This window comes from Eleginops maclovinus, chromosome 16 (genome assembly GCF_036324505.1).
Source record: "Eleginops maclovinus isolate JMC-PN-2008 ecotype Puerto Natales chromosome 16, JC_Emac_rtc_rv5, whole genome shotgun sequence".
Classification (NCBI taxonomy): Eukaryota; Metazoa; Chordata; class Actinopteri; order Perciformes; family Eleginopidae; genus Eleginops; species Eleginops maclovinus.
This window is the reverse complement of record NC_086364.1, coordinates 8331264-8474507: the sequence shown is the minus strand read 5'-3', so window position 1 is coordinate 8474507 and position 143244 is coordinate 8331264. Positions and strand designations below refer to the sequence as shown.

General features: G+C 39.4%; 9 protein-coding genes, 1 long non-coding RNA gene and 5 other non-coding genes across 21 annotated transcripts in view; 10 read left to right on the top strand and 5 right to left on the bottom strand.

The window, feature by feature from the left end:
• gpatch8 (G patch domain containing 8) overlaps positions 1-3134 on the bottom strand; it is a 25649-nt gene extending 22515 nt beyond the window's left edge. For 3 of the 4 annotated variants that reach the window (XM_063904183.1, XM_063904185.1, XM_063904177.1), the window contains exon 1: positions 2997-3134. Coding sequence is in view for 1 of the 4 variants with exons in the window: in XM_063904175.1 (XP_063760245.1) it covers positions 2997-3041 (45 nt within the window). In the remaining 3 variants the exon portion in view is untranslated. The remainder of the gene's footprint in view (positions 1-2996) is intronic. The other variant, XM_063904175.1, reaches the window with a different exon arrangement.
• Positions 3135-4797: 1663 nt separating this feature from the next.
• Positions 4798-18568, top strand: map3k14a (mitogen-activated protein kinase kinase kinase 14a). Of its 4 annotated transcripts, none has more exons than XM_063904090.1 (16): positions 4798-5016; positions 11453-11719; positions 11797-11869; positions 11992-12217; positions 12783-13121; positions 13272-13406; positions 13581-13710; positions 14128-14256; positions 15764-15868; positions 15952-16112; positions 16206-16356; positions 16834-17127; positions 17210-17319; positions 17647-17785; positions 17877-17977; positions 18076-18568. In XM_063904090.1, the coding sequence occupies exons 2-16, from the start codon at positions 11467-11469 to the stop codon at positions 18235-18237; spliced, it is 2508 nt and encodes an 835-aa protein (XP_063760160.1). In that variant the 5' UTR covers positions 4798-5016; positions 11453-11466; the 3' UTR covers positions 18238-18568. The 4 variants fall into 4 exon arrangements, with proteins under 4 accessions (XP_063760160.1, XP_063760161.1, XP_063760158.1 ...); XM_063904091.1 differs by lacking the exon at positions 4798-5016 and adding an exon at positions 9223-9423; XM_063904088.1 differs by lacking the exon at positions 4798-5016 and adding an exon at positions 9506-9648.
• A 1024-nt stretch (positions 18569-19592) lies between these two features.
• LOC134877792 (apoptosis regulator BAX-like) lies at positions 19593-23198 on the bottom strand. The gene is made up of 6 exons (XM_063903431.1): positions 23107-23198; positions 22329-22377; positions 22077-22235; positions 21301-21436; positions 21081-21185; positions 19593-20933 (listed from the first exon to the last, which is right to left on the bottom strand). The coding sequence occupies exons 1-6, from the start codon at positions 23135-23137 to the stop codon at positions 20835-20837; spliced, it is 579 nt and encodes a 192-aa protein (XP_063759501.1). The 5' UTR covers positions 23138-23198; the 3' UTR covers positions 19593-20834.
• A 647-nt stretch (positions 23199-23845) lies between these two features.
• On the top strand, positions 23846-26198 carry rps11 (ribosomal protein S11). Its single transcript, XM_063903432.1, has 5 exons — positions 23846-23950; positions 24426-24566; positions 24802-24877; positions 25475-25604; positions 26000-26198. Exons 1-5 carry the CDS (start codon positions 23936-23938, stop codon positions 26121-26123), a joined length of 486 nt encoding a protein of 161 aa, XP_063759502.1. The 5' UTR covers positions 23846-23935; the 3' UTR covers positions 26124-26198.
• On the top strand, positions 24636-24719 carry LOC134878800 (small nucleolar RNA SNORD35). Its single transcript, XR_010167740.1, has one exon. It is a non-coding gene; the product is annotated as a small nucleolar RNA SNORD35 (small nucleolar RNA).
• On the top strand, positions 25308-25388 carry LOC134878802 (small nucleolar RNA SNORD35). Its single transcript, XR_010167742.1, has one exon. It is a non-coding gene; the product is annotated as a small nucleolar RNA SNORD35 (small nucleolar RNA).
• Positions 25812-25895, top strand: LOC134878783 (small nucleolar RNA SNORD35). Its single transcript, XR_010167724.1, has one exon. It is a non-coding gene; the product is annotated as a small nucleolar RNA SNORD35 (small nucleolar RNA).
• Positions 26199-26319: 121 nt separating the features above from the next.
• On the top strand, positions 26320-26403 carry LOC134878801 (small nucleolar RNA SNORD35). Its single transcript, XR_010167741.1, has one exon. It is a non-coding gene; the product is annotated as a small nucleolar RNA SNORD35 (small nucleolar RNA).
• A 23777-nt stretch (positions 26404-50180) lies between these two features.
• On the bottom strand, positions 50181-50252 carry trnac-gca (transfer RNA cysteine (anticodon GCA)). The gene has a single exon. It is a non-coding gene; the product is annotated as a tRNA-Cys (tRNA).
• A 4722-nt stretch (positions 50253-54974) lies between these two features.
• Positions 54975-62489, top strand: lfng (LFNG O-fucosylpeptide 3-beta-N-acetylglucosaminyltransferase). Its single transcript, XM_063904822.1, has 8 exons — positions 54975-55480; positions 59288-59336; positions 59549-59651; positions 59731-59884; positions 59991-60076; positions 60299-60464; positions 60569-60654; positions 60882-62489. The coding sequence occupies exons 1-8, from the start codon at positions 55079-55081 to the stop codon at positions 60946-60948; spliced, it is 1113 nt and encodes a 370-aa protein (XP_063760892.1). The 5' UTR covers positions 54975-55078; the 3' UTR covers positions 60949-62489.
• Positions 62490-71220: 8731 nt separating this feature from the next.
• Positions 71221-98874, bottom strand: ttyh3a (tweety family member 3a). Its single transcript, XM_063903352.1, has 15 exons — positions 98530-98874; positions 98005-98184; positions 94407-94576; positions 90827-90938; positions 90176-90396; positions 89202-89297; positions 87878-87950; positions 86511-86586; positions 82186-82241; positions 81284-81376; positions 79826-79918; positions 78967-79103; positions 76740-76913; positions 76304-76379; positions 71221-73462 (listed from the first exon to the last, which is right to left on the bottom strand). Exons 2-15 carry the CDS (start codon positions 98128-98130, stop codon positions 73217-73219), a joined length of 1749 nt encoding a protein of 582 aa, XP_063759422.1. The 5' UTR covers positions 98131-98184; positions 98530-98874; the 3' UTR covers positions 71221-73216.
• A 970-nt stretch (positions 98875-99844) lies between these two features.
• Positions 99845-109502, top strand: snx8a (sorting nexin 8a). Its single transcript, XM_063903354.1, has 13 exons — positions 99845-99881; positions 100724-100851; positions 101586-101715; positions 102530-102720; positions 103036-103156; positions 104187-104323; positions 104468-104548; positions 104637-104797; positions 104990-105119; positions 105215-105283; positions 105787-105936; positions 107490-107639; positions 108081-109502. Exons 1-13 carry the CDS (start codon positions 99860-99862, stop codon positions 108159-108161), a joined length of 1551 nt encoding a protein of 516 aa, XP_063759424.1. The 5' UTR covers positions 99845-99859; the 3' UTR covers positions 108162-109502.
• A 1-nt stretch (position 109503) lies between these two features.
• On the bottom strand, positions 109504-113202 carry nudt1 (nudix (nucleoside diphosphate linked moiety X)-type motif 1). Its single transcript, XM_063903353.1, has 4 exons — positions 112997-113202; positions 112742-112902; positions 110984-111129; positions 109504-109863 (listed from the first exon to the last, which is right to left on the bottom strand). Exons 2-4 carry the CDS (start codon positions 112891-112893, stop codon positions 109691-109693), a joined length of 471 nt encoding a protein of 156 aa, XP_063759423.1. The 5' UTR covers positions 112894-112902; positions 112997-113202; the 3' UTR covers positions 109504-109690.
• A 367-nt stretch (positions 113203-113569) lies between these two features.
• On the top strand, positions 113570-115914 carry mrm2 (mitochondrial rRNA methyltransferase 2). The gene is made up of 2 exons (XM_063903147.1): positions 113570-113907; positions 114489-115914. The coding sequence occupies exons 1-2, from the start codon at positions 113619-113621 to the stop codon at positions 114917-114919; spliced, it is 720 nt and encodes a 239-aa protein (XP_063759217.1). The 5' UTR covers positions 113570-113618; the 3' UTR covers positions 114920-115914.
• An 18974-nt stretch (positions 115915-134888) lies between these two features.
• On the top strand, positions 134889-137721 carry LOC134877698 (uncharacterized). The gene is made up of 3 exons (XR_010167611.1): positions 134889-135081; positions 135172-135219; positions 136309-137721. It is a non-coding gene; the product is annotated as an uncharacterized LOC134877698 (long non-coding RNA).
• The last annotated feature ends 5523 nt before the right edge of the window (positions 137722-143244 follow it).

Sequence of the window (143244 nt, the reverse complement as noted above, 5' to 3'; positions counted from 1 at the left end):
CCATTTGAGATATGGAACATGCACTGCAAAATATGAATTTGCCTTTGTATTATTGAGGAGTTCTTCCTTCACTGCTAAATATTCTATGGTTACAGCTGCAGAACTGTGCAGCAAAGACAATGCTAACATGTACCGGGCTATGCAAGCAGCTTTAACCCTTACATACTCTAGGGGAATCTGGGTTTTGCACAGATAAGCAACTACTCAAATCCGCCCACCATAATGAGGTGATTTGATGCCACACTGGCAGACATGAATTCAGATGAGACAGGACCCCTCATCAGCATGAGTGAAGCCCGGGATTATGAGAAGGAGATTCAGAGAATAGCAAACGATTTATTTATGAACAAATCAATGTATCCCTGGCTTCTCTCCCCCAGCCACCTCTCCTTCTCCTGACTTTCTGCTCAATGTGCTACGATGCACAACCTCGGCCCGCCACAATGACATCTTGTGTTCTGCTGCTTCTTTATCCCCTGACTCTGGTAAACAAACACCACAGCAATACTGCATAGAACTGATCTTCGCTCTGTCCTCTGATATTACAAAAGAACATTTCCCTTTGTTTTTCAATGCTGAAATGGGCGCGCCATGCATCCTAACATTAGCAAATGATAGAACTAATGCTGGCCAGCAGTGTAGTTGCTCATAAATAACCTGGTGTTTTCCTCAATTCAAGATAAGCTGCATTCTAAAGCTCCAACAATGATGAAACATAGCTCAATATTGCTAATGGACTGGTTTGGCTCTAGATAGTAGGTTGACCATCAGTGGGAGTTTCCTTCGCTGCGTTGCTTGGCAGCTTGCTTGGCAGCCTGCTTTAGTCCATGGAGTCAAGGAGAAACTTTCTGAATACTGAGCAAATGAATGCCTTCACAGCAGATCTCCCACACAGGGCTCCACTGTGCTGAGCTAAAGCTGCCTTCAACAGACTCATTCAGAACACACAGCATTTAGCTCTCACTAAAAAAACCTGAATACTGAGTTCCCACTCGACAGCATCACAGTGGCTTTAGAGGAAATGACACTGGCTAATTTCGCAAGCAATTATACATACTTAAACTTGTAATGGCCTGTCTACTAATTCACCCATTCGCCATATCACTGCTACAAAAATTACTTGACTGCTGTTGAAAAAAACAACTACAGCATTTTAAGCAAAGTTTATAACTGTCCAATAGCAAAAGAAACCCCCAAAAAGCCCTCAAAACCAAACTGAGCATCAATGGCTTCTTGCGACATGCTACATTTTTCAAAAGGGCCAAAAACATTGCACAACAGATGATGTCAGAAAAAGTTAGGTGTTGGAAATAAAATGGTGTCAATACCCTTTTAATGTCCCTGAACATTGCGGTTACCTCAACTCTCAACCTACTGAAAATGTTCTCAATATAAGCACACATTTTTGGTCAAAATATGTGTTTACCATGTTCTATTTATCTTAACATTCATTGTATCTACATACCAGGAAACAACAACTTTTCTAATTCGTACTATGTGAATAGACAGTTCCTGGAGGAAATGTTTTGAAACTGGTAGATGAATGACACCTGTGCCACATTTACAGCTTGGGGTAATCCCAAAACTCAAGTTTCAAGCTGTTTTTATTTGATAAAACCAAATTACTATTTATTTCAAAACACTGCGTTATTATATTCGGAAAGGAAAATATGTTGTCACATTACCTACATAATTAGTTACTTAGGATGTTTTACTTCTATTAACAGTGTTTAGACTAGTCAATAACAACTAAATAAAAAGCTGTTTGGTGGCTTAGAATATTTACTGCCAGAAAGTACAAATGCTGCTAAACTAAAGGAGGGGATTAGAAACGTCATGTAAAGAATACAATTTTAAAAAACTATGATGAATGAAACAATATTTATGGTGAAAAACACACATGTTAACTTTGTCATCTTGTTTTGTCTAATCTGTAATTTTGTGTTTGGCTTGTGTTTGGCTGGGTGCGGTCCTAGATCCCAGATAGACAAGTGAAAGACAAACAGCTCTTATGTGGGTGTAATTCAGCAACTCAACTGTGGCACTACTGTTGTCAATATGCAACCTAAAACAATGTCAATTCACAATGAGGCATTATAAAACTGTTCAGTAGGGACAGATTTTTTTTGTAAAATTGCTGACATTTTCACACAAACGAAGCAAAATAGAAACCCATTGTTACCAACTCCTTATGTGCAGCCTGCTTGGTTTCAATGTGAAGTGTACATAGAAGTCGTATTTTAGAAACAAACAAAATGAAGGCTGGATAAACCAGTCTGGCAACGGTACAAAAACAAAACCAGTGATGCAAATATATCACCTTTACGCAAGGAAAACACAGGGTTTTTTTTATATATAAATCTGCTTATTAGTGGAGAATGATAGGTTGTTGATCTAAATGCAATCGATAAACATGCCTCAGATATTTAATTAGCAAACTGTAAGATGTAATTTCATGTAATAGCATTTATAACTGAGCCTACACAGATCAGGTTAATACTAGGTCAATTTTAACGTGCTAAATAGCGGCTGTGGTTGTTGTCAAAATGATACAGCCATTTCTAGCTAGTACTACAACTGCTAATGAATGTGCGTACCAGTTAGCTACATGCTAGCTAGCAATCCATCGTTAGCATGTGTCGATAAACAACCACACTACCCAAGGTCACTAACAAGCTAGTTGGACTTCAATATATATGTTGCTGTTGCATGGTTAAGATAGTTTGCGTGGTAAGCATAATGTTAAGGCTAATAACCAATGACAGGAGCCAAATATAGCACGCAGCCAAACACTGAGACGTAAGGGAAGTAACATTCATAAGAACCGCAGTGCACTAGCGCTAGCTTAGCTAGCTTGCGGTGCTAGAAAGCGACATCTAGACCAGACGTTTGCAATTACATTTAGCCGCCTGCGACACTGTAATCCATATGTATGTGCTTTAACACACATACATGGTGGAATATATGCAAACCGTCAGTCGTTTAACATGCATTACCTGGAAATCACGCTCTTCGTTGAACCTAGAAAATCTGTCGGCCATTTTCTGAACCGAGCAGCAGCTTCTCTATCGCTCCGTCTGCCTGTGTCCAACAGAAGCGCTGTGTTGCTGCTGCTGCTGCTGCTGCCGCTGATGATGTGCTCTAAGCAAATGATCCTGCCTCTGTGAACTGACCTTTCCCTAACAATTTCCACCATGCACTTTAACAGTATAGTGCTATACTTGCCTACATTTTAAATTAAATTTCACTTGGAGTATTTCCATTTGTCATATACTTTATACTTCTAATTCTTCATTACACGTATTTTACTGCACTGTTTGCATATGTATTAAGGCTAATGTGATGACAAATTCATCTAAATAGCTAAAGTATTTTATGTATTTTGGAGTGGTGGATTGTTTTTGGAATGCACATTTTCTTGAATATAGTTTATGGCAAAACAAACTTGACAAAAAGCTAAATAATTATGCCACATTTTTAGCCAGTTAATATTCTGTTTGAATATGTTCTTTGCCCTTAATGTAAAAGAGCAGTAGGTGTTTCATTGGAACGTATATTGTCCACGCTACAGATGAAAGCACCTTTGTGTTAGTCCATTCAAATTACGGACAAGAATAATGTTGACATTTCCTGTCATATTTTCTTCTGCAATCAAAGGCTTACCTTGGACCAACGGCAGGTTGAAATCCACTCTTCTTCTTTTTCTGTTTAAACACAATACTTGCATGGTTTGTTTTGAGAATCCTTTGGATTTAGTTCACACAAGTATGATGACAGGAAGAAAGCCAAGGATTTCACTTGGTATTTAAAAGGGGAAATTAACGGATCATCAATAATTTATGTGACTTCTATTGTCACATGACACAGACTCAGAACTTCAACCACATTTCTGGATCCATATTGAAGTAAAAAAAAAACTGGCCCATTTTATTTTGTTTCACTGTCTAGTTATATGCTGATGGAATAATAAAGATAGTTTTATAACCATGCTTGTTGTGTGCATATAAGATAACTATTTAATGTAGTGTTATTATGAATATTCAAAGGATATGAACATCAGTGCTAAGCTCAACAATTGATTGCCATGTTGCTAAAAAATATAGAAAATTATAGTTTGCCTACTTAATTTAATCCTTTATCAGTATAAATATTAAAGCTAGCATATCAGGCAACCTAAAATGTTGCATAAATATGGATAACAAGATGCCTTTTTTCAGTAGTTTATGACTCCATCTTGAGGTAAATCTGTGTCAGTACAGTCTAGATGACAATAACAATACGAAAACGTATAGATAGTCCAGTTAAACTTTTAAAATGTTCTTCATATATGTATAGCAAGAAAAGAAACAGACAGCTATGTAGGCTTGAACAATTAAATAAAAAAAGGAGGACACCAGTAATTGTTTTTTAAAATGTTTTTTAATGATACATTTAGCACTGTTTTTCAAATCCCAAAGTGTATGAAAAAGAAATACACTTCTACTTGAATGTAAAAATAAACATCTTGATCAAAAATGTATGTTTATAGAAATCTTGAAGAGGCAGAGGAGGAAGTGCTTATGAGGTGTGAACAATAAAGGGACTTGATTAACACCATTTCTATATTAATTGCACAAATAACCCATTTAAAAGCCATGCAACATTTCTCACTTTCATTTTGTACTTTCAATTTGTTTATATTATTTTCATTTATAGTTTTATTGTGCCTCTTCAGGAAGTGATTTGCCTGTGTCAAATTGAAAACAGGCGCATACAGGAAGTACAGAAACTGCTGCTTTAAATTAAAAGCATAGTTGACACTTACCTAAAACATAAAACACGATTGCAAGTAGAACTTAAAGATTATAACACAAAAAACGATACAAATACCAATGATGACGCAGCCGTATCATGTAATTTGTAATGCTTTGATTGCATTATTAAGGCAACATGGTACTTACTTTGAAACCGGAAATCCTATTCTAGGTTAGCTATGATCTGATCACCATCGGCCGACGCCTACCAATTGGGAGCTCGGTAAGTGTAACATCTACTGTACATTTTTCGACAAATCAAGTAGTTTAAGCGATTGTATAACCTTAGCCTTATCTGTTGTTTATTAAATTCCTTATTTGAAAAGTTTCGACCAATAAGTGATGGCAAAAGCAGTCTTAAGTTTTACATGAAATGGCGGTCACTGTGGCAAGGAGGAAGTTATTATTTTAGTAAACTGAGGGATACGGTCGAAGAACAATCCGCCTCTATCGGTGGTAACATTATATGATTCTATTTAGTTTTTGACAATTGTTAAACACAACAAAGGTCGGTACAGTAAATAGCGAGCTGCTGTTACTGTGAGCTCGGCTGTAAATGTCACCAAACTTTTTCAAAACGCCTGGGGAAGCCATATGTCTGTGATTAAACCAACTCCAGCTTGTGTTTGTCACGGAAGTGTCATAACTTAGAACTTTAAGGATACATTATTACAGTGACAAATAGCATAAAGCATACCAGGGGTGATTAATAATACATTCATAGCCACAATACACATGTAATACATAGCAAAAGCATAATTTTTCCCCACACAAATGACTAGGTATCAACATAAGAGCTATTATGCTCATTTCATAATGTCAAATATTTATATATAAAATGAAATGATCAGCTCTTATCTGTCTGATTGATAACATTCAGCCATTATTAGCTCATATATTCCAGATTTAAATGCTTCAAAGTGGTCCCCCATGATGACAGGTATTGTATGTTGAGTCCAAGTCTTGCTGCTCTTCCACACTACAAAAACATGCTGTACCATTCTTAGCCCAGAATCAAACTCCCGGCCTGCATTTGATATGTAAGCTGCCCTGTCCTGGCCAGGGTCCAACCTTGAATGAAAAAACAATTGCTAGTTATGCCAGTCCTTTTTACCTTTCATTGCTAAATACAAATAAAGTGCATTAAAAACATTGATTAAAAACGAATTATCTAGAAATGGTGCCAATCTGCAAACGTTTATAACATGCTAGATTGACCACATAGATATTCAGGACTATAGCATGTAATATGTACATTTAAAAAATTGCCAGATATCGAATTTTTCTCATCCTAGACTGTTATTATCAAAGTGTTAATGCTTCATGAAACGTAATATTCTTTGAACTCAGTCGACTTATTCAGTCAATGTGTTTCTAATCTTTCCTCTTGTATAACAAAATGCCATTCTGCATAATATCTTGGCATTTACATAATTTCCCAAAGTTTAACATTTTCACATTTTTTGAGTTGGCTCATCACCAACAGGTTAAAACCAAAAGATGTTACCCTGAAACAAACAGAGAAATCATTAACAAAACTTTGCAGCCTACATCTATCTTATTATCTGTTCCAGGATTGTTGAAAGGAAACTTTCATTTTCAAATACATCCAATTAACATACAGACCATTATCAGTGGATTCAGAACAAGCAGCAAACGTTAGGAAAAGAAAACTTCCTGTATTGACAGTTGATAGAGGAGTAACAGGAAAGGACAGTTGTTAAAAGAGAAGTGTGACAGTCATGCTGTAGCTGGCAGATGTTTTTAAAAATGCTCTTGACATATGTAGGCTAGGACTGGGACCATGTCCTCAGAAGTAGCCTGCGTTTCCTTTAAGGAATGTTTGGCTGTGCTCTTTCTGTGGCCCACTTCAGGTTAAGTCTCTATTCCCTGTCCTTACTAAAGACTTTGGAATTTCATTAATCTGCGTGGGTGTACAGCAGAAGTCGACTCAATATAGCCACTGTATGTGGAGTTTAGCTCAGGAACTATCTGCAAAACTAGGTTACAATTAAGTATACCAAACCATATTTAAGATTTATGGTTATTGTGTACTTCTTGCACTTATTAGGTACATCACTTGCATGTTATCCAACACGACAGCTTATACCTCCAACTCTGTAGTATTCAGTTCCTGTTGATGCTTAAACAATAGGAAACTGTTCCAATTGTGAGGATTTGATACTTTTCTCTGTTTTAAATAACTTAGATTAAAAATGCTGAGTTTCCACTAAATAAACACAAAATGATTTAGTCTTGACCGAAGATGAAATAAGATCATGCCACCTGCTAATAAAAACAGCGGCAATTTTGGCAGTGGCAGGTCAACAAAAATAAATAAATGGCCATCTACTCTAATATATTCCGTCATGGTCGATGGTCATTCTATTGATGTATTCCATATTTTTACTGTCTGGTACCGGGGAGTCAGGGTTTCTAAAGCGCTCTACAAAGATCCAAAGTGGCAGACAATAGAATTGAGTGGCTGGTAGAAATGTTACATGCCATACTGCAGTAGTCTTGACTTTAGAATGCCAGTAAATATATTTTAAAAAACCAGACACTATCACAATTCCCAAAGCCAAAGGTGATGTCTTAAAAACATCTTGTTTTGTCAACCAACAGTGAGTGAGCTATCATAAAAACGTTTTTTGTTTTATTTGAAGCAGTGAATGATTGCTATGTTTTGCTTTGATTTGTATACACTGTATCTGTTGATGACGACCGTTAGGGCCATTCTTCCAGTGTTAAAGTGGAGAATATTCTATCAAGTTTTGATCAGATAATGGAATTGTCAAAACTGAGCCCTAACTGCTTAAACCTTATTTTATCAGTGTTTCTAAGATATTGTTGCCATACCATCAAACAGTTTCCTTTACACTTTTATTTGGCTTTGTGTTCTCGGTTCATGGCAGAGCCTGTCAAGTGGTATTCTGAATTTCCTGTGTTCTGTGGCAGTTTTGATATGAGTAAGTTGTTTTTGCCGGCGGAAAGAAAGTCAAGTGAAATGATTTCAGATAGAGAAGATGCTTCACATTTTAAGAGACAGCTCATATGCTTGCTTGAGATTCTCATAATATGAGATATCAGATGTCTGCCACCTGATGACATCTCAGATAGTGGCGAGTAATTGGTTGTGTGACAGGACATGTGGCAGATTTCATTAGCTGCAGGGCACATCGTCATTAGAAAATCAGATCATATGAAAAGTTCCAAAACATTTAACATTTTATTTAGTATTGTGGGTGTGTGCAATACTAAATGAAACTGTTTTATTTTTACATTTTAGTAGAGTAGAAGTACTAGAAGTAGAAGATAGATACATTATAGAATGATGGAAAACAACTACAAGAGACTAAACAATGGAAGGTAACTTATTATTACAAGAGTTATTATCAAGGAAATTTCTTCAGCATAAAGGAGACATCAGGCTGTCCATAGTTTCAGTAGGGTTCCCAAAAAAAGAATGTATTGAATGTAAAATATATGTAAGATATTCTAATGGCGCAAAAGCACTTTCACGGTTGGCATAAAATGTTCTTCTTCGCAGCAACGCAGTACAAACTGTTATTGTTCTTTGATGTTACATAACCGTACCAGAGGCAGAGAGTAAGATAAGATAAGATATACTTTATTAATCCCAAATTGTGAAATATTTTCATTATAGCAGCGTAAAGAAAACAAGGAATTATACATAATTTGAAGAAAAACAATTATGAAATATAAACATTTCAAAAATAGAAATAAAACAGAACTAAAAAGTAGAAAATGCACAATGGCGTGCAATGGGTCCCAATCATTTTGCCATTTTTAACTTTTCACACACCTTTACCCTTGCAGCGAACTACAATACATTGAGTTATAGCACTATTTTTACTGTCTTGCATTTAAGGCAAATGGGTGAAAGAGCTGGGCCTTAAAGATATCGATAGTGGGAGATACATTCTTCTGTATCTAATTTCAAAGTGTATTGGTATAGCAGAGTTTCATACTGAATTTGATATGGCATGTCTCGTGTATCTTCTTTACACCCTTCATTATCCATTATGGTTCCGGATGTGACCCAATAAAGATAGATAAGAGAGCAACAAATTACTTTGGTTGAATGACTTGACATTGGTCCATTAATTTCATTGCAAGTCATACTAACCTTAAATCTCTTCCCTCTCTTGAAATGTTTAAAATATTTTAAAATAAATATACTGCCGTAAATTAATAATATCCATTATTACTTATTCTTCCAGTATATTTTGACAGCAAGGCCACAAAGAGCTCTTTTGTTTTAACGATCCATAGTTAATCATCAAAAGCATAACCAAACACGTTATCCTTAAATCTTATCAGAGACGAGAAAGTAAGCTGGCCCTGTTGGCAGGAGCGGAGGGAGGGAGATAGGGAGGGAAGGAGGGGGGAATATGGGGAAGTGGAGATGCATTTCCTGTAAGTCAGCCAGCTGCCCCCCCTCCTCTCCTGTGTTAGGCGAGAGCCAGCATCAAGGAGAGCAAAGCGGTAGGGACTGAGGGAATCAGAACATGCAGGCAGACACAGCAGCACAGTTTGACTAAAGTAAATGAGGTTATACGGAGCAGACACACCGGAGAGAGATAGCCCTTCACCCTGGCATCTGTCGGTAGGCTACCTCTACATGGCTCCGCGCCTCACACACACACACACACACACACACACACACACACGCACACACACACACAGAGATGTTTTTGTGGTTGTGTTTTTCGCAGCAACTTTTCTCTACTTCCTTTCCACGTAAACTTATCGGGGTGTGTCTTAAGAAGGAAGTGACAGTTGAATCGCTTTGTTCTAGATTATCTTACAATGCATGAAGTCGGCACACAAGGTAATGACTCGTAATTTGACTACAGTTTGATGTCAGTCTGTCTTTACTATGACTTTTGGCAGTTATTCTTTTAGTGTTGTCGAGAGTATAATGAGCAAAAGGTGTGTAAGTGGGTGAATGTTTTGACAGCCATGCTATTGTTCGAGTCAAGATGTCAGGATTTAGCATGATAAGCCCTCTATGAAAAACATCTTTACATGCATGTATGTGCAGAAACAGACAAAAGCTAAGTGACTAAGAAGAGCTGCGGTTAAGGGGAAACGCTGATGCAACATGCTGCAACTGTAGTCCCTGTTAGTGCCCTTCATTTTGTTGCAAATAACTATTGCTGAGGTGTGTGTGTGTGTGTGTGTGTGTGTGTGTGTGTGTGTGTGTGTGTGTGTGTGTGTGTGTGTGTGTGTGTGTGTGTGTGTGTGTGTGTGTGTGAGTGTGAGAGAGAGAGAGAATTTGTTGATTTTACAATCATACATGTTTTGAAAATGGTCACGTCCAAGCCATCTGCTGTCAACCGTGCAAATCTGTATTGGAAGTCTTGGCGGCCTAATGTGCTTTAGTTTACTTCCTCTGAGTGAAACAGAGTGCTCACTTTTAACGACACTGTTGCAACTGTCAAAACAAGGCCCGGGTTTAGTTTCCTGTCTCTGCTGCCAACCGCAAACTTTCAAAAGTTTCGCTTTAAGTGAGCATCGTGACCCTGAATGCACTTGACACAGTCATACAGTATGTGTTAAACGAGCTCTAAAGAAGAAGGTTTATATATAGTCCAGTACAAAGCCTGCCACTGTTTGATTGGAGTGTGTGCATATTGAGTGAGTAAACATCTCATCTTCATTACAACTGGTGATCAGTCCAACAAAAAACATAACCTTTTAGCCCTTTAAAAGAAAACACAATTTTAACTTATTAGACATTTTAACTTGAAAAAAAAGACATTATTCAGTTTTACCTCTCTTTAGGCTCCATCACTCTGATATTATCAGATAGTAAAAAGTTATTTGCTACGGGAAAACAGTTTTAGGAAGCAGAAACTTCACAACATTTATAAAGGTCAGTCACTACCGAGGATAGGCAGGAACATTTTATTTACCACACTGGAAACATTGACATTGTGTTTGATTACTTATGTACAATGTCAACTAATGTAATGTAGGCTAATAATCAATTGAGAGTGCAGTTTTTAAAGGAGACACAGTTCCATGATTCAATAACTACTTCTGCAGAGATTAGGATATATAACTTGTGAACTATTCAAAAGTTTTGAAAAGCAAACAATACTAAACTTTAGCAGGTTCTAGTTAAGATGTAATGCTTTTCTTTAATATAAATAATTATAATCTCAATATCTGTGGGTCTGGGAAAACCATGACATTTAAAGACATCCACTAGGGCTGTAGATGTTTTTATTGAACAAACGTTCTGTAATTGAGAGAATAATTAGCAGATACACAACACTCTACAGTTTGTTGATCAGTTTTTCAATTTTCTATCAGAGACTTTTTCAGAAAAGAGCTGCTGAGAATTTCTAGGATATACAATATGATCAGTAATTATTATAAACATGGCTTATTAGACATTCATGTTGTTATTTGTACAATTGAATAAAAGCATGTATAATAATAATTTGAATTTGTATAGCGCCTTTGTAGGTACCCAAGGCCGCTTTCCATTTTGTGAGGTCAGAAAGAAAACAAATAAACAAACAAAAACTAGGGCAAATAAAAGAATAGAAGAATAAAGTAAATAAAATAGAAAACAAGTGGCAGTTGTGGTAGAAATCATCAGTTGTGTGTTATTTCTCTTTCAGATCCAGCAGATGAAATGGCGGTGAGGCAAAGGATTTTTAACTCGACTTCACCCTTCTCCGGGACGTCCCAGGTAGAGCTGAAGGGGTCATACCCGGCCTGCTCCGCTGCAGAGCAGGAAGCAGAGGAGGAAGAGGAGGGGAAGGACAGCAAAATGGGCTACACAGCCAGAATGAGCCCTTTGATAACTAAACTCCTGACACATGGAACTGCTGAGCAAGTGGGCAAAATGCCACTGAAGACCTCAACCTTCATTGCCCAAGCTGAATGTAATTATGTCTTTCTGATTTATTTAATAATAAACCTAATAACCGTGGACTTAGAGTTAACATTGTGCTCTCCTCAGGTGAAACCCAGGACTCCCAAGAGTTTAGTCCATCTGGCTTTGAACGCTATGTTCCGAACTGCTTCCAGATCAGGTATGACACTTACTTGTCTACATTGCCTCTGCATATGTCACCTTGTGTTTATTTACACAGTTTATACTGAATTATTTAACGCCATGTCTGGTATTAACATAGTTGCCATCGTTGTGCTTCAGTTGTACCTCAGAGCCCAACAATGTGGCGTACCCGACCACGGCCTCCTCCATCCAGGAGCCGAGCAGCTCGTCCGCTCAGCTTGCCCCAGGAAAGAGGGCCAGGAAGAGACAGAAGCGAAAGGGGAAGAAAAAACTGGAGAGGAAGAAAGAGAAGCAGAGACACAGACATCGAATGCCCTCTGGAGTCCCTGAGCAGGAGAGTGGAAGTTTTCTGGTCCGGATCCCGGTAAGAACTCTGGTTATCATCACATAGATTAGTCTTACGTGTGATAAAGAGATAGAAACTGACATTAAGAAGTAGGTTGGTGCATTTTTCTAGAAAGTTTTAATTTCTTTCATGTGAAACCAAATATCGATATCAAGCCCTGAAAAAGGCTAACAAAAACATAGATAGACCAAACAGATATTATTCCAGTAATGGCAGCGATTAGAACACAGCAACAGTTTACAACAGGTTCCATTGATAATATCATTTTAAGCCAGTTCTTTAAATTTGAAATACTAATTTACTCAACTGTGATACTAAAGTTTTGCCCGACAGAGACTTTGGTACATTGTATTCATGTTACCCTAAAAAAGCTGAAAGTGCTTGCAGTGTTTTCCTGGTAAATCTTTCCTGTCCATTCTTTGGCAGTCGGAGGCTCGATCTCCAGAAATTCCCATGAGCCTTCTTGTGTTGTGGAAGTGAATCACAGAAATCAGACAAAGCTGTCTCTCATAGACTTGAACGTTTAGCCCCTGAGCAACTCACCTGAGAATGTAAACATCTTTTTTTCCCTTGTGTCTTGAAGGAGAAGTCTTCCTGCTCTAGCAGTGTTGAAAGCTCAGAAGAGCGGGACAGAGGACCTCCTCTCTACGGCCGACAGATCTACAACACCGGCTCCAGCTGCTCTCCTCTGAACTGGTGGTCGGTGTGCACCGACCTCCCTAGTCGCCAATCCTTTAAACAGGACAGCGCCTCAGTCTCCCTCAGCAGTCTGGGACACATTCTCCTGGCTGTCCCTGCCCTGAGGGGCAGCGTCAGTCAGGGGGACCCGTGCTACGCAGGGGCCTTCTGCAAAGATGTGGAGAGGGACGTAAGAGAGGAGGAGGATAAGCTCAGCAATGAGGGATTAATCTTTTACAAAGAAGTACGTTCTGCTTTACAGCAGTCTATTCTGTATTATTTTTTTTTAATATTGTTAACATTCCAACAGAGGGTAAAGACTAAATTTAAGTTTGCCTTGTAGCGCATGAAAGTGATTCAACCAAACTAATTTGATGCTCTCTTATTCTGTAAGGAAATCCAGCCTGTGGACTCTGAATACAAGGAGAGTAAGGAGTATGTCCTCTTAGAGTTTATCAAGGAAGGCTCCTATGGTGAAGTACACAGTGCACAAGATGTCAACACAGGCTTCAAATTTGCTCTCAAAAAGGTAACCTAGTAGGGCTGCATCCAGCTATTATTTTTCAGATTTTGAGTAAAAAAATAGTAATAAATGCCCAAAGTGCCTTTAGATGTCTTGTTACAACATTTTTGCCTGATAAAGTAATTCACTTATTCACGCTATAGCTCATGTTTGCTCACTTGTTCCATCCTTTCCTCACAGATCGCCCTGAATAGGTTCAGCAGTGAGGAGGTGGGTGCGTGGAGTGCCCTCAGATCTCCTCGTGTGGTGGAACTCTTTGGAGTGGTCAGAGAGGGGCCGAACATCATGCTCTTCATGGACCTCAAGTCTGGTAAACAAAGCCTCACACCACGCTCTGCCAGTGCACACTGCTGATGTTGAGATTAAGCTGGAAATTGTCGGGTGAGATGTGATGATTTAAGTCATCACATCTAAGCGCAAACACATGAGAATAATGCAGATTACAGGAAAAAACAGATGTGATTAGTGTCGAGATGTGGAAGTGGGTGGTTGTGGACAGAAATGACTGTTGAACTTCCTTGAAGTGTTTTGGTCCAAATTACACTAAACATCTGTAAAGAAAGATTCCTGCTCGATAAACACAATTACATTAAATTACTCTTTTCATTTGTTATCAAATTCCAGGACATAATAAAAAGGAATTGCTGAATAAAACACTGGGTATCAGTTATTGTTACTAAGATATTTCTCAGTCTTTATCTCTGTCTGACCGTATTTGGTATTCCAGGCTCGCTGGGCCAGCTGATAGCGGAGCGTGGCAGGCTGCCAGAGGACCTGAGTCTCCACTACCACTCACAAATCCTAACAGCACTGGAGTACTTGTGGAAGAAAAAAGTAGCGCATCTAGATATGAAAGGTATGTTACACAAAAATATTTTTTTTTCTCTTTTTTAATTCTTTATTTGGAGATTTTGTTCAATTGACAAATCATTCTATTCAGTGATCCGAAGCGAAAGCAACAAAAAGATAAATATACCAAATATAATTCAAATAAATAATAATAATTTTCCTGAAGCCTCATAGGGGCCTCATAGGGGCCTCATAGGGGCCTCATAGGGTCCTCTTACGAGTGGTGGTGGCACAGTGGTTAGGGGCTTGGTCAGGGAACTGGAAGGTCACCAGTTCAAGTCCCCGAAAGACCAAGTGCTACCGAGGTGTCCCTGAGCAATGTTCCGTCAAGCTATGGATAGTTCGGTATGATCCTTGTTATTGCTTTTCTTGCAGCTACAGTAGGAATTCCAAATAGTTGTTTAGTTTTGGAGATGTGGGTATTGAATGTAAAAGCCCAAAAAAGAAATTTGTCCCAATCGTCCCTTCAAAAAATTCTATTGTTTTTTTATGTTTCAAAGTTAAAGATTAAACAGCAATAGTGGCATTTCTTAGTCATTAGTGAAATTACTTAACAATTTTCAGAAGATATAAAGAATTTGTCCTGAAGATTTTCCCTCAAATTAACAATCTTAAATATATAAGAAATTGTCGGTATTATTTGATACTTTTTTTCCTGAAATGCATCAAAACACTTTCCATATCAGTTTGAACAGCAGCAATTGAACATATCAAAGTAGCACAATTGTAATAAGAGTGATAATACATGTGTCAGCTTGACCTTTACTTGTTGTGGTACCTACTGGAAAACGAAACCATACAGAGAGAACAGATCTGTTTCAATAATCAGAGGAATTCTGTGTCTGTGTGTGCAGTTGTTAGCAAGGAACACAAGTGTCAAACACGTAGCTACAGTAGATCTGATCCTCAGCACCTGTGTTGTGGAGCCAGACCGCCGCAGAGAAGCCGCCGGGCTGGGAATTTCCAACAGTGTGACTCACCGCTGCTCTTTAGGGGCTGCGCATGTGCACAGAGTCAGGAGAGCAAGAAAGAAAGGGAGAACGAAACAGAAAGGGGGGGGATGGGACGAAAAGCAGGAAGAAGTCAGCGAGAGCAGAGAGAGAGAGAACTACATACAAAACCAGAAACAAAGGAAGAAGATGAACAATGTAAAGAGAAGTGTGAAATAGAAGGAATGAGAAAAACAAAAAGAGAAGTTAGAAGTTAAAGGAAGTGAAAAAGACATCTCAAACAGGGAGATGATTGTGCTGTTGCAGCTCAGGCGCCACCTGGTGACTGTCTCAAGAAAATGTCTAATACCTCTAATACCCGTTTGTTTCTTGACTCCTCGTTCCTTCCTAATTAAAGTGTTTTACAACACAGTCCCAAAATGACTTCATAGCTCCCTCTTATTTTTGCCTTTTAGACTGTTCTGTGACAGTGCAGCTGTCCTATTCCTCATTATGTCATCCACAAAGTAAACTGAAGAAGTAATGGAAATCAGGGCTAATGCAGTTGGTCATTGTTTTCCACAGCTGACAATGTGCTGCTGTCGGAGGATGGTAGAGACACCTTCCTGTGTGATTTTGGACACGCAGAGAGACTGGACAATCAGGGACAGAGCCTCAGTGGGTCCAAGGGTAAATACAATGTAACTTTAGCGATTCAATTCCAAAGAAAATGGGTATTTTCTCAATGTGTCTTAAATCTTCGCTTCCTTAAGCAGATCTGAAGGGCACAGAGACCCACATGGCCCCTGAGATCGTGAAAGGTGAACCCCGCGGAGCCAAAGCAGATGTGTGGAGCAGCTGCTGTATGTTACTGCACATGCTAAACGCGTGCCAGCCTTGGAGCAGATACTACACCTGTAGACTCTACCTGAAGGTATTCTTCACAGCAACACACAGACACGCTTTCACGCTCTTCACAGTTTCACATCAGAGTTTGACCCAAGTTGCCTTTCTGGGATGCTTACAGATTGCCAACGAGCCGCCGCCCGTGAGAGAGATTCCCCCCGACTGTAGCCCGCTCACAGCTGAAGTTATCAAGGCGGGGCTTCAGAAGGATCCAGCCAAGAGAGCATCAGCATCTGAGCTCAGAGAGAAAACTGTCATAGCTCTGACGGAAGGTAATCAAGCGATGCATCCACACACAACACATGTAGAGTAAATAACAGATAGCAATGGCAAACGAAAATTGGATATTGTGCATTCGCATAACGGTAGTATAACAAAGCATTTTTACATTATGAAGCCCCATTCTCCTTTTTACAGAACTGAAAAAGTTCCCAGATTTGCTGTTGAATTGCATCTGAAGTAAAAACATATCTATGCTTTACTGTCTCTCTAACAGGTTCTCAAATCCAGTATCTTTTTTTAAAATGTTGATAAATAAACACGAGAAGAAAAATTACTTCATGTATGATATTTCAATATGTTTGTACTTTTGTACTGGTTTGGAGACACCACTGGAAACTAATTCTACATATAGTATAAAAACTATTAATATTAGCAGGAGTTTTAAAAACATTTACGCCCTTGAACGCATCATCAACTGCAGTTTGTGATGTATTATGTTATGTAATATGTATTGTGTGTGATTGCAGTTGGAGGACTCACCAGCCCAGTGAGGGGCCCCTACACAGAGCCGCTTTGTGTCTCGGACAAACCTCCTGACTCCCTGCAGCTGGTCAACAACAGCGTAAACTGCGAGGATGAGGATCAAGAGTTTGTTGAGAAAGCGATCACAACTGGGAGGATGATGAAGGACCGGGATGATGACAATGAAGAGTCGAAGAACTCGATTTACTGTCCACAAACGCTGATCTCTGAGCCAAAATACAAGAGGGGCAACAAGATCACCACTGTGCCTGAACTTGAGCTCCGTAAACTGGAGCGAGGTGAGGTTTCTCTCAGTGTTCTGATTTATTCTCTTGTGTTAAATGTTTGAACTCCACTAATTGTGTTCCTGCCTGTTTGCAGATTTCTACCTGAGCAGTCTCTCCCAGCTCCACTCAGCTGAGATGCAGGAGCAGCTCTTGTCTTGTCTCAGCAGCGACCCGTACTCCACCTGGGAACCATGGGACAAAAAGGTAGCCAACTATCATACTATAGTCAATGCTCTTATTGACCAATAAAGGCATACATTGATCCAAAGCAGTGGAATATGTTAAGACAAACAATAAATCGCTGTAATTCATCCCGATTGTAATGGCATAATGAGTAGGATTGCTGCCAAAAAATGTAAAGACTCATACAAAAACAATTCCTCTTTTTCATCATTTATAACCCACGAGAAGTGTGTTGGTGCGTTTTCGGTGTCAAGCTCTATAATAAACTGAGGTCAATTTAAACAAAGGGATTCATCCATGGATGGTGTTCATCCATTTTGGCTATGATATGTTTACTCTTAATTCTAGGATTCTGGCCGCTGGTCTCTGAGCCCTGCAGACGACCTCAGCTCCGGCGTGTTCTCCTACAGCAGCCAGCCAGACGTGCAGGTTTCCAGTTTGGACTTGCTAGGTCACACACAGCTACCACCACCCTGCTGTTTTGAAGGTGAGAAAAAACAGTACAATCTCTCTTCTTTTATACTTTTTTAACTTTGTACCAAGCTGTAATACATATATCTGCTCTGTGATTGGCGCAGGGGTGGATGTCTGCATCAGAGAATTCACCGGGAGAAACATCCGCATCAGAGAGACGCGCTGTGTGAAGGTGGGACACATCGCCACGGGAATCAGCGATCAGGTGAGGGCCGGCCACCGACAACACTCGTATGTCAAGACAGCTTTTCATGTTTTAGAGTTTGGCTAGACGTTTAAATGCTTATGTGTGCTCATTTTTAGATCTCAGAGAGGGTTTTCACCCTGGAAACCCAGCAGGGCCAGCAGGTTGCTCACGATGAGGAGGTGCAGGAGTCCGGTCTGGAGCTCAGCTGTGTTCCTGCTCCCGACTTCAGCTCTGCCTGGAGGTGGAGGATCAGAGACGGAGTGCTGGAGACGAGATAAAGCCCACTGCTCTCTCCATCCGTTGACTTCAGTGTCATCTAAACTGTATTACACGTTCATGGCCTTCTGTTTAGTTTTTTAAATGTCTGACCAAATGCAACAATGTGTGGGAACATTGCTATCTAGGGGGTTAAGAGAAATCTTCCGGAACGTCCTCTTTAGCACATCTCGCCACAACTGCAAAATGGGGGGGGGGGCTGTGGCTCTTTTGAGCTTCAAAGTGCTTATTAAAAGCCTTGTGAGTCAGTACTGTGCTTTTTTAACCACTGTGATGTTTACACCCTTTGTTTGTGCTTGCTTACATGGAGTCATTAAAGGGCAAATGAAACTATGCAGAGTGTGATACATTATTGAACATATTTAGTCTGTAATGCAATTTTTACCACTAACTGGTGACCTTCCAGTTCCCTGACCAAGCCCCTAACCACTGTGCCACCACCACCTGTAAGAGGCCCCTATGAGGCTTCAGGAAAATTATTATTATTTATTTGGACTATTATTATTGGTATAACTACTGCACGATACCACACTGACTATTGCCATTTCTGCAGTACTTACTCAAAGTTAAATTTATTGTCAATCTCAGGGAGATCACAATGCTATCTAATGCTATTTAATTACACTATCTGGGATTAAGTTTGTCTACCAATATCCTTGAGTTACGTTAAATTGCATTTGCATTTCTATGTTATACTGTTTAACACCTATTGCAATTGCTGGACTTCAGAGTAAGACAACTTTTATTCAGATTAGATTTGACACAGGAAATCAGAGCCAAGAGAAGGACTTCGATTTTATCACCTTCTGACCTTTCCTCTAGGGACACAGATACAAAATAGTACTGCAATGCCTGGATTTCCATGACCTTTGCAGATGATATTTATGAGCGGTTGAGGTTGAAACTTTGTGTTTTTGGAGAGCCCCTGACCTTTCGTCTGGCGGGATCCTCAAGCCCAACGTTTGACGTTTGCGCACAACCAATATCAAAATCTTTAAGCAATAACATTTATGCTCAAAAAAGGATGGATGGTGTACACTTCAACCTGAAATATAAAATGTGCTTTCTGCCAGATTGCCATGTCATAGGGTTATCACAAAACTATGTATTACATGCTATCATGCCTTTCAATACCTCCCCTCAAAACACTCATTTTATTTATTGCTCCATTATTGTTTATGCAGTCAAAGAATAACTATCTAAAGTCATGCTAGCAGCTCTGAAGCTGCATTCAGGCACACCAGCGTTAGCTAAATGCTAACATGCTGATTTTCTCCCTCAAGGAGTAGCTTGTGTTTATTTTTCACATTTATAATCCTTAATCCTTCACCAATCATACATATCCATAGACACAGTAAAGAGTTAAAAGATTTATTTTCCATATTACAACAGACAAGCAAAAAGATTTTCAGGGAGGACTGGAAACTAATTTCAGCTTTACAAATGTAATAGAAAAACGTGAAAAATTGAGAATATCAAAGTGATTTCATAGTAAAAAGAAAAAGAAGCCAAACACCAAAGGCACTGACAAACAAGAAGTATGTATAAAAAATGTTTTGCTCTGTAGAGAAGATTGTGGTCTGAATATCTCAAGTAAACGTACAGTACTTTAGAATATGTGTGACATGAGGTAAGCATTTGTGAGCATCGAGCACTTTCTGTGTCTGCAGTACAACGTCTTTAATAGGCCTCAGTAAATGTTCATGAGAGGTGGCACTTTAGGTCACAATGCTGGTTGAAATGCCCAAATGGAGCATATCATATGATTGAATTTTACAGAACATAGGAGTTTTGCCGAGATCATGTGATGAGTCATGGTTAATGCAGACATGACTTTATACACGAGTCTCTAGCATGGCATTTTTGATATCCACTGAAATGATGAGATGTCCCTTAAAGGGAAAAATAATTTGGTTATTTTAACCCAAATATTATCAGATGTGTAATTTTTCTTTCTATTACCTTCATAGTAAATCTAATAATTGTTTGCAAAAATATCCTTTTCCCCAATGTGAATATAAAACACAAATATTGCCAGCAGATCAACGCAGATTAGCACCAGTTCACACTCACAAATACATATGAAGACTGATTCTCGAGCATACAGAGAACATAATCAGGTGGATGGTGTGTGGGAAAAAAATAATAATAAACAGAAAATCAAGAAAAATAAACGGAAATGAAATTTAGCAAAATGTTAAATAACTTCAATATTTTCAGTCCATATATCTTTAAGGGCAGAAAAAAAACCGAAAGCAGTGACATTTCTTGTCTGTACCGAATAAAAAATAAATTACATAAAATGCATTCCCTGTTTGAGTCCTGACAAACGTTTCACCTCCCCATTTTGTGCATCATACTCCGCTCACTTCCTCAATGGCATTAGGATTATGGGTGAGAAAGTGCTTAGTCTTACTCCCAATCCTTGGAAATGACAGGGGGCAGAAACAAAGAGATGCTCTTCTTGTCCAAACACAAGCTCGTCCTGTTTGACTTGTTCACTGCCATAACTTCTTCCTGAATGCTTTCAGACGCTCTTTCATGTCCCCGCCCCCATATCTCTCAGACGCTTCATTCCATCATTCTCTTCAAATATCCCTCACAACTTGCGAATCACTAGAACAGTGGTGAGAACGCCAGCCAGGAAAACTCCCACTGTCTGCCATGTGGGTGTGCCAAAGTGGGACCGAATGCCCTCCTAAAAATCATGCAAATTAGACAAAAATATTATCAAGTGTCATTCAAACAAATAGGAGTTCAATTACTAATTAATACCCAATTGAAAAAAAACAACAAAAAGATACATGCTTTTTGTTTTGGGTGGCATTGTTAGCTTGCTTCTTACCCAGCCACCTTGCTCCCTGATCCAGTTGATGACATTTTCCTGAAGGTAGTCCATAGTCCAGCTTATTATTGTTCTGATGATGTCAGGAAGTTTGGTTACCATAGCCTGAGAAAGGTGGGAATGTTAAATACTCAAGAATTACAGTTGTTTTTAATCCATAAAATAGATACGTCTAACTTTTGTTTTATGAAGTGAGATACAACAGAGCTGCTTAACTCACTTTGATGACGAGTCGACAGGCAAAGTAAAACAGTGCAACCACCCTGCCCCAGTTGAATTTTCCATCTGCAAAGATCTCAATGGCAACCTTCATAAATATATCTTTGGAGGGACTGAGCTGGGAGTCATCTATCATCCTGCGGAGAACAACATTTAGAAATTATAAACAGGCTAATTATATAATAATAACAACTGGTAAACAAGTAGTTTATATTTCTCAGATTCGCGAATACACTATAAGGTGTCAAGCCTGCATGGGCAATAATAAAATGAGTAAAAGAACAAATTTAATAGACTCTGTCAAAGTCAAAGCAAATACGAACAAAGTCCATCTCCTTAGACTTTACAGTTTTGTGTAAAAACATATCGTGCCTTTAACACATCAAAAATAAAGCATCCTGCTACGCTGTTTGTCGGCATTTAATACACACTGAGCAAACACGCGCCGAACTCAAGTGCATTCATTAGACACAAGAAAAAAATAAAATAAATCAGGAGATTTTGTAGAGAAAGCTAATATTGTGATTTAATGGAAAATATAGCCAAAAGTGTATTTTATTTTGGACCTCTGCCTGGCACACTTTATTTTCTCCTATGAAATTGAGTGGAAGCTAAAATCCAGATACCACATCTAAACTGGGCACAGAAAGACCTCTGTGCACTTGTCAGTGACAGAGTGTTATTGATGGTGTTTGCTCTATATCAGACTGAACATTATTCATTTTAGTTTACAAACGATATTTCGGATGATGACTTTAGCACAACAAGATAGCTCACCTTTGAAGCTCTACATTTCCATCCAGTTCATCTCCAATCTGCTGCAGGCACTGGGCAAGCTTCTTGTGTTTTGGGTTGATCAGCTCTCCTCCACCCAGCTGTGCCCTGGTTATTTCAGTGTTTCCATTTCCGTGCCGCTGAACCCGCTTGTAGATGAAACTAAACAGGGAGAAACAGAAGATAGATATAAAGTATAAATTATACTTTGCCTTGTTTAATCATGAGACGTCGTACTGTGAAGTATATACTTACTCTTGTAACAAAACAGTTCCTACTTCGACTATCTGGTCTGCACTGGTGCCTGAAAAGACAAAGGTCAAAGTTAAATTGTCCAAATGCTGATACGATTTTACAACCAGTTACCTCATACATTACAAGGAAATAACAATAATGTAAAAACATCTGCTAGTATAACAGTACTTTCGCCGTCACCTGAATCTGAAGCCACCCTTTACTGTGGGTTTATTGAGATAAAGGACACTTGAAAATATATTTTTTGTAAATCATTTGTTCGTAATGTATACACCTATGTCGTTTATTAAGCTTGTGAGTTCGGTATACAAAGCCGGCATGATGATCCACAGTTTCATAGTTGTTAGCTAAGTTAATTAGGCTAACGTTAAGTCAATAAGTTAGTCGATGTTGTGGCTAAATAATACTGGACGTCTACTAAGTCTACCAACCGAGGAAACCCATACACATTGAGTTTGTCGTTGCCTTCTGAAATCTATGTTTTGGTTTTGTTTAAACATATTCGCTAACTCACTCTAGAACAGCTATCAGATAACCAAGCTAACAGTATCTATAAAATGCATAGTAGGTGCTAGCATGAGCTAACGCACTGCTAACGTTTGGGTTAGCTGACTTGCTAACCTCAGTTCAGCTAATGTTTCTGATAACAAGCAAACAAGCTACAACCACAGAGTAATAGATAGTTGTTCAAAGGTGAGATTATCTTTCTTTACAACGATGTTGGCGACACTGTCAGAGTCAGTTTATATAAAAAAACATCGCTGTTTCCAGCTGCTACCTTGATCGCCTCCTCCCCGGTGCGATGCCATCTTGCTGTGTATTTACTTGAACCTCTGGCGCTTAGGTAGAATCATGTGACGCATTGTTATACTGTCAGGGAATTTTGGAGTGGAAAAGATAGAAAATAATAAAACAGATATTTAATATTCACTTCCTACCAAGGTTAAATGGATTACACTTTAAATGTTAAAGGAGACCTACCCAACTAAATGACATTAATATTAAATCTGATTGTGAATAGGTGCTTTTGTTAACATGTAGGGTACGATTGGTATAACTATTATTATTATTTGTTATTGGGAATCAGTGAGATCTTTATGGAGCAATATGCAGAGCTGGGGATCGTACCAGTCCAGGAAGATAAAGTTGTCGGATGTCACTTGTGTTTGTGTTCTTTAATAACTTAAATATCTCTTTGACTCGATTTCTTATATAGCAAAAAGCAGTACATGTCTAGGAAGAATTCTCAAATAAATGAAAAAGTACTGTGAAATAAAAAATGAATAACGTTTAAATGAAAAATGTATGTTTAAACGTAGCCTAAATCTCTCTCGTACAGTTTGATAATGTTTTTGTTTTTACACATGATATTATCATGTAATTGATATTTATAATGTGTTAAAATGAAGGTCTTCAATATGTTCATATGCAATATATAACTACCTCTGGATTGTAGTTTCATTTTTAAAGTAGGCTCAATAAGGAAAGAAAAACATGTCTCTTTTTTTTTTTTTTAGCCTCGCCTTTTGAAACGTCACTTCCTGTGTGTCGCGCACTTCAGTCCGTCGCGCGCATCTTTAGGCCTCTTTACGACTCGGCAGGCAAAGATGGCGGATGCACAAGTACGTTCAGGAAAACGGCGTGGTGACTTTAAAACGATATTTTTACGCTTTACTAAACACATGTAACGGTTAACATTAAGTATGTGCATTTTCTAGCTTGTTATACACGGCTCAAGCCATTTTAAACCACATTTAGACTTGAAGAAATGCCATTTGTTGTTGCCGTTCTACATACCCTCGTGCAACGTTGGTCTAGCTGCGGTGCTACTCGGTTAGCTTAGCTTGCTACAACGTAACTATCTTCATTAGCCATGAATAGCTATGTGTGCATAAAGTAATAAACGGCCCTATCAACACGTTTTTACTATTACGTTAATACTACTTATTTAGGGGGATTGTGTAATTATTTTTCTTCAGGAGGAAGTCAATCTTGAACTAATGTTGGCTAATTTAGCGAGGCCGGGTGGTGGCGTCTGAATATTTCCCGGTTCCTTTTGTATTACAGTTTTAACTTGTCGTTCTCCTTGTTTCACAGACCGAGAAGGCTTATCAGAAACAGCCCACCATCTTCCAGAACAAAAAGCGTGTTCTGGTCGCTGATGGTGGCAAGGAGGTCAAGGAGAAGCTACCCCGCTACCACAAAAGTGTCGGACTGGGCTTCAAAACCCCAAGAGAGGTAACTTGAATTGTACGCAAAATGATCAAAACCAGTGTTAATTTAAGCTTTCAACTTGTCTTTGTTAGCTGCAAATGATGTTTTCTCACGATGGTCTTCCTAGCCCTTTAGGGTTCTGACGATAATGCCTTATGGCAATGCTGATGCAGTCTCTCAAAAAAAAAAAGTGATTTAATTTAGCCAAGGAACATGTATAGTGATAAATGGTATTAACTCTTCCCCTTTCCCCCATCAGGCTATTGATGGCACTTACATTGACAAGAAATGCCCCTTCACTGGAAATGTGTCCATCCGCGGCCGTATCCTCTCAGGTACATTCACCGTTTTACACTTTACTCTTATTTTTACTTGCACAAGTCTATTGGCAAGGGATTTGGAGGCTGCAACAGATAACTTGGTGTCAATTAAACTTCACACCCCATTTAAAACTGAACATGTAGAGTCCTTCAAAATGTATTTTAAAGTTTCATTCATTTAATCTGCAAATGTAATGTATGACCACAAACACATTCCAGAATATATAGCTTTACTTTACCATTTATTATACAGTTGAGACTTGCAGGGATGTAGTTTAATTCCAGTGATATGCAGGTTACAATGTCCAGCATGGTACTGTGTGTATTACACTGACTACAAATCAACATACCCTTGTGCAGGAGATGCAACCCAAGCCAGAACCAGTCTTTACAGGGTAACTTGCCACAAACGTAATATTGACCTTCCCTTTACCTGTCACTATACTACAAATGATGTTTTTCTCACGATGGTCTTCCAAGCCTAGGCGCTGACGACAATGCCTTATGGCAACACTGATGTGGTGGAGTGACAATCCTATTAGTCTCGCGTTGATTGGTTCTTCGTTGCAATATACACAGACTCTAACTCTTACCTCTCTTGTGATTTTACAGGTGTGGTGACCAAAATGAAGATGCAGAGGACTATCGTTATCAGACGTGACTACCTGCATTACATCCGCAAGTACAACCGTTTTGAGAAGAGGCACAAGAACATCTCTGTCCATCTGTCACCTTGCTTCAGGTACCACACTGCCCACGTGCTTATAATTAAAGGGTTCTACAGCTGTTGAAAACATGGTGCACCCAGAAATTGACACTTATCTAAAGTATTATTATCAAATGTCTGGACAATAGTGCTGTAATTGTTTCCCTATTGGGCTCCATTTCTTAATGCTTATACCTGTTCATTGTCAGTCTGTGTAACAGCCAAACGTAGAACATAAATTGCTGCAAATGATGTTTTTCTCACGATGGTCTTCCTAGCTCAAAAAGCTGTGACGATAATGCCTTTGGCAAACACTGATGCAGTCTGACTTTAATGCGAACATCCTGTTTAAATGTTTAGCCTTTATTGACTTGGAAAGAAGTACCCCAACCACCTGTTAATCTATTTCTTCACTGTGGTGTTTTCTACAGAGACGTCTCAGTTGGAGACAATGTCACTGTCGGAGAGTGCCGACCACTCAGCAAGACCGTGAGGTTCAACGTCCTCAAAGTGACAAAGGCTGCTGGTGCCAAGAAGCAGTTCCAGAAGTTTTAGGTGTGACTGTGAGCAGGAAGGCTGCTGTTGGCTAACTTGTGTCACTGTCAAATAAAAAAAAAAATCTTGTTTAAATTGCTTAGTTTGTCATAATTTTCTTTGGTTTTGGAACTAAAAGGTACATGCCACAATAAGTTGTATACAGAGTAACTTGTGTCAAACCTAATATTGACCTTCCCTTTACCTGTCACTATACTACAAATGATGTTTTTCTCACGATGGTCTTCCAAGCCTTCTAGGCGCTGACGACAATGCCTTATGGCAACACTGATGTAGTAGAGTGACAATCCTATTAATCTCGTGTAGATTGGATTCTTTGCAATATACATAGACTTCAACTCTTACCTCTTCTGTGATCTAACAGGTGGTGAACAAAAGATTATTTTTTTGTTCACATGAGTTTCTGCTATTTGTCTAATTAAGTAGTGTTGCGGTACAATTATGACATAATGGGGACCAGAGTTTATAAATCATTCTAAAATATATATATTTTAAATGGAAGGAATTATGAGGGTTTAAAGGCTTGGATAATAACAAGTTGAAATGTTAGGCTGTTAAGAAAATGTAGGTAAAATATAATTTGGAAAGTTAATCAGAGCAAAGCATATCAAACATATTTTATCTATCTTTTGTGCGATGACACATTAGGTAAGTTTTATTGGATCATTTTAATAGATTATAAAGTCGGTAAGAAGCTACCACACTTAATTCAGCAACAATGAGTAACTGAAGTTATTTCTTGGCACCAGCGTCTTTATTTCAATGACCCTCCAAAACACTTCGCAGAACGAGGCAGTTCATAACATTTCCAAAACTAATATGCAATCCAGAATTAGCAAATAATTGAAATGTGCCCACTCGCATCACACAATGATTATCTTTAGTATTTGTGAACCGTTGAGGAAATCACTGTTAGAGTGATTGAGATCATTGCAGTGTAATACTGAAGTGATTGCATAATGAAAGCGTTAGTTTCACCATCTGATATAATTTGCTAAATTGGGAGCAAAGCGACAAAAGCAAACAAGATAAAAGTTCATAAACAGTTCATACATCATTGAGAATCTCTAATGGTAGAAGCCTACTCTGCACCCACAGCGCCCCCTAGCGTCTCATTGGTTCAGAACACTTCTCCCCTGAATGAAGTATATCCAGCAGATGGCGACATATACCTACTTTATGTTAAACAACCAATATTCAAATCCTATACATAGGGCTACGTGATGCATCAGGAGAGTTCTTATGATAGCATCTTAATCATTGATGCTCGATTCTTGTGAGTTACTTCGAAATTGAAGCTGCTAAAACTCGGTGGACTAAAAGGTACAATATTTCATCTGAGATGAATGGCAGGTAATGGGACATTCTCAAGTTAGACAAGTATGTCAAAACTACAGTGCAGTATTTGGATTCATAGACTTTGTTTCTTTCAACCACTTAGTGACAGCTACTTTATAGGAAATTAAATTGACACTAGGCATGGTCGGACATTTGAATGAACAATAAGAGGGATTATTACCAGGACAGGGTTAATGACCCCAACATCATTGATGCTGTATGTACAAAAATATATGACCTCCTTCCTTTGTACCATTGCAGCCATAATGATGCTCAACAGTGTCTGATATCCAAATAAACATATTTAGATACATACAGCCTGTCTGCATCAGCTAAGTCATTTGCATGTGTCCTTATTTCAGCCTGAGAAGATGACAGTTTTACTGTATGGGACTCAGTAAGCCCCACCCCCTCCTCTCATCCATCCCTATGATCCATCCTCCCTTAATCCCGTCCTTCTGTCTGCTGAGTGCCATGGCAGAGGCGACCATTACCATAATGATGCTGTACATGTTTTCCCCCTAATGCTCCAGTGAATAGGTCCCATATGGTGACGATGTTAGCAGGAGAAAGTGGTTAATGTGAACTCAGCCGTGTAAACGGTACCATCATTTAATGATAATGAGGGTTAGCAGACACCATGTAAAACCTTGCTTTGCAAAAAACAAGCATTTTCCCTCAATTATAGGTTTCACTTGTGTTTTTGTTGTACTAACAAAGATCCCATCTCTCCGCCCATCCTACAATATTTACCTAAACAGCAGTCTTCTAACCACAAATTGTCCTCTTTTGTACTGGGGCTTTCCCAGCTCCTTCTCTCCATATGCACAGACACTACGGGAGGGTGGGAGGGCCCCAGGATGTTCTCTGAATAACAGGCCCTCTCTTCAGCAGACACCCCAGGGAGCTGCACTGCTCAGCAGGCCACCCAGTCCACATGAGCACACACTACTCCCACAGAGTGTTTGTTTGAGCGCAGAGGTCTGATCCCTCAAAAAGTCTGAGCAACTATAATAAACTCAAGCTGACAGTGTTCAACTGTGATAATGTGTGCTGCTAGAGAAGCCTGTCAGTAGCTGACTCTATGGAGAAACTAGTACATCTAGCGAGGCGATGCATTCTGTTCTAGTGAATCAAGGAGAGACCTCTCTCAGTCACATTTGATGATTTTCCTTTGGAACATTTTTGCAGCCCATTATTGATTATCTTCGTGTAGGTCTTTCTGTCCTGCTGCAGAAGAAGAATACACCCATACTCGTAAAACAGAAGGATAATGTACGTTCTGCATTTTACCAATCTATAGTGTTAGGAGCAGTGGGCTGCCTTTATGTACGGCGCCTGGGGAGCAGTTTAGGGAACGATGCCTTGCTCAGGGACACCTCAGTAGCACTTGGTCTTTCGGGGACCTGTACCCGGTGAGCGTCCAGTTCCCAAGTCCCTATGGACTTCACCACCAATACTACAGAAAGCCTTACCACAACAAGTTCAACCTTTTGAGATACTCTATGAACCATCCTACGAAAATATCATATATAGGCTGGCCAACAACATGCTCTCTGTACCCAACCATGTCCTGATGAGCGAATATGAATTGTTACCATCAAATATCCGATAGAGGATCTTTGAGGATGATTCTCTTCAGTGATGGTGAGTTTATGTTAAATGTCTGTTTCATTGTATCTTGTTCTTAATATTTGTCCTGGCTGATGTTCAAAATGGAGCTGCTGTGATGCAAGATAATATTCAGACTCCATCTGACTTGGAAAATATTATAGTCTTCTATCATAGAGTACCTTGTTTTCACAAAAAAGTCATTGTTTGTTAAAGCAACCAATAAATGGTAAGTAGTTTATTTGTGTTATTTTCGGCAGGGCAGTTTAGTTGTATAGAAAAAGCTTGTTATAATGTGCTGTGAGTTTTTGTTATCCTTTATATGTATCCTAGATGTATAACTGTTTGTCTTGCTAAGGCAACATTCGAAAGCTATAGGTTATATACTTTTTACTCTTGGTAGCAGGATGAACAATGTCTAAAACAGTGGGCATTTTAGCATGCTTTTGCAATTTTTCTCAGGGTATTATGTGTTAGATATAAACAAATGGGAGTGAAATGCAGTTTGAGAAGTGAAAATCTGCTCAGCCACTCAGAGATATCAATGCCTAAGGTAAAAAGATGAAATTTGTAGCCTGCAAATATGAGGGCGTAGGTTTCAAGGAGTATAACATCAGTAGTCTGTAGGTGGGAATTTTCCACACTTGACCGGGAGAAACATACATTACTGAGAACATAAAACCCTTTGAAAGGCTCGTAAATGTATTATGTTACGAGGATATGGAGCTGGAGATATAGGACCCTGGGAACAGATAAATTCCATGCTGTCATTTTTTTATCATTTACCATATATCCCAAAGCCCAGACTCACAGTGCTGCTAGCACATGGTCTATTTTAGTTTCCATGTTATTGTAGGATATTCATTCATTTTTTACAGCACCTTTGGAATGATTTTTGATCTAATTGGCTATTATTTTAGATTATAATTTAGACTATTCAGTCAGCACACGTCCTCCTCCCTCACATTGAAATATGTTCTTCTCCAGGTGGGGATGTGTGATTTTAGTGATAGGGAAGCCAGCCCCTCCCCCGCCTCTTCATGGCTTTGCTTAATAACTCCCAATTTTCCATCTGGAGTCATCGCCAAAAGGTGAGAGTGAGCAGTGTAGATTTAGATTTAGTGCTCCATTCGTCACAGTCCAACCACCCCCACGGGCCAGCGAGGTCAGAGATGGCCCTCTGTATATACAAAATAAATGTATTTTGTCAAGAGGGAGTAAAATATGGCCTAACGATGTTTTTTAACACTCATATATCATGTATCACAAATCTGGATGAACGTCTCTGCTCTGTCTGTGGCAGTAGACAAACAGTCTTATGAACTGTCCCTCTTTACATTCCTGCAGTTTGCCAACATGTTTACCCAGTGTCACACAGCGTACTTGCAGTCGTGCTTACTTGTGTATCTAATGGCAAGGATGTTAGCTCAGAGGGCCAGCCTTATGAGGGTAATAGCCACTATCAAAACAGAGGCCTTCTGGTGTCCCAGCAGGAGGTTTGGTCAGCAGGGGGGTCGTATAGTCCCTGGACCCTCGTTCTGGGTTGTTTGTAGGCTGTCTGCAGCGACCAGCAGAAAAACAGCAGCAGTAGACCTGATGGGCTCAACAGATGGAGGCATGTTATGTGCATAGAGGCCTGGGCTGTAACAGATAAAGCCCTTTGTCAGCACAACAGGCCTCATCCTTGGCTGGGATAAATATGGGTAGGTTTTGCATAATTTTGAGGTTTAAGTAAACAAGAGAAATACAAGTATAAGAAATGCAGTAAGAGTTATTCTCAAGTAAAAGTATAGCTAATAGCATCAAAACACACATATAGTAGAACATGTGTTCTCATTATGTAATATTGCCCACTTCAGAATTATGTAATATATTATATTGTTGGATTATATTTATAGAAAATTAAATGTCTAAGTATCATGTTTATGTTGTAACTGGTAAAGGTAGGACTGTTTTTCTCCGATAATTTCAACATATCACAAACCAAATTAATCATGTTGGTTTTTACGGTCCATTTTCCCCTCTTTTCTTCCATCTGTGCTTCTTCTTATCTCCAAATATGTGTCAGTTATTCTATTATTTAGATTTACTCTACTATATCTATCCATTGTACAAGGATAGGGGATTATCTTAACACCATTTCCTTGTTATAGCTTTTTATAGCTTTTAACAATACACTATTTAGGATCATAATTCCTATCTCTAATCTGTACATTTTCTTCAATAAATCAAAGGTGGGGCTGGTTTTAAACTGTATGTATTGTCAGCTTTATGTATAATACTACATACGTATTGCTGTTTTAGTTATCTTTTGTATTATTAATAAACCTTTTCTAAGTGACTCAATAAATTAAATGTTGGATAACGCTAACATGTGACTCTTTTGCTGTTGTGGCCCTAGACTTTTCTCTATCCTTGTAGTTTTATTGACAGCATTTGAATACGCAACCATTAAACTCATCACTGTCCAGCATCTTCACTGCTGGGGATGCACAACAGGAACACTGTGGGCTGCATTGAGGGTCAGTGCAGGGTCACTCTCCACATCTGGACATGTCATCAGCCCTCACGATCTGCACAAAGACAGCCAATGTTCCTGCGCCAAACACCGAGTAGAGTCTGAAAACATCATATTAAAAAATATCTTACATTGCATTCAGTCACAAACAAATGGTCATGTGTATGAGCTGCAAACTGTACGTACACATATCAAAGGTGGTTGGGTATGGCTTACTGTCCGGGTTTGGTGTCGGGATTTGTCAAAGTCAGTGAAAGTAGATCTGGAGGTTAATGAGCATGTCAAGATCTATTACTCTCAGGTTAGAGGTTGGGGTCATACTTATCAGTGTGTGATATCTGCAGGAGCACCCTGAGCTGCTTAACTGATTTTAAGTGATTTAACAGATGTGGCTCCCACTCTTCGCTCACACATAATTTGTGAGTTGTGTCTGCTATGAAAACATTGGTTATTATGTTATGATTCACACATTAAGGAAAATCAGAAGTGTAAAGTTCAATTGCGGCTGTTTGATTCCAGATACCCCAAACTAACGATTACACTTTCTTGATTGATTGTCGCTCACCTGGCCAGCCGGGTAAGCGGAGAGCCCTGCAACACATCCCAGATTTGCACGACAGCTCCTAATTCAATATTCTCATGTTCAGCCGTGTTCTCGCCTGTCTGTCAGACAGAGTACCTGTCTGGCATGTGTGAGTGTGTTGGGCATCTCCAGTTTTACACCTGTTGTCAGATCAAAGTGGGGACTGGTGCTGTCGGGTCACAGGACGGGGTGTTGCATGCAGCAGGGCTCTCGGGTCAGGTGAGAACCATCCAGCATGGCTGTCATCACAGCATCCCCGGGGTGTGCTCTCGCTGAATGATGGCCTCACACTGGAGCCACGGAGCCGTACACGATCCAGAAAATCAGGCTGGATCTGGACTGCATAACTAAAAAGTGATGTTTCAGTGCTTCATGCATGATGCCAGGTGACTTTGGTTTGCAGATGGAAGACATTTATAATCAGGTGGACAAAGTACTCAGTTCTTTCACTATAAGTAGTAATACCACAGTGTATTGATTATTCTGTTACAAGTAAGAACCCTGCATTTTCCGTTTTTCTTAAGAAATAGTACAACGGTTTATCCATAAAATATACTTAAATTACCAAAATGAAACACTTAAAGTAAGTTATAATGATGTTGGATTACAAATATTGATGCATTATGCATTATCACATGATAATCACTGGAGAAATCATTTTTATGTGTTACCATAAAATGCAAAGAAGAGGTTGTACATTTCACCAAGCATCAGTAATGGATATCTTTACCTTTATTTATATTTGATTTTCATTCATTTGAATATTCACAGCAACTTAAGCTACCAAATAAAAATAAAAATACAATATTGGCCCTAAAGTGCAGTGAAGTAGAAATAAAGGACAGTAAATGGAAATACGAAGTATTTCAAGTACTGTATGTTAAAGGTGAATGTACAGTTCTTGGGTAAGTGTACTAAGGTACTGTCTACAACTGTGTACACACAAATAAAAAGCTATACAAAGCAGAACTTTAAACTTTAAAGCACAGAATGACTCCACAAATACCAAAAGTTATTTGCAGGCATTCTTAGAGCCTGTATTTGATACTCTTACAAAGGTACTGTAAAGTTGAACACTTCTCTCTATTAAAAGGTAACAGGAGAAACTCAAAGCAACGCCCCACAGCAACAGTTTGTGCTGATATCGAGCAGTTCCTCTGCTACAGGAGGAATTCACCCTGGCAGATGGCGGGGCCGAGGCCCCTGAGGCCCCAGGCAATGCTACACCCTGGGACCCGGATACCTAATCGCGCCCTGTTGAGCCTCTCACCTGCTGCTCTGCCGCTCACAATGTTATCTCATCTCCCTGACCTATTGTGGCTCCCATCGGTGATAATGACAGTAGAGAGACCCACGCAGAGGCTGGCTCTCCCTGGAGAGAGGCAGGTTCATGGGAAACCTCGGAGTAATCGATCTCTCCTCCTCGCCTCCTCTGCTGGATCTCATTTCTTCATTCGTTTTGAACTGCACACTGCTACTGTGGTGTTTATGTTGGAGGAACAGATTTCTTTGATTTCAGGGCAGCTATTCTTAGAGCTGCATGAGTAGCTGTGTTAAAACATTTTTTTAAATTAGGTGGCTGGCCCTTTACCTCTTTACCCCCTATACGCAATTAGTTATCCTGTTCAAAATATAGGAATGCAACTATTTTAATTACATAATCCAAGTTATTTTATTATTTCTTATTACAGTTTTCTACAAATGTTTTTAAATGGGCAATGAAGCTACAAAACAATGGTGCATTTATTGCTGTCAAACTTTTATTATATGTTCAATATAAATTGAATTAGGATTGTAACAGAGCAAAATATATTTTTTTATATTCTACGCAAAAGCTTTTCACTGAAAATAATACATCCAGAAAACCCTTTTGAAGTCCCCAACCGTTTGATTTGTTGCTGTGAAGTACATATGTTTAATATGTTACTCAAATCGATTAATATTACACTTGTGCTATAATTTAATGACTTTAGTGTCAGCCACTGTACTTAAAAGGCAAAAACTCTCTCAGACAGCATGACAAGTCATTGTAATATAACTCTGACATAAACATACTATGAAAAATGATATATATTTTTTATGTCTTCCAATTTGTTTTATTACTCTCAAGTGTTATTTCTCAACGGGACAACATTTCAACTCTTTGACTCTGTCTCCCCACATGAGCTCATAAGCTGTCACACCATAAATCTGCATCTTTGGTTAACCACATTTGGGTTCATTCTGAAAACACAGTTCTTGCAAACCTTACCAAACCAGAGTGTTGTGGAGAATCTTGTTGTTGTTGTTGTTGTTGACTTCTTTCTTCTTGCTCTACACAGTTTTGATTTCAACTCAGTCATTTCCCCTGAGAACGCACCAAGTCCCTACATGTGTGACAGGTTTCCTACCAATACAACCTGACTGTTAGTTCCTTACAAATTAAAACATTGTTTCCAACATTTCCCATAACCCATTTTGGCAGGGTTTTTTATTAGATCCTCCATTTTTCCTCTAATGTCCACTTTTATTACACTCAATACACCTTGGAAACCTCAGCTGATGCTCTACAACTATAAAGAAGATGGGACTTTTTTTGTGACCAGTAAAACTGTCTCCATGCGTAAAGGCAGTTGTTTGCCACTATTTTCTCCTAAATAAAATGTTCAGGTGCTGATGAAAAGCTTTATGGTAGTTATTTGCTCTCCTGTGGGCCACATGTGTTATACAACACATAAAAGGTGCACAGCTTTAAACTTGTGGATGCATTTCAAATCCTTTTGTGCTGGTGCTGTTGCAAACATAAAGGGAAGGAAGTGACGGGAGTTTCACAATGATGTGTTTCATTACCAGTTACTGTATGTATGAATAGAAAATGGAGTATCTTCTTGCCTCTGTGAATTACAGCTAACAAGAGAAGAAAAGGGATAGAGCATGCCCACTGTCTGTGCAACTTAAACTGTAGTCCTCTTTGTAGTCGTACAATCAATATGTTAACAATAGAAAGGAAACAGAGTTCTTTACATCCGAGACAATGCAAAGTGAAACCACGTGTTTGGTTTTCACAAACTCTTACAGATTTGCCTTTGTCAAGTTTTCTGTTAACTTTCCCACTTTAGCTTTAGACGTTTGGTTTGAATTTATGAACTTTTTGATTTATGAAATCTGGAAGGTATTTTCTGCTTTTCATTCTCTGGCAGAACCAGACACCCTTCATCAAATGTTATGTGTAATGTTGAAAAACCTGCCTATAATCAAGAGATTATATGCTACATACTTTTCTTTTTTTGGACAGGGCTCCACCAAATGGAGAAATTAAAAACTGCTAACCGATATCGCAGCTACAAAGTTCGATTTTTCATCAATACAAGTAAAACTGTAAGAAAGCTCACTGTCCAAAGAATCTGATCCTCATGAGAACAATTCTGTTTTTAGGTCAGTTATCCAAACTGTTGACATGGAGAAAGTTGTAGATGTAGATAAGAATAAAATAAATACCATTTGTGATTTCTCTGTTTGAAGCTCTTTCTTATTAATTACGACATTATACAGTTGAGGGAGATTTAAAGTCAAACATCTCTATTAAAAGTCTGAATACAAGACCATTTAAATGGGGTCTTTGTGTGAAAAATGGAAATGAAGAGAAATGGAGATCACGACCTACATGTCCTATGTGGAAATTATGGCCCTGGCTGACATGCCTTTTCTGCAGGCAAAACAAATCTTGCAGCAGGACCCCCTCTCTGAGAAACAGAGGGGGGTTTCACTGCGAGAGAAGCCAATGAAGGGACACTGCTGATAACCCTGTTCCATTGTGTGCCTGGCTGCCAGAACATCTCTGTTTCACAGCAGTATGTAAAACATGATAGAGATAACAGTCAATCCCAAACATTCTTCAAAAGAAAAAACAAATCCTACATTTTTCCCTTCACTTCAGCAAACAGCAAATGTCCTTATCTTAAGATAGATTGCATCTGTATAGACCACCACAATCCAAAGAGATTGAATTCAGAGGCCTCCCAGGACTAAATTGCATTTTCAAACATTGAACATTTGAAAATATACTTAGTTAATAGAGAGAGAAATTATGTTTATTTATTCACAGACTTAATAAAGCCTCAATGCATGCCAGTTATGGAAAACCCTTACGCCCAATTCCTTGCATCATACACTGACACCCACACCAGCTAGATTAGCTTTAGCACTAATTAAGCTCACACTCAATTAATAAGCTAACATGTTTCATTTTGAACACCTTTCAGTTATTAAGCTGGCTGTTCTGGGACACCATGCAAAACTGACAAAGTCAATTTGAAATAATTTCTTTCAACATACCAACCCAACAAAATAATGTGGTAAAAATTGCTTCAAGGACTTTAAGGGAATGCCAAGTTAGGTTCCTCCTGGAGGTAGCTGGCTAGTTAGCCGACATACAGGTTGAATTAGGAAAAGTCGAACAGACGGCTCTCTATTCCTAACACGTTCCTGTTGTGCTTATTGTTTAGAAACCTTAAAAAAGAAACCATCATCCAAGACTGAATAACAAACCAGTATTGCTCTTATCTCTTTCTTATCTTTTCTAATTATTCACTTCAGCATGTAAAAAAACTATCAACTTGACAAAGCCAGTCAATATCTTCAATAGGAGTTGCTTTGACATTTACGTCTTTATTCAACTTTTACTAAATTGTGACATTGATTCAGAAAACAGCCATTATCCGGCCTTCTGTCGGATCTACCACTGAAAATCAATTGATTTGTTATGACTGCTGGTTCAAGCTAATTTTTATTTCTAGAGCAATGAGCTTCACACTTACATGCACGCTGGATCTGCCGCAGACATAAAGGTGATTTCAGTGACCTCCTGTAACATAAGCTGACCCACCTTCTAAACACAGGGAATCAGTGTATCATTACAGTAATGACGATAATTAACCGGTATGCGACAACCCTAATGTCACAGAGGACACTTCCCTTCCATCAAACCCATCTCTGAGATTTTTCATCAATAACAACAGAATCTTTGTTTGCTTTTCACTCATCATGTCAAAAAAAGTGACTCATTTAATGACATACACATGGAAAGAAAAAAAAAGTCAATGTTGCTCTGCATCCTAGTGAGGTGGCCCCAACATAAACAGAGATCTGTGGAGCTAGAATAAACTTCCTCTGCTTGCACTGGTGCGCACACTTCCTAAGGGGATTGAGCGATGCATCAGATTGAACCCCGTTCTCCGTGAGGGCTGGATGCGTTTGACTCTACTGGCAAGCAGGCCAACCAGGCAAATTCAAGCCACATGTCCTCATGTTACTGTTTGTGGAAAACAAAATGGACGTTTTATCAGCAGCTCTAGCGTAGTGTTCATCTGTCAATTGTGGTCCATACTGGAATAGCTCAACAATACAGAAGTCCAAGGCCCTAAAGGATTGTTTCTAATGATTGATATCCTTGATTCTTCCAGTAGTGCCAACAACATGTCAAAATGTTCTTTCAGTTACGAAATACCGTAACAACTGCTTAAAGCACAAACTCTTTGGACATTCATGGTTCCAAGTTGATGTATCCTGTTGGCTTTGGTGATCCCCTGACTTTTTCTAAAGCTCCACCATGAGGTAACATGCTTTTTTTTCATTGATATGATTATACAAATGCTGGGTTATCTCCTGACTTTTCATATTGTGCAGTTATTTTGGTTCCACGTTGCTTAAATCAAAGCAGCCAATGAAACACAGCCATGGCTCCCTTTCCCACAATGTTTTGTGTCAAGATGGTTTTCCTCTGTTATACATGATCTCAGCACTATGATGTTTGCTGAGAAACATGTCTGTCACTTTATTGTTATGGCGAAAGTGGATTATCTAGCTGTTACTACTAATTCAGTGTGTTCTCCAGCTTATTTTTGATTTCCTGCTCCATGACTGAAGATTAATATCGCCAGTGGCAGCAACCCAACTGCAACAAACACTCCACTACGAGAGTCCCTAAACTCAGCACCCTGAGAAACACTATATCCAGTCTGAGAAGGCACAGCACTGCATAATTGGAGACACGATTGGGGAACAGTAGATATGTGTGAGTTTGAGTGGCCTGCGGGGAGTCCCACCCAGGGAGAGGAAACTGTGCAGATGGAGGTCAGAGTTGGGCTGCTCACATCCTACTCGCTATTTGTCCTGTTATTCCAAACCCCGCCAACATTAAGTCATGATCGAGGATACTGCCCAGGGAAAAAATATATCAAAAAGCTTTTTCTTGTTAAAGCTGTGCTCTGCAGTAGATATAACAATTAACACAACCATCTTGTGAAGATGAAAGCACAAAATGCAACCTGCAGGATGTTAAGAAAAGTTGTCAAATATTAGGGTAAAACAGAAAGCAGTAGGGCTACATTTGAAACAAATATTATAATATATGATCTACAAAGCAAGTGTAACATCCGTATAGGCTTTAAAGACGCTCCCATTCCTTTTAAATTATAGCCCCTTGGGAATTATTTACCGGACTTGTATTATATCCAGGCTGCTTAGCATCATGTTTTTTATGTCCTAAATAGGTAAAGACCATCCTTAGATGTTCAATATACTTGGGACTCACATCACAAGTGGCAAAAGAAATGGTATAAGCTATGTAATAATGGACAGGTCACTTACCGAATGGCTATGAACTACATACAAATGCCGGCATGATGTCAGAAGCACTAAAGTGTTTTGATGTTACCGGAAAAAATATCCATCAAGGTCATTTGATGACATAAAGAGTACGAAAACACATTCACAATGGGGTACCTTCCTGGAGCTGTGACAGAGTACATGTTGTCTCTACGCTGCACTCACAGGGAGACAGGTCTGGCTAACTTTGGCCGATGAAGCAGAGGAGATGACCTGGGAAATCAGGGTCTTACCGTCAATACTGCAGAGACAATGTCAGAGGAGGATGACCCTTTCCTGTTAATCAGAGGGAGGAAACGACTCCTCCCTTCACCTCTGCTCAGACGGTGATGAGGTTTCCATGTTTGTTTTGGCTCATAGAGGTATGACAATACCTGTATCCTTTTTGGCAGAAGACAGAGGATACCAAGACTTATCTTTCTATAGAAAAGAGGAACTGAAGAGCATCAGCAGTCAATAATGTTTACTATTGACAACATTTTAAATGGATTAACTTTCTGTCTGTATTGTTTGATTTATTTATGAAATAGTTGTCAATATTTTAGTTTTCTGTTCACATTGTTTTCCCCCATTTTTGTTTTTAATAATCCATTATTAATGCTATTGTGTAAACTAAGAGCGACAACACACTTACACAAGCAATCTGGTCCTAAATCTGTTTCCATGTCTCTCTTGTGGAATGGTTTGCTATTTGTCAGTCACTATGTTCAAGACTGAAAAATCATCTCACAAGTTTAAGATTGGATTGCAATAACATTTTGAACAGACATTTATGTTCCCAAGATATTAAAAAGCTGGCGGGCAAAGAAAGGATCACATTATGATGATATCAGTGCACTTTGTGACAGTCCTTCCTAAAAAATAACTTTGGTGTTGTACTTGGTTGTAAACGTAAGAAGTGACAAAAAAGTTAAAGGAAGTTCAAACCAACCACTATTTTCATGGCACGAAATGCTAAAAAAAGAGTAACTTGACAACAGGCTCATATTCTTTCAAAATCCTGTGATGGATTTACTGATATGATATGAAACTCATTGTGTCCTCTTTCCTTTAACTTCCTTAACAATAGCGCTATAGAGAGATGACTGAGGACTTTGAGGAGTTCTTTTCAAACATTATGGCCAACCATTGGCTGAAGATGCATATCTAAGTAGGATTTGACCTGTGCTTTCTTCATGCAGGCTGAAGTTCAAGATGTTGTCCAGGGCACTGACCACTTCCTTTCATCCACCTCAAATATCTTGGTCATGGGCTGTGACCCCGGTAATGTTATACAAATGTCATGCGTCACGGGACTGGCAAGCAAGTGTTTGAACTAAGAGCTTTGTCGCAAAGAGAGTGCTTTGTAGAATGACATAGACCTCTTGCAAAATCAACAATGGTGTATTTCTGACAAGGTCAGGTTAAAAAGAAAACATCAAGACTGTTCGGCAAAGTTGTTCTGCCCGCTAACTCATCTTGGAAGTTCTTCCGCACAAGGGTTTGTCCTCTCTGTTGCAAACTATATTTATTACTCAAGTTATCACTTCCTTAAGATGCTTGAGAAGAACAACATTCATTCTGTTGCAGTGTAGTGTGGTTTATTAATAATGACAGTGTATCACATGCCCTTTATGACCCTTCATTCAGTAAGCTTTGATTTGTGAGGGTAGTTAATGAAAACTTGTTATTGTGTAAAGCTCTGGGGGATAGATTGTTTTTTATTATAACATGTTGTCATTAAGAGGACTCATAATCCTGTCCAGTAGGGACTGCAGCTAGTGTATTGAATAAAACTCTTATTGTTGCATATAGAGTTAAAACGACCAGAAACACGCTGCACTTTCAAAATCGATGCAAATAGCCAAAACACATTCGCCAAAACACATGCAAATGGAGAAAGATCTTCACCAACTTGACACACTTGACAATGGCACTGTCACTTAGACTGATAAAACACTCACAGTTGTGAAACAGGCTAACTCTGCTAGGGTAACAGTCGGCCAACTTTTTAATCCTTGAATGCCAACAAGACCTCCTGTCCCAGCTGTTTCCATCCCTTTTTAGTGTTGGCTGGTTTCAGTTGTGTTTTGAGCTTCTTTTTTTGTTGAAGCGTTTTGTTTGTTTAGCACTTTCAGTTTTTTTCAAGTTGCGTGGGTTTTGGCACATTTGTGTTTTTATATTTACATCATTTTTGGAAGTCCAGCGTTTCTCCTAATTTAAGTGTTTAGGGCCGTTATAGTGTGTTTGCATGGGTCGACCACCATATGAGCAGCTTACCAGAATCTGAATCCTCAAGCCATCTAAAGCACATGGTTTATTGCCTATTTACTCCACACTGAGATGACCTGATGGAGCCAGGGTTTAATCAAAGACATCAGCAGAAAGTCACATCCTCCGCAGCCGTCACCTCAGAGGAAATGACTCACAGTCCAGCTACAGTAAACAGTGGGGACAACAAGCTGTGCTTTTTATCTGGTCTTATTTCTGCTGCACCCTGTGGCTTTGAAACTCCGCAGCTGAAACCATCCCCAGACATTAATGTTTCTTTTTATAGGCTCTGTTTATTGGTCAAGATTTAGCATTGTGTTTGTATGGGGCAGAAGACCAGAAAGAAAAAAACAATGAGATCAAGGAATGATGGGAATAGTGCCCAAATATGTTCTTAAAAATAGCTTTTCAACAACAGAACAATTTTGCTGTAAATCTATAAAGATGAACAAATAAAAACAGGATGTCTTATTGTGTGTTCAAAGATGGAAGAAGTATTTGGATAACTTAAAATACAAATAAAACAATGTAATAAATACTGCAAGTAAAAGTAATGCATTTATTATATTGCCCCTATTGTATTTTTTAATCTTACTTATAGGAATAAAATAAAAGCTCTCATAGTGTCCCTACATATTTCATTAGAGAACAACTTTCTCCTGTTGTAGCTGCTCAAGGTGGAGCTATTTTAAACTACTTTATAAACAGTGAGCTAGTTCAGTGGTTCCCTACCTAGGGGTCATGCTCCTCCCAAATGGTCGCAAGATTAATTTCAGGGTTTGTTAGATTATTAACTAGAGACCAAAGAAAAAAAGTACTCAAATAAAATCTGTTTTCCTCGATGGGACTTTTGTTTAATCTTTAATATTTGGTGATCATTTGACTGCTTTTACCGCTAAAGTGTCTCTTTCATTGGTATGAATGCTGACAACCATGAAATATCATCTGAGCCTAAACAACATACTGATTGTTCACTAGGCAAAAAGGTTAGGAACCTCTGGATTAATCTGTGACAATTAAAAAATATATATTTTATAAGCTTATCAAATTGGTTTTTGGTAAGATGGAATTTATGATGAAGAGGTAGAAAGTAAGGAAGTGCACTTTCATAATAATGTTCAATGTAGGTTAATTCATGAAACAGAATAAATGCTTCATCAAGTAAAAGTTTCTTGAGCCTGATAAGTATTAAAACAGAATCTGATCCAAATGCCACATTTCGGAGTTTGTCTGCTATGAGAAGCAGAATAAAGGCTTGTTTTGTCATTGATCTCAGAGCCTAAAGTCCTATTTCATGTCCTGAAGAACAGACGGCTTAGTGATGCAGCAAGCTGCCATGGAAACCAGAGTTGTCTGTTGTGTTGGTTGTGTCAGGGATCCGCCCTTTTGCCGTGACCCCTTCCCTCAGTGGCGGCACACTTTCCCCGGGGGATTTCTTATACAACATCTGCCCTGTCTCCCCCCCTCCCTGACCCCAGCGCTACAAAAGCCAAAGAGCCTCTGGACTGGCTTTTCTCTATAAAGGCCATCCACACAAACACCTGCTGAGAGGGTCAGAGGTCATGATCCAGGCCTGGACACACTACTTTGTCCTGGCATCACATTCTTATGCAGCATAGCAGAGGAGACCAGTCACTCTGAAAAAACTACCAATAAAAAATTATCAAAACGAACATTTTCTGTTGTTGGAAAGTATTTTGTTGAAGTATCTGCTGAGAACACGACTGAGGATTTTCTTAAATATAACCTTCTCAAAACAATTTCCCTTTTCCCAGGTTCTAGCGTCTGGCAGCTCTGTCATGTGACTGCTAAATATGGAGACAGAAGGAGAGGGAGTTCCCTGTGGTGTCTGTTCGGGCTCTCTTCACTGCTGGCTGCCTCGCCGGGCCCTAAAGGAATCACCCGGCCCTCATCAATCTGCCTCCACATTCCTCAATAGCTGACAAAGGGACTCCACTCTCTCCGTGGCAGATGGCTTCGCCTCGGGCTGTCCACGCCAAGCTCCCATTGTTTAGGCTCCGGGGTTTGATGCAGGGACCCTTGCTCCTCCTCCTCCCTCAGTGTCACAGAAGGATACCGGGGTGCAGAAGTTAAATCAAATCCCTCTGTATTTCGGTGAAATCAACAAAAAAAATCATATTTCATTATTGATTAGGCTATACTGCATGCTACTACTGTTAAAGTTGATGTAAAAATCTATTTGGGTAAATAAATAAAGCATTTATGCTGTGTGTCCCTGGATTACCCTGATTACCACAGGAATACAGAAAGTACGCGTCACCCAAGCAGGAAACAGCAGCAACAGGCTCTCCCTGTGGGCTATATCATACTGAAAGACCTTTTTTCTTTGTTGTCTGCTACGAAGATACATTGAGTAAGAATAAAGCAATTTTGAGAATCTATATATAATATTTTTTAAGTAAAGATAGGTGATATCACAGAAATCTGTTTTCAATCCAATACCAAGTGAATCCACGACAGCATCACCGCAACAGAATAACAAAACATGATCTAATGTTGGATGAATCCCTTTTGTTTTTTAATGAAAATTACCCTATTGTTTGGATACTAAAATCAAGGTTTATCTTCCCACTCCTTATCACAAGTCCAAACATCCCGTTCCTTTTGAAAAGAAACTCCTGTTGTAGTGTTACACTCAGAGAAAGCTACTCTTGGGGTTTATATGGGATTTAAGACGCAGTTTGGTTAAAGGTCTTGTAACTGTTTTACGGCCTTTTCTTTGCGGCTTCCTAAAAAGTGGAGGGAAGTGCAGTATTCTCCTTTTATGATGTGGGATTCCTCGTTGTACGTGCTTGCTAAAAGCACGGAGAAGCTTTGAGCGACTCCATTCAGCAATTAACATAAAGCTGCCTCTCCATTAGAGAGCATGCAGCCTCAGCTCCTTGGGCTTATTGTGAGGGAGCTAGCTATGTTTAACACATCTGTTGTCTCCCATGTCTGAGCAGCCCACAGACAGGTCTGTTCACAGTGATCCTTTTATTTGGCTCCACAAAGACCTATAGGGGCTCCTGATAGATGGCCTTCTTTCCAATGAAAATGGCGAGGCGGATAATGGGAAGAATGGGAAACCACTACTCCAGCACACCCCCAGCTCCAAGCCCCTAAACATCCTTTCTCAAAAACTCTATTAAACAGTCTGATGCTGAGCCTAGTCATGTTGAAAGGAGAACTGTGTTTAGCGAGTTTTATTTCCCGCTTCTAGAGCTGGTGCTTTTTTTTTATGTCTCAGCAAATTCACAGAAATGTGGATCAGGTTTAACAGAATTCCCTAAAAAGCTGAAGAAGAAAATAAAATGTGAAGGTGTGTTTCCATCCACCACTGTTAAGCAAATGCACATAGAAAGAAACATATATGATTTATTCACTTTTTAATCTATTTTACAACTCTAATCCCACTGCCCATCCAGATTTCACTGAATTCTTTGTATGTTGTCCTTTATGCACTTTTATTTTGATATTGCTGTGTTTTTATGTGAAGCACTTGGTATCTTTGTTTAAAAAGTGCTAAACAAATAAAGATATCATTACTATTATACAAATAAAACACTTTTTTGTATTGTCTTTTGTTTAAAATGTTTATAGTTTTTTGTGCACATAAAAACAAAGTGAATAGAAACATGTTAATAGTTTGTTTCCACAAAATCAAAATGTCCATTATTTGATATAAATTGGATTTGTTTCCACCAATTATTCATTTTTCAATCCTATAAGCAAAACACAAAGTGTATACACTCAACTCTGGATGGTTATTTGAACATCTACAAGTAATATCTCTGTTCAAAACAGAAAATACTGGCCTAATCTTTAACGCACATTCCTAAAAACACACAGGACTGTGTAGTGTAAGGGAGGATTAGGAACATGAGGTCAGAGTCTATGGGAGTGGAGGGTGGGGAGGGTCAGAGGATGTTTACAACAGTATTTCAGCATCAGTGATCAGGACAGCACTGGGATGGAAAGACAATAGACAAAACAATGTCCTATTTAAAGATGGGTCACTGTTATTTATAAACCACTGAAGAGGCCGAAGGAAGTGGGATGGACTTTGAAGACAACATTTCAAGCTTTATGGAAAATGTTGACCGTTGTTTTCACTGTTATTCACTGTTTCCAAATATGATTAATCAAAGTTATCACAAGTTATATTTTCAGGTGATTTCATGACGTTTATAAGGCCTGCATGGCTCACTTATGGCTACACTAATACTCTTATCAGAGTAAATCCAGGGATCTGCTGCGCTCATCCATTTATCATACTAAGCTCTTATTTTGACAATTCTAAGGGGCCCAGTAGAGTTTGTTACATCGGTTAAAAACAGGGATAAATTCAGTCTGTCAAAACAGTTTCAGGGGACATAACTCTGCAGTCGGGCTGATGATATCTTAACTTCTTTGATATCAGTTGTGTTGTAGGCTTTTCTTTTTAATCTTCACGTAAAGCATGCCTTGTCTCTTATCTCATGATGATTCTGTCACATCGACCTTGTTAATTTTCTGCTGGTGTGCAGCTTGAGCGTATCCTGCAGTCAGAGATATTCTCTTCATTGTCTATCTGCTTGTGAGATCCCCTTCTAAATCAAAATAGACACTTGTGGCCGGACACAAAGAGCCACATTGTTTCTCTGTGAAAGGAGAGCATGTGCTTTGCTAATGCCGCACTTGCAGCAGCAAACCTCCGGGACAACTTGGACACTCAGCCTTTGATTAAGGAGCACAGTCATGCATGGATGACTTCCTCCAAGGTGCCTGGAGGTTGTGGGAAAGGGCCAGCGAGTAAGTGTGGCCTCAATCCAGGGGCCGGTCCTGCCTCACTGAATGGACTACAAAGTCTTTAATGATACTGGGCTGAGTCCAGCTGAGACAGAGGGGGGGGTCTCACTGTAGATCACGTGACACAAACTGTTGCTGTGTGTTTAAATAGAGATGCAACCTAACTGCCAATCTTACCCTACAGACACAGTTATATGTAAAACACAAAGCGTGCGCGCACACACGCACACACGCACACACACACACACACACACACACACACACACACACACACACACACACACACACACACACACACACACACACACACACACACACACACACACACACACACACACACACACAGTTGGAACTTAAGAACCCATCAGCTATTGTTTTTATTAGCTTAAAATTAGCTTGAAACTTGGGATAAATACAGTTTTACAGCATTCTCACATCTTAAGTCAAATCAGACTCTGAACATTTTACCAAGGGAAAAAAAGTTGTTGTAATGGGTACAACCGAAATATTGCTCATCGCAGAGGCTAATGCTAATGCCATGCTAATGTGAACAAATGTTGATATTTAAAACACTTTTAAGCCAACACAACATGAATATAAAAGAAGCCTTATTGTCTCAAACTGCACAAACATCGCTCTAATGAACATCTGCATGTGTATCATTCTGAACAGTGAAGCTCCAAGAAAGTGAAGTAACAAATGTATATGTAATAGTGTAGTGACTCTAATATACATAATAACTTTGACTGTGTGATTAAACGAGACACACATTCGTGTGCTCAACTTTAATGAACGTCTCCTGCGTTTCAATACGATCTCCACAATAGGCTATATGGTAAGAGCTCCTAAAGTGAAGTGGTATTTTAAATATTTGCTTTATTTGGTTTGGAGCCAAATTATTTGAATACATCCAAAAGCAAGAATCTCACTTTCTGCCTGCAGTCAATAGAGTACAAATTCCTGATCAGCATAAATATCCACACTAAAAGCATGTTGGCCAGACAGACCAACACAAGCTTATCAGCGAAGGGTCGGACCTCGAGCTGGGACAGGGGGCTGATCTGGGGTCAGAGCTGTTAGTGCCCAGCCTGATCTCAGTACATCTGTGGTGATGTGAGGGCTCGGCCACAGACAGGCTCTCATTAAACAGTGTGATTAGTCTGGCGCCCGTATGGGAGCCTGCGAGGATGGCGGGTCGGCTGCCTTCTGAAGGAGATCAGAGCGCAGGCAGGGAGGAGCACCTGCCATCCGTCTACTCAAAAACTGGCAGAGTATGAGATCTAACGCTATCTGTGTTTGAAGTCTTCACGAAGTGCAAATGGCGCTAAATAACTTGATCATTTCTTGGCTCTGTCTCCTGAGGTGCAGCGGTAATGTGCTCTCTGAGAATAGTCCCGTCTGACGTGTATGTTGACATTCAAAGATAACCTCACACCCTTCATGGGATTTTTCGTGATATCTGTAAAAGGGATCTGTACGTTCCGAGTCATGCCATGCAGTATTTGGGTCCCAATCTAACCTGCTGCTGTCATGGATGTCTCCCGTGGGAAATCAAAAAGGCTTGTAAGCAGCACTAATGCTACAGTTTCCCACGGATACTACAAGGTCTAAAGAGGGCTGGAGGTCTGCTACAAATCATGTTACAAACATTATAGTGTGAAGAATACTTAAAGTTCACTCATTTTAGAAGCCCCAGTATGCAGAGGTTGGAAGATTTATTTTCAATAAGTACATGATTTTCATTTACAGTTTGTAATGTTGTCAGGAAGAAAAATGCCAACATGCTAAACCCCTATTCTTTTCATGAGCTCCTGAGTGTAGAACAAGGACTCTGCTAATCCATTTAATATGAGAGGATCAGCCCAGTTGGACCCACCACAGGAGATAAACTGCTGCTCTGAGAGAGGGAAGCTGCTCTTGTTCCCTGGCTGGAGCTGGGCCAAGCCCTCTGCCAGGAATTAATCCCAGTCACAGAAACGGATTCCCTCAACTAACCAGGTTGGACGCTCTGGGAAGAAGGTGTGTGTTTGTGGATCAGTAACGATGCAGGATTTCCTGACAGGTGGTACGTTCAATATACGCCATGTGGCAGCTCCTGCTTGGCCCATATACCCATTATCCTTTAATACTGAGTCCTGCTGTAGTCATTTAACACCAGTTCCCTGATATTAATAGCAATTAACGGATCATGGAAATAAATAGCAGATGTGAACCCTGGGAAAATGAACAGAGATCACAGAAAATTCTCACAAAAGACATGGTTGATTTTTACTTGGAAGGAATGTGCTAAATGTCAGCTTTGTTAGCGACACTGTTCGCAGCTGCAAGAAACAATGGTGATAAATACCCAAGAACTAGAAACCCTTAGATCGTTGCTATGATAAAGGCAGTGTTAAACAAATATAGTATTAGTAATACAGGTTTTGTTCCTTATTGATCTAGCTTAGTATCACACATCAGCTTATCACTGTCCCTCTTTGCCTTCTTCGCTTTGTAGAGTGTTCCACTGTTAACATTCAGCTACTGTAAGCTATGGTTGAGTTGCTTCCTAAAAGGCAAAAAGCCTCTCTGGAATCCAATGATGCAGTGAATAGGTCTAGAGCTGTAATGTGGTGCTGTTAACAATTTGAAATCAATAAAGATGTGTTGCCATCTTTGTTCAGACTACAAGTCATAGTCATCAGTCTATTAGCTTCAAATTCCATTATGTGTGTTAGTCTTTAACCTATAATGACATTTTAATTGATGGAAATGGATCCTTCATTATTATGGAGGTTCATACACAGAGACAGACAGAATTGCATTGTGAAGCAACTGAAGGACGATTACATTGTAAAATCAATTCTGACTTCAAATAACAAGTTAAACAAAAACGTTCCCACTCACACTGTATGCATTGTAGCCTATGTTTGCACATTTACCAGAGTGTCTTCAACAATTAGTCAGCATTTGCTATATTGTCTCTCACTGTTTCCATGTTCTTTAACTGCCCTACAGTCACATCTGCTTTTCATTGTCATGGCTTCTTAATTTGTCTCACCTCCCATGTTGCAGTATATCACCCTGCTCCCTGTGGAGCTCGATCTCTGTAAACAATAAACCATGACTGAACTTTGCTGCTACGGAATACAAAAACATGAACTCAAATCCACAAGTCTTAAAAACAACAAGTATAAGGTTAAAATATTTTAGACCGGGAAATTAAAAGGAGGTTAATTAATCATACTGGATGCTAATAGACCCCTGGCTGCAGAGAAAACATGCATTAAAATCCTAAATAGATACACATGGGGGGTATAGTAGGGATGATGGACGGTGGTGTCACAGTATCAGAAGAGAACATTGTGATAAAAGCTCAGGGGGAACCAAGCATCTCAGAAATGTTTGGTCCTTGCCTGATGGGGAATGTTATTCGGTGGTTTTTTTCAGCCCGTTGGGAGAGACCGCAAAGCCGCAAGGCCCAGGAAGTGGGGAGGTCACGGAGGGTTGGTCGTTTCTAAACAGATCGAGTAACAGGAGGCTTTGAAGTGTCAGACTTCAGGGATTCCCTTTGCCTTCTCAGCTGTAGTCAACAGTAGTATAAATGAAGGAATCACAAAGGTTGAATTTCACTGGTTTTCCATTTTAATGTCTTTTTTAATGACCAAATAGTAGATAATGGATTCGATCAACATGTTTTATTTCACAAATTTGAGTTTTTCACAGTTTTAACATTTAGCCTAAACAGCTGAGATAATCTTATTTAGAAAAGAATGCCTTTACAATGAAGGGGTTATATTCTTCCTTCAGATCGTATTATCTATGCGGTTTCAACCGGGTTGAAAACTAAAGGTTGGGTTCCTGAAAGGAACCGATGTAAGGATGATATAATTTACATTTATGTGTCGATTCTCCAGGTCCTGTGATGTTTTTGATGTGCTGTCCTTCACTGTGGAAAGAATGTGTGGGTGAAGCTTTAAATAGTTCAATTTACCATGGGGTGCATCAGCAAAATGCACAATTTCTTGAATCATTCATGAATGCAAGGTTTTACGTAAAATGACACATGAATTGTACACTCCCTGTGGTTGATTCAAATGGTGTTCTCACAAGATATTGTGAAAGCTGTCCATGAAAAGACCAGTTTGTTTGGACTACACCAGAGATTTAACCTGGCTTGATACAAAGATGGTGAATACTCCAGAGTCCTGTTCAACCGGAGTATACCTAACAATGACACGCGTATTTCTACTCGTGATATGAAACATATTTTAATTACTTCCTTCCTATGATTACTATCTAGGCAGGGGAAATGTTAATATTTGGCTTTTTGCATAAAGTAAGGGGGCATCCGGATTTGAACCGGGGACCTCTTGATCTGCAGTCAAATGCTCTACCACTGAGCTATACCCCCTTGTGAAATGCTACATTAAAAAATGAAACTAGTCAAACTGGTTTAGTCTAATCAGATAATTAATAACTGTAAGTGTCTATACACTGATAACACTGAACCAAAAATTCTGTTGCCACACATATATCCATCTGATAAAATAAAGAAATGTGTGTAACACCAACATCACACTACTGTAACATCAGCAGTTTTCCCACCAAGCCTTCCTCTCCCTCTCTCTCTCTCTCCCTCTCTCTCTCTCTCTCTCTCTCTCTCTCTCTCTCTCTCTCTCTCTCTCTCTCTCTCATTCTCTCTCTCTCTCATTCTCTCTCTCTCTCTCGCTGCAGCTCCACTTAGCCTGCCGTCCCGTGAGAATTTGACACATCAGACTGCTCTGTCATTTTCACAGTATCCGATCCCACAGCCCGATTCTTCATCTGTATAATACACACAGATCATATCCCTGCACCTCTTCATGTTCCAACATAAAGCCCTATGCATGTAAAGCTGGTGAGAAAAGAGACAACAAGAAAGGAGACCATGGCAATCTCATAATTTGGGCCTTCACACTACAAGGATGTCTGTTTGGAGACTAGACTAGACTGGAGACCTCCCAATTTAATGTGTCGATCACTATAAGTTCCCAGAGCAACAAGAGAAAGGCACAAAAGAGAGAGTGCTGGGAAGCATTAGGCTGACAGAGTGGAAGTAGGGCAGGAGCATGGGGTGATTAGCAGGTCTGAACAGTTATGCAAATAGCTTGTGTTCGCCTGGTTATGGAGAAGAAAGTGAAAAGGGAACAATTATGACGGGGGGTGCATTTTAAAATAGGACATCTACCACCAGCCGTGAGTTTCCTGTTTTCATTGGATGTGCAGAGTGGTATCTTTCTCCTTGCATCGCCTCAGAGCGCTCAGCTTGTTTATTTAGTCAAGAAATTTGGAGTATCGCTACCGCTACATCCTCCAAAAGTTGGTCTGACATTGGACAACTAATTCTTTACATTACAATGTCCTGTGATTTCAGAGATAAACAAGTCACACCGCCTCTGTGTTGGCTCACAAATTGTACACATTTAAATGAGAAAAGGCCTGATGAGAGAGCACCACGACAAACAATTCAAAGTACCTCAATGACTCTTTTCTTTGTGTGCTTGACCTCCCGTAGTGCATCCCAGCAAGGTAGCTATACAGGCCTAAAACAAAAAGGGACTGTATGTTGGTTGAGAAAATGGCCATTAACTCAATGGATCCTTCACAGACTTGTTTAAGGACGTTCAAGCACCACATTCCTACCTCTTTACATTTACATTATGATATGGAAATAACTCAAAGTTGCCAGCAGCTTTTAGAGGTCCCCTGAGTTTATTGAGCTCTTAGTGGAAATATAAACCTGAAGGGTCTCCAGTGAATATCTTGTTTCCAGTAACAATAACAAGTGGTCTTGTATGGTGTAGAAAAGTCTGTGAAAGTTGGGAATAAAGATTTAATAAAGCTGAAATTTCTCAGAAGCTCAGAAACAATTATAAATAAAAAATGTAATCATGGGTCCATTTATCTTATTATTCAACGGCATAAATTATGTTCAACATGTCCAGACATGCCAGCATGTAACTGGACACACCCCTGCTGCTGGTTGATCATTTACAGTTCAATAAAGTCAAGCTGCTTTACAAAACAATGTGCCATACCAAAGAAAGTACTAAGAAATATGTATTTTACATAACATATGAGGATTACACCTAAAACACATGATATGCTGATATTATATGATATGTTTTTATAAATCAAGCAAAACAGAAAAAGGTAAATAGGTATAAGTATATTTATCACCATGACCACCTGCAACATTACAATTCTGACTTTACACATAAATGCATTAGCAATAATAAAAAATGAGATTATGACACTCACTGGGGGAATTCTTTTTTAAACTAGAAGTACTTTATGTTTATACTTTAAGTCATTTTAGCTCCTCATACACATATCTAATGAAGTGACATTTTTTAAGTGGAGCTTTTACTTAAATGTAGCTTTTCAGTTTTCTTACTTTTATTTATATAAGTATTTTCTCCCTCATTGTTTTGATACTTGATACTTGAAATAAGAACCCTTATGTAGTCTGTTGAATTATCATCATCATCCCAAGCATTAAGACTTTTGTCTCAACTTATTTTTTACCCTAATAGTGTTTACCTATAGCATCACAAACGTATGGGAACCCTCTCTGCAGATCAATAAAATGGGAGGTATTTATTGGCCTCTGGAGCAGCTGAATCATTCTCAGCCTTTGGTCTTTGGAGAGTTTCCTCTAATGTTGCATGAGGAGGAAACTGAACCAGCTCGGTCCCCTGGCTCTCACTTCTGGTGTGACCTGTAATCCAATCAGAGTCAGAGTTTCCACACTGTGAAAATAAACAGAACCGAAGATTGATCCCTCCGCCTGGTTCTCATCCACTGATCTTCAGAGGGCAGTCAGTGTAGTCATTCAATTTGTTCTTTATTAAAATGTTCCTGACCTTCATCGTGTTGTTTTCATTATGAATATGAAGAAGAACCACCATGATTATCTTAAAATGTATAAGGGAAACACAGAAATTATACACAATGCCTTCACACAACAACAAAGAAGAGTCCCTGGACGGTTTTGACACTGAAACTAATACATGTTTAAGATTAATTAGTTAATGACAAAAATATGCTGTAATTTCCTGTTTAAACTTAAAAAAGAGATGAACATTTTCAGTTCAGTTATATTGTGGAAGACTGCAACTGTTTAAATCTAAATTTGAATCAGATACTGATAAAAAAAAAGCCTCTTCAAAAAGCAGAAACATCAAAGGAGGAATGTTAAACAGACTGAAATAAAAGGAAAAAACAATGGACCACTCTGAGTTAAAAGAAAGATAATGTCTTCCATGTTGGATATATATACACTGTGTAGAGTATCAAGTTATGGCTGGCATCTTACAGACACATGAGCTTTTGTTTTTTGTGGTTTGTATCAGAGCATGAAATGAAGCTTTGTGGACAGTTCATGGAATGTTGTGACACTGTGGTTACATTGCATGCTTTCTTTACCTGCGTCTAATCATCTTTGTAAACGCAGGAACTATAAATAGAAGTGCTTTAATTGTACTGTTAGATCCGGGCTTTGCCGGCCTCAGATCCCCCACCATGCTGATATGATCTGAAGAAAATCAAGCACACTGTGGTGTTTATTTGTGGGTTTGTGGGCACTATGGTGAGGAAGTGGGCTCCTCTGAAGAAGCTGGATTTAATCTCACTGGAATCCAGCAGTAATGTTAGATTGGGGGGGGGGGGGGGGATTTCAAAAGGGACAAGAAAGCGTTTTTCTATCTGTGTCCTTGGAAGAAGCAAAAGGCTGAAAGAAACAGAACAGGGGGAGATTGGAGCTAAATCAACTGGAGAACTTTACTCTTTCAGTAACAATTGTTTTTACAAGTCCTAAAAAAACCAAAAAGAGTTTCCGAGGTGGGACGAATGCCCTGCAAGCCATCGCAGAAAGAGGTGGTTGATCAGAGAAGAATTAAGGCCAGAGAGACAGCCCCCTCTGCCTGGTTTCTTACACTTTGCCTTTAAATGCCTTTCTATGCACACTTTTAAAAAGTGAACAAAAGACCTTGTCAGGAGCCACAAAGCAGAGAGGTAACTTATGTCCAGTGTGTCCCAGTGTGCCAGTAAAAACAGAGGATGTGAGACGCGGGATATGTTTTAATTCCAATTACACATTATCGTGTCTTTTATACTTTAAGAATGACATTGACTTTTGGGGTATTTATCCCAAACACCCTATATATCTGGATTGATGCCAACATCCTTTTTGTTTTCAGCTGCCTTTGCATTAGACTTTAAAGGTTTTTCAACATACTTTTGGTATTAATAAATGTCTTAACAGGTTGAAGTGCTTTGGCTTGCAACAAAGTTAAAGACCTCTGTTTAACCAGACATTTGTTTAATACAAACTGTCCAAATGTAGCGGTTGCTGGGCGCCATGAGGTTATTGAGGCTTCACCAGCTGCATGTTGGTATAAATGGACTCTCATGTCTTTTGGTCGGACTCCAAGCACCAGACGGCACTCAGTTGTTAGAGCCAGAATTTGAATAACAAGTGTTCAGGAGCAGCCAACTGTTTAGAGTCCTCTCAAGGTCAGTGAGGAACAATGAAGTCAGTTTCTCTGGTGAACACCCGGCTGAATTCAAATAGCTTCACCTAAAAAAAACCCTCCAAAATCTGATTGCAAATTTAGACAAGAATCAGATTTATTGGCCAAGTAAGTGTGCACATAAAACAAAATGTGACTCTGTTTGTTGTTACTGCCCAACTTCTTTTTTTTTAACCCCTTTTGTACAGCTATGGACACAACATTAACACAGTAAAAAGATGTTTGCATATATATATAAAAAACTTGAGGATAGGTGTGCAAAGGTGCAGTTTTAACTTTATGTCAATCTTTCAATTGAAGTAAACTCTGTAACACACACACACACACACACACACACACACACACACACACACACACACACACACACACACACACACACACACACACACACACACACACACACACACACACACACGCACGCACAAAACTGTAGACACGCCCCATTGCTATGTCGCTGCCTTGCATGCTGCATTCAAGGACCGCCCAGGAGGCGTGGCCAACATAGAAACTTATATATTTCCTCTGGAATCAATTCACTTATTCTTCACTCAGCTATGCACGCTGACGGACCTGTCGTTCACGGTTTTTTATTTGATTAAATAAACCATATGGACATTGCATTGAGGATTCCGCGTCATAGTAACAGCCTTTTTTAAGTTTAAACATGTTTAAAAATAATGGAAAGAAGACCGCTATATCGGTAGCCAGCACAGCGTGTCTGTGCCTGCTGCTGCTGCTGCTGGCGGTGCAGCATCTCCGGGTTCAGGTGGAGGATGAGCAGGTGAAGGGAGAAGACGCCGGAACCCGCTCTCTTCTTCAGGAAGCCGCTCAGGAAGAAGAGCAGGACGTCCAAACTAAGAAAGGATTCTCGGCGTACTTCACCAAACTCACCCGGGGTCGGAGGGATGTGGAGAAACCTGCGGGCTCTGCGTCTGCAGCTGAGGCGCTTCCAGCTGAGAACATCAGCGCTGATGACATCTTCATCGCTGTGAAGACCACCAAGAAGTTCCACCAGTCCAGATTGAATCTGCTCCTGGACACTTGGATATCAAGAAGCATGCAACAGGTAAAGAATAAGTGCAAAATATGAAGTTTTATTCTTTCAGCATGCATTAATTTTAATCAATCCAAGTTGGAATATAGATGTTAAGCAGTGAAGTGGTTGTTGTTGTGGGCTGATGTCATTGTTTCTGCAGAGAGAAACAATGTTCACATGCAGGTGATGCTTGTTTGATGGCTGCCAATGTGCTGCATTGTTCCCCATTGAATTGTCACCAGATGACACAATGAAGTAGCCTCACAGCCCCTGTTAACCATGCTGAGTTTCTTGGGCTCTGTCACTTTTTATTCTCCTCTGAGTGATGTCCCTGAGAACGGAGGGAGCAGTTCCATGACTCCCTCTTCTCCCCTCTGTCAGCCCCCCTTCTCTCCCCGCTCTCTATTATCCCTCCTCTTTCTGGGTGTCCCTGTGAATGCCCCCGGTGCAATGGATGCTTCACAGCACCGACTCCAGCGCTGTCCCCCTTCCAGCACTAACAAAGCGTCTTTCTGAAGGGGAAAGAAAAGCTTTCCAAGCCCCTTGTCTCCCCTCTCTCCATGGGAACGTGGGAGCTGAGTCTGGGTCAAGCTTGCTGGAGGGTTGGGAAAACTGGGGGGCTTCGTTAAAGGGGATGCCTGGATGGGACAAAGGGGTGCATCTATAGGCAAGTTTATGCTGCATGCAGAGTGTGTAAATGTGTCCTTGAGAACCACGCTTCTTCAAAGGGGAGGAGGAAACAGCTATTCAAAGTGATTGTATCCTGCACCTATGGGTGTCACATGTGCTTTTTCAGAAGTCTATTTAATTTGCCTTGGGCGCTGTCACGCCAGTGGTTTCAGTAAAAACTCTCTTTATCTCTAGCACCAGAAATGTTTTGACTGAGCTTTTATCTCTGGTGTCCAGTGGCAGTAAAATTATAATGATGATAGGCTGTCACAATCACTTAGTCCAGAAAGAATCACCTACACAGCTCCTGTTAATGTCCAAACCATGCCCCCAAAACATCTGCTCAGACGAGAGCTGATGGTGCTAATTGGTGCTAATCACTGTACTGCATGATCTAAGTTAGCCCATCCCACAGAGTCAGCAGCAGGGCTTATAGGCAAGCAGCTGGTGGGTGGCTGCGCACACAAAAAGGACAGACTGAATCCCACAATGCAAGAGGGAGTTCCTGGAGGAAGGGTGCCAGGTGGTCAGGAGAGGCAGAACAAAGGACGGCCTTAATGCCAGCCATATGATGCTCTCAGTTCCCACAATGTACATATGGCCATCATTGATATTCAGGGTGGATTCTCACGCTCAGCTGATTGGGCATCTGTGGAGTTTGGATCACTTTTGTACACAAGGGACAAAAGCATTATTTCTGCAAACAGCAATTTAGAAGACTTTTTATATTTACTGTTACTTTGGGATCAAATCTCTTCACTTTTATGCAGGTGGAGAATCTATCTGCTGCTGTTTACATGAGAACATGCAGGGAAGATTATCTTTGTGATAGTTGTGTTGACACAATAATGCCTGTGGCCTTCTTAATCTTTGAGCTCATTGAGAGCATAAATAGCAGTTTTGTAAATCCAATCATTTAGTGTATTCATGTAAAAGGTTACCCTTTGAATGCCAGCCCTAATTTATCTTTGAATCAGACATTTTGAGACAGAAAGTCTTTCATCACATGTCATTGTATAATCTTTTATAGAACCCCTTCCTGTTTTCTATTTATCACCCCTTGAACAATATAGCTTTGTTCTGAGGCCAGGGCGCATAAACCTAAAGAAGACATTGGATCAGAGTATTTCCTGTTCCAAGAAAGTATAGTAAATTGATTTTTAAAACTGGCACATTACTTTTATCACAGCTTCATTTCAGTTGTGCAGCTGTCATCTTGTGTGCCATGCATTCCTCTCTTAAGAGTATGATAATTAGCCAACCCCCCAACAAAGAGCGCTTTTAGCATTCAGAAGAAAAAAAAACACTTGGCGATGTAGTTAGAATGGCTTCACAAGTGGTCAGAAAGAGGCTGAGTGTCATTAAAGAAGACAGCCTGGTGTTTAACATATGTGTCTAATATATGTGTCCTGATAAAAAGGGGGGGGCTGAAATGCTTTGAATCTTTGGGACAGAAGAGGGAAGGAGCCAGGGTGGAGGTGGTTGATGGAGGGAGGGGAGCCTGATGTCCTTCCTTCCCGAGCTGGAGACAGCCAGCCAGGCAGGCACCACGATCAGCTCACACAGGGCCGTGCCAGCGTCAGGACTGCAGCCCACCTCCCCCCTTATATTTGCTCTCATCTCCTCACCCCGTGCCCCCTCTCGCCTCTTATCTCTGCTTCACACACTGCCATCTTTTCTATTCTTTCATCTTTTTTGACGTGAATTAGTATTCCATTTAAGTAACTATTCTTTTAAGTTTCAGTTAAGAAACAAAGAAAGAAAGAATAAACCTTCCCGGGAAGGGGGGGGGGTTCTCTTTAGTTAACTCCCGCAGCTGTATGCAAATGCTGGCAAACATATTTAGAATTTACCCAGTGGAGACTTTACCCAGCATGAAAACTCACAGCATTGTTCTATTCAAGAGGCTCTGGCCGTGTATGTAGCCCGGAGAAGGGAAGGGGGGGGGGCAGGATAGGGGGTGAAGAGGGGGTGAATGGCCACACACGGCTCTGGATTTACTAATCAGCAGTGAGATTCCAGCCACCCCCCCACCCAACCACCCCTCTTTCTGTCAGTGCCCTGGCAGCTCTGGCAGCTGCCTCAGTGATTAGGCTGTCTATTCAGTGGACTTTAAAGCAAACAGCGCCAGCCTCTGATCCCTTCACCAGTGGAACCACCACCCTTCCTTAAACAAATGCCGTCTCATGACTCCAGCATCGAGAAACATCTGCTCAGAGTTTCATCCACAAAGTGTTCAGAAAAAGAAAAACTGGACTAGAAAGATTTGTTTTTCCATTGAAGTAACATCAGAGGCCAATGTCTGGATGCAGATCACAAATGGCAGTTGCTCGGCAGCAGGCTGGCGAGCCTGCAGGAATGTAGGTTAATAGTTGACAAAAAGTGCTCTTGTCAGGAGGGATAAGGCACCATGACCTGGCGTGTAGAGGCACGTGGCGCAGATAAGGTAGCGTGATGTTGGGCAGGTGCTGCTCACCTCAGGTGAAGAGTAAACACACTGCTGACGGTTACAAAGCTTTCATCATCACCATTCACCAGCTTGCACCTGCTCAGTGAGGTATCATAAAAAGCTCCCCTGCTCCTTTTTAAAGTGTCTCCCTTTAAGATGCCCTTTGTTGTTACCTCCTTTATGAGTAACTGCTACATTTAACAAGCGCCTGTGGTCTCGTGGAGGGATTCCTGAGACTGTCAGTCATACAGCAGCAAGCACACAGAGCTCTGTGTTGGGGTTTATCTACTTTATGCCTCTGTTTTTGATGCATTCAACACATTGAAGCCCGGCAGCAGGTCCAGCAGAGCCATGGGGCTCAGCCGGGGGATGGGATACATGAATGGGGTGTGTGGGGGCGGACAGTCTGCCTCCTCCTTTGTTCTATGTCTGGGATGCTTCGGGGCAGCAGCATAGTTGCCATGGAGAGAGTGAAATGCAGGACAAAAGGCCTTTATTAGAGCAGGGGGTTGTTTAACTCAATGTGTTTTCCACTGCATAAAAGGCATGTTGATTGATGCTAATCACACCGGGCTGGATATGAGGAAGAAGGACTTTTTTTGGGACACACTGTTCGATTGAATATGTGGCCTCCTCACATGATCATCGCAAGTCGTTTTGATTTTGTGGATTTAACCAACATGCTCACTGCTCTGTTTTCTCCCTTTGTTTGTTTGCAGACATACATCTTCACGGATGGAGAGGATGAGGAGCTTAAAAAGAGAATTGGTAAGTTTTACAAGGGTTTATTTCATGTTGGGAACAGAGATGCACATTTTTTCATGAGATAGGGGAACTCTGAATTCATGAGAAACCTATTTTTAAAGTAATAACTTCAACTTGAGTTTTTCCAGTAAATGATGCTTTTAAATTACAAAGAGCCTCCATTGATGGATTTATCTTTAACTTATGATAACGCTGCTTCTTTTTCCTTGCCACAGGGAGTCACGCCATTAACACCAACTGCTCTGCAGCTCATAGTCGACAAGCGCTGTCTTGCAAGATGGCGGTGGAATATGACAAGTTCATAGAGTCGGGGAAAAAGTAAGGACCCTCATATTTATTTCTATGATATCTTAATAGTATGAACATCTCAGGTTCTAATAGTTCTTCTTTTTCTTAGGTGGTTCTGTCACGTAGATGACGACAACTATGTGAATGTGAGGACTCTGGTGATGCACCTGTCCCAGTTCCCCCACACCCAGGACATGTACATCGGTAAACCCAGCCTGGACCGGCCCATCGAGGCCACAGAGAGGCTGGGGGACAATAAGATGGTACGTGGAAGATTCTTATTACTGGTGTATAATATTTTCAAGAATAATCATCTAATTTGTTGGATTATTTTTATATACTGACAAACTTTTCTCTGTCCTTTTCTAGAAACCAGTCAACTTCTGGTTTGCTACTGGAGGAGCTGGCTTCTGTGTGAGCCGGGGTCTGGCGCTGAAGATGAGCCCATGGGCAAGGTAAGAAACAGAATCACACTCAAAACATTTGTGCTGCATTCAAATGGAATCCTGCAGGCGGCATCATTATTTTAATGGATGACAGGAAGTTAATAAGTTTGATAATTGTGCAGAGCTCCTGCCTGAATTCATGTGAATGCAGACTCTTCAGGATGAAAATGGCAAAAAAAATGCCTTAATGTCCCATTAAACCTGAGTTCTTGTTTCTTTTTGTATCTTCAGTGGCGGTCACTTCATGAACACAGCAGAGAAGATCCGCCTGCCCGACGACTGCACCATCGGCTACATCATCGAGTCAGTTCTGGGGGTTCCTCTGACCCGCAGCAACCTGTTCCACTCCCACCTGGAGAACCTGCAACAAGTGTCAAGATCTGAGATAAACAAGCAGGTGAGAGGCTCAGCTTTTTATACCGTTTTGATGTCTATTTTCAAATCAGAATCCTTTGTTTTTTTTATGTTGATGCTCATATCTCCTTGTATTTTCTCCTCCAGATCACCCTCAGTTATGGGATGTTTGAAAACAAAAGTAATATCATCAATCTGAAAGGAGCTTTCCCTGTGGAGGAGGATCCATCAAGGTGAGAGATTGTTCTACATATAATTACACACACTGTACAAACTCAAACGTTGACTTTAATTAAATGTATTATGTCAACTAATTTCAAATAACTATTAGGTTAGTTGAAAGCAATAATATTAAGTTGGACCTAATACAACATCTATGTTCCAGTTTTTTCACTACAGCTATATCCTCCGCTTTACCACTCAAGAAATCTAACTCAAACTTTGTTTCTGTGTGTTGCAGGTTCAAGTCTGTGCACTGTCTCCTGTACCCAGACACCCCATGGTGTCCTCTTCAGGTTGCCTTTTAAGGCGACCGCTCCTTTCTCATCCTCGTCCCCGTCGTGCCTCGGTATCTGAAAGGCTCGTGGGGACCAGTGTTTTGTATTAGACCGCACGGCTGCAGTATTGTTACTGCGGTTTCGTGCGGTCTTTAATAGTTTAACTGGGCTGCTGTGCGGCCCGCCTTGGGACTTTTTCCTTCCTGTCCGGAGCCAGGACCTTGCCCCATAATGTTGTGGAGGAGTACCCCAGCTCTAGACAGGAAGTTGCTTTCAGCGTTTAGCTTTGCAGGCAATCAGTTGAGCTTTGTGATGTATATGTTGCTTGTAAATGTTTCTGCAATTCTCATAGAATGTATTGTCATTATATGCAAGCCTTTTTGCCAGCTTTCATTAACACTTTGTTTGTTTTAGCTTTAAAAAATGCAAAGCCATACAGGTCTCTGCTTGTAGGCTTTTTGGCTTCTTATAGCATTTTTTCAGGCATTTTGTTTAGATCTTTAACTCGACTCCGGACAAACGCTCTAATATGAAGATTTTTTTGGTGCTTTTAAATTGTCAGTGTTATTTCTTTCATAAACTGAGCTGGCAGTAGGCAGATATTCCAAATGCATCAGTCAGTGACTTAATCTGAGGTATATCAGGACAAAGCACTTTTCCCTTTTTGATATTTTTTTGGTAACTTAATTTACGTCCTTTTATTGACATGCCTCAGATTTGTGTCCAAACTAACAGAATTGACAAATAACCTGTCAAAATCTCTATCTATTCATCTTATCTATTTAAAAATGATCCTTGCATTTGTTACAATCAGGGAAATAATGACGGAAAGAGATTTTGATATGTGGTTACAATCATATTTTTAAATTGCTTTGGGATGTTTTTGTTTTGTTTAATAATTGCACAGCTGAGTTTCAAATTAACTGATGTTTGCTCCTGAAAAGACACTCACCTCAAAGGTTCAACAGTGAAGAATTAGTAGTGAATTTTAGCTTGGATGACCCAAAAATGCTATGGAAAATCACTTTCTAACATTGGCTAAACCTAAATAACAACTACATGTAATCTGAGCCACGGTCTTTAACAGTTTGCACTAAAGATTGGTGAACTTTTTCTGTTATTATTGACAGAATTATATTCTTTATCTACACATGATTTCTATTGAGGCCTGCGAGGTGACGACTTTACAGGAGCAACATGAGTGTTTTCACATGGAGGTGTTCCCTCTGTGTCTTCTCTCACCCATATTGGGTCACATTGTACATTTTGATTACAGTATTGTGTACTGTTTAAATTAGTAGTGATTGTAAAATGTTAAGAAAATATAATGTAATGTAAATGTAATTTGCCCTTTGTGGTTTACATAATGCTTTTTAATGACCCTGACATGATTTCTTGAACTGTGCTAAATGAATGTGGTGTTTATTCTCCAGTATCTGGAGGCTTTCGAAAGGTTCATTCCCAACACTGGCTTCTCAGGGATTATGAGCTGATCCTGGTATTAACTACCATGGGACCCACGGTGGGACCTAAAACTTTGAATAAAAGTGCATAACCACTGAGAAACTTTACATATTTGGTCATGTTTTTATTTCAGGTTCACAATGAGACATTTAAGGCAACAACTAAGTGCAGAAATATCCCCATCACCATCAAAACACTTCCTGCACCAGTCAGTTTCGAGAGATTGTCTCCATAACAGTTCGTATTTTAAACTAGAGAAAGGAAACATCCAAAATACAGATTTAAGGTGTGTATTATACTACACTTTCTCTATTTGCATCTGCAGATTTCTGGAGTTAGCAATAGATGATTCCATATTTGCATACCAGAACACAACATTTAAGAAGACTTGTAATTTAAAAAAGAATAGTCCTAATGTAAACAATCACTGGGGAAGTTTCATGGGGATATCTGTTAGTGAAATGTTTCCCCCTATTCACCACTACTATCTCTCCTGAAAGATCAAACACAACTTCTATCTGTTACTTTCCCTAAAAACTTCTCATATTCCATAAAAAAAGTTAAAAACAATGCACATTTAGTGAACCATAAGTTGGGAACCATTGGGCTGAAATATTAAACTGTATATAAGTACACAAGTCATTTTTAAAAATTAGTTAAAACTACACTGCCTGGCCCAAAAAAAAAAAAAGGTCACACACTCTAATATACGTTGGACCGAATAAATCCATTGATGGAATAACCTGGTCATTCAGTATATTCAGGGTAGTCAGCTGACCTCATTCTTTGGGCACATAATGTAGCTGAACCTAGACCAGACCAACTGTAGCAACCCCAGATCATAGCACTACCCCCCCACAGGCCTGTGACCTTTTTTTTGGCTTGGCAGTGTATTTCGGACTGCCTGATTTGAGTATTTTTATTTTACAGTACTTTATTCTTCTACTTAAAGGGAGATATGGCACCATTTACAGTTGTAGTTACTAATTATTCCCCTGATTAAGATGTATAATATACATATTAAACACAAAAAAAATCAGCTATTGTTAACATACAGTTTAGATAAAAGCAGTCAATAGGTAATGATGATAGCTCCACAGCCGACAGCTATACCAAAGGTTACTAAAGTATTCATGTAACACTAGAAGGACATTGTTACTTTTAATAGACTATCTTTTCCAAGATTAGGAAAAACTAATCTCAAGGCATTTTAGTGGTACATTTTTTTTTTGTCCATAAAATCTGCCTCAGGATAGATTTGTACATTGCCAACAATTAGGTAAAACTCATTCTGCATAAGCACACTGGCTGAACTCTAGCAGACACAGAGCACAGGCTCCTTCTCCAAAGGCTTCCATGGGAGACAAATTACACGGAGCAAACATCCTCACCACAAACCATAATGACAGCTTTGCCTTGCAGAGATGTATAGTGGGAAAAACTGAAGCCTTTTATGTGTCTAAATCTCATGTTCAAACAGTCCTCTGCACCCTCAGTTTTCTCACTGTTGACTCAAAACGTTTCCATAAATCTGCGCAGAAATTCTAAATCACACATTGCATGAAACAAGACATTCAAAACAGTCGGATTGGTAGCTAGAACCTTTCATGAGTGGCAAACGCCTGATCAGACTTACTTAGCTTTTAATACTAAGAAGAAGAGAGAGAGAGAGAGATGTCTCCTCTGGCACTGCACCCTGGGAAAAGAGGGCTTGTGGCTTAAGCGTGAAACACTTGTATTATTAAACTGGCAAGCTGTGAATGTGCAAACAGTAATCGGATATGCGGCACTCTGATCCTAACCTTTAGGAGAAAAGATTTTTACTTGCATAACAAATCATAAGAGTGTAATCTAATCTGCCTTTAATCCTTTCAAGAGCAGACTCTCAAAAGTGACACTTACTGAAGAGATGTGCACACAAGGTTTTTGTTTAATGGGAAGTAAAAAAAAAGAAAAGTGGTGCACGTGCAATAAGAGTAAAAATAGCAAGTAGAAAAAGATTTAAATGAGCCTCAAACTATTTCCTCCAGCTCATACCTAATCCCTTCTTCAAACATACCAGTCAATTCAGTGATCAACTTTAAATGAGTTGTTATATGTCATTACTGTACTCTGGTTATTTCACAGTTTGTCTTCCTCAATGTTGGCTTTGCACTTATGTCTGTTCCCATACGAGCAGATACAGAATAATAAATACAGTCAGACTGAGCTTTTAAGTGAACTCTATTTGCATTTCATTTTATGCCCCAAGCTGGCCAAGTTTTCAGCCTCAAACAGGGAGACAGTTTGGACAGAGGACAGAGCTTTGACAGGGAGTAATAACTTTGAATGTGGATTTGTAAGGAGAATTAGTAGTGGTAGTGAAGGAAATATGCAACTGCTACTTAAATAAAAGTACAGCATGTTTTTTAATTGTATAAAATCTGAACCTTTTCTGTTATTCCTTACACCGTTGCCTTTCAACCAGCAGATCATATCCGAATGTAAAACTTAACATTTGCCTCTTACTTAAAAAATAAATAAAAAATAGGTTATGTTAATTAGTGATCTTTAGTTGCTTATAGACATATTTTCTTATCATTGGCAAGAGCCAGTCCAGCCGTTTCCACCTGTTTCAAGTCTTAGTGCTAAGCTACGCTAAACTAAGCAAACCAGGTGCTCACTGTTGCGTCATACTGTATTTAGAGCTAAAATCTTTGTCAAATCTCCTTTTCTTGTCTTAGTTGGCAGCACTTAGATCAATAAGTAGTAATTATTTTATTTTTAAAAATATTTTTGTTTGTTTGTTAAGTTAAAGTAGCCATATACTGGCAACGTTAGCATATAGCAGTAAATAAGAGCTACGCTGCGTCACACATGAGCGAGAGTTAGAGTGAGTCTGTTGCATTAGCTCCACCAACATATAATTACAATGAGATAATATGACTTAACTTGTAGTTCTTCTGATGTAAATTGCATCATTTCAGTATGATTATCAGATATATGTCTTTAAATATATATATAATATAAGTCAGTATCCTGAAAGTCTCAATGGGTCCGACGTTTGACTCTTGGCAGTAGAATAATTTGAGTAATGCTGTTTTGCATATGAATGGTATGGCAACAGGTGGGGGATTATAAGAAAATAAACGCCCAACTGCAGACATCCATCAAACCTCCTAAATGTCAGTGAGCTCTGGTGAAATATACCTGGAGGCTGAAGATTAACTGCCAGTGATAAAGCAAAACTTGCGTTTACACAACATGAAAGTCCTGCATGACTTGTGTCAGTTTCAGCTTTTGTCACACCTTAAGAGAAATGTGCCCACCTACAAATGTTTCACCCCATGGTGAGAGACAGGGAGTCTGTCAGCCATGTAATGTCCCGTTAAGAGTTTGATTCTTGTTGTGACTAGTTCTTGTTTTCTGATAACATGCTTGATAACAACAGAGCCTCTGCGTGAATACTGTGAAAATTTGTTGTTGGAAAGTCAATCCCCAAAGGGATGCAAGACGTGTATATAGAGATGCAACATGACCAAAAAGTAACCTGAAACAACTACAAAGAAATAAAGAACAATCTCAAACTGATGCAAAGTGACAAAGAGAAACATTACACCACAGTTTTTATGAAGAAGCTTACCACGGCTCAATCTCTGGGACCTAAAGACTTAAAAGGGGGTAGTGGTTTAAACTAAATTGATAGAAGAAAAAAAAAACATGCTTAACTTTGTTTAATACTCCTGTCATGTGGATGTTGCCGTAGAGTGACCCGGCTGTACCTTTGTGATGGAATTTCTGCATACCAGATGTATGCTGCACTCTGGGTTTAAAAGCTTATATGGCTTTTCTTTGGTGACCGATAGTCCTAAAATTAGACTCCAACCAGGAGGCTTCTTTGACTCAATATAGTTTGTATATGAAGTGTGACTTAGGGTTATACCTTGCTTGATTTATAGTGGGCCATCTTCACAGCAGATATTGCCATAGTTAGTCATAGTAGGAAAAGCCCAGGCGTTATTAATACCACGACTGAAGCAGCTAAATTGAACGCAGACATCTAATGTTTTATTATTTCCACCTGAGCTTGTTTTACTGCGAGATTTCGAAATGTCTTCTGTGAAAAAGCCTTATTTGTATTTTGTTATACACACATCTCTAAGATACTGGACACCAAGGCTTCACAGGTCTCAAGGGTGGATGTTTTCCAGCCCTGTCTTAATGTGGGACGACAGGAAACAGTTATTGCTGATTATAACACAAACACCTAGGTGTGTTTCCTTACACCTCCCATCAGTGCTCTGAGTAGGAGACGTGAAATTTCACAGCTCTGTAAAACCACGCTCTTTGTGTTGGTGTGACTCAAAAACAAAACAGCATCTCTAACCGTCAGTAAAAAAGGAGACCCCAGGGTGGGAGGCGAGGAGTTGGTGTAGATGTGGTGATGTATGGCTGACATTCCTCAGGGTGCAGGGGATTACAGAGACGCTGGCCGCTCGCACATTGTCTTCATGACTTCCCTCTGCTATATCAGTCAGTCTCCAATTAACAGCCTGCATTGTCCGCAGGATTAAGAGCGGCGGGACAAGTCCCATTGGCCCGCCGAGAGATCTCACAGCAACTGGCACAGGCCTTAATCCGGCTCAACATGTGTTCTGAAGGCAGGCCGAGTTGCCGTTTACGATAATCCAGGTATCACATATCCTGTAGAGAGGGACTTGAACCTCGTCGTGAGCAGCACTTGAGTGGAGGACTTGGGGAATTTGGTGTATGCATTTTCTTTTTCTTCATTTTGGAAGATATATTACAGGAAATAATAGATTTCTTCAAGTTAATTTCAAGATTTACACATTCAGATTTTTAACACTAGAAGGAACACTCAATATTATATTCTTATATTTATGCTTTATAAGAGCGAGGGGATAAATGTAAGTTCTCTCTATTATGTGTGTACTTTCAATGCTATGTGATGCAATAATACCTCTGTTTTTTAGGTGTTTAAGGAACATAATTTGTGACTTATTGTACATTTTTGCCTGTGAGTGTAAGTAATCCAGATAATAATCATGATGTAAACGGAGGAATCCGTTTCTATGGCAGTTTATACAGCAGCATAACATATGTTAGATGCCAAGAATTTGCATTAAAGTCAACTTGTTTAAAAAGTGTATAATGGTGCTTCCCAGAAATGCAAATCATTATGCAAAGGATGCTGTGCAACCTCAGGCATGGATTACTCATAACTGTTATTTTCATTACACCATCTCCGTAGTATCACTTACGGGAAGTGACTGATCACTACAACACACTTTTGGAGGAGAACTGCAGAGTCAATTTGACTGAATATCTGGTATAAATGGTATTTAATATGTGGTTATTTTTTAAGGTGGTGGAGAAGCACTGAAAAATAAACAATTTGACTTTCAAAGAACAGTAATTAGAAGGGAACGCATTGAGAAAGTCCTGGAGCATCACAGTGAGCAGTAGGAGTATAAAGATAAGGACACGCACACAGCTCCATAAATCCTTCATTCGGGACGTGCTCCCTCCGACTGTTGCGGCGGATGCCTACAAAGGAGGAGGTGAGGTGTGATTAACGTGGGTGCTGACTCCCAGGAGACAGCTGCCTCCCTCTGAGCCCGCCCCTCCCCAAAGAGACGAACCAGGCACCCTGTGACCTCGTAAGCATGGCAGCAACAAAGCAGCAGGATTCCCCCCAGAAGTGGGAACAAAGGTGCTCACGTCCTGTGTTTGCATCCGTCTGCCTCATCTGTCCTGTGATGACAGACGTGCAAGTTGAGAAAAGAAGGGTAAAAGTGAACATTACGAGCAGAGAAAGAAAGGCAAAGGTACTTTAACTGAAGTTGAGTATATAAGCTATATTGTTACACATTACACTGCATTATGAGAGAAAAATCTTACTTTTTTAAACATATTTTTGGCAGCTGCTTTCACAAGTTACCTTTCAGTTTAAGCTTAAACATTAAAAGATATATGATTATTTTATGAATTACAACATCTTTAACAAGCTGTGTCGACCAACAAAAAAACAGTAACATGTTTTCCCATTGTAATATTTGAGATGAGGATCAATTGTTAGCATATCTACCAAAGATTTCCCACCAAATGTCTCATGTTGTTTTATGTAAGCAACAGTTTAACTCCAAAATGTCAAAATTAGCGATTATTTCCCTCCTCAAAAGCAAGGACTACTGAACATTTTCAAAAAATTAATACAAATTTGCTTTTTTTCCCCCATTACACCACCCTTCAGATTTGTCATGTGGCCCTTTAGACAGACCCGATCCTTAGGTTAGGGACCCCAGAGTTGAACAACCTAAATGAACATAGTTAACACATAAAATATTTATCGATGAGAAGGATTTCCAAAACACTCTGTTCTGTGTCATTCAAAGATAAAAGCAGCCTAAAGTGCTCTATCATTTTGCTACCATAGTAAAATGAACGGACTCAGAGAGTCATCTAAATATTTATGGGCTGTGCTTTGGAAAATGTCAGCCAGTAATTTACTGTAGACGTAATATGTATTTGTTTGACAAAAACATGCACACCACAGATTTATTCTCAGTTACATCGCTTTTTTTGAGGATAAAAAAGCTAGAATTTCAACTGGACAGGAGAAAGGACCCACAATGGTTCAATAAAATGTGATGTAGGATCATTTATGGGGTGCATCATTAATGGAATTCTTGCCTTGTGCAGCTTTAACATTTGTGTGCCTCCTGGCCTGCCCTGCAGCTGCCTGGCATTGAAGAAAACATGGCAGAGGGCCCAGCCGGACTCAGGAAGTATCTCTAGGGAGGGGGGGTTGTGGGGGTTCAGATACACCCCTTTCTCCCCCCTTTTCATTCAGCTCTTCACCTCAAAGCATTAGTGATGCATTCCTCCAGTCCAGCAACAAGCAGGGTAATTCAATTTCCTCGACAGTGAGACCGTGTGAAATTTCATTTGCATGTCAGGGATGGGTTGTAAAAACCTCTCTGCCTCCATCACGCTTTGTTTGTTTACTGCTTTGTTTAGGTCGGCCCGCAATAAACAGCAGGGGACATGATGTAATCATTATATTCAGAGAATATTCTTGAAAAATCAAAGAATGGAATTGTATTTACTGCCAAAATGTTGCTGCATTTATAGTTTCCTCCATGTTGGATGAATAGTAGAAGTAAAGAGAAACAATTATTGACCGAATATCAAATTAATAGTAAAGCCTGGTCTAAATATGGTAAGATTATTTAAGTAAAAACTGTTTGTTTTTAGGTTAAAGAAAGTCCACTTCCTCTATATTTTTCTAATCCGTTTAAACCCCCAGACTTCCACATGAGGTTGGTGTGTTTGGGGAGACAGCAGCTGGCTGGCGGGATGGAGGAAGTTGATAAAGCAGGCTGGTGGCCCGGCGCTGACACTGACCCCTCGCCTGCTGTCGGCCCAGAGAGGTCACAAACACAAGACTGCCTTTCTGCTCCTCTCAAAGTCATCTGTCACAGCGCTGCCGAGGAAACAAATTGCAACATGCACATATACTCTGGAGAAATACCGCGACAGCAGAGTAGTTTACATTGAAATGATTTTGTATATTTACTTAAATCCTTTATATATTACCTGTTGTTGTTGTTTTGAACACATTTTTAAGCAGGTTTCTCTGTTTCATCTCAGTTTATGTTGAAGGGGCCCTTTTATGCTTCTGGGGTTTTCCTTTCCTGTAGTGTGTTATATAGGTTTTGGTGCAAGTAAATGGTCTGCAAAGGCTATAATCCCAAAGTTCCCTCCAGAGGGAATTTCTCTCCCACACACTCCCCCCCTGCCTGAAATACCTCCACTAGACTTGTTTACTTCCATAACATAGCTTTCATGACATCACTATGTAACATTTGTGCTTCTATTGGCTAGTGCTCCAACACATTGCACATTATATGCTAAGGGGCAGGCCAATCACAACAGAGCCAGCCAGCTAACCAATCAGAGCAGACTGGGCTCTGGTTTCAGACAGAGGGTGAAAAGAGGTGCTGCAGCACAGGCAGTATGAGAAAAATAAAGAGCTTTTTGAACATTAAAGCATGGAGACATGTCTCAGTAGAGGCACAAATCACACAAATCACACATATGAAACCAGAAAAGTACTTCATTCATGGTGTTGATGATGTCATTAATGGGGTGAAGCCTGCAAGCTAGTTCAGGCAGTTAACTCGAGCACCAATGATACATTCACACATGATGTCCCTCGTCCCTCTTACAACCAAACACATTCTACGAAACCTGCTGCTCTATTTAAGCTGCCAGATGTGTCTGCCTCTGCCTCGCCTGCCCCAACAACAGCCCAGCATCCACCTGTATGCTCGGGGGGATAGTTATCTAATCGTCACTCAATGTTCTATGTAAATCTGAGAAGGGATGAGGCTCGAGCCTAGACGGCAAACTCAAACTATATGCTGCTTCTAATAAACATATCAAGAAAGATGTGAGTTGTCTGAAATAATATGGCAGGATATTCAATATGAGGCTAGCTAAGAGACAGATTCATTTAATTTGCTTTGTGTTACAAACCCCATTTGTAGATTTTAACTGTAAATATGGACTGCACCATTTTGGTTGTGTTGTATTCCTTCACATAGTTTTGTCATGTTTATCGCTTACTATTAAAGAGATGTGTTTAGATTTTTTCTTTGATTTTTTTATGTAGATTTGACAAACTACCAGCGCCCTGTGAAAGTAGATGGGTGACCCGAGAGCAGCAGTGAGGTTCTGCTGCTCCCTGGTGTCTGTTTCCTGTCAGTATGCAGCAGCTTTACAACTGGAAATGTTTGAATGCAATAAAAAAGGGAATCCATCGAGCAGGGACACTACAGTTAACGTTTGTTTAATTTCAAAACACAGCATTCAAGCTCAATATAACCACAGGTTTAACATGTACACATTTTAAAGATTGCAAAAATGAAGTAAAAAATAAAAAAGGTTACATCTACAGTGATTCTTTCCAGAAAAAACCCTCAAAGAACATGTTAAACCTATTTACCGTATTCACATTAAAGAAGCAACGCATTGTGCTTGCTAGAGATTCTAAAAAGAAATTAAAAAAACACTAAAAGCAAATAAAAAATGTTCAAAAATGTGGAATAAGCTGTTTTAAGAAATGAAAATTGTATTTTAACCACTTTTTTTTCATCATATTGTAAATGTTTATAATCTGTACAAGCGCCTTGCCTTACAAACAACAAAGAGAATAAGACTACTACCAAGGAACAGAAAGATTGCATCAGTGTCATAACGCATTTACAGAGCATAGAGGATTTTAAAAGACAGGCTCATTTTCTCAGTCGTTTGCACACGGGCAACCAGGAGTCAACTTTACAGAGTGGCCCTCGACTTAAGACATTTAGAATCCGATAATAAAAGAGTTGTGCTTTACTTCTTGGCACAGTCTCAGAAACAGAATCACCTGTTGTACTGGCGCACATCTAAGAGAAGCAAGTTGAAGCAGAAGAAGTAAAAACATCTCTCTCCGCATTCGAAGGATCGTCACGCTTCAACAGGAAGTCAGCAGGTTTCCTTTGACAATTTCCAGATTATAGAGTGCAGAGTAATCACCATCCCTTCACAGCATCCACTCTTGTATCTACTTTTGTTATAAATGCTAAAACACATTTGTGAGACACTGCATTGCTGATGCAAAAAAAGCTTTCCCTCTGAAATTCTCTTAGAAACTGTGATATGCATATGTCACGTAAACTAAATTCTTGTGATAGGAATTTGTGACTCAAGTTGGTGGAGATGATCACTGCTGCACAGAGTCATGTGTGTGGACAATTCCCGCTTGTGTTCAGGGAAATGAGGCTTTACGACCTAACAGGAACGTGGAGAGAATCACAAGCAGTCAAGTGAAGTGGTGATTTACCGTAAAAGTCTGGAGTAATGTCCTCCTCTGCTTCACCATGGTCTGTAGAAACTACGGACCAGCGTCTTTATCAAACTCGTCACGGTTCCTCCCATCTCTTTCATTTTTTGGATGAGCATCGTCCTCCCTTTGAGACTGTTTTCGCCAAACAGCTGCATTTCCATCTAACAGCTCATCTTTGTCTTTCTCAAATCCTTTGAGAGGAGGAGCCGAGTTCACAGATTCACAGGTTGCAGTCATCGCTGTAGAATAGTGGCTCAATGTATTTAAAAACAAATAATGCCACAGGAAATCCCGAGACGCAAAAAAATTCCATTTCAGACCTGTAAGACATGCAAGTAAAACTGGTCCCATACATCGGATTTAACACAGCATCCTAAAAGAAAGTCAATGGGCATGTTTCATATACAGTATCAGAGGCTTGAACTGGAGGATAATGCAAATCTTAAGTAGACCTGCATTTTAAATCGAGATGTTGCACTATCAAATGTATTTTACAACAGTTTAAACTATGTGAGAATTAATGTCTACACTTCAGGTATTCCCGTATTCCTCCTGTATTTATGCGAAGGCAGTTTTCTTTCTGAGAGAGTGCAGTACAGTACTTTACAAAAACAACAACAACAACCAGTAGTAATCAGTGTTATTCTAATGAGTCCTCTGTGTTAGATGTGACACTGTGCATGTCGTGGTGCTTTCATGTGTAAAAAACGAAAAGTCGGAGTGTAAAAGTCAGCCCTGGCTCCATCACATTGAGAGCTGCAGATGGCTCCCCAGCACCGAGGATGATTCTGGTAGTATGTGCACTAGGATTTTTGCTTTAACCAACCAGCGAAAAAAGCATGTGTGGTTTTTCCTTTTAAATTCAAGTGAGATGGCGGAGGGAAGGGGAGGCGGAGGAGGGACTGAAAAGACTGAAAGACACAGGAGAGACGTCACTGTGGTTTAGTGTGCGGCGGGGGGGCTGTTTGGGTCTCGGCGTTCTCGGCGGCTGTTGGAGTTGGGGCGGATGTTTGGGTCTGGGCGACTGTTTGGGTCCGGGCGGCTGTTTGGGTCCGGGCGGCTGTTGGGGTTCGGGCGGGTGTTGGGATCCGGGCGGCTGTTGGGGTCCGGGCGGCTGTTGGGGTCCGGGCGGCTGTTGGGGTCTGGGTGACTGTGGGCCAGGTACTTAGCCCGCATGCTGGAGGTGTACTGTGGATGAAGAAAAGAACATGGCACACAAAACAAAATATGAATTTGGATTTTGCCCTTTATAGTTAAATAATGACTTCCTGAAGTATTAGAAATACGTTAGAAATCCCTCATTTAGACCATGTTGGAACACAGTCAATGTACGATTTTCTCATTAAAAGGTTTCAAGAAAGAAATATCTGAGCAAAGCAAACAGATTCAGTGTCGTGTTGAGACAGAATATCACCCTCTGGTGAATAAAACATCAAAAAGCAGTGGAGGATCAGACACACATAGTGATGGAAAATTTAACAGAGTAACAGAATTCCACAGATCAGAGACACGGGTTACCTTCAGACCCCAGACTGCTGGAATCTAAAGGGATGTTAAATAATTCAAACAGAGAGAGAACATCACAGCGACAGCTACAGAGGACATCATAGAAGTTGTATGAAACACAAAGTCTGGTTATAATTATTTTAGCTTTTAACTGTCATGCACATTCGTATACATTGAGGGTGCATCCATGCTTATTTTGGATGCAGGCGATACAAGCACAGAAAGGCTGCATTTCAAACTCATGTGGAAACACTTCTTTGACTTATATTTATTTAGTTGTGATTAGCTTACAGTATTTGCACCAACATGAGCTTCATAAAAAGTGACTTACCTTGAATGCACCATGTTTAGGGCTTTAAGATTATATTCATTACAAATTCAGTTTCAATGCATTTTAAAGCCTGAGATGAAATAATGCCTGATGTAATTTCCCACAGCCTAGAGTGGACTTTTTCCATCTAATTTTGGACTATATTTTGCTTTTGCTTTCATGGATTACTCTGGTTATTTTGCAGATTAATTTTTTAGATCTATAAAATGTAAGAATGTATTGACAGCTGTCTATCCCAGTTTCTCAAAGCGCAAGTCCAAAACTGAAAAAAATAAGTATACCTCGATATTCCAAAAAGGCATTTTCTGCCTTTTTTGTATGAAATATTAAATCTGCTGACAGATTGTTCAGAAAATAAGACATCGGCTTAAAAATACATGAGGTCATACAAAACAAGTGGAACCGACATGTGGTATTTTCTCTGTGCTACACACCAATAACAGAAGCCTTATTTTAAATAAAAGTGTGAAATATTTTTAATCTTAACCCTCGAGTTCCCCCTCCAACCCGAGATTCAAGACAAAAGAGATCCAGATGAGAGTTTGAGTCGTCACAGCGAGCCTCAGCTTCACATGTTCCTCCCAATACTGTACATCTGTGGTGCACGGGGGGGAGGGGTACATGCAGCCCAGGGCTACAGGAAACAAAACGCAGTTGAGACACCAGGTTGGACACTGAGCAAGAGTCAGGACAGAGGGTGGAGTGGGGAGGGGGGGTGCCCAATAGCATGGGTGGGACTTGAATAGAAGGTGAGTAGAGCCGGGATTTTGGGAGGTGGTACAGAGGAGGAACAGGCCAGCAGGAGGGGGGGAGGAGGCGGGGCTTGTTTTGTACCTGTTAGCATACTGTAGCAGATGAGGTTACCAAAAGGATCTTGAACTCTCCGAAGGCTTTAACTGCCAGCTCTGACCGCTGTTACTGTCCGCGGCAGTCAAATACAACTGGATGGATTTGCAGGAAAAAAAAAAAAAAACGACAAGAAGAGAGTAGAGAGTAGATACACAGAGCAGCGTCTAGGTCCAGGCAGACACACGGACACCAGGGAGGTGTGTGTGTGGGGGGGGGGGGGTTTACTAGAGGGTCAGGCATGGGGTGGGGGGGGGGCAGGAGGGAATCACTGAGGTGTGTTCCTAACACCAAACTGGTACACGAACACCAACAAGTTCTAGTGACTTGCGCCTGTGACCAAAAACGTGGAAAGCAAACACAGACTCCACATACTCATTGGTGCTCGTACAGACCTTCAGGAAGATAACAGCAGCACCACTGACATTAAAGCTACTGGCGCTCACCCAGGAGAATATCTGCCAAACAGAGGAAGCCTACAGAACACTCCTACACAATCCAATATAAATACATGACTATTGAGGGAGAGCTTGTCTTCTTTGTATGTACGGTGCTGCGGTCTGTCTTTGCAAAGGTCCAGGTATAGTGTGTGTTGGGCGTTTGAAGCGCAGACACTTGGATATTGTCCACAGTATTCAATGTCTAATATATGTTATATAATATAATGTAAAGCACTTTGAGCACTTAGAAAGCGCTTAAATAAATTCCATAATAATAATTATTAGGTACCAAGAGGCGTTTGAGGAACTAAACCTGTGTTTCTTCTGGAGTGACGGACTAAATGTAGTTCCTGTAGGAGGCAGATCTTTCCTTAAATTGATATGAACAATCTGGACTTTCACATGGTTTGTTTTCGGCTTCAGAATCATTGCATAAAGAGCGAGTGAGCAAGAGAGGAACTTGTGAGTGAGGGGGAGTAGTATGGTTTAATGGCTGCAGAACTAAACGACCATAACACACACAGATTTTCTATTGTAAAGAAAAATGCTTGAGAGTTTGCGGCCTCCTTTTCCTCCTCCGCATTTCTGCTGTTTTAAAAAAGTCCCATAGGATTAAAAATGAAGAACAGGACAAATCTGTAAAAAGTGTTTCACATCTCCACAGTCATTTTTTGCTCTGGCTGTGGATTTATTTGCATGATTTTTAAGATGTGATGGAAATACAAACAGAAACGCTCTTATTTAATAGTTAACTTCCTGATTGTAGTTTTTTCAACAAGTTTTAATTACCAACCCCACAAGAGTTACTGTCAAAGGCCTAGCATGTGGTTTCAGCAGAGACTTGAGATGTATGTTCCGTAGGCGTTTCTATACTTGTGTATTTTTTAGAGGAAGTGCAAAACTTACCGAGGGCGGAGGAGACTCTCGTCCTATCAGCGGCGTGTTTTCACAGCGAGAGTTCTGGAAGTTGGCGTTCTGAGCCCTGTTGAGTTAAACACACAGTGGGATCAAACACAGAAAGCTGAGAAGCGCAAAAACCCTTACACACTGCTTTAAAGATATGAAACTCCCCACGTCAGTTTCCAGCATACCAATGCCGTAAAAACACAGTAACTCTGGGGTCCCCTCCCCCAGTTCCCCCCAACACTGAACACTCATGAGTTTGGGTTTCACAGCTGGAGAGCAACAGCTGCATCTGCTGTCCACTGGATGACTCTCAGGGAACATAAAATCTGACTCCTGACGTATCTTATATCAGCCTCCTGGCTTGGTTGTGAAAATATATTATCTACCACTTCTGTTTTTCACAAGTTCACAGCGGTTTGCAGCAGCGGTGACTCACATATACTCGGTGACAGGTGCGTTGCTGACGGTGTGGGCGGCGGCAGGGATGGAGGTCTCGCTGCCGTAGCTGCTGCCACAGCTGTACAGGCTGGGCATGTGAACCCGATACAGGTTGTCGTGGTTCTGCCGTCCCCCGTGGCTTAGAGACTCGTCCTCACTGTCATCCTCGTCCCTGCAAACAAGACAAGTCCTGTTACCTCGGGTCAACCAATGGATAAGTAAGAAACGTAAAAATAAAACACAATACTTATAATGTTTTCAGCCTTTAAAACATACAGCTCCAGAAAGAATGAAGACACCACTCCACATTTTCTTAAATCTTTATCTCTACATGTATGGCGGCCAGTGTCTGTTGAATTCCAACACAGAGAAATGTTTTCAGTAGTTTATTAAATACAATAAAAAATAGCTATAATTTCATTCAAAGACATACCTATAAAAAGCAGAGAAACTGATAATGCTGCAGTGGTCTGTATATATTCACTACTTTTCTGTTTAATAAACTATACTGTTAATATCTTTACATCTTGGTCTAACAAAACAAGACATTTAAAGACATCACCTTGGATTTTGAGAAACTACAATAGAGGTTTTTAACTATTTAGATTGATAATGAGAATAGTTAATTGCAGACCTAAACATCACGCTGCACTGCACCAACCCCCCCACCAGAGGGACCCTGTGTGCTGCCTGGCTGATAACAAAAGAAGTCTAAAAAGTGCCACATGGTCACATTTGTGTTTATTCTCACATTTTCACTTTCATGGCTGCTGGAAGAGAACACACGGTGAGTTCTCTCCGCTGTGTGAGGCAAAGATGCTTTCACTGACCTCAATGGGGATACACAAAGACAGTAAAAATAGCCTTATGTAATTGGTTTAAGTTTCCGCAGAAACATTAAACGAATAAACTAATTAGCATCAGCACAGTAAATTAAATTGAGAAAAAGGGATTCCACTTCAGACAGTGATAACAACAATGCACTGAACACTCAAAACAAAGCAACAATGACAGTGTCGTCATGGAGCCTGTCTCCCTCTAGTGTTCATCCCTCAGGCTTTTCCTGCATATCTAACACATGAGATCATAGATGCTAATTCAGTGCAGTTTGCAATACATTTATTTACCCGAGACTCCTAATATCAATTGAAATTATTTTATTGACCCAAAAATGATCGTATTTCCTCCGCTAAGAAAAAAAAAACTTCGTTCCACGGCGCACCAACAACTGGAACTGCGACAACAACCACGTTACGGCAGCACCGATCGAGATTTCCCGTAACTGTTCCAAGTCTGTTCACAGTTTCTGATCCACTAACAAGTCCTTAAACACTGCAGAGTCCATCCCGTGTTCCTCTTAGTGTTTACTATCTGTCTGTCTTCTTCTGTTGATTTATCCGACGTCCAGCTCTCCGTCTTTTAACCTCCTTTCCTTTCTCTTTCTTGATCCTCCTTAACAACGGTGAATAAATCGTTGACAGCGGTCTGTACTACTGGATTAACAACGTGTCACATGTTCTGAATTGACCAATCAGAATCGAGTAATAATAATTTAGTATAAATATCTAACACCACATTTTCACCTAAATCTAGGAGGGGTTATATAAATCAGTAATCCTGCATCATTAAACAGCAAAAAGCTTAGTGGGGAGACACACTGGCAGCATGTAAGCCTTTGCTTTATAACAGGAAGCCCCAGCTGAGATCAAACTGATCAGCATGCCTCTGATTGTTAGGAAGGATCACTTCACGAGCCGCTGAGCTGACAGCTGGGAGAAGCGCTTTCCCCGGAGCCGTCCTGCAAACCTTATCTGCCGCTGATATGACGAAGACCTCAGGATGATTTCACCCCTCGGCTGGAGGAGAAGACACCAGCAGCTCACGCGGTGGTTGTGATAGATTTGGGCCAACTCTGCACAATTACGCGGGAAGCAATCTATTTGAGGATGCAGCTGGAGCCTTATGGACATACGAGTGGTAAACAAAGCCTAACACACACACAATAATCATGTCAATCAATCCTGCATGTGTCGCTTCACTCCCATCTCTTGTAAGTGCAATAGGGTTAGGGGGAAATGCCACGAAACCATAATTAATTGATAGGCTTTTCCTGTTAAATTATTTCTCAGTGTATACACAGGGCTGCGCAGAAGCTAAAAAGCTTTGCTCTGGTTCCTATGTGGTTGAGAGTGGACGACGGGCTGTATGTGCAAAGGATGTCTCACCTCTTGCTGTGCCAGGTGTGAGGCACACTGCAAACAATGGAGCTGAACATCAGAGCAGTGATGAAGGAGAAGAGCACGAGGTAGATGAGGCCTTCCAGTCCGTCATAGCACAGTCCCGTCATGGCCTGCACAAAGTCCTGCAAGAAGAGGGGATAGAAAACACCTTTATTATGGCAGGTATAATGACATCAGATGCTGCATTCAAGCATCTAAAGAGATTTAAGAAACCATGAGGTAGTAAGAAGGTGAGAGTGGCCGTTTTAACATTTTAGCATGTGGACGAGTGTCTTTGAAATGCACCAGCTGTGATTTCTGCAAGGAAGGCAGTGCATTTTAATCTAGGTTTGAAAAAAGCACTACACACCCCATCATATCATGAGTAAAAATCTTCATCCTGTGTGCACTGCCCAGCAGAAACAAATTCCGTATTCTCTTGGAAAAACTCTTATTTTCAGGAAATAATAAGCTCTGGCAGGTGGATGTTGAGCAGAGATGGCTGAGTAGAAAGCAGAGAGAAAGTGCTGCACTTGCACGTGTGCACATGGAATTTGGACGCCGCTGAGGGACAATCCTCCCAAGCGAAGCGATAGCCAAGTACTTGTCATTCAGCAAGCTTCATAAAGAGTACAAAGCCAGCATCAATTGGAAGAGAACTCGCATTCAGGAAAGCAAATGTTATTAATCGTGACAGGTGTATTCAGCTGCACAAGCATGAAGAGAGAGGTTGCTTGGTACGACTACGCTGCTCTGTGAAGATGTCGCAACACATCAAATCCCTGGGCCCTTTTAAAAAAAATAGACATGGAGCAACCCTACAGTAAGCATGTCTCCGTTTGTAAGTGTCCTCTTCCCTGCTCACCATGTGCAGGCTGCGACAGTCCACCAGAGCAGTGAGCTGATGAAGACTGATCTCCGTGGTGTTCAGGATCCCCTGGATCTCTTCTAACTCTCCCTGGAAATGAAAGAGGGAAAAACACAAACTTAATTTGAAAATCAAAGTACCTGGGTATTCTTGGATCCCACAAACGACCATAAAATACATCGGAAAATATGATAAAATGTGTTTAAATATCATGGTCTACATTATAAAAATGCCAAGTCGTTGTGTCCTGCTTGTAAGAAAATGCTAACAGTTGCAAAAAGAAGGAAGTAAACCAATTTTTAACATGGATTAATCCATGATTATGCATTCTACACATCAGTGGATTTCATCAATATACACCAGCAGCTCGAGCTGAGAAAGCCGTATGATACCTTTTAATGGACAGCTTCCCCTTCCAACAGAAAAAACGTCTGATAATAGCCTGATATAAACATTTCCACAACCTCAGCACATTTCTCTGTGTGGCTATGTGAAGTGAAATATGCCCCTCTGTATTCCCAATGTCAGCTCTCATTTGTGCCTATGTCAACACAGTGCAAGGACCGGCGCTGGACAATACCACAGCGGTGTATTGACAAGGGCCAGTGAAAGCCTAAAGCAGCTAAATGGACAGAAAGCAGGTCCCAGGTGGGCCGTCAGCAGATCTTTGTGGACAGGTGCTCATCACTCCTCTGCAGGTCAGTGCTTCACTCCCATTCACTGCCATTAGTCATCACAAACAGCACAACAGGACAGCTTGTGGCCTGGGTGGGGGGGGGACTGTAGTATGGAAACAGCTATCATGTGATGTACAAAAGATTTAGCTTTGTAAAATCTATTTTACAAATTTAGTATTTTGACATATACATTATATACATTTTTGGGGTTGACCCGTTCCTGTAGGGGGTTATATAGGTTTTTGTGTATGTTAATGGTCTGCAAAGGCTAAAATCCCAACAGAGGGAGGTTCTCTCCCACACACTCCCCCCCTGCCTGGAACAATGGAAGCGACAGAAGTGTGTTAAATGTGTATGGGAAGTACTTAACTAAACCAATGAGACTAAGGAGTGGTTTTGCTGCTGGTAAACCTAAATTCATTTATCAATCCATTAATGATTTCCTCTTAATTCTACTTTCACCAAGGAGGCATCTGAGGAAAACAAAGTCTTCAATCAATCAAAGTATATTTATATAGCCTGATATTACACATTTTACATTTGTCTCAGTGGACTTCACGGTTTGTACAGAATAAGAATAGGACACCCTCTGTCCTTCAAGAGTTCATGTAAATCAAGGGGACATTTGAAGAATGAATTGCTCCTCTAAGTTGTATTTGATCATTTCCAATTTAAAATGCAACAGTATAACCTTGATCCGTTTGCTTTGGGACAGACATCTGAATGTTGTAATATGGCATGTCCAGTAAAGAGTGTAGTGGGGGGGCTGTAAGCATACCTGAGTCTGTTTGTACTCTCTGGTGGCGGAGCGCAGCAGCTCGGACACGTCGTCCTGCATCTCCACTAATGCTTTGTGGCTCCCAGAGAGCTTCTGAAATGAAGAATACTGTATCAGCTCGGCACATCTCAGAACTATTTCCATTATTTGAAGCATTGGTGCTCTCAGTGTGTGGTCACATGGACGTTTAGTTGAGGCTGATAGTTTATAGATGTGAGCTGAAAGGCTTATATACTGTATGTATAGCTTCCTTTTCTTTACACTCGTACTAACAATAGCAGGCCAGACTTCAGCAGCACTCAAAAGTTTTGATTTATTCATGTGGTTTGCAATATAAAATGAAAGGCCTTCCATTAGTGCAAACTAAAGATTCACAGCAAAAGTGCCATTTTTCTTCCCTAGCTTCTAACACAATCTCTGACACACACACACACACACACACACACACACACACACACACACACACACACACACACACACACACACACACACACACACACACACACACACACACACACACACACACACACACACACACACACACACACACACACACACACACACACACACACACACACACACACACACACACACACACACACACAAAGCTGTTTCACTTTTCCTGCAGGCAGAATGGAAAGTACTGTACTATTGCATGGAAAAGATTGTCCTTTGAGGTGATGGGAGAGGCTCATTTTGCTAGAATTCTCACCAATGACAATCTCATACATCATGCAGAGATACAAGTGTTCATGTTTGCTCAGATTTGAGTATCACATGTATGTTGAGCTGGTAATATATCAGAAAAAAACATGTATTTGGGTAATCATCTGCAGGGTAAATTTGGTTTAAGATGCTATAAACTTCATAATCTAGAAACAAATGTAATATATGCAACAAACCTGCTGGAAAGGGTTGGTTTTTTCCAAACTGCAACTAAGGTAGTGCATCAGGATATCTGAGAATAAAAAGGACAGCAGGAACAGAATATGTTAGCAGAACCAGATACATTCACACAGGGCTGAACAAGAATTTATCACCACCAATATCCTAAAGAAATTCAACTTAATATCATATAACAGAGAACAGCAGAAACACCTTACATTTAAGAGGATGGATCGAGTTCATCTTTGACATTTTCACTTTAAAAAAATGACTAAATCGATCGCAGTATTAAACAAGTTGCTGCTTATAGTTATTTATTTATTATTAGGTTAATACAGGTTTTTCACTCAAATGCTTAACTAGGTTTGAGCAAATACACTTTTTGTATTCTCATAAAATCCCAAATACCTAAAAGGCCTGCCTTCAGGACTTTCTCACATCTTCAGGGTCACGGATGACGAGTGGGAGAGGTCCTGGTTGACTTTGCATATATGCCTAAATAATCAAAATTGCAGGGAATTTGCAAGGATGTTGAGAATACATTTTGGGATTGCCCAAAACTACTGACTAAAACTACCAAGTATTGTAGAAAAGGGTAATGAGGGAAATTGAAGAGATCTTTGAGATTAACGTATTATATGAACCACAAAGACTGATTGTAGGGAACGCACCTTCAAGGGAACTTGGAAAAGACAAAAACATTTTAATTTTAATAAATGTAAAAACAAAATCCCAAACACTGATATTGGCATAAGTATCAAGCTATAACATGACTGTGTTATGGACTGTTAGTCATGTTCCATATAACAGGTAAGTGGTTGTGATTTTAAAAAAGGAAATTGTGAAATCATCTGTCATTTGATTGATCAGACAAATACTAATCTAAACATGGTGAATAATCGATTGATAATAACAATGATTGGTAGTTGCAGCCGTATTCTATGTGACTTGTTAGGGGTTTGGCACAGATTTTTCCCACTGTTTTAGGACTACAACTAGCAGAGTGTAAAAAGCTGCATTTTATTATAATCCATCATAGCTGCTCATACTTAAACCAATAATTCAAATGTAGTTATGTATTTTGATTCTGGTATCTGAATTGAATATGTCGTTTTGTTATTTCTTTGCTGAGTCACTGCTTCAGCCACCTCTGTTTTGTTCTGGGAAACAGTCCAACAGCCAGGTAACAGGTTGATGCAGAGACGTGGTATTTTGTTTGCTAGCTTCTTAGAGCTTGTCCGCTTCTGTAACTGCGCTCCTGCTGAGCTAATCCTAAGCACCAAGTGGCAATTTTCCAAAAGAATAAAGGTTTACATGGTGTAATAGTATGAATGACTGTGTCTTCTCCGATGAAACAGCAACACTAACGCAACATACGAACACAAAGCCAGAGAAAAAGCTCAGGTACAACCCATCGAGTTATTGTTAAAACTACAACATGACCAAACTTGTATTCTGTTCATAGTGGAACTAAGCAGATTGTAATTAATGTTTTGGATTTCCACATGCTATAATAACCCACTCCAGTTACAAAGTCACAGCAGTGAGTAGGAGTGGATGAGAACTCCTAAGTGACTCAAAAGCAACAGCTACTTCCACAAATACAAGCTGGGAGAACAGCCGACCGCGCACATGGGGTGAGTGACGTGAGCTCTCACTGCTGCGTCAGGAGCTTTCTTTCCCACACAGTTGAGTGAACTCACGAAGAGGATTTCCGGTTGAAGAAGTGTATTTCATGCTAGTTTCTATCACAAATAAGCCCACGCACATAAAACAGGAAGAGAAGGTTTCTTGGAATCTGACTTGGTAATGGAAGGACATTCTTGTATGATTTATCACTTAGAGGTCCTGGTGAGCAGTGGGCTGAAGAAGACTCAAATATATCTTAAAAAGTTTCAAGAAACAACTTCATATAATTCTGTTACTGGTTTTGCCACTGTTCCATGTAGCAGAGAATGAACAACTTTTTCTGCCAGTAACTCAGTGAGGAAACATTAAAACAACGCTACAGTAACCGTGAATTTGACAACAAGACTGTTTTACAATCAAAACTGATCATCAGTGAGTAGCAGCCTCGGGCCAAGGTAACACGCTTTCTCATTGGATAGATATTAAGCAGCACTTTATCAGTCAACGAGTCAAAACAAACCTGGTACCAGTCTCTGAAACTAGGGATTCTTTTAATTCATTTTTTAAAATGTCGTCATCATCATGTCAACTTGACCGATTAGCATATTGCTAAAGACTTAGACATATTGCACTCTGGGATCTATTTGGCTACATGAAGAGGGTAACAATTAGAAACTGCAATATAATTTGTGCCCTGAATGTTTGCTTTCTGTCCCCAGAGTTGGAACTACACATGGAGAAACAGCGTTCAGTTATTATGCTCCAAATATCTGGAACAAACAACCAGAACCCTGCAGGTTCACTGCTACTCTTACTAGTTTTAAATCCAGGCTGAACACATTTCTTTTTGCTGCTGTTTTTAATTGAACTGTTTTTATCTAACATTGCACTGTAACTTTTATTCTGCATTATAACTTTTATTCATGTAAAATATACCTGTTGTGTTTTATTATCTCAGCTTTTAAATGAGTGATTCTGCTGCACTATTTCTAAATGCTCTTAATGTCTTTTTGTAAAGCACTTTGAATTGCCTTGTGTTGAAAGGTGCTATATAAATAAACTTGCCTCTTATTTCTTTAAGTCAACAAGAATTTGGTTGTTTTTTAGCTGTATACTAAAAGTAACAGAAAGGCAGCACTCTAATCTAGGTTTATTTATTGGAATTAATATTATTATATTGCGATTGTTTGGGCACTGGGGGATTGGGGCACCTGGTGTAATGGTATATACTGAGAGCCAGGTGGTGGTGGAGTAGAGCACTAGTAGGCACATCGTTTTTTACCAGGGTTATTGAAGCCACAAGGGCAGCCATAGGAAAGGCTCAAGAAAAAGAATCGATAGGACTTGGATCATTGCCTTGTGTAAGATTTGCTAACTGGTGCCATATTATTTTAAGTGAATCATCTATGGCGATATTCTTATGGCATATTTTATCCTATTGTGCAGCCTACATAGAGCCTCAGTAAAAGTTGCTCTCTGGTTTGTTTTCGAGCTGTTTGACGGTTGCCAAGCTTGCAAAAACGCTATTTACCTAATGTAGACCAAAGTGATCCTATCAGCATAGAGTAATACAGGCTGCAACTTGAGGTACTGCACAGATGAACTCTCACTCTCACTCTGGATTGAGACCATGGGTCTGAAATACTTGCGCAATGAAGAGAAAGCAAAAGAATAGAAAACAACAATGAGGGATTGTTGAAATGATGCACGTACGAGAAAAATAAGCAGCTATCCAGTAGAGGAGCGCAATAAATCCACTGTAGTTATAAAATACTCGGTGCTATTCAGAAATTGGTTTGGTGAAATATCAGAAAGAGCTGGGAAGCAAAAATATTAAACCACAGAGTAAGATGTTTCTTGTCTAAGACATTTGAAATGAAAAGTAACTGATATGTAAAAGAAAATAAAACCTCTGTGTTTGTGTCCTGCATTAATAATGGGGGGGAAGTAGAACAGAAGAGTCCCATACTGCATGAATCAGCCCTGGGGCAAAAGTACAGCTCCATGGCTGCAGCATAATACAGCATAGAGAAGGCTGGTCGCTCATGGTTCAGAGGAAAATCACACAATTTACAGCTGACGCTCTTGATTCCTGCGCTGACCGACCAGCAGCTTGGTTTGTTCAAGCAGCAATCTCCATATTGAGAGAAGAGAGCAGTAAAAAAAAAGACAATATGTGAAGCAGAGGAGGGGAAAAAAAGCCCATCAAGTAGACAGGAAGTCCCTGGTGTTTTCATTTCTAAGCACCATCTTCTCATTTTATTATCGAGGAGTGGAGAGGGATGCAGGAAACATATTGGCTCTATGATCCTCTTCTGCACAGCTCCTATCTCCGTCACACACTCACACAAACCCCATTTTTTCCCATACACGCATCCCATCAAGAGACAGATTGGGCAATTATTACAAGGAGAAGTACTAGAGAGGCTTCTGTACGGCGTATAAAAGGCAACTCTTTGCCCTCTTGACCTTGCCGCAGATGTTAGGGCAGTCATTTTATGGACCATGGACAAGACCGTGACCCACTCTTTAGAACAATGCCGCCTCACTGCTGCACAATAATCGAGCATTCAAACCAGGAAGGGGGAGGGGACTAAACAATTCAGGCTTCCTTCACAATTTGAGATGACTAATATTCACCATTTCAAAGAGCAGCAGAAGAAAAACAATTTCGCACAACATGGTCACCCCAGCAGTGACAATTGGTCCATACCTTTGTTGATAACTCCATATTGGTCGGCCATTTTGGTGACAAATGTGTCAGGAGCAACACAGAAGTCACTGGAGGTCTAGGAAAAATAAACAAGAAAATAAAGACTATGAAAAAGATGAAGTTGTAGTGACATTTCCCCTGCACACCAACACTAGATGCACTCCTGTTTGGCGGAACATGGGAGTTGTTGATTGCTGCTTTAGAAAAATGTTGACCCAGGACCCAGCATCGGTACAGTAGATTCAGTCCTCCATGAGGCAGTAGCTTTTTTGAGTTATACTGTGAACCATAGCTGCAATATTGTGCTGGCAATGCTAATCCCAACTATTTACCTTGTGATCTTAAATCAAAATGTATCATTAACCAATAAGCATTTCTCACAATTCTATAGTTTTTGTAACACTGTGTTTGTTATTGGGTCTAATACATGAGAGTAACACCTACGTCACTTCCTGGCAAAATTACGGTCCTGCCCACTTTTGGGGGACAACATTTGCTTTCATTTGAATGGAGGTCAATACAGATTGTGAAGTTTTCGGCAATCACATCACTATAGGGAAAAGTCCTTAACCCAAGTGAAGGAGTTTAGGTAAGAGTCTTGTTCTCGAGTGAGGGAGACACTTTGAGTAGAACTGCTTCTCCTTTGCGTTGAGAGGAGCCAGCTAAGGTGGATCGGGCACTTTAGGAGGATGCCACCTGGGCACCTCCCTAGGAGGAGTTCCAGGCACGTCCAGCTGGGAGGAGACCGAGGGGCAGACCCAGGACCAGGTGGAGAGAGTATATCTCTACGCTGGCCTGGGAGCGCCTTGGAATCCCCCAATCACAGCTGGTTGATGTGGCCAGAGAAAGGGAAGTTTGGGGCAATCGGATAAGTGGTATAAGATGGACGAATAGAGTTAAATATTTTGATTATTGGTATGTCACTTGGATGTTTCATTTTGCAGAATGAAGTATGTAGCTTAGACACGTGATGCGTTTCAGCAAAGTAGGATAGTTCTTGCATGCAGCAGTTAAACATTTGAAATAAACAATATATACATATTGATAGAAGAAGGAGTAGATCTAGGTTTAACAGGGTAATTAAACCCTTTTTTTTCCCCTCGAGACATACCAAAAGGGATACTTAGGGTTATTTTTAAAGCTAGGTTACAGCATTGCATAACATCACACAGATGTTTTTATTTCTTTGTCACATTTCTTCATCTTAACTCCTAAACTGTACAGATTAAGGGAAACACAATTCCTAACAAGGCCACATTATGTATTCCTTAGTTTAGCACACAAAGAAACATTGTTATCCAATTATAGGTAATGAAATGTGCTGCTCTACCAAGAAAACAGGATCGTGCTCTGGTGGAGAAACTTACCGCAGAGACGGCCACCTCCAGCCCGAGGGTGAGCCAGCTGATAACCAGAGCCACCACACCAAAGAAGCACACCCTGTAGAGAGCAAGAGGAGGGGAGGGGTTGTTTAACCTGTAGTGTTACAGCAATACTATGAATGTGTATTACAACAACCCATACAGTGTGGCAGGAAGTATGTTAAGGCTAATTAAGTTGGTACATTAGTATTAAGCCTTTCTTATTAAATCACACTGGAGCAGCTTTTTTTCTTTTGTAATTAACACACTAATCTCATCTCCAATTGTTGTGTTGAAGAAAAGATAAACTACAGAAAGATGTCAGAAGATCCATCCATTTTATTAAAGAGGCCCTATTATGCTCATTACATATTTATATTTTGTGCCTCTACTGTGAAATGTCTCCATGCTTTAATGTTCATAAAGCTCTTTATTTCTGCTGCAGCACCTCTTTTCACCGCTCTGTCTGAAACCAGAGCCCAGTCTGCTCGGATTAGTTAGCTGGTCAGCTCTGTTGTGATTAGTCAACCGCTTAGAGATGTCCCACCCCTTTGCCTGTCACCTCAAATGTGTTGGAGCGCTAGCCAATAGATGCACGAGTGTGACATAGTAACAACTATGTTACAGAAGTAAACAAAGGGGTCGAATTGAGGCGTTTCAGGCGGGTGGGGGGGCAGGTGATTTAAATGTACAAAAACCTATATAACAGATTTCAGGAAAGGGAAACCCCCAAAAGTATAATAACTTAAAGACCCCTTTAAGTTAAAAACGGCTAAATCCGGAATGGGGGCTGTTGAATGGGGAAAAAAGGAGATTGTATCAACGTAACAGACTGTTATTTTAAATTAAGCAATACAAATGAATGGCTTTAATGTATTAACTCCAAGCACTGACATCACCATGCAACCTACTGTGTAAAGATGAATTGTTTGATTAGACAGTTGCCTTTTAGACTTTATCTGCCCCTAAAGGAAAAACTGGGCGAACATTGAGTGGTTTTATTTTCTCTGGCAAAGCCTATAAAAAGCAAATAGACTTTCTATAGCTGCTCTAATGAATATTAAACAGTAACCGATCATTTAAAGACAAACCAGTACATCCAAGAGTCTCATTAAGTGACTGAGGATATCAGGGTCATTATGGTAAATGAGCTGTGACGGGGCATCGATTCATCCTGACTAAACTGTAATGACAATGTGGCCTTGATCAGTTGAGAGCTTCATGTACAATAATTGCCATTAAATCTGTGACAACAGCTAAAATAATTTCCCAGGGCAGCCCCGTTTTCCCTTAAGTGCTCTTGTGGCCATGATCTTGTGATGAGACTCACCCTATAAGCGTTCCCTTGGAGTTCCGAATGAGGCCAAACAGCACCAGGAGGCAGATGAGGATGTCGAACAGTAGCAGGCCTATGTAGCCCAGCCACCTGTGGGGACAGATGTCGTGAACAACATGGCCAAGAGCAGCGCAGCATAGCATTAGCTCATGAAAACACATACGCTTGACCCTTAGAGCAAGCACAACTTTTTTCTCACCAAAGCCAAATGTTTATTCTACAAACAGTTAGCTATGTTTCTAACCAAATATGATATATTTTAAGATTATTAAAAGGGAAGGAGGATGAAAGGCAATTAATAATTAATTAATCTTCATTTGACATCATTATAAAACATATAAATTATAGCTTCTTTAAGATGAAGTTGGACAACATAAGTGACTTTGCAACCCCTACATTTGTATTTACAATAATCATCTCATCATTTCTGCTTTGAATTCATGTTGCGACTCAATGAAAAAAACATTCTTAAGCCACTTGCATTTTTAAACATAGGCATACATGTTAGAAAACTCAATGCAGCCCAGAGGGATTACAAACTCCTCAATATTTCCCAGCAAACTCAAACGCAGGTTTGAGATTGTTGGTAAGGATGCTGCCTGATGAAATGCTGAACAACTTCAATGAATTCCTTGTTGTCTGGGACTGCATCCGCTTCCTAATTCCCTCCCAGATTTATATTCAGAGACATATCCATGCAAGCAGCTTCATCTGCACCAGCCAGGGAAGTGACTTTTTAACAATATGTGAACCTAGAGATGAGTACAGTGTTCACAAGCCAGTGCATTACTGAAAGAGTGTTGAAAGTGTAATAAAGGGACATAGCAGAGGAATCAAGGTCTGCTGCTGCCACTCCCTGCTCTGCAGCCTCAGCAGGGGCTGAATATATAATGTGTTGCATGATTCTGTATGGCACTCTTTGTTTCTTTGTTTGAATGCTTGCTCGGACTGCACCATCACAGTCTTACCTGTACCAGTCGTACAACTCAATATTGACAGCCAGCTCCTCCAGGGAGATGTTGGGGTTTTGCCAGAAGGGGATCTCCACCATCTGCCTGACCAGCTCGTCCAGCTGGCCCTGCAGTTTTTGGATGATGGACAGGTAGTCGGCATGCTGAGCATACTGGGCTTCAAGCTGCAGCAGATTCAAGTCTACCGTCTGGTTCAATGAGGATGTGCTGTCATAAACCTGGAGCCAGAAAATACAAAACAAGGTCATGATGGAGTCGAATTCATTGTAATACTGTCAGTTCTGTACAAACCCTCATTGTACACAAAGCTACCTCTTAATATCTGCAGTGCTTTCCACTTTTCATACCAAAACTGCACATATTTGATTTTATTTGAACTAATATTTTTCTATTTTCTATCTTTTTCTATATTTGAAAGTTACGATAGTCTTAAAAAAAAAAAAAATGTTTTAATAATTGTTTTTATTTTTAACTCCATGGCAAATTCCTTGTGCGTGTTAACATACTCTGTAATAAACCTGTTTCTGAATCTGATTGTGATTTCTGAAGTAGGAGGAGTAAGGAGGTTCTGGTGGAAGGGGAAACTAGGGATGCTCATGGCAGATGAATTATTAAACACTTTGGTATAATTTGTGCCCCGAGTCTTACCAGCTTCTCCACCCCGGTGATTGTGCGGTTAGCATGGCGCAGGGAATACGTCAGCCGGTTCACTCCATCACAAGTCTCGCCGTTCCCATAGAAACCGACAGCAATGCCAGCGCTGAGGGGAGACAAAAGGAAAGGGTGGGGAGACAGGGTGTTGAGGAGGAGGGATTATCTAAAAAAGAACCCAGAGAGGAGACAGAAGAGAGAGCGAGAGAGAGAGAGAGGGGGACAGCCAGGCAGGAGGAGAGGCGTGTGAACTCCACATTAACCCCCTCGGCTCAGACCCCGGTCAACGGGCCCCTTTCAGCTCCAGCAGAAAGACTCCTTACAGAACCATGGAAACACGGAGGAATGGACCAGCTATGCCCCAAAACTTCACACTTCGCCTGACAAAGGCTGTACTGAGGCAGGGGATCAGCTCTCATTTGCACAGACAGGCCTCAGGTTGCAGAAAACAGTTCCGGCAACTGCATGAGAAACAGTTTCTATAGGTCGACCAACAAAAAAAACAATCAAATATTCTGACAGCTTTATGTGTGTGCAACTGTATTGTTTTATATAGAGTGGAACTAGTCTCAGTGATATGTCTTTTTAAATGTCACTGACACTCCCTTTATATACCCTCAAAAGTGATTTAAAGCAAGCCCTGATATCTCTTCCTGTGTTGCAGCTTTTGGTCTTTTTGCTAACTCCCTTCCTATGCCAGATTCGATCAAGTAAGATGATAAGCGAATCACTCAGATCTAAAGTCTAATCATGTTGAGCCGGCAGCACTCAGTGAACCAATGGGCTTGGCTTGCTAATCTGTTCCTCTCACACTCCACAGTTTGCAAAAGGTGAACAGGAGCGGCCCAAACCAACCTCCCTGCTGTGATGATGGAGTAGTGGAAACTGCTATTTCAATACTTCAAAACACACAGAAAACAGGACAATCCCATTATTGGTAACCAACGTGCAGGGATGGACCCTGACTCGAGTAACAAAACAACAAGATACAGTGGGGCAAAAAAGTATTTAGTCAGCCACCAATTGTGCAAGTTCTCCCATTTAAAAAGATGAGAGAGGCCTGTAATTTTTATCATAGGTACACTTCAACTATGAGAGACAAAATGAGAAAAAAAATCCTGAAAATCACATTGTAGGATTTTTAATGAATTAATTGGTAAATTCCTCGGTAAAAATAAGTATTTGGTCACCTACAAACAAGCAAGATTTCTGGCTCTCACAGATCTGTAACTTCTTCTTTAAGAGGCTCCTCTGTCCTCCACTCGTTACCTGTATTAATGGCACCTTTTTGAACTCGTTATCAGTATAAAAGACACCTGTCCACAACCTCAAACAGTCATACTCCAAACTCCACTATGTCCAAGACCAAAGAGCTGTCAAAGGAGACCAGAGACAAAATTGTAGACCTGCACCAGGCTGGGAAAACTGAATCTGCAATAGGTAAGCAGCTTGGTGTGAAGAAATCAACTGTGGGAGCAATTATTAGAAAATGGAAGACATACAAGACCACTGCTAATCTCCCTCCATCTGGGGCTCCACGCAAGATCTCACCCCGTGGGGTCAAAATGATCACAAGAACGGTGAGCAAAAATCCCAGAACCACACGGGGGGACCTAGTGAATGACCTGTAGAGAGCTGGGACCAAAGTAACAGAGGCTACCATCAGTAACACACTACGCCGCCAGGGACTTAAATCCTGCAGTTCCAGACGTGTCCCCCTGCTTAAGCCAGTACATGTCCAGGCCCGTCTGAAGTTTGCTAGAGGGCATTTGGATGATCCAGAAGAGGATTGGGAGAATGTCATATGGTCAGATGAAACCAAAATGGAACTTTTTGGTAAAAACTCAACTCGTCCTGTTTGGAGGAGAAAGAATGCAGAGTTGCATCCAAAGAACACCATACCTACTGTGAAGCATGGGGGTGGAAACATCATGCTTTGGGGCTGTTTTTCTGCAAAGGGACCAGGACGACTGATCCGTGTAAAGGAAAGAATGAATGGGGCCATGTATCGTGAGATTTTGAGTGAAAACCTCCTTCCATCAGCAAGGGCACTGAAGATGAAGCGTGCCTGGGTCTTTCAGCATGACAATGATCCCAAACACACCACCAGGGCAACGAAGGAGTGGCTTCATAAGAAGCATTTCAAGGTCCTGGAGTGGCCTAGCCAGTCTCCAGATCTCAACCCCATAGAAAATCTTTGGAGGGAGTTGAAAGTCCGTGTTGCCCAGCGACAGCCCCAAAACATCACTGCTTTAGAGGAGATCTGCATGGAGGAATGGGCCAAAATACCAGCAACAGTGTGTGAAAACCTTATGAAGACTTACAGAAAACCTTTGACCTCTGTCATTGCCAACAAAGGGTATATAACAAAGTATTGAGATGAACTTTTGTTATTGACCAAATACTTATTTTCCACAATCATTTGAAAATAAATTCTTTAAAAATCCTACAATGTGATTTCCTGGATTTTTTTTTCTCATTTTGTCTCTCATAGTTGAGGTATACCTATGATAAAAATTACAGGCCTCTCTCATCTTTTTCAATAGGAGAACTTGCACAATTGGTGGCTGACTAAATACTTTTTTGCCCCACTGTATGTATGATGTTCTGCTTTCACAAAAACTGATTTGCGCGTGGGTACAAGTCCACACACAGATACTGTGATTGTAATGCAGTTCCTGTACTCATCAGGTCCCCGAGCTCTTTGTGACACTCTGAATCAACCGTGATGGCTCTCCAGTGGCCCATCAACAGAAACAGGAAAACGGGAAAGAAACGACGTGTTCAAGGATAGAAAGCATGTCCAGATTGAACAGCTCTCACATCATTCACCTCAAAATTAAAAGTAAATATGTATAGCATTCCTTTAAATTGACCTGGGATCAATTTCTGTGGTGAACTGTCATTGCCAAAAAAGGCCAGCATATTCTTCTTTTCATATGGAAATGTTGAGGGGAATGAGAAAAATGTCCGACCTCAGGAAGTGTGAATGTGTACTGAATATCAAGGTTCAAGGGTTTTTATTGCCAGATGCACAGCAGCTAAAGTGTAGTTATGGCAATGAAAATCTTAGGTCCCGAGCACCTAAGACAATGCAGCATATTATAAAAGGACATAAGACAAAACAAAATAAAGATAATAAAATAAAACAAAACAAAATAAAGATAATAAAATAAAACAAAACAAAATAAAGATAATAAAATAAAACAAAACAAAATAAAGATAATAAAACAAAACAAAACAAAAGCAGTGCGAAAGAAGTTTAGGCAAACACTGAAATAAAGCAAAAATAATACAAAGTTGGAGAGCAGCGAGAGACACGGCAGCCATCCACGGCATCAATATGACCGTATTGTTGTTATTACTTTTCTTGAGTTTTAAGTGGTTGATGATTTACATTTAATTGACATGTTATTACTTATTAACCAATCGATTAATGCTGGAAACTCTCCTGAGGTTATTACGGAAAAAGTCTTCAGGATAAAAGGAAACATGAGCATGCATTAACTGATGGGTGCATGCGTGTGGGTCTGGAAACAGGGCCTGAATGAACCACTCTGATTGTGTTTTGACTCACCTGCAGACGAGTGTGGCGATGATGACACACCAGGCTGTGCAGCAGCAGTCTGCGTTGGGCTGACCCTCATTTTTCTTCCGCCGGCAGCACAGACAAATGGAATAGATGAGCAGGAACACAAGGTCAAGGGCCAGACAGGCCAGCGCCACTCCTCCAAGTAGCAGGATAGACTGGTGGAGAGAGGGATGGGGTTATTGCCAAAACCACTCTCACATCAATAACAGTTGGGATAATAGGCTTCAGAAGTTTCCCACAAAGGAAAACCACAAAATAGCACTCAAGAACAACATCAACCTTCAGATGCATTGCCTTTTCTTACTGCATGATATATTCAAATATTAAAGGGGTCCAATGATGCTCATTTTCAGGTTCATATTTATGTTTTTTGCCTATGCAACATTATGACAAGCTTTACTATTTCTCATACTGCCCCTTTTTTCACCCTCTGTCTGAAACCAGAGCCCAGACTGCTCTGATTGGTTAGCTGGCTGGCTGTAATTGGTCAACGGCTTAGAGAGGACCGGCCCCTTTAGCCTGTCTCGTACAATGTGTTTGAGAGCTGACCAATTTAAGTGCGAGGGTTTAATAGTGATGTCATTATGTTACGGAAGTAAATAAAGGAGTCCAATGGAGGCGTTTAAACTTTGGGATTTTAGCCTCTGCAGACCATTTACATGCGCTCAAACACATTTAACACATTACATGAAAGAGAAAATCCACAAAAGCATAATAGGTCTCCTTTAAAACTGCTTAAAAAGGTTCATTTTTCACTGTGATAGAGCAAAACAAAAAAAAAGTCTGCCTGTCAAAGTACCACAGTAAACTCTGTAGGACTTATCACTTTATACAAATTAAAAAAGAACAAAAAGCACTGTTTTTAATGAAATGGCTTAGTCATAAAGGTTTCAATACAAAAGACAAACTGAGAGCTACATACTTGAAAATCTTAAAACTTCCACAACACAAAACGTGTAATCCATTTACAGCTATCAACATGATCAGATGGCATAATGTCAAAGCTGGTGAATGAGCAATACACAGTCAGACTGAAACTTCTCAGCACTTCCTACAGTATGTAGGTCAGACAGAAGGTCTCTGTGTTCACTGTATACTCCTGAGAATTCACAGCTGGGGCAAATTTACATCCTGCCACTTTTGTTTTACTCAGGGTTGATCTTTTTGTTCAGTTTTCTCAACGATCCATAACAGCGGCTGACACGCCCTGATGCTGTGGTTGCCTGTCTGTTTGACGGCAGTGAGTGAACTCAATCTCAGAACAATTGAAGCCTCAAATCACGGTCTTGACAACACAATATTGGGGGGAACTTTTCCTTTAAAACCAGTGATGTATTGAGATACAACACTGAAAGACTTGGTTCCTGTATGTTGCTCTGCACAGCTAAAACAGGAATCACTGAGTTCATCCAGGAGTAAAAATGATCATCCCACTGCATGTTCCTTTGGTGCATTGCTTCTATATCACTTGTGTGTTTAGTGTAGCTTGTTATGACCCGATTAGCTGTATCAATGCAGCAGCTACTGTTCTTGGACTTGACAGAGGGCAATCCAATCATCGAAACCATAGGAAAAGAGAATAAACAGCAAAGTACTCAAACACAGACACAGAATAGCATAATATTACAGAACTAGCAGGACAAGACATAAACACACAAGCTCCTGATGTGTGTGGTAAGAATGCTCATTTAAAAAGGCACCCCAGGTGGCATCATGATAAAAGAGTCCTAAATTGAGCATCACTGACAGCTGACAATTGAACACTCCCCCTGAAGCCAGAGCGAGAGCATTGCATCGTCGATTATTAGCCGCCTGTCATCACAGTAAGGTTAATAGTTTAGCAAGCTAGTCTAATCATGACCGCTTTTTGTCTTTTCTTGTGGTGATAACGGTGTAAAGGGAGTGACATAATTGTGCTCTGACAGCTGTTTTATGTGAGTAAGACATGCATTATGTTGCCACTGAATATCCTTTTAACATTGGTGTTGTTCACATTGAACTTCCAGCTGTTACACGCTAAGAGCCAAGCACACACAGCTGCAGCCATTAGCCGGCCAATAACCACTTCCTGTATGCTAACAGGAAGAGGCTCCCTATCATAGCGCAGAGAGCTGGACCATAACAACTGTAAGATCATGGTACAATAATGACATTTTTCAGTGAAACTCAACACTCCCTAAAATGTTCCCTTCGTCTGATACAGGCTTTTGCCACTAAAGATATCAGAAAGCAAAAAGCATACACCCAAACTTAAATGAAAAAGTATTTTATTCCTTACATTTATTCCTTTTTTCAAACATGAATGTCTGTATAAGCTGTAACATTTCATGCTGAGGATGCTGCATGTCTGGAACATGTCTTCTGCTTTTTCAGGAACCATGATTCACTTCTGCATTTTATGAATCACTGCTACTCCCACTGTAAGATGGACCCACGCCAATCTCTTATGTCTTACACCCATGTCTGCCAGTTTTTTTTTACTTGTGTAGAAAATTACCGTCTCTCTCTATTTATTCCCTCTGCCCTCATTACCCAGTCTCTCAGAGCCTTTTAAAAACGTCAACCGCACAAAAGCATTTGTAATAAGAATGCATTTTGAAAAATGAGCAGCATAAACAAAGTCTATTATGAAATGAATGTTTTTTATCATTATAGGATTGTTTATTTAACTCTTTATCGTGCCCAGGGCAAAATAAACAGTTTAAGTTAACTAAACAGTTACTTAACAGTTTGCACAGCATTTCTTAGAGGGATTTGCAGGATTTGTTCGTTAATGTTAAACCAAACAGGTTATCCGTATTAACTCCGTGCCATCTGACACAATCAGTGTCTTCCTTCAAACAGGATGTACGCAGTCATTTCACTTCATCATGTGGGTCAAAGGTAAGAGCGTCAGGGTTAGTGTTTTTGTTTGTGTCCATCAGTTCTGGGAGGCATAACCTGCACATCAGCTGAGGTGTAGCAGAAAGCAATCTGCAATAATGTGGAGACATTAAGTGCTAAACACCCTTTAAAACTATTACCGCAATATGAAAGGAAAGTACCACTTGACCCAAATTTACAGATTCTCTTTAATATTAATCTTGTGAAAAAATGCTGCTCTGCCCTCCCCCAGTTTTAGCTGTTCATTAGGCAGGGCAGTCTACTTATAAACCTTTGCTACCAGCGGAACTTCTATAATTCAGACATGTAGAGTAGTTAAAGTGAAAGTCTAACTGCTCTTAATTTGGCATACTAAATACAGCTTATGGTTACACATAGATTAAAAATAAAGAATATGGCAGTTTAGGTCAATTTAGGTGGCTTGGATTACACTTTAAGACAGCTGGCAGGTCAAGAGTGGCTATAACAGCTACACACAGATGGTGACATGGATCAAAAGGTGAAGAGAGGGAACAGGTGCAAACAGGTCATCTGTCACTGAGAATACTAGTATATGTAAGGCTGCAGACTTGAAGGCATCAACACAACCACATTCACCTTATTATCCTGATCAGGAAGTGGACAATGAAACAAACATTAGAACTGGGCATATGTGGGGTGTCTTGGAATCACAACTGTAAGGGTAATTTGATGTTTTTACCTGTTGATATGTCCAGTCTTCTGGTCGGAAGTCACTGCTTGTTTGCTCGAACATGAGGTTGAAATGGGGAAGTCTGTGAATGATGTTCACCCACCATGGTGGGGAGTAGCTAACCACTGCTGCCATGGCGAGCCAGTCAATGAGATTCACTCACAAACAGGCAAACAAGGATGCTGGAAACTGTAAACACAGAGAGGAATCCACTTCATAAAGTCTGTCTGTATCCCGGGTGAAAGACAAAAGCAGCGTTGCTCATCGAGCACGAGAAACTAAGTTTGTAAGCTTACGTTGGCTTGCGTTAAATATAATAAAAGTAAAGCCAGTAGCTTGCTAACATTAACTAGTGGCTAGCTATTACCCCAAGCAACCTGAAGCTAGCTTTAGTTAGCTTGTTAACATGTCAACTTAAGTCAATTGTGTGTCGCTGGCGATAATCCCGTTGCAATGTTAGCTGTAACCTGCCGAGTGCCGGGGTTTATTTACATTTTTATTTATAAAAAAATCAGATTTTAAAGCTAGTTTTACCCGTTGTGTAGCTAGCGTTAACTCAGCTAACGTTAGCCTGTTTAGCTGCAGGTTAGTTCAGTCCGCTGAACTCGGGCACGGAGGCGGATAACAAGAAGTATCTTTTGTTCCACTTGGCATTCTGGTTGTCGGTTTGTTACATCCGTTTTTTCTTTAGTTGGTTATTCATCGTTTCCTCTTTTACAGTCCTATTCCATCGCAATGGCTCAAACAAGCACGTCCGAGTTAAAGCTCCATCCAGTTATCAGTTGAATGCACCGAGACTAAGGAGACTGTTCACGACATTCAACCAGCTGGCAGCTCCCCCTGGCCGGCCCGCACACAGCCCTCCTCACCCGCACAAAGTGACCCAGCAGCGCCATCCAGAGGCTCCATAGCGATGAGTTAATGAGGAGTTCAAGTAGTGTGGGTAATAGTATAACTACTTGTCAACTGCATTAACCAAATAGTGAATACAGTTCAGACGCTTTGGTATCTGATATTTGACAGGGGCCAGTTTCGGTCTCAGGGTTTCTCAAGAGCAGGGGTGAAAAAATAAAAAGGGCATTGAACTACATGCTATGGTTCACAACTGGGAATATGTTTTCTGGTAGTCTGTAGGCCTATGGTTCTGCCTCACTACTTGTCAACTGCATTAACCAAATAGTGAATACAGTTCAGAACGCTTCTGAACTGTATTCATAGTGGAATCCAAGAGGGAACTTTTGCTGCATTTTTGTTTGTATATGAGGAGTACCAAGGTTGGTAGCCACCCCTTCCCACCACCCTCAGTGAAAAAGAAAACAAAAGTGGGAAACAGCATGTGCATTACTAAACAGGTAGTTTAAAAATCCACATTTTACATTCCATAGCATGCCACTTTATTCTCAATTGATAAATACCGGCCAGCCAAATTTACGACTTTGTAAATGCAGAAGTACAATTTAACAGGAGTACTTGAAGGCATCGTCCCGTCGTGTTTGAAGAATGAGGAGGATACAATTAAGGAACGTTTACTTGCACAAGTGAAATAAGTAAATATCAGGTGTAAATAAGACAATATGTCCAGGAATATTAGGTGACCCCAAGACTTGCATTAACAGAGCTACGGATTTGCGCTGCTTTGATATGAATACAGCCTCCAGGGCTCCTTTACTCCTTTATAACCATAATGTTTAGATTACTGCAGAACATAAAGTGCCCGCCTGTGAGTTCACTTTATATTGCTCTTCTCCCCACAGTTGGACTTTAACCAGCGCTCACTACATCTTTAAGAAATAAATTACTTGTTTTTTCTCTTCTGCAGGAAATCACATGGAGGTGCTCTTGCGCTCACATGACAGTCTGAACCATGGCAGGAGAGATCAATGAAGGTACAGAGCGAAAACTTCTTTACTCCTCTTAACACAATGCTGACTTAGCATTTTAGAACCACTTCGGTGTTTTGTTTGTTGTTGCATTGTTAAACCGGTCAAAAATAATTTATTAGGTGTTTTAAAAGGTTGGCATTTCTGTTCGCTGGAGTCGCGATGTGAACTAACCAACGAGAACTTTTGGGTACATTAAGATCTCAAAATGAAGTTGCTCCATCTTTAACACTCTATGAGCGTTTGATCTTCTTTTCTAATACCTTCTTGATACCCGATGCAGTACCTTTGAATATTAAAGATCATGTCAGGTTTATGAACGTTTTAATGAGTTTATTTTCCTGCCACGTGAAAAACAGTCGATTGTGCATTGCAGTATATTGGTTAACACTCAGGATTGTATACATTCATTTTATATTAAAGCTATCATAGGTTGTACTAAATATTTGACGGTGTCTGATTTAGAGACTGTGAAATCATCAGAGCAAAACTTTACAATCTATGTTGGGATAATTAAATAGTCATTTAATGCAAAAAAAATTCCAATAAAGTCCTTTAAAGGGTGGTAAGATCACCATAACCTCAGTATTAAGTGCCACTAATGCAAATTAAAGTGCTATAATAAAATGTTTTTATAAGGCATAGGTTTCAAGGTTTTATTTGTCATATGCACAGCAGATACAACGTATATGTTGGCAATGAAAATCTTATGTCGCGTGCTCCTCCAACAACTCCACATACATGGTACAAATAAGATAAATAAAATAGTGCAAAAAGAGAAAAACATATTCTGCTGATTAAATATTTTGGATGGTTATGATGCTATGTAGGTGTTGTTCCTCTTTTAGGCTCAGTTCCTGCCTATTACAGGGAAGTATATGAAGCCATCCGCTGTAGGACGGATGAGAGAGTGCAGGTTGAAGTTTTTCAGCGGTTGCTCCAAAGGACCGATATCTCCAAGGCGGTGTTAGGCCAGGTGAGGAGTTCATAATGAAATCATCAAGAGGCTGCAGCATAAGTCTTTCTAAAGCTGTTAAAAGCACTAACAATGACAGATGCAACACCGTAAACAAAATAAGTAACAGTAAATAACATTTTCAAATAATCACTCTCTGCTTCTTGTCTTGGCATGTGCCTGACACAGCTTGCTATACCTTTTTGTTTCCCATCCATCTATCCTTTACTCTTTATATCCATTTATTGGCTCACATAGACTGTCAGAGTGACAGGGGGACTGGAATATAAAATTATAGATATTTAAAAAAAGGCGTAACCCTGTGTTGTTCTAATATAATGATAGAGAATGAGTTAAACACTGTTTTGCAAATACTGGTTTGTTTCTGATAAGATATTGTGGATGTATTAAAGCTCACACAGATAATGTATATATAGGTTGAACGTCTTATCAATAGTGGATTGTTACAAGCTTGAGATATGACAGCAGACTGATAGACATGAGCTTATGATGAGACAATGTCACATGCTGTTCCTTCAATGCTGAAACATAACGTAATACTTCATAACATGAGTGTGATGACATTGCTGTGAGTGTGTTATGTCTGTCACACTTCAGTAGAATTTCCCTTTTCCTGACCGTCACCATATCATCGCATTTTTGTCTAGTGAGCACTTTTTGCGTAGAGGAATACAGTCCGCAGTTGAATTTGGATTTTGTACTGAGAAGCGTCATATTGTCTTTGTCGTTCTCAGATTGCTGAGCATGTTGACTCAACAGATGGATTCCTGAGCAAGTTGTCTCTCTATAAAGCGCTGGCGTTGATTGCTCTTGCTCAACAAGGGAAGCAACCAAGCCCCAAACTGTTGGAGAACTGCATACAAGGTAAGTGACAGTGTGACACTGAAAATGACACTTTTGCTTAATGAGTAGCTTGATAGTCCCGTTGTGTGTGTGTGAGGACAACCTCAGCTATCCTTTAATATATTGCACATGAGCAGGGCAAATGTCACTCCTTTATTGGATCATATAGACTCTAGGTTTTACTCCTTTGTGACAGTTTACTACTGGTACATATCCACCATATTTTTTTCAGTTAGATATACTGCATAATATTGTAATAATGAACTACTGTAAGTAAAGTTGGGAGTATTTCTTATTTGTTTTTTTACAAAGGTACACACAATATTGGATCATCCCATACTTTTTGTTTCTTTAACAAAAACAGAATTTACTGAACACAAGCTATGTTTAAGTGTTGCATTCCTTCACTTGTCCCACAGTGGGAAGATGATAGGGGGGAGTTATATGGTTTTCATAGGGGTAGCCATTATGCTGGCCTGATTTAGATTCAATCCCAACCTTCTGTGATTATTTAAGGCTCTCTCTGTTATTTCAGGTGTGGCCAGTATGGCATCTAGCTGCATGCCACTTCCTCATCTGAGCAGGAACAAGTTTTCTGCATGCGTCTCAGTACTTAACATTCAGTTCACAACCTTCATAGAATGCACAGAAAGGGATGAATAACAGGCACAATACTGTTCTAGCTGAAGACAAATAAAGTGAGACACATCTGTTGAAAAGAGAACAGTGGGTTGAACACCAGCCTTCCTCACAGTTAGGAAATTAATTTGGTTCTAGTTTTATTTATTCATGAAAACAATTGGTAAAAAGTCGGTACTGGTTGTGTGCTTTACAGAGTTACCCAAACCTCAGCTCGGAGAGCCGCGGGAGCTGACCGCTTTGAGGATGCAGCCGACTCAGGAGGACGTTCTGACAATGTCCCATACGCTGGACAAACTGCTGGTCAGAGACACAGTCCAGGTGGAGCTCATACCGGAGAAGAAGGGCTTGTTCCTCAAACATGTGGAGTACCAGGTCACCAGCCAGGCAAGAGACCCCATATATCCCTTTCCATGTAAATGATTGTGTTAGAATAACTTCAACAAGAAAATCTGAAAATGTGGTGCAGTATTCTTAATGTTTGTATTGCGTATTTTCTTTTCACTGATCGTTTTCATTTCTAAATTTTGTCTGGCTTACATAAATTACTCTGGGGGTTTCTGTTACTGCAAGTGCTCTTTGTTGAGTTTGCGGTCAACATGAAGAAAAGTACAACAGATAGAAGTAGCCAACAGATAACATAATGTTGCATGCTCCTGCCCATTATCTGATCATTTTCCTTCTCTGCTTTATGTTTTTTAGCATTACAAAATTTCAGTATACCGGCGCTATAGTGATTTTGATGTCTTCCATGAGGTCTTGCTTCAGAGATTTGCCTACAGAGTCGTGCCGGCACTGCCACCTAAAAGAATGTTAAAGGGAGGTATGTAACTGAACTCTACACTCACCATTGTATTTCTCTTATTCTGCACTTCCTCCATCTTTCCTACTGAACCATTAATTTTTAGGGCATTGTTTGGGTTTATATGCTTTACTGAAAGGTCAGTTGTAAATACGCAGGTGTGTGTTTCTGCTTGATTAAAAATGAATGTTACATTTTAATACTAACTGTTCCTGCAGGCTCTTTTATTTCAAACACAGGCATTGCCATTCATCAAAGTTATTGCCTGGAAGAAAAAGGAAAACTAGTGGTGCGTTTAATGAGCCTGTTTCACTTCACAGTGACTTACAGTAGTGTACCTCATGAATGATAAGCATATCAACACATTCTGATGAATACATGCAGCACACTTAATTGGACAATATCTCAATTATAGATCTTTATCAATTAACAAACATTTGATAGACATGTTAATCCAACTTAAAGCAGCTAATGTAGAAATGATGAACAAGAGATGTCGCATGTTTCTTATTCAACAGCCCCAGATTACTTTCATTTTTAAACTTGTTTTCTTCAGTGCCAATTGTTGCTTGCCTATGTGAGGCAATGCACTGAATTTGAACAGCTCCCTCTGGAGCCACAAAGGCTGTATACAACTTTAAACTGACTTTAAACATGGATGTCACAAGGGCTGTACCCTCTTAGTTAGAAAGGTTCATTGGCTGTTTTTTACTTAGTTGACTAAGATCTCATTAGTTACTTATTATTCAGTTAGTTTTCATGCTAAATGATTTATTTTATAGAAAGTTATGAGCACATTTATGGGAAACACAAGATTTAAAGTGGTGCTTTTGTATGATTTTTTGTGGAGAAAAGCATAGATCTGTCAATTAAATCAACAAATCGATGGCTGACCGAATCGCATAAATTTCAATCCACTAAGAGATTTTTTAGAATAGGACAACCTTGGAGTTTATCATGCTGACGGTCTATATTTTTTTATATTTATAGCCTCAACATTTACAACTCTAACGCTCTCCTGGTGTGCTCTTGTGGTGCTTTCTGTCCACAGTCCTGACCTCCGTCTCTGAGCGGGATTTCATTGAATGCAGGAGACGTGCTCTTGGCCGATTCATTAACCTGGTGGCTCGGCATCCCTTCTTCTCAGAGGACGAGCTGGTCAAGACCTTCCTCACCTTCAGTGGCTCCGTATGTAGTATTTCTGAAACTAGCTGCCTCGCGCTGTGACACTTGCTCTTGCACAATAAGCATTATCTTGAAGATGATTGTGTGCAATGCATCCTGTTCCAGTAACTAGGTGACCTTTTTCCACTCACCCGTCTTCCCATACAGGATGTTCAGAGTAAGCTGCGTGACTCTTACAAGAAAACTGGCGATGAGTTTATGACCAACAGAATTGCAACCCTGGCCAAGGTTTGTCACATGTACCACGCTGACATCCTGAAATACATTTCTCAATACATCATGCATTTATAAATAGTTTGTTGCATCTGTTTTGTAGGAATACCTCCCTGCTGACATTCAGGCCCAGTTCTCAACAAGCAGAGAGCTGATTAGAAATATTCACAACAGCTTCCAGAAGCTGCGGGACAGAGCTGAAAAAATGGCGGAGCGCTCTAAGGAAAATGCAACTGATCTTCTCATGTTTGGCAGAGAACTCAGGTATTTCATTAAAATGGGTAAAAGTCTGTCTCTAGTATCCAGAGGTTTTGGACTGGGAAAACAAATGTTAATAAGAATCCAAATCCACCTTGTTGTTGTGTCTCTTCATGGTTGTTAGTTTGAAATGAGTATGGCAGCTAAGACACCATCATGCTACATTCTTGCCCAGTAATAATTTGTATTTTTTGACAGTACGCTGGGCTCCGACGGCTCGTCTCTTCCCTCCTTGGCCTCTTCACAAAGCACCTGGGGGACTCTGCGTCAGTCTCTGAAGAGTCTGTCGGTGGAGTTCGCTGTGCTATCTGACAAAGCTGCTCAGCAGGTACAGCCCTCAGTCCTTCATCTGGAGCACCTGCTCTGCTCTGCATGTCCAAAACTGGCACTGGGTAAAAAATGTTGTTTTGTTTCTGTCCTCAGGGCAGACGGGAAGAGGATGATGTTGTGGAAAAACTAAATATTTTCCTGGATTTGCTGCAATCGTACAGAGTGAGTCAGGTTCTTGTTTCTGCTCTTCTCATTTAAATTGAGTCCACCTCCAGGGACTGGTGATTTTTGCTTTTATGTTTGCACTTTTTTTAACATCCAATGATGCTTACTTTAAAAACCACTGGAAAAGTGTTTATATCCATCAGGACTTTAAAAACAATATCCTGTTTACTGATGAAAAGACACAATTACATTTCGTTCCAGTGCCTAACTGAATACAGGATATTATGTAATCATTCATTTTGCACCAAGACCCTACCAGTCACTTGAATACATAGTTCTTGTAGTGGGTGGTTTGCAGAGATCAAACAAGGGGACAGGTGGGCAGATAAAGTGGCATTTTCTATAGCCTCCATTAAATCCATTAACTATAATATGTATGCTAATTTCACAGTTTGAGTTTTTCACCAACAATTCCCTTATCTTCCTTGGCTGTTTTACATGTCCTTGATATTTTCAGGCAAATAAGAAGAGCTTTATTTAACTGTGTTTTTCCCCTTTAGGATCTCTGTGAGCGGCATGAGAAAGGCGTGCTTCATGAGCACCAGAGAGCTCTGCACAAGTACGGTATGATGAAGAGGCAGATGATGAGCGCCACGGTGCAGCCCAAAGAGCAGGCGTCTGTGGAACAGTTGGAGTCACGGATTGTTCAGGTGATCAATCTCTTTATGTTTCTCTCTTTTCACACTTTTGGACTAACATCATGCCTCCTGAGTGATAGCGTTTGGTTTTGCTTTAGTACTAATGCTACACTAGCCTGATCTATAACTCTCATCCCAAATGAAGTGAGGACAAATCTACTATTCTTCCATTAGCCATTCTTGATTCTGCATTCTACTAGATACTCCCATATGTGCCTAATAAATGGCAACAACAACATCCATCGTGTATACAGAACTAGAAGACTTCTGTAAGGCCGCTTGAAATTATATTTTAATACAGCACAGAACAATTTTGGTAAATTATGATCAAAAATAGATGTTACCAATCATTTAGAGATTATAAAATACAACTTTATTGCAAGTAAAACTCTACTATCCATGTGTTAAAACGGGTTAACGGATTTAAGGCATTTTAATACCATCTTATTTGTAGTTCAATTCCTTTTAAGACTTTTTTGGGATCCGTGGGACCCTGATACAATTAAATAGAAATATTTTAATTTAGTTTATTCCAATTATTTTTTTAATACTATTTCATAATTCAACATATATGAAATTCAATCTATAACTGAAAAAAAAAGTTCTTCTATTAGAGGGAGAAAAAAGCTGCCCTAAACTTAAGTTTAAGCGTTTTTGAGCACTGGGAAAAGCACTTTATGAGTAAGATGTACTATTACTGGTTTAGGCCTAAGAAGTAACTATCTAATGACTGAGTTAAGGAAATGTGCAAAAACATTATCTCATAGAATTGGTTCTGGTAACTGGTTTTCAACACTTTTCATTGATTTGCAAGAAAACTCCCTTTAAATCCAGATTAGCTGTGATACGTTATTCAAATAAGGCTGGTCCTGGTCCTCTACATATCTCGAAAGAAGCTATGCTAGCAGCTCCATGAGACAGTATGAAGTTAGTTGAATGGTAATGTCAACATGCTCACACTAAAAATGCTACATGCTGATGTCTTTAATATGTACAATGTTAGTGTCACATTTTAGCATCAGGTTAGCATGCTAACATTTGCTAATTACAACCAGACCACTGAGGCTAATGGGAATGTCATTAGATTTCCAGCTAGGTTATTAGGTTTTTATTTGAGGTTTCAGTCTTGACTATAGTGGTGCACACCACCAACTGAAAGCTAACATGGCTAAAAACAGATAACAGAAGATTAATAGGATCAAATTAATGCACGCTACCTTGCTTGTAATTCTACATGTCTGATAAGTCCTGTAACTGTGACTGTTTCACTCCTTTGCATTATGCAAACTTCTCTGAGATTCCTTCATCAGACAGACACCAGTGTTGGTGTCAGTAACAGTGACTGATTTGGTGATGAATAGGGTTAAGCAATAGGTCACTCGTAAATCAAATAAAGAGCCAATTTAAACGTAATGGGATGATTTATGGCCTCATCTCTTCTCTGATGTCAATGGAGTGAAACGTCCCCACAGATAACTCTATTCTCTCTTTTTTCGTACTGATTATTATCATAATTTCATAAGTGGTGATTTCCCAATTAATCTTTTTTATTATTCTGTTAATAGCAAGAGAACGCCATCCAGACCATGGAGCTGCGTAACTACTTCTCCCTGTTCTGCCTTCATCAAGAGACGCAGCTTATCTTCATCTACCTTCCCATCACTTCTCACATTCTGGGGGCTTTTGTTAACTCCCAGGTCCAAGGACACAGAGAGGTGAGACTGCTTCTCTGGAAATCATTTTTCTACAGATGCTTCGGCAGGGTTCAATCAGTTTTAAATTGGCTTTTAAATTCCAATCAAATGACAAATAGTGATGGATGGTATCATTGGAAGGATACTTTCCTCGTGTAGTATTTGAGATGGCTTTTAAGTTTCACAAGAACAAGTTTATTATATATATGTATGAATTATACATATGACTTAAAAATCTACTAAAGCACACAGTACGTATTTATTTGGATAGATGTCTATCTGAAGCCTCAAATTCCAACATGGCAACATTTGGAGAAGGTTGAAGATATGTTCACTAAGATATTTCATGAAAAGGATTTCCTCCCAACACCATAGCAACATTTGATGGTTTATATTATTGGGAAGGTGAGGTTCATCGAACTGTGAAGAGTGAGGAGAAGTTACTTTTTACTTTCTTTCCAGATGGGAGCGGTGTGGAATGAACTCCAGCCAAAGCTCGGCTGTCTCTTTGGGGGTAATAACGGATTGAAGACCCCCATCTGAAACCTAACCTCTAGAGGTGCAGGACAGAAACTCCCCCGCTGAAGAGGATCACAAACTGGAAAATAACTCGCTCTTTGAGCTCAAGAAAGTCTTTTATAACACAATAGCTACATTCCATTTAATATGAGCATTTTTTAATGTAAATTGGTTCTAAACTACTCAGCTTATTTGGGGATTTGATCATCCACCATCCAACTGGAAAATACAGTGGGCTCTTAAATCTGTCTTTTTATGCTTTGCTTGACGAGGAAGTAATGTAGGAAGGAAAATCCCCTAGGAGGTTTTTTATAAGGGACCGGTCAGCCTTTAGGGCGTGAGGGATGATATATATTCATGCATTCTAACTCATTTCCTAAATGACCTGTTTATAGCTTAACTTTGGAAGAAGTTTTATACACTAAAGAAGGAAAAACGAGAGGGACATAAAAGTTTGACTATTAAAGGATGGGATTATTTTAAATCTCCAGTCATGAAGGTTTTACGTACTAACACACTTTAAACTAATGTATTTTTGATACAGATTTCAGTTCATAAGGATGTTTAGCAGCCTACTTTAAATATTTTTTATGGATAAGTGTGCTGTTCTCTTACTTTATAAGTCTTTACTTTTATGCCAAGCAACAGATTTTCTTTCTATCCCTGTTTTATTTTATAAGCTATTTTGAACCACCTACACTCAAAATGTATAATACTACAAAGGGCAACGATCTAAAGTTTATTGGTTTAAAAAAGATAAGTTTAAGCACTAGTGTCAGTAACAACTCTATAAGCTATTGATTTACTACCAAAGAGAAATTATATAAATTCAAGTTGCAGTGCAGTAGAAAATGTAACATTTAACATTTAATAATCGCCACTGGAGTTTTTTTGGACCATACTACTTGGATATGGAAGATATTTTTCACACTTCTATAAAGAAATCCTAACCTAAATGTGAGTTACTGTGTGTATAAGGGCAACCAATCATTGATTTCCCTTTCCTCTCACTATTAGGCTTTCTACTTCTCAGACATTTCAATGAAAACCCTAACGCACATTAATATCTGTACACATGATTTTCCAGAGCATTCTGTATTATTCTAATGGAAAAAAATCAAAAGGGACTCTTATATGGGCTCACATTACCTCACAAAAACATTTATTTTATGATTAACTATAAAACAGTATGAAACACTTTTGTTTTGGCAGGAAAGAAGTATCAGGAATCAGGTTCACTAACTTGAAATCCAATCAAATTATACCTGTAGATATTGTAAATATTTTATGAAAAAGCCTTGCTAAATTGTGTTGAATCAATTATCCTGAAAATAAAATAACAGAATGAATATTTCTGTCATTATGCTTCTGCTTTGATTGTTTTTGTATTCATCATCATCATTACAAAAAGAAATCAGTAACATGTTACATGTAAAAACTCTTCATGTGCGAGGTTTAGTCCACAGAGTCTTCCTTTGCCTCCTGAAACTGAACGATGAACGGGGGATTTCTAGTTGTCGCAGTCATAAATGTCTTCAGAAACACAGGAAGTCTCACAGTTCCTCCACTTCCTCCAGTTTTTGGCTGAGGATCACATCGTGACCCTGAAACTTAAAGTATCCGACAAATTTTTTCTTCTGGAGCATCAGTGGGAACCACAGGATGTCATCAGCCCACATTTCACTGAAGGGTATTTGGTCACATTCAAACCACTGAGGCCGCATTTCTTGACACAAAACAGGAAAAGTAATTAGCATACCTCCTTCAAAGCAAACATGTACATCATCTACCTTGATCTGTTAGAGCGGGGTCAGAATAAATGACATAAACACTTATCGCTATTATTTACGTAAAACATACATAACACAATGAGAACCCACCGTTTCAGTGTCATTGCCGACAATTATGTATTTGGACAAATAGTTATGTTTGTTTAGAAAGTGAAAAACAAACAACCCGATTAAAAACTGTGGACATTTTTAAAATACGTTGTTTTCGTAACATACTCTCTCTGTGGCTTTGCTTATACTACACTGTGTCATAAAATAAGTAGAAAATAACGTTTACTCTCCTCCCTGTGGATGAAGTTCTTTTATAAAGAAAAACATTACCACTTCAAAGATGCTGAACTAACTTCAGCACATTTCAGTTGTTTCCTCCCTTTACATCTGCGCCCCTTGGCTATATGACTCCCCTTGACCTCCACACTCTATTTAGTTGAGTACTGCACTTCAGTGTATCTGTACTCTTCTCCCAATCGACCTTGACTAAACTGTCAGGAAATAAAGATCACTGCAGGTCTCTGCATTCCTTCTGTACAGGGCCTCATCTGTCCTCCTTTCAGTTGTGTGTAACTTCACCACTGAGATTCCTCCCCTTAACTAATGTGCTGTGCCTGCTCAAAGTCATGCCTGTGAAAAAGTCCCCAGAACACTATTTGAATCAATTTACGTAGAAGGATCATTTTTAGCTTCATGTGGTTTAAAAAGTTGAACTGAAAACTGTTTTTCGGAAGGCTTTAGGATCTAAACCAGAGCTACGAAGACATGGCAGTGAGATAACAAAATAGGAAGTCAAGCTTAAAAGGAACCAAAAGTGATTTTTTTGTCGCAGAAATGCAGTTTTAAAACAAAATCAGTTAGTTGGAATAATGTACAACAACAATGTGGAGTTCCTCTTCAACTCCTTAGTGCATGATTGGTTATGATGGTAACAAGTGGCACTTCTGGTCCCTTATAGCATAGTGCTGATTTCTAGCCCCAGTTAGTTATTATCATTTGCATGCATTTTTGAAATGATAACTGTGTCCTTCCAGTTTTTCCCCAGTCTCGTTGAAGAAGTCTTACCTTCTGACTCTGTTGGCTCTCCATTGTGACTGTCAGCTCTGAAAACATGGACGTCCATCAGCTCTGTTTCTCCTACAAATTCAAACTTGAGGTTTCCGACCTTCTCGAGAGCGTCCACCGTGAGGCCGCTTTCTTCTTGCAGCTCTCTAGAAAGAAAACATCCAATTAATTTTGTATAGAGTCTGTTTTAAAAATAAGTTCACAGTACACTTCACATAGACAGAAAAAGCAAGGGTCTATTGGTATGTAGCTCACACAAATAGGAAGACAGTGAGCTGATGTGTAGAGTTTAAAATCAATCAAGTAACTGGATCTTTGAGTTTGAATGATCATTTGGCCCTTTCTTTAATTTTCATTAAATAATTCAAATCTCAATCACTTTCAATTCAGATATACTTTACTTTTTTTAACAGTAATTTTACATATTAATTGCACGATCTTTTTTTGTATATGTATCTTTCTTGATAATTATTTTACATTGATTATATTTCCAAACACTAATGTCAAGCCTGCTTATTGTTCACTGTTACAGTGCAGGACTTTTACAGTTAAATACCATTAGGATTGGTCACTTGCTTCTGTTGAAAGATGTTTGTGATTTATTTAGCCTTTCTACAATCTCTACACAAAGCAGGTCTCTTTTGTATTTTAAGAGAAAACATGGGCCTGATGTCTTCCTTCCTTTAGCTTTGGAACAAACTTCCTGCTGGTGACTGATGACCACACACACACAATTGTCCAGACCAAACATTCCTCTTTTTTTCTATCCTCCCCTCAACACGTGGACACCACACTATGGTTGTTTAATGTCTTTACTTCAGTGGAAAACACTGCGCCATATCTTGTGTTATGTTCAGTAACTTAGTACATTTACTTTTATGTAATGTACTAAATAAGAATTTTGAAGTACGTGAATTCTACCTGAGAATTCAGATAAATAATAATAATAATAATAGATTAACAAATGTATTGTGTAATTACAGGTTAAAATACTATTATATCGATCTCCTGGTAAAATCCACACGCATAATTGAAAATATTAAAATAAATTGAGTACTTTTATATTCTAATTATTTTGTATATTTACTTGAAAGGCAGTATTTCTACACTTGTAGCACTACTTTTACAGAAGTAAAACCTCTCTTTACATTAAAGCAAGTTAAAGGTGTTATAATAAGTGGTGTGAGAACATGCATTGAGAGCTGAAAAATCTATTGTGAAGTGAATTCAATCTAATTTAACTTTTTCATTTCCTTTAACATATAAGTAAACTTGAACTCAACCGAAATTTACTAACTGCTTTGTTTTTTCAAAGAGTGTACGTCTGCAGTGGCTCAGTCAGTAGGGGCTTGGACTGGGAATCGTAGGGTCGCCAGTTCAAGTCCCCAAACAGACTTGAAATATGGAAAGGGCTACTTGGAGAGGTCCCAGTTCACCTCCTAGGCCCTGCTGTGGTGCCCTTGAGCAAGGCCCCGGACACCTCCAATCCCCCCTCCCTACTGCTCCCCGGCTGCACAATAGCTGCCCACTGCTCCCAGTACCAGGATGGGTTAAATGTAGAGGACCAATTTCACTGTGTGTGCTGCATGTGTGTGACCAATAAAAGGCTTTCATCCTCCGATTCTATTCTTCAAGTGAATATAGCATATAGTGAATTTTTCATTGTATCGTTTTCAAAACTATGTGCGGTGTTGACTTTGGTGAACTACTTTGAGTATAAGGTTGTTAAGACAACAACAATTGTCGAAATAAATGTACCTCCTTGCACCCTCTTCAATAGTTTCTCCAGGTTGAACTTTTCCCCCAAAGCCATTCCACTTCCCGGCCCCAAACCCTCTCTTCTTCATGCCGAGCAGCACCCTTCCCGGCTGCACCACCAGCACCAGGGTCAGCAGCTTGGAGCTCAACATCTCAACTGCCTGAGGGAGGAAGTGAAACACAACGTGAACCCTGCCTGAGGCAACACTAGCTGCTAACGCTGTGTTGTATGAGCTCAGTCATTAACTTGCTCACCTGATTAATGTCTGCTCTGTGACCCGGAGCAATGTCACAAGAAAATAAGTTACTGTATGAAATCAGGAGTTATGACTCCCGCGTGCAGCACTACAGATGTGGGAAGATGACGCGCTAATGTATAGGAGCACGGATTGGTATAATCAACATCAGACTGAATCCACGAGACACCATCATTTGCTTTACAGATCAGTTCAGTGTTACATTAAAATATGATCGACTAAAAACGTGTGCCAACGTGTGCTGTGCGTCTAACTTAAACTCACTTTACAAATGTAGTATATTAATTATACAATGTGTCAATATAATATTAGGCTATTTATGTTGAAAAAAAAATCTGATTTACTCTGGTATTTTTGTCCATCGTCTAGGTCTCTTAGTATAAAATGACTTTATTAAAATAGTGTGTAGGATGAGATACCTTTTTTTTTAAATTACGTTTTTCATGCTGTGACATTAAGCTGAAATAAACAAAACCAACCATGTAGGAACTATTATTGTCAGTGTTTTGCAGTACGGGGACATATAAGTAAGACGCACAGTGTTTGTCTTTGACCAATGGCGTGCTGTATTTTCACGCAGGCGCAGTATGCTGTACGCTATGACCCTTCACACTTAAATCATGTGGGGCTTCTCCTTCCAGAGGAGATTCGTCCATTCCTCTTTATGTTTAATGAAGAATGTAAAGAGTAAAACTGCCGCCGAGCAGCGCTGGCTGCAGAGGCAGCTCAAAGACCCGTATGTCAAAGCTTCTCACAAACTAAACTTCCGGTGTAGAAGTGCCTTCAAGCTGCTGGAGATAGATGACAAGTTCAGACTGTTACAGCCTGGATGTAGTGTGGTGGACTGCGGAGCAGCGCCTGGAGCCTGGAGCCAGGTGGCCGTGCAGAGGGTCAACTCAGCCGGGACAGGTGAGGGTTTGGGGGAGAGACAGGTGGCCAAAATGACACCAGACACTATGATGCCAAACTAAAGCAGTAAGCTGTGTCAAAGAGGTTATTATTCAAACTATGCTGTAGTGTGTTCCTAGTTCATTTAAATTGCTCTAGATCTTAGCCAGCCTTCTTTTAATTGTCCTTGACTAAAGTGTGTTAGAAAAGTTGTTAAACAGGACCTTTCATTAGTGAATGAGCTTTTATTTTTAAACACATTTCTGTAAATGTCACAAGTCTTTTCGCTCTTCCCTGCAATTGCAATAATCTATGTACAGGAATGAATAAAACTGGATAAATGTCGACGTATTTTTTAAAGAAATTCAAGTTTATTGTCTAGGATAAAACCCCAGAAATATTAAATTTGATAATAACAGAGACAAATAGAAAATCATTTGTTTTTATATTTTTGCTTGAAATATTACGATTATCAGTTACAATTAATCGACTTAGTGTTGCTGCTCAACATAAAATATGATGGAAGTAACCCATTCAAATGTTCACGTTCCACAGAAATATCTCTGTGTTAATTACAGATGTAATGTTTTCTTGCACCCTAGATCCAGCAGCACCACCTGGTACAGTAGTTGGCATTGATCTGCTGCACATACCACCTTTGGACGGCGCCCACTTCCTGTCTTGTCATGATGTCACCAACCCTGTTACCCACGCCAAGCTGCTGGATCTGCTCCCAGGCAGCCGGGCTCATGTCATCCTGAGCGACATGGCGCCCAATGCCAGTGGTTTCAAGGAGATGGACCATGTTAAACTCATCACAATGTGTTTTTCTTTAATAGACCTGGCAGAGAGGACTTTACAGCCGGGGGGCTCTCTGCTTTGTAAATACTGGGACGGGATCATTGCTCATGAACTCCAGGAGAAACTCTCGAGAGTATTTAACAGTGTTCAGACTTTAAAGCCGAATGCCAGCAGGAAGGATTCAGCTGAGAGATATTTCCTCGCTAGAATGTACAAAAAGCCAGAAAAATGATCATGGTTGTCTTGTAGTCTTCTAATGTGTGTCTTTAAAATGAAATGTTCTGGAGATTCACAGAATGTGTTTTTGATGTATGAACATGAAGAAGAGACTTTGATCATAAGGTGGCACTGTTGAGGCATCAGTGAGGCGCACAGCTGCAGGCACAAACACAATACTGCTGCTGCTGCTGCTGCTGCTGATCTTTATCCATGCAAACTTGTAGCAGAAGGGAATCAGTAATATGGAAACCTAAGCAAGAAACATCAGTGTGATATTCCTCAAGAGCCCAATGCTGTGGTTTTCTCTGAAGTTATTGTTTGCCCCACAGTGTTTGTTCTACACAGTCAGTTGGGTATTTGCTTTGTTACAGAAAGTCATTTTCCAGTGCTGCTTATGCTAATAATCTGCACTGCCAGCCATGTAGAAATATGTAATCATTCTCTCATTGAGAGCTTATGATGGGACAACCTAATACAGAGTCACATACAGCATGACTAATGGGAAGTGGGATGAGACTGATGCTTGGCATGCCGAGTGTTGTTGAGTTAGCTCTCTGACAGTGCAGAGATATCCATTTCCTGTGAAAGTTCTTCCAGTCCAGATGACAGATTTTTTTTTTAAGACTCTTCTGTCAATCACTGTGTCGGACGCTTTTGAAAGTACCATTGTTTTTCTTTTTTTGTGTCTTTGCTTTTTCATACCACTTTGATTCTGGTCAAACAAGAGTTCAGAACCACTTGTACTGAAATACTGTTTCTATCATAGCTGCAGTTTAAAAGACTACCCATATGGCTCAGTGGGTAGAGCTGGGGTTTGATCCCCATGAGGTGGACCCAGGTTCGAATCTGGCCCTTTGACGTGCCAGCCCCTCTGTCTCCCCATTTCTCACTGTCACTGTATTAAAGGCACTGGTTATCCAAAAAAAAAAGGAGGAAAAGAGCACTCATATTTAATGTATCAGGGATTCGCAGTACCTTGAAAATAAAACATTTTCTACAATATCATGATCACAATTGTTCTTCTTTGCTTGCAGTTCAATAACTTCATACACCAGGGGCATAGCACATGTCCATACGCCATCTCAGTGGAGCTCCTTTTAAATACATAATTTTCATGCAAGTCCAAATTCTGTTTTGGAATTCATGCCTACAGTACGTTATGCTTTTGAGATAAAAAGTATGCAATGAATCTGAGAAACTGAGGTTTTCTATTGAGTGTAAATACAAAAAAATATAATTTCCTGTTTTAAAAAAAAAGTCTTTAATACACCATAAGCACGAGAAAGAGTTACTGTATTTTTCTCCTCTGTCTTTGAAATGTATTTTGTTGACAGCAGTTTTCCCTCAAATTAGTATTATTAATGTCTTGCTCTTCTTTGTATGACATTATTGCCGGAAAATCTGAATTCCCCCGCAAAAGCATACAATTACTGTGGTTTGACCTTGTTGCTATTGGATTAGACCATCTGCTGCTCGTACAGGTGGGGAGAGCCAACTAAATGCTCTCAATATTTTTGAATACAATAAAAAAAAAAATCTGTTTATTTATCCAATGATAGTAATTTCCTAATGAGACTTCAAATGTTTAAGAAATTGCAGCTGTAAACAAACTTTTAATTCAAGGCTTCTTGAATCACCTCCCTGTTTTGACCTCCAGTAGTTTCTTCCACAATTCCTATGAGACTATGAGACCCCTGTGCCATTTACAGATTAATAACAGGCCTGATAGGCTCTTAGAGGGTGTTATGTGTTAGGGGTGTTGTGCAAAATGCCTGGAGATAACCTTTTGTGAAGAGTTGATTATACATCTGTTTTGTATACAGAATAAAAACACGTAAGTTAACTTTATAGAAGTCTATAAGTATTTTAAGCTAAGTTTGTCATTGAATACAAGTTCCTTATAGCATGAATTGCAACTCTTATGAAAATGAACTCCATTCAATTATAAATAATATCATGAATTATTGTTAATGAAATCAACTTATTTCTAAATAGATTTTCAAAGTCTGATGGGGAATAAATGAAAATTAGGAGCTTAATCAAGACTGCATTTGCATTTATGATGGCAAAGGAAAAGATGGCTCACATGAATAAATTAATAGTGCCTCTATTTAGCCTTTCTGTCTCAGGAGTAATGAGTAACAGAGTATGTCTCTTGGTTAAATAAACTGCATATAAAAGGGCGCTCTAAATAGGATTGTTTGGGATGAATGGGAGCATCTGTACTTGTAGATGAAGCTGATAGTGAAAGATGTGAACAGATGACCAAATTAACTTCTCATTACCCATCCCATATCTATTTGGATTCAAATTATTCCAACATTTCCATCGGATTTATGTAAATTCCCCCAGAGCTGAGAATAAATGATGATTCATTCGCAGGTTAATTCATTCTTCCCTGGCCAGCTGCAGGTTCAGATGTAAATATTAGTGAATTAAGAGGGAGAGTGGCAAATTTTACATTTAGATTTGGTGCTGAGATGCTTTTATTGACTCTATAATGGTTGGAATTTTGAAAACAAATCAGCCACGCAAAAACTCTTTGAACTAATTTTAGTTGTGCAATGTTTTCCAGGATTTCAAAGGTAACACAAGCTGATACAGGTATGACCCATCCAACAGCATATATAATTTTCTCCAACAATAGTTTATATATAAGATAATTCAAGCTGGTAAAATAAACCCATGTTCATTCCTCTGTCAGTTTATGCTTAAGAGGTGATTTATAACAACATTGAGGATGAACATTAGTATAATAAGCTGCCACTTAGTGTCACCTTAAATACATTTACCTGGGAATTTCTGTGCATGAACAAACTGTCTTTGGTTGAAAGGTGTTTCTTTTTATAGGTTATATAGATAAAATTGTCCTCACTCGGGTGAGTTTCTTAATAGAAACATCTTTCTTGTCCTGTGTGCTCTGTTGTATTTGCTCTGGAGACAAAGGCCTTGCAAAAGACATGAAATTAGAAAAGCCCAGAATTGATTTGTTCCCCCGCCTGCAGGCTTTTATTGGCTAAACAAACAGAGAGGGGACTGCTAATGTTAATGACTCCTTACAGCTTTTATACTTTACTTTAACAATATATTTTAGTGAGACAAACAAATTCATTCTTTACTATACAACATTAACAAAGCCAAAAAAACTAGGTAACAATATGGAAAAAGGAACAGTCTTGTGTTTAAAGGGGCCCTATTATGCTAATCACAATGTTCATATTTGTATTTTGTGCCTCTACTGTGCCATGTTTACATGCTTTAATGCTTTATTTCCCTCATACTGCCTGTGCTGCAGCACATATTTTCACCCTCTGTCTGAAAACAGAGCCCAGTTGGCTCTGATTTGTTAGCTGGGTAGCTCTGTTGTGATTGGTCAACCGCTTATAGATGTCCTGATCCTTAGCCTTTTACGTACAATGTGCTGAAGTGCTAGCCAATAGAAGAATGAGTGTGACACAGTGATGTCATTTTGACATGGAAGTAATCAAAGGAGTCCAATGGAGGCGTTTCAGGCAGGGGGGGGGGGGACCTTTAAAGGTGAATTATGTTCATATTGTCTGTTTCAATGCAACAGATATTTCTTCTCTCTGTATGTTTGCCTTTATACATTTCGCTCCATCAAAAGAGAAACAAACATTCTCTCACAGGAAATTAAAGGAATTGTGATATCATTTCTTACCATTGTGCCATTCATTCCCTTGGCTGACCTTAGCTGCCAAAAAGCATTGCTCCTTTGACAACATTCATAATTCCTTGAGCCTGGCCCTGAATGTTCGCACACCGAGCCAAGCAAGCATTCACTGACGCAAAGCAATGACTGCTATTATGATGATAATTTCATACCATCTTCTCAGCTAAATGAATCTAAAAACTGAAGATGGCGACGACTGCAAGCTCTTTTGATTGATGCCACTTTCAGTTTACAACATTGATGTTTTGGTAAGTCATTCGACATAATGACACTGGGACGTTTCCCTGTAAACAACCAAGTTTCTCATGTGGGAGTTGAAAATGAAGCATGCAATTAAAATTCATGCCTGTTCAAACATGATGATGGAGTCAGGGTGCTCCAGTGCATCTCACAATGTGACTTATTGAAGTTTTGCCAAAAACTTTCAGGTATTTTGTTTCTGCATCTCTGGCGGTGTCATACAGAAGGGATGTCAGTGACTAGTCAAGCAAGCTCCTCTTGATCTCTGCTTTTTCGAGGTTGCGTCAATCCTGCAGAAAAATGTCAGGAATATTATTGCAAACAGGGTGAAGCATTGTTGTGGGAGGAGGGTCAAAGTGACAGGGGAGAAACAAAACACAGGCTACAGAGAACAAACAAAGCACAGGTTGCACTCAGTGGCTCCATTTTCCATCCTCATATCAGCAGAGCCTGACATTTACTGGCGGGTATGGAAAGTGAGTGCAGATGGAAACTGAAAGCTAATGACCTTATGTTAACATTCATCGCCACTGTGGATTTCCTTCAGGTATGTGTCAGACTTATTAACTTTACAAGGTATTGGAAAAGAAGAACGTCTGTCAAGAAGAGACGGAACTGAAGTGTGCTGAAAGAAAAGGGATAGGAGGGTGGGGATTATATAGTTTCTTATATCTGCACTATAATTTCATGCTGTTCATCACCATCAAACCCTTTTTCCACAGTGCAGTTTTTACTGTTTTGATGAACTGACTGGTCACTATTTGTAATTGCAGTACTTGTGTCTGAGCTGATGAAACATTATGGCTTTAAATGGCAGTCCTGAGTATCGCTGTTATCCCTCTGGAGATCATGAATAATAAGCATTCATTATAATGGAAATCCTTTGAAGACCTGAAAGAAAGAGCAGTTATCAGACTCTGTAAACACTTATGTAATGGTTAGATCCTAATATCTTCCTATGCATCAGCTAATGAGAAGGGAGGAAATACATTTTTCCCATTTCTACTACACCATCTTGTTACTTGTGACGACATTGTTTCTAAAACCATGACCCTTGATCAGCTTACACTTTTGCAGTGAGAGGAAGACAGTGGAGGTTAGGGTTCGAGTCCACACCAAAACAACAATAACAGGGTTAGGGTTAGGGTTAGAGTAAGGGGAACCATCAAGCAGTGATGATCTCATCATCATCTCATAGATAATGTTAGTGGAGTCACAGCAGAATGTCAACTAAGACCTTAAAAGTGGCATTGTATTTATTTTAACTCCCCTTTAAAATGCTTACAGTTATATTTCTATCATTTCTTTCAATATTTATCAAGATTCTAATGTCATAAACAAATTATTTTGTTATTATAGTCTCATCTTTTCCTGTCAGTGAGACTTCAACGTGAAATTAAAATGTAAAGATGGTGATTTTGGGCTATCTAAATAAACTTGATTGATAGATTGATAAACTCATTTTATTTAGTAACTTATTTTGAATCCAACTCAACCACATGTACCGATTTACATATAACTATTATTATTATTATTATTATTATTATTATTATTATTATTATTATTATTATTATTATTATTATTATTATTATTATTATTATTATTATTATTATTATTATATATAATCATATATATATATAATCATATATATATATATATATAATCATATATATATATTGTTAGACGCTTTTATACAAAGCGTCTTACATACATTCAACACTGTGGGCAATCATCTACATATCAGTATGACCATTAAAAAAGGCAAATTAGTGTCTGTACACCAAATATTTGCACAGAAGGAAGTGAAAAAGGACTATATTGAAAAAGTATTTTCTTCAACGATTATGTATTTGATCATTGAATTGCTAATGAAATTCTCACATCAATGACACTAGATGTTACAAAATCCTTTACTAATGATGTATACAGTCATGATGTGACTTTAAAAACAACTATTTTGATTTTATTTTGATAGTGGATAGTAGAGAGGCGACAAGAAATGAGGGGAGAGAGAGAGAGAGAGAAGGAAGGACATGCAACAAAGATCCCCGGGCAGATCACATGTTCAGTGTCGCAACTCCCCAGAGCTACCAGGACGGCCCAGTGATGATGGTCTGTTGAGACATTGCTTGTGTTTCTGGGCTAAACACAAATAAGCTTGACTCAAGTTGACATGGCTGCTACGATAGCGATTTCCTCTTTATTTAAATATCTCTGGGGTTCCACTGCTTTGAATAGTTGTGGGGCATTTTTCCTACCTACATATAAGGACAATTGTTTGTGTGCTGGTGAACAAAGCAAGAAAAGCCTTGTCATCATTGAATGAGTCATCAATGTTTCAGAGGGGAACAACAGAACCTCATGCATCCAATATTTCCCAGTTCAAGTCTTCTGTGAGAAGAACCCAAATACAGAAGTTTTAATTGGATTTTTGTTTTCTTTTCCATTTAATTACCTTGTCATAGGACAACAGGGAATCGATCTTCTGGGGTTTGTGGGCCGATCTGCTTGCTGGTGAATTAAAAAATGAGAAAATACAACTGGGAGTGTAGACGGGGCAGACGACAGATGGTGCAAGGGCTAATTGTATGACATCTTACTTCATGTGACTGTTTGCATATTTACAGATTGGACAAAGGAGCTCATTATTCCAACTAAGGCTAAATGTTAATGTTTTTGCAAAACAAATATAAAAATGAATAAAAGTGTACTGTGAATGTGATAACCACTTTGTATCCTCTTGCAAATACACTTTTCCTCTCACCTGGTGAATATTTTCTCCTTTAATTTTTCACCAAATAGAAAGTGCTGGGCTATCAGCAGAGGTAGGAAGTAACTAAGTACATTTACTCTATTATTTATACTTCTAACAAATGCATCCCTTAAAATTAGATTAGCGGACTTACTCTTCAAGTCACAAAAGAGACAAATTATTTAAACATTTGACAAAAAGTCGATCAGAACGTTGTTTGTCTACAACAGCAAAATGCTTTTTGATGCAACAACATTATCTAGAAATGTCACATTCTTAAATATAATTATATACACACACACATTGCATTTTTCTGCAGAAAGATAACTTTTACTCATTATGCTTTAAGTACATTTTGCAAATAATGCTTGTGTAGTTTTGAAGTAAGATTTTGAATGCAGGACTTTTACTCAAAGCATTTTGTGTTTTGACAATATGAAGTACAATAATGTATTGGTACTAATAATAAGTGAATCATTTGAATATTTCTATCACTGTCTATCATTATATAAATGAAGTTTATCAAATCCAAGACTTTGAAGTAACATTCACCCACTTAGCTTCCCACTTCCCACTGTGAAGACTGGATACCCCCGTGGATTACTTACAGAGTATGAAAGGAAGCAGGGGAGTCTTTCGGAGTGTGCTTTCTCATTAATCTTTCTCCAGGAGCGACAGGCAGAGCTTGACATGGTTGCAGCAGGTGCCCCTTGGGTTCATGTCAGCGCTGTGCAGAGGGTCGGTTGTACAGCAAGGGGGGGTTGTGTTGAGGTTTGTTTTTCTCAAGAAGAACGCAAGAAAGATGGTTCTGCATGCTCCCACAGTGCGTTGTGGTTGTTATGGTTGACTTGGCTCATCACTGGAAGGTGTAAAACTTCACCTATTAGGGGAGTTGTCTTTCTACCAGCAGGAGAGGAACACAACACTTTTGGCAAAGCGTCTTAACATTCTCCCGTGAGTGGAGAGCAGCGGGAGGTTGATGAATGTAGGGGAAAAACATCCTCATTGTTATGCAAGACAAGTGAGTTATACCTTTTTTAGTTTTGGTGGATTCAAGCTGTGATTTGAAATATTCATATCATTTGCAAAGATCTTGTTAACATGGAGGGCTTGTTTTATTTGGAAGGGGGTTTGGCATATAACATATTACTGAAAAACTGCTGAAATCATCAAACATTTAGCACCTTTGTTTATTTCTCTTAGTGTAAAATGATAAAACATGCAGAAAAAAACTCCTGGAGAAATAATCAGACAGTATTTATATATGCTGTACTTGTACAATGGTTGCTTTAGGATATTTCCTGATTTGCTTCACTGCCACAGGAACATGTTAGAGCGTTTGACGTAAATAATATAATAATCTGTTAAAGGGAAACTGAATCTAGCGGTCTCTAGTGCTGTGCAAAACAACAAGGGGGCTTCAAATCAGTTTCCTATATTCCACAGCTTTGAAACAAATGGACACAATATTCAAACACATCAGGTATCAGGTATGAAAATGAGCAAAGAAAAAAAAAAACACTAAAAGATGGATGAGTGTGGTGAAGCAGGGCCGAGCTGTGTTGTTGATGGGGGGTGAGGGAGAGCCTGATGAGACAAAGACCAGCACCTGAGTCCCATTACCTCTCTATATCTGTCCCCGTTTTCCTGCACGGTCACAATCTCTACCGCCTCACCATATGGTGGCTTCATCTTTCGCTGTCAGGGCTTTCATTTTTATGAAAATAGTCTTTTGCTGCCGTCACTTTCATTTCTTTTCAGGTGCCTCGGCAAGAGCCACCATTTTGAAAACTCCTCCATTGTGACAGGACTCGCCTCCATATGCAGGTTGAGCAGTCTCTTTGTTTCCAATTTTATTGTTCTGATTTTTCATGTTTCAGAAATGCACTCATCATCCATTTTTCCGCAGCCTCCTTTTAAATGAAAGAACATCTCCTGCCATGGTCCTTTGGTTTCCTGAATGAAGAGAGGAAAGAAAGGGGAAAGCTTTGGCAAAAAAAAAAAACACATGTTGCCTGAAACACAACTCTCTGCATTAAGGGATTGATGTTTTTTGCGCCTCTTTTCCTCAGGGCATGGTTTCAGTTTTACTGGGCTTAGGCAAGCCTGCTGAGATGGTAGAAGAGGGAGAAGGAGAAATACCAGGCATTAGGTGTCTACTGTTAAGAAAGTTTAACAAGCTGTAGGCTAGGCCAGATGCCTTTGATTTTATTTTGAAGAATGTACCAAACAGTGGATTTATAGATTCAAGAATATGAAAGATACCTATAAGTGATCACAGCTAACGATAACCTGCTGTTTCGTTATCCACTCTTGGGGATCATGTTTTAAGTCGTCTGCATGCATGTATTTCTCCGTACGAAGCTGATCTTGCGTACATTTTTGCTTATTTATAAATGTATGATGAAGGACCTGTTGTGGTTGCTGTGATTCACAATTTTTGAAAAAACAATGTCATCATCTCTTTTATTACGTAATTGAATGCTAATTTATCACTGCTCTTTACTGGCCAGTAGAGGCCGGAAGTGATCAACAACTGCTTCAGATAGGAATGTTCTTCCCCGCGAGGCCTCTAGGACAACAGGGATTTTTTTGGTATGTATTTACAATTACTACTTATCAAAAAACAAACAAAGTAAAGACATCAAGAGCACGGCTTTTCATGCTGTTAAAATTACTGTCACTGTGAATAAAGCTAGCTGTTAGCAGCCGATGATGTGTTTGGCTAATAGAGTTATACACAGACAACAATCCTGTTTGGAAGAGCATGTAGTGATACACACTATACTTAAACATAAATGTACTAAAGCACTTCAGCTTAGTACATTTTGGAGTTAAATATATGTATATGTTACTTATGATACGTTTGGAGTTACAGCAACTTTTATCAGTGTACTAAACTGTCAGAGAAGAAAGTAACAAGATACATTTACTCTTGTTGAAGTACACTGCTGTTGTACTGATAACAGAACAGGTAACAAAGTGCTTTACTTCAACTACAAATGGAAAACAATAAGAAACTGCAGTTTACTCACATATAATCTTTAATCTAAACCAATCCTGCGAATCCTGTAAATATTAGTTTGACAAAAATGTACAGGATTAGCAATCAATACATAAAGTTCTTCTCTTCGTTCTATACTTTCATGCATACACGATGGACACACAGCCGGCACTCCCTGTTCCCCACCCACGGGCCCCAGACACACCTGGTGGAGATCTGAGAGCACTTTTCCAGCTGCTTGCCAGAGTCATGCTTGGTCGCACAAACTTCACACCTGGAGCCTCAGTGCAGTAGAAACTCTCATCCACCAAATACCACATCAAGTTAAAGTACTATGTTTTGTACATTTTATAATGCATTTTACACATTATTTGTATCATCATTGTTGGCAGTTTTAGGGGAGTATACAGTATATTCCAAATCTGTTCCTGTTGAAAAACAGGCAGGCAGAATGACATCCAAGGTACCATTAGGTTGCCAGGCAACCAACGGAAAAGCTGCACATTAGGGGCGATACACGAGTATCATGATACTATGTAATATGATGGTGCACAATTCTCCAAAACACTATACATTTTTTTTTAAATGTACATAACATCTGTATATGTGTCACTGTCTGTTTACTTGTTTTATCTACCTTATTTGCTTACTACAAGATGTCTTGGAGAACTTTTATTTTATTGTTTGGCTGATATGGAAAACCCTTGTCTTTACATTGGATTCAGCACTTTTATGGTATTATGAAAATGATTACCATCCTTAATGGGACTTTCTTTGTTCTCCTAGAGTGTAGACTGAGCACTCGTAAGGGCTGTTGTGTTTTCCACATGCTGAAATAACAAATGATGTCAGATAATTTCCTTCAAAAAAGGCTCAAACCTAAAATAATGGAACCTAATAGTGAAAAATTACCATTGTCAAGGCAGCCAAAATGAAACAACCTGTCCTCATCACAATAACGGAACAGGTCGCTCTGTCCTTGTCTTCTTTGGTTTGCCTTTCAGGTTCACACACACACCATCAGTGAAACACCCTGTATACAGTTGACCCACGTGCCTGCATTAAGGTTAAGGCTTGAGGATTTCTTTTAATTATGTGCATATATTTGACATTTACAAATGCTAATGTTTCAATGTATAATTTCTGAGGAATTAGTTAATTTCACAGTAGGGCTATGTCGGATTTGCTTCTTTTCATTACACATCCTGTATGAAACAAAAATTGTGTTTCATCTTTGCCCAGGACAATCTTAAAAAACATATGTTGAATGAAGGCTGAAAAAGAAAGAAAAAAGATGAAGTGTTCAATAGAAGCAGAAATGGTCTTTCTCAGCCAGCAGCTGGTCACCACACGAAGAGCTTTGTTTGCATTAAAATACCTTATGTTGTTAACTTGCAATGTGACCATAAATGAATATTGCCACTTACAGAGCAATGCGGAGCATGATTTGACTAATTGAAGAGTCTTATCTTCTGGTGAAAATGATCCCAGCAGTTGTCAAGACACGATAAATAACAAAGTTAACCTGTGAGAGAATTTCCTGTTCTTTTATTGAGAAGGAAGAAGAGGCCGTGAAATCGTGGTCACTGCATAAGACGCATAACAATACATGTATTATATTTTTATTCAATTCTTATTTCTCAGTCCAGCTCCTGTCCTATTATTATGATGCAGTATTAATAATTAAATCAATCTGAATAAGTCAGGTAAACCTTTAGTTGAAAAATGGTCAGTCCACCGCTATCCTTATAGACTTAAAGTAAACTTTATTATAAGGGTGATAACATTACAAAAATACAAAAACAATACTATGAACATACATTCAAACAATATCTATTCACTGACATGTTTTCCTCTAGTGCCAGCATGAGGTTGAAATGTGTGGTTTTGAGTGGGACGTCTCATCAACTGTTAGATAACAATGTTGTTCTGATGTTCACTGTCCTTAAATCAAGTTTATGGTGGAAAAAACAGAAACAATCCAAATTAAAAGCTTGACTTTGTGTGCAGATGTTGAACATGGTATAAATAATACCTGCTTAACATTAGCATGTTGGCATTGCTGTTGTGAGCATATCAGCATTCAGACAAGTGTACCCTTACTGTAAATGTATACCTAACCTACCTAACTGTACCCAAGTACAGCCTTACTGATCCACTCGATACGTAATCTTGTTAAAGAGGCCCTTTTATGCTTTTAGGGTTTTCCCTTTCTTGTAGTGTTTTCTTATAGCCATTTGTGTGCATGTAAATGGCCTGCAAAGGCTAAAAAACGTTCTCTCACACCCTCCCCCCGTGCCTGAATTGCTCCCATTTGACTCCTTTGTTTACTTCTGTAACATTGTGACATCAGTAAGTAACACGCATGCTTCTGTTGGCTAGCGCTACAACACAGTGTAGCTGATAGGCTAAAGGGCAGGCCATCTTTGTGTGGTTGACCAATCACAACAGAGCCGGCCAGCTAATTAATCAGAGCAGATTGGACTCTGGTTTCAGACAGAGGGTGAAAACAGGGGCTGACAGAAGTCAACCTGAAAAACCTCTTTAAGGAATTAACAGAAGCCTCATGTTTGTCAACTATTGTTTGTTTTGTTTTTTGAGTAAAATCAGTTGGAGTAAATCTGTAAAAAATAGCCAAATGTATTACGCACTGTTACTGTTGTTGTGGTAACATCACAAATATCAGTAGTCATAAACTTTTGATTTTCCTTCAAATCATTCTCATGTTAAATCGACTGTGACTGGGATGAAGTATTCGCTGCATTTAGTTTGTGTTCATGTGGAACAATGGGCTTGTATTCTCAAGTGGAGATGTGATTTGACTTTGTATTAACGAAAACAAAAACTGACTAATGAAGCAAAAAAGAATTGACCTCTGTTGAAAAAAGGCCCTGTTATTGTCTGTTTGAATAAATGATGTCTTGTGAGTCTGTTGAAAGGTTTAATCCAATTCCACTGCTAGTACATCACTCTTAAATGTCATGTGTAGGCTCATTTATCTTAACGCTTACATTTCCAAAACTAGAAAGCCATTGCCACATGCAAAATGTTCCATCTCAGGAAAAAAAGAAAATGCAAGTTATTGCCTCACTCAGGACCTATAGCCACTCCTGTCAGCTTCTCATGCTGCTCTTAAGGCTGAATCTATCCATCACATTAACTGTAACTGACTATCACCGTCAATGCAGTAGCTTACCAGCCCTCATGAGAGTTGTGGCTCTGTGGTTTCAGGTAAAAGAGTGGAGAGCGGTCAGCTGAAGGAGGTGGATCATTATGAAGAGAGCTCAGTCTGAAAGTCAAGGGAATAACATGTGTCAATTCTCAGAGTCGGCGCCAGAGCAGACCTACTGGAGGGGCATTGGGTCATTGGCGGGGGGGGGGGGGCTTGCTTGCTTTTGTGACATTAAAAACTCTTTAGCAACTTCGAACTCAGCGTCAATTATAGTCGATTGTGACAGATCGAGAATATGCTTCACAGGTGGTAGGAGGGGCATCAATGACCGCTAGGGGGGGCACGGCCCTCGAATGCCCCCCCTTAGCGCCAGCACTGTCAATTCTGAATGAGCTGTGAGTTTTCTTTTAATAAAGGCTGCTTGTCAAAGTAATTGTTCTCTTTACTACAAAGACGTAGCTCATCGTTGAACTAGAAAGGAAAAACGTGGGAATCTAAAGATGGAAGTGCTTACAATAGTAAAATAGTAAAGCTTTGAATTAAGTTAAGGAATGCTGATGTAATATAACTAAATTATGAGGACACATGGTTGTGTAATGTTGAAAATATGAATTATGACAGTAGAAAGCAGGATAAATCATGTTGTAGTGTGTGCTATTTGCCTGACGCTGCTGCTTCCGCATTGTATAGCAGACATAAAGAATTTACCACATAATCTGGAATCAGCATGGCAATGCTATAAATGATTATGGTGCCGGTGCTAAAAATACAACTCGTGATCATGTGACTGTTTAATATACAGAAAGGGTCATCGATTGGAGTTGGACTGAAACAAGCCCAGGAGATTAGATCCAAATGAAGTGAGTTAATCAAAGGAGCAAGTTACAGATAGAACATCCATATTATTGAAGTTCTATAAGTAAGACGCATATATTTTACCTTTTGACAGGCTTCCTTCTTACAGAGCCATTTCAGATCAGAACATAATTTCAGACGGGCGTAATGTAATACAGATGGTATTTACTGACATGAGTTTAATAATGAATTATTTAGATTTACTCTTAATGTTTGGAGGAATAATTGGAGCAGAAATTGTTTAGTATTTGGTTAAAGCTACAGGCATGAGCACAATATGCAACACTCGGCCACACCTCGCCTACTTTAGAGCAAGACGATAACAGACTGCAGATATTGTCCCTTTCTGATCATTTCTTTTTTTGTAGTGATTTGTTATTTCTTAGTTATGTTTTTAGTCCCTTTTAGTTATGTCCATTACTGGTCGTTTGGATCACTTTGTAGTTGTTTTGCATCTCTTGTGTCTCTTAGTAGTAATTTTGTGTTAAATGTCATCTTATATGTATTCTGTCTCATCGTAGACGTGTTAAATCTGTTGTGTCTTTTTTTGTGGCTCTTTGTTGTCGCTTTTGTACTTTTTTTGGTTGTTCTGCATCCCATTACAGTAGTTTTGTATCTCTTGTGTCTTGTTTTTCATAGCTTTGTGACTTTTTGTTACTATTTTGCATCTCTTTGTGGCTATTTCACATGGCTTTGTTGTAGTTTCACGGTGGTTCTGCATGTCTCTGCACTTAATTATTTGTGGTCATTTGGTGTCTTTTGGACATCATTTTGCGTAAAACCACTAATACATTCTAAAAAACAATACTTACACACTTTATGGTATGTAAAACAACACCAGTTAGGTTTCAAACGTGTGTGTACTTCAGATCTGTTGCCAGTGATGCTCCTTCAGTCAGATTGTCTGTTTAAGGCAGGGCTTTAACTTTTCATTTCAAACCTAAATCCTCTGGTCCCAAAACCTCAATTTACGTTAAATTGTTGTAAACTCTTCTAAAGCCCAATTCAATCCCCCATTGAGTACGTGAAGGGTTTACAAACAGTGCTTGTGTTTCCTGGAACCTGGCGAGTATTGGCTTGCTGTGTGTTGATGAAACATTGCAGCCTGGGCAAATGATAGCAAACACTACAACACAATTTGCCTGATTAATTTGAAGCTTTATTACTCAAGAGTGAAAGTTTGTATAGCTTGCAGTCATGGTGATAACACATTCGCTCCACTGCGTTGTGTTGAAATTAGACTTTTCAGTCAATAATGCCACACTTGCTTCACATTACCTTCAAGAAAACATAGCAGCTGATGGGAAACAAAACAGAAGTAAAACATAAGGTTGAGGCAAAGTGAAAATGGTCTGTATCACCGCCATCATTAAACCAGCCACACACACACACACACACACACACACACACACACACACACACACACACACACACACACACACACACACACACACACAAGGCAGTCTAGTTCTTGTAGGAATGCAGTCATGGTTCAGTGGAACGAAAACACAAACAACTACAGGTCGCTTTTACACAGATGAGTTGAAAATCATGGCGCTTTTACGTTGAATGGTTTTGTTTCATATGGTGGCCACTTTAGTGGGGTATTTGTATATTCAAAAATAAGAAGTGTGACTATTAGCTTGTAAGTGATAAGGATAAAAAACATGCTGCTGTTGACTGAAAGTTAGAGGTTAAGGTACCAAATCAATTGGTTAGATGGACGCTATGATGTTCATTTTCAGGTTTCATTTTTGTCTTTTTACTGTGGCATGTTTACATGCTTTAATATTCAAAATGGTCTTTATTTTTCTCATACTGCCTGTGCTGTGGCACCTCTTTTCACCCTCTGTCTGACACCAGAGTCCAGCCTGCTAAGATTGGTTTTCTGGCCAGCTTTGTTGTGATTGGTCAACCGCTTAGAGACGTCCCACCCCTTAGACAATCACGTACAATGTGCAGGACACACAGCCAGTGAGTGTTATGTAGTAGTGTCACTATGTTATGGAAGTTAACAAATGCTTGCAATAACGATATTGAGGTTCTTGGAAGATATCATGAAATGTTCTCCATATTGCCCAGCACTCATTCCATGCTCTTTCTTAAAGGCTTTTCTATAAAAAAGAGCAAAATAAAATCAAAGTACCAAAAGTACCAGTTATTTTTCTGCAGGATACCAGCACATATTTTTAAGCCACTCAACTTGATTCACGGCTGAACACACTCATTGATTATTCTTGACCAAAGTGTGTTTTCATGAAGCAGTGGAATCTGTTTTCAAGCCAGTGGTGCACCGACGTTCAATGAAATCCTGATGTGTTCATCCAAATATGTGAGTCATGTAGCTGAAAGTTCTCATCACAGCGTCTCCAGCGGCCAAGCCCAGCGGTTACACACACACATAAAACAGAAGCACACATACAGACTGCTGTTCGTCTTGTTCTGTGCAGTGCTGAATATTGTTCTCATGTTCTCATTGTGGCACAGAAAGCAATTGCCAGTTTTGAAAAAAATAGAATGAAATGCCACTTTTAATCAATGTAATTGTGGACACTGATAGAAGGAGAAGAAGACGAGGACTGATAATCTGATGCTGAGCTCGAGTCAGTGCCAAGGTGCTGTGTGACTTGCCGTTTATGATTTTAATGTGTATTTGTTTTTAAATACCCTGTCAGGGATGATTTATGTGGACACTTTGATAGAAGGATGTTTTGTAAAGATTCAGCAGCAGAAAATCAAGTGGCATTATCCCTGACAAAATTGAAATGAGCATCGCAAGGGATGTGCAATCACAGGGACAATGGAAGAGAAACCTATCATGTGGAGGCCGGTTTAACTGGGAGACAAAAACAAATCTACTCGGGTTGGGCAATTTTTAGTATCACCTTAATTGCATTTCTAAACCTTGCAAGGCACATGGATTTATGGTAATATTGTATTAAAGAAAAAAGTGGTTATTGAATTAATTTGTATTTTAAGTATGAAGTTATACAAAAACAATTAGGATAATAAATCAATGTATAATTGATATATTGTTATGTTTTTCAAACTAAAAGATAAATATAACAGCATCTGGAGTAAGTTAATATTTCCTTTACACACTTCTCACTCTGTCTTCTTGGGACTGTATTCATCCAATTTTCTGCTTCACTCTTTAAATTCCCTCCTTTTAACATTACCCCACCTGTGAAACTAGTTGTCACTGTTCAAAGTACAGACTGTCCTTTTCCCATGGCACAGCCAAAGGCATCAAACAGCTAATTCAGGCACAGCAGTCAGGCACTCGTCCCATGTATCTTTGGCAGCAAGTATAAACGAGTGGAGCTCTGTGTGTTTAGTGGCATGTTTTAAACCTTAATAGGTAGCTAACATCTGCTGCTGGTGGCCTCCACTGCGCAGGAATGCAGTCAGTATGTTATACAAAGACAGAGGTGGGAGATGTTTACTTAAGTAAAAGTAGTACCAAAGTGTAGGATTACTCTGTTACAAATAAAAGTCCTGCAATCAAAATCTTACTCAAGTAAAAGTACAAAAGTATTAGCATCAAAACATACTCAAGGTACCAAAAATAAAGGACTCATTATGCTGATTGGTCCATTTCTGAATAATATTTATGATATGTTTTGATTGTAACTATTGATCATTAAAGTGTTGTCAAAGCTGGTAAAGGTGCAGCTAGTATTAATGACTTTGTATGCTGCAGGGTAGCTTGTGCATATAGTCCAGGTGTAACTAAAGTCTGATTTAAGTGTAAAGTTATTGTTCATCACTAATCAAAATCTGTAAAGTAACTAACGGTACAAAACAAATGTAGTGGAGTGCAAGTATCTCAAAATTGTACTTAAGTACTTGAGTAAATGTACTTAGTCACTCTACACCTCTGTACAAAGGAAGGATCAAATAACAATTCACGTCTCTTCAGTAACTCTTATTATTGCTCCAATAGGAGGACGAAGTTGGTTATAAACAGGTAAACACAGTGAAACATTCAGCATCTAAAAAGCTTTTAAAAACCAAAACATATTATACATTATTTCTCAGATGAAAAGAAAAAAGCATTAACTTGCACAAGTCAAACATCAGCGGTACATCAGGGATAATAATTAGTTTGAATTGTTATTCCTCCATTCAAATGTTGTAACGTAAAAAACAGATGTTATGGGGAAATACAATATCTATACACATAGTATAACACAGTTTATCTACAAAAGTTTGAAAAAGGGTGAATGCACTAAAAAAAAAATACACACAAAAAATAATGACAAAGAAACAGAATAACAGCATTTAAAAAACCTTTGGAAGACTGCAGGAAATATCAGGGTCCACATTAGCTACACTTTGATGTCTTGTCAGGTTGCTGACTTTTTTTGGTATTTTGCTTTAGACATAATTTTACACTCATCAGAGGAACACTTTAGGATTTCCCTTGTAGTGTATTTGTGAGTCAGCTTTAGCACTGTGTTATCTCTTGTAGCTTGATTAAATTTTGCCTCTTTAATTTCTGAATTATGGAGGATATGAGAGTTCAGAAAGTCAGCACTGAACAACAACAGCTTGAGCCTGTGCACATTTACAGAATTTTTCAATAAGTCAGGAAACTTGCAACTCATCTGCATGGCAATTCATTTTATGACATAACATTTGAAATATAAATTCTCCTCCTTCTTTATGTGATTGCTGCTGAGGTTTATGACCACATGAGGTGCAAACACTCATTTTATAGAGACAGATTTGAAAAACTGTGCAGATATTAACATGAAGGTAATGTCCATGTTATCTCTGGGAAGAGAAATGGTTGGAGTCTGCATTCTTAGTCCTACTGGCTCATGCCTCAGCTCCTTCAATTTTGGAATATTATGATTTTTATGTTTTAGACAAAAACCAATAATGCCAGCAATAAAAACTAAATGCTGTGCTGTCACAATGCATCTATGATTTCCTTGTGAAACGTATAGTTTTGGCTAATTTATTCTACAATTAAACGATAGGAGATTAAACTTTTATCCACTTATTACAGCCCTTAATAGTTATTTGGGGATGAATAGAGTGTTTCACTGGTTTGTAAAAGGAAAGTGTCACTTTGAATGAAAGTTTTCATTAGTTAGCTTCACAAATAAAGGCTTATGTACATCATCATTGGTTTTAAGACAGCATGCATGCCTATTAAATCTAGTGAGAAACCTGCTGAAAATAGAGAATACAAAAAGCAACCCAAACTCATCTCAAAGAGGGATAACAATTGTCTTCAGGCTGGGCTTAAATAGGAAAACTCCTCATTAAAATTGTAAACAATGAACACACTTTCCTACACATGAACGAAAGCCTCTCAACCGTCATGAACTATATCAACCTGGTTTCTATAACATTGCATCGTCATTTTTCTATATGTTAATAATCTGCATTTTATTAAAAACAATGCTGCAGGTATTTGGGGATTATTCAAAATCTTTTAATGAGAATATTTAAACGTTACAGCACACTGCATGTTTTAAGTGGATTATATGTAATTAAAGACACGCTGCTTACCTGCCATGCCATGCTCCTGGATACTTTCTGTATTATACAGTCTCATATTTTACATTGCCTATTACTGTGAGCAGAGGTGGACAAAAACACAGATAGCTACCTTTAGGAAAAGTAGTATTTCCACATTGTCCAAATACTCTGTTACAGTCTATCAGTACAAAAGTAAAAGTTTGAACTTTATAAACTGTTCATGGGGATCAATAAAGCGATTTAATAACAGACGATACGTCTTCTTTATCATTTTATATTCATAATCTGAATCTTCAAAGTTAGCAATGTGATCAAATAAAAATATTAGGGTACAAAATACAATATTAATATTGAGATGTAGTCCTAGAAGGCCTAAAATAATAAAGAAGCAGGAAAAGTAAATTATAGGAAACTCACATTTGAAGTCCAGTTTAGGAATAGTTATTGAGTTAATGTAAACTACTTAGTCTGACTATATGTGCAGTCTTTTTAATTTATTATAATCTATGTTTCAAAGATATATTCTTGGTTACATCTGGATTTCTTTTAAAAGCTTTAATTATTTATCAACATCTTTTGGAAAAACAGAGATGGAAATGCTGCATCTATCCACTTTCTGTTACCACAGACCGGTGTAGTGATTCTACACTACATGCAGTGCAGACATGTGACATGGACACCAGTAAAACGTTAGCATCTCCCCCTGTGCAGAAGGTGGTGTATTTAAGCTGTCAAGACCCGCTGATGTGGACTGCACGTGTTACGTGTAGCATTGATTTGAAAGTTAGCCTGTCAATTTGCAATGAAGCTTCGCATGAAAACACCTGCGTTTTAGCGGAAATAACCGTCATGCTGCTCATTATTCGTATTAACTATGGACCTTAAACACCTCAAGAGATTTCCTGCAAACTTTAAATCACATAACTTTCTCCCGAGGAGTTTTCTACTTCACCTGGGCGGTGAAGGTGAGTGTTTGTATTTGATGTATTGCGTGATTTTAAGAATAAGCAAATTTACAAAACAGTTACTATTTACCCATGTTTAATCTCTTACAGGGCTGTCAGCGACTGTTTCCAAGGTAAAGACTGAATAACATGCTTAAAGTAAGTAAACGTCAATAGTTGTTTGTTTTAATAGGCCACTTCTAAGTGCTGTGTTGATATTTTCTGGGCAATGTGTTACTAACACTGAGTGTTGGCATCTGCTGGCTGCTAATTTCTGCTTTGTTTCGATGCTTATTGGGAAACGCTTTTGTTATGCTAGCTGAGCTTTTTATGGCAAGTCTGTTATGATGTTTACACTGTGCTGTGTTTTGGTCTGAATCTGTGTGTGATAGTATTTCCTCTGTTTGTTTTTGTTTTCGTGGGTTTCTTGTTGTCTCGCTGCAGACTGTAATGGAGGTGAAATACAGTGTGTTGGCTTTCAGGCTGTAAACATTGTTGTGGTTTTGTACACATTCTATTGACATTTTGGATTAGGCCTGACATGTGCTATTTGCCCCATTCAGCTAAGCATTAGAGAAACATTTCACTCTTTCAGTGGGTTTATGTGACACTTTCTTTACTGTTCCTCTTATCATGATCACATCTAAACTGCTGAGCTTCTGCTTCATGATGTACACTGCTCCCACATTCAGCTGCACTCTTTGCAACATGTTTATCTGATGGTCATGTACTGATGGTCATCTGCAGCTTATCACCGCTTCACAACATTTCATAAAAGAAGATTATCTGCTCCAACTCATGAATATTGAGATACTGTTAGCAATTATCGTAGCCTAGTGGTGCATGTCAGATTCAGGTGTTTAGATTTTTGGGCCCCTACCATACCATTAGACTCCATAAACTGAACTGTTTTTAATGCAGTAATGGAGGGACGTTTATTATGGAAAGTTCTCACTCTGCTATGCAAAACCTGGTGCATGTGGGGAGTGATGAAAGGCTGCAAGCCAAATACTAACACGGTACCATGTGAATTATGAGCAGATGCACTTGCTGTAGGAGTTATTACAAGGAGAAATACACAATAGGAGCAAATACATTTTTAAAAAAGAGAGAAATTCCCCACGGTTGTGTGTGTTTGTGTATCATACATCAACGTGTAACTATACTTTGTGTGTGTTAATCACATTTCCACTCAATTTGATCAAGATCTTACAATTCTGACAAACATTCTCATATTTGCTTCCGCAGCAAACGATGCCACCACCATAATAAGAAAGGACACTATGAAACTCTTTTGATGTACAGCTTTTCCTAAATATTGAATGATGCCATCTTATGCTTTCATCATCGGCTACTGATGGACCTCTGAGAGATTTCCAAAAATTGATCCATTTGTTGCTTTGAAGAAGAACAATGAGTCATGAAATGTGTGCAACTCGACTCTAAACTAAAGGCCTTCTCATGTATTGGAAAATATAACATTTGGAAATCTCAGATGTTAGGATGATGAGGAATATTACACAAAAGGGATAAACATTAGTATTTTTCTTTCATCCTAAAGTTGGTTTAAAAGGAACAATTTATCAAAATCCTTCAGAATGAAATGCTTTTACGTATAAAAAGAGGAAAAATAACAATGACACCAACATTCTTTTATTGAACTGTTTTTCCTCTAATTTTTTTGCCCTAAAGCACCCTTTTCACTGTTCTCGTAACCTTATGTATGCATTGTTGTCATTCAGAAAATTGTGTCTCTGAAAATGAAAAGGCACAGAACCAAAACAAATTCAATGAACTGCATTTTAAGTGATCTCAGGACATTTCCCTTCAACCTCAGAGCATCCTTTGTGGTTTTTAAAAGTGGACTGAAGAGACTATCACTAATGGATCCAAGAGCAATATATAGTTTTTAGTACAGCTGCGGAAAACAGCCTGAAGGACTTGTTTCCATAATTGCCTCCCAATTAATCAGATCACTAAAACTGTGTCCTGCAGCAGTTTCCTCCTCTTTGTCCACAAATTCAAGCCATATTCACTTGTGCCTAATTCAAAGGACACATGTCCTTTGGAAGATAAACATTCCCTTTTATTAGTTTATGCTCCCGGCCCATTAATTTGTGCTTGCTGTGGTCTAAAACAATCCCTAATATATTTCTCAGGAGTAAAAGAGAGTTAACATTTTCATATTGTTTGTTTAACTTAACTTTCTCTAACCTTTAATTTCTTCTGTGCAACTTATACAAACATTTCCCAGTTTGGGATAAATGAAGTATTTCTGATTCTGATTAAACTATATCATACAAATGTGGAATCTGCAAAGCTGACTATAAACTTTGTGAAATCATCACTAAATGATCTTACTGTTTGGGTTTTTTCAAAGAGTTTTGTAAGTATGGCATCATTCTGGCAGTCGTCGCTCAAAACATGCTTTTGCTTTTTATTTATGCCACACATTCCTAATTTCAAACTAGGGCTCAGGCACTACACTATAGATCCTTTTTAATGAAGCAGGGTTTACTACTATAAGCTGTTGTTGAGAGCAGGACAATAAAGGCACAGCATGAATAGAAAACAGGTAGCAGATAAAAGACATTGTTTTGAAATGTTGGAACATGGACTAATTGACGTGCTGCAGGTTTTTTTTATTGATATTTAAACAAAAAAAAGGGGATGTCATGCAGGTTGGGTTAATTTAATTAAAATATCATCGGTAGGCAACATTATTGTTCCTCACTAGATCAATGACAAAAGCAGGTGGAGGTTGGATACAAAGGAAACCACCCTCCAATATGTTGTGTCATATTTAACAGTGTAGTTTTACTTCTTTTGTGAATAAATATTTCATTTCTAACTTTTGAATCCACAGCAAAGCTGAGTCAGGATGGTTTTCCTTTTAGTCACCACTGATTCTTTCAGGTATCTCTCATTAAGAGGCTGTCTCGTCATATTGCTGTTATCTTGATGGGATTCTGGTTCCTTTAGCTTTAAAACATCTTAAAGTGGCTCTCTTGGCCTGCGTCTCTTCCATCAAGATTTTAGCAGTCGCAGACAAAAACAGTGAAGAGGTCATAAGCATTAAATAGCTTGAAGGATCTATAACAGGATCTTTTCAATTGCGCCTAAATACCCTTCCTACATTTTATATGACCCCTTAAGTGCAATTTGTTAGCACAAAAGTGAACAGATTAGAAAAGATTTGCTGATAAAGCCCTGTGAATGACGTTGTCTAATTGGGGCGTTTAGAAACCCAGCATTGTTGGAGAGGAGAGCAATTTAAAGTAACTCATGAGCTGCAGGTGCAGTGGGAAAATGTGACGTCTATTTCCTTTTGTTAGAGAATGTGTTGCCTCATTTTCATTGCAGATGAGATAATGAATATCAGCTGCTATTACTACAGTTATTCTGTTAAACCTACATGTTATTCCCCGTCAAATGATGCAGACAAAGAACAATCTTTGTTGCTGGAATGACACATGGTTTGTCAGAGACGGTGTTTGACAGTGTTGTAAATATCCGTCTTGTGTTTGTCTGAGGATAATGTGAACATCCGAAAAAATCCCCTCGGCTGGTTTCGGTGATGGGATTGTTTGTGCAGAATGTGTCGTACACGGATTTGAGAAAAATGCATCATTTAAATAAAAACTGCTATTTATATTCATGCCTTCTTTGTGCCATACTGACTGGCTAGTATTAGCCTATTTGCAGCGAGCAGGAATAAAATAAGAAGCCGATTCTTTCCCTTTTTCCTACAAACGTCAATGCAGTCTTTCATTTCCAATGTTCTCTACTGCTGCAGTTCACATTACGACAGGTATCATTGAAATGTTTAGCCATTTAGATAAATCATTGAGTTGCTGCGGCCCCTGGGGTTTAATTACGTAAATCTATTCAGCGTCTTAATGGAAAGCGTTGGTTGGACTGACATAAATGTGATGATGTCCTCGCATTCTTCTTTAAAAGTTGCTTTCAGGGAGAAAAAAGCCTTGAGCTGCACGCGTGAAACTTAGATACAAACGTATTTTCCAAAGAACTTTCTAACTTGTTAAACATGAACTGAAAGAAGTGAGCTGTTTTGTAAATGAACAACAGGAATGGACATTCTGGCTGGTTCATAAAACTGCTTTTTGAATTTGCATAATCGGAAACTTTCATATTTTGTTTCAACTGGAATTACATGAATGAAAGCAGGAGAAGCTGCAGACACTTTGCAGCAGGTTGTATTTTAAGTGGGAACAAAATGTTTTTTGAGGCTTCGGCTGATAAACACACTGCATAATCTTCTCTTTGTTTGTTAGATTCTTAGACATGAAAGGGAAAAGCACTTTGTTAGACTGCATACATTTGATCCGTGTCTGTACTGTAGATGTAATGAACAAGAATTCTAGCTGAACGGTAGAAAGGGAAAGACGCTGGCATTGCTTTGCAAAAATCAAAACAGGCACCTCTACACCACTTCAATTCGTCAGCTTATTGAGAAACTATTAAATATAAGGAGATAAACACTGAAATAGAAGCCTTTCAAGGTCCTATTATTGCCTTTAATCTGAATAAAGCCTACATGCTTCAGATTTATCTGCTTTGTTCTCCATGTCTGGTGCTTACATAATTGGAATGAACTCAGCTCATTAAAGACCTACAGTAAGCAGCCGCTTTAAGCTTGATGACTAAGTGGTTCTCGGCTTGTTAAATCACAAACAGAACATTTCACCGCCGTCTGGAGAGGGAAGGTTTTGGGTGAAACAGAGGCCATTAGAGAAACGCGCTATTTATAGGTCACATTGATGATAGGTTGAAAGTTTAACATTTGCAGTCTGAATGAAAACAATTCAACCAACTTCTAACAATATTACATCACAACCAATGAGTGTCTTGAATTTGCCCTTCTATGCACATTTTCATGTTCATATTTGTATTTTGTGCCTTTACTGTTTTAATGTACAAAAAGCTCTTTATTTTTCTGATACTGCCTGTGCTGCACCTCTTTTCACCCTCTGTCTGAAACCAGAGCCCAGTCTGCTCTGATTGGTTAGCTGGCTGCCTCTGTTGTGAATAGTCTACCGATTAGACATGTCCCGCTCCTTAGCCTATCACATACAATGTGTTGAATTGCTAGCCAATAGAAGCGCAAGTGTTACACAGCGATCTCTTTATCTTAAGAACGTGAAAAAAAGGAGTTTGATGGGGACGTTTCAGGCAGGGTGGGAGTGTGTGGGAGAGAAACTCCCTCTGGATGGACCTTTGGGATTTTAGCCTTTCCAGACCGTTTACATGCACAAACACCTGTATAACACACTACAGGAAAGGGAACACCCGAAAACACTTAATAGGGCCCCTTTTTAAAAGTATCGTTTATACTTCAAAACGATTAATATAAAACAAGAACATGACAGAAACTGAATCAAGTGATACAAATACAGTTTGGCTTAGCAGCTTAAAGTTGGTATTAATACAAAAAAAAGATAGAAAGAATAAATATTAGACCTATTTGCCGGGTGGACGGATACAAGACTGTTACTGCTGCATATCAACCATCGATCGCAAGAAAAACCCCTGTTAGATATTAAATGCATCATAGAATAAAAGCACACAATATTCCTAACATTGGAAATTATTCATTTGCACATTACATGAAATAAATGTGAGAGAGTTGCATAACATTTTTCTTCCATACACATTGGCACTGAGTTGATTGTTTAGTTGTGACAATGTGCTTTTAACATATTTATGAAACAGTTTTTATAGATATATGAACTGGAATAAAAAAGTTCAAATGACAAAATGGTGTTCCTGCAGAAGGATCATTTTTTCAGGGTCTGTAATACTTTCATACAAAGAATCACAAGTGTATCATTATCTGGCAGCTCCCTCCAACATGTTATCACACTGGTGGAGTGCTCTGAATAGATTATTCATAGTGCCTGATAACTGTGTGGGATGTCTGCGTAGGAGTGGGGATAGAAGCAGGACCCACTGAGCGACTACCAACAGCTGATGTCTTCATCGCATTCACAACAGGCCTTTATTTTAACCACCATGTATCTGATAGTTACTTCAGTTTTTACAACAGCACTACGGAAAAAAATACGTGAGGTAAGTAAAGTGGTCTGAATTTGCCATCTACGTTGAAAATCAATCCTCTCACTTTCAACAAATAGTGAGTGATGTAGGTAGAACTGTGTGTGTGCCCTTGTAATTGGCTGAAAACAAATGATTCCTGATAATGATTCTACTCTTCCAAAGCTCAAAGTTATTCACTCTACAATAATATTAAAAAAGGAAAACCAGCTATGTGATTGTGTACGTCACTGCTCTACTTGACTTGACTTTAGTAATTTTGTACAACCTTGGTCTAGTTTCCAGAAAGAATTGTCGCCAATGCAACATAGAACATCCTGCAATTTTAAAATGGCTAAGCAATTGCTAATATCCTATTTATTTATTCAGTCAAAGCAGAAAGAGAGTGTGGGAGAGAAACTCCCTCTGGTGTGAACTTTGGGATCTGAAAAGGCAATTGGCCTTTTACAGACCATTTACATGCACACATAGCAGGAAAGGGTAAACCCCATAAAGCATTATAGCGCCCTTTTAACGTCATTAGTTTGCTTGTATTTGGTCTGAAGGATACGACATATCAAAAATTAAGGCTGGTTGGGCTAGAGAAAAAGTCAAGGGATGGCTATCATGCATCATTGATAGTCAGTTGGGAATGTGACCAAAAAGATTCATGCTTCTTCTTGTAGAATATATGTGAAATCATAGAAATGTGTGCTCTTCTGTACTTTTGTCTTGCAATGACACATCATTTGCCAGTCTTTCTCATTTATGACCAATTACAAATTCCTTTCATATTATCCTTTCTTCAGGAATATTATGGTAGAATTGCAATTACCTTCCCTTTTAATGAGCCTCGAGAAATGAAAAGACCATTTTCCGCTTCAACATGTGCAACATAAGTATTGCCTATTAGTATTCTTGAAACATTTGAGAGGCTAAAGGCTTTATTCAAGATGTAATCACGTCTCAAATTAACCGAACTAAAAGTTTAAATATGATGCTCATCAGAGGTCGAATAGAGACACTCCCTGAAGATGAAACAGGCTGGTAAAAGCGGGGCGACACCTAGAAGAGCATGTCAGTGCATTAAGCTGTATATCAGGAATACCGATGTTGAACAGCGCCTGGAAATTCTAATTGCGTTCCTGTTAATCAACCAGACTGACAACAGGCAGGGCGAGCTCTAGAGGACTGGGAGGAAATCTATTATCATACAATATGTTGGTGTGCTTGTTAAAATAATAGAAAAGCTCTGTGGTGGGGGTGGCTGCGGTAGGTGCATTGTTCTCCTCACTGTCGTTTTAGTTAATTGCAAATCCAAACCTTTCAAATCTTTATGGAAGTTTTGTGCAGTTTGATAAGCTGCATGGAGACTTCAACTCCACACCCCCGATGAATTGTGTCTCGGGATAATCCTAATTGAACACATATATTGGCCGTGCAGCTTACGTTATTTTGGCAGTAATTAATATCGTGACGAAGAAATAGTCTAATGCGGTTCCTACAATTGAAATAAGAGATAAACAAGAGTCCAGATACCTTCGGCCTGTGGAGACCGGTAATGCTCGACTTGTCACTACAACTCCTCTAATTGGGCCCTAGGTGTAGGCACACTTGGGCTTTAGGGACTGACCGGCTTATGTTTCAGATCTATTCTTATAAAGCAATTCTAGTTTATTTCAATGTTCTTGTTCTCTAAAATCAAATACTATAGATTGCAGTCTGTCCTTGGAATTTATTTTTTACAAGTTAATAGGATATTGGCAAACGGGTCTTTAAAAGCAATTTAATCAGTTCTGTCAACAACGGCCATATTAGATAGTTATTAAAATGTCCTTAACTTCCTTTACAAATGTCTTAAATAGTGGTTGAATGTATAAAGGAGACCAGTGCCGCTATTAGATTGAGCGTCCATGGGTTGTTTATAGGCTTTTTTGTTGTGGAGTTTGAGTAGATGTGTATCTAACACTGCTGCTACTGCTAGCCATACTAGCAGGAGCCTCATCGCCCTCAAAGAGGCCAACATGTTAGTTTTAGCTGACAAATTACTTTAATGTATTATTTTTCAATTGGTTAATCCATCCATCAATCTCATGCCGCTTATCTGGGATACACTTGATGATTATTAAA

Coding starts and splice junctions, on each gene's coding strand:
- lfng (XM_063904822.1), top strand. CDS start 55,079: ATGTTTAAAAATAATGGAAAGAAGACCGCTATATCGGTAGCCAGCACA. Junction 59,337..59,548: donor GGAGCTTAAAAAGAGAATTG/GTAAGTTTTACA, acceptor TCCTTGCCACAG/GGAGTCACGCCATTAACACC. Junction 60,655..60,881: donor GTGGAGGAGGATCCATCAAG/GTGAGAGATTGT, acceptor TGTGTGTTGCAG/GTTCAAGTCTGTGCACTGTC.
- nudt1 (XM_063903353.1), bottom strand. CDS start 112,893: ATGTTGAGCTCCAAGCTGCTGACCCTGGTGCTGGTGGTGCAGCCGGGA. Junction 111,130..112,741: donor ATTGAAGAGGGTGCAAGGAG/GTACATTTATTT, acceptor TTTTCTTTCTAG/AGAGCTGCAAGAAGAAAGCG. Junction 109,864..110,983: donor AGAGCCAACAGAGTCAGAAG/GTAAGACTTCTT, acceptor TTTTGTGTCAAG/AAATGCGGCCTCAGTGGTTT.
- ttyh3a (XM_063903352.1), bottom strand. CDS start 98,130: ATGGCAGCAGTGGTTAGCTACTCCCCACCATGGTGGGTGAACATCATT. Junction 90,939..94,406: donor ATCGCCACACTCGTCTGCAG/GTGAGTCAAAAC, acceptor GTCTCCCCTCAG/CGCTGGCATTGCTGTCGGTT. Junction 76,380..76,739: donor GCACCTGTCACCGAGTATAT/GTGAGTCACCGC, acceptor TTAACTCAACAG/GGCTCAGAACGCCAACTTCC.
- rps11 (XM_063903432.1), top strand. Junction 24,567..24,801: donor GCTTCAAAACCCCAAGAGAG/GTAACTTGAATT, acceptor TTCCCCCATCAG/GCTATTGATGGCACTTACAT. Junction 24,878..25,474: donor CCGCGGCCGTATCCTCTCAG/GTACATTCACCG, acceptor GTGATTTTACAG/GTGTGGTGACCAAAATGAAG.
- LOC134877792 (XM_063903431.1), bottom strand. CDS start 23,137: ATGGCATCGCACCGGGGAGGAGGCGATCAAG. Junction 21,186..21,300: donor CCTGTCGACTCGTCATCAAA/GTGAGTTAAGCA, acceptor CACCTTTCTCAG/GCTATGGTAACCAAACTTCC. Junction 20,934..21,080: donor TCAGGGAGCAAGGTGGCTGG/GTAAGAAGCAAG, acceptor CATGATTTTTAG/GAGGGCATTCGGTCCCACTT.
- map3k14a (XM_063904088.1), top strand. CDS start 9,627: ATGCATGAAGTCGGCACACAAG. Junction 9,649..11,452: donor GCATGAAGTCGGCACACAAG/GTAATGACTCGT, acceptor TTTCTCTTTCAG/ATCCAGCAGATGAAATGGCG. Junction 17,128..17,209: donor GCTCCGTAAACTGGAGCGAG/GTGAGGTTTCTC, acceptor GCCTGTTTGCAG/ATTTCTACCTGAGCAGTCTC.
- snx8a (XM_063903354.1), top strand. CDS start 99,860: ATGGCAGGAGAGATCAATGAAG. Junction 103,157..104,186: donor TAAAAGAATGTTAAAGGGAG/GTATGTAACTGA, acceptor TTCTGTCCACAG/TCCTGACCTCCGTCTCTGAG. Junction 104,549..104,636: donor GAATTGCAACCCTGGCCAAG/GTTTGTCACATG, acceptor TCTGTTTTGTAG/GAATACCTCCCTGCTGACAT.
- mrm2 (XM_063903147.1), top strand. CDS start 113,619: ATGTGGGGCTTCTCCTTCCAGAGGAGATTCGTCCATTCCTCTTTATGT. Junction 113,908..114,488: donor GGTCAACTCAGCCGGGACAG/GTGAGGGTTTGG, acceptor CTTGCACCCTAG/ATCCAGCAGCACCACCTGGT.